At 39.5% G+C, this 137572-nt stretch overlaps 2 protein-coding genes across 2 annotated transcripts; one reads left to right on the forward strand and one right to left on the reverse strand.

Annotated features, from left to right (window-relative positions):
• The first annotated feature begins 23281 nt into the window (after nt 1–23281).
• LOC139450772 (beta-1,3-galactosyltransferase 5-like) lies at nt 23282–24412 on the forward strand. The gene has a single exon (XM_071232602.1). It carries the CDS (start codon nt 23282–23284, stop codon nt 24410–24412), a length of 1131 nt encoding a protein of 376 aa, XP_071088703.1.
• Nucleotides 24413–35065: 10653 nt separating this feature from the next.
• LOC139449940 (solute carrier family 22 member 15-like) lies at nt 35066–87255 on the reverse strand. Its single transcript, XM_071231552.1, has 10 exons — nt 87086–87255; nt 70410–70707; nt 44335–44540; nt 41776–41991; nt 41052–41291; nt 40030–40164; nt 39569–39651; nt 38375–38492; nt 37379–37451; nt 35066–36879 (listed from the first exon to the last, which is right to left on the reverse strand). The coding sequence occupies exons 2-10, from the start codon at nt 70686–70688 to the stop codon at nt 36661–36663; spliced, it is 1569 nt and encodes a 522-aa protein (XP_071087653.1). The 5' UTR covers nt 70689–70707; nt 87086–87255; the 3' UTR covers nt 35066–36660.
• Nucleotides 87256–137572: the final 50317 nt, after the last annotated feature.

Here is a 137572-nt window from a genome sequence, read left to right on the forward strand (position 1 = left end):
CCCACACTGCAAACAACCAGAAACCCCAGAACACGCACTCATCCACTGCACACACTACCTAACACATCGAACCGCATTACAAACCACCCTCAATCTAAACAAGGCTCTAACTCTAGAAGAAATACTAAACCCACAAAATAAACTAGAAAACTTCAAGGCCTTAGGCGTATTCTTAATAAAAACGGAACTAATAAAACGCATCTAAAAACACAATAACCTACCAAATCAAAATCACATAAACAAACAAACATCCACCATACCCAGCTCCCTTAGTTCTCCTCCCCAATCCCATCGGCATCTATTCCAAATCTCAAAATTCCCAAATTCTATATAAGCAACCCCTAAACCCCACCTCTTGGGTTGCACAGACCACCTTCGCCCCTTTCGGAAACACATTAAATGGCCTGGCCGGGCCCGTGTGCGAAATACGCATCAGTCGGAAAGCGCACGTTAAATCTCCAAAGTAAGTAAGTAAGTAAGTAAGCTACCGAGGGAGCTAGTTGCCATCCTGGAGCCCTTGCTGGCTTTCAGGGTTGGGGACTACTCCCTCAGGACTTCCTACAAGTCCAACTCCTCCACCCTCTCCATCTCCTTTGACTTAGGTCAAAGAAAAAGGCCTCTGGTCAAAGCTCCGGCCAAGACCAAGCCTAAGGAGAAAACCACCCCGGCCCCTATCCCTGCTGCACCACGCCCGGTACAGAAGGCCAGGCCGCCCAAAGTGAAGAAGGCTCCACCAGTCGCCGCCATGGAGATCCAGGAGAGCCTACCCACCACCCCTCCGCCCCCAACAGCAGCATTGGAACTCGCTCCCCTCGATTCCAGAGGGGAGGAGCCCTTTCGCACGCCTGTAGGGACAGGGCACGGAAGGAAGAAGAGAAAGAGGAAAAGTATCTCCCCCCCCCCCCCTCCCATCACCACCTACAAGCAAGACCACGGAAACACAGACCGCCGTAACACCAGGCCCCTCCCTCAACACCAGCCAAGTCCAAACCGACCCGGTTCCGGAACCAGTTGTTGAGGAAGACGTCCGTGTCGACCTTGCCCAGAAGGCCAGCCTCATCCTGGAGCAGCACTAGGTCCACCCTAAACCCTGCTACCAGCATGAGAGCGGCAAGGTATACCCCAGCAACCGCCCACGCCCACCCATGGTGCTGGTGCAGTACTGGGGAGAAGAGAGATTTGAACATGAAATCCACAGCTACCAGGATCTCTCGGATTTCCTGGTCGACTGCGATCTTCAAGTCAGCCCCCTCTTCATCACCAACGCCGCCGCCCGCCTCACCACCGCACTGTTCCAAGCTCTTTTCCATATTATTATTATTCTCTTATCACCCCCTCCTTCCCAGCCAAATCACACACCCCTAGATTATCATTTTAGGTTTACCTAATTTACATTTTTTGGGGTCGCACTTCTTTATTTATTCATTATGCTTTTTTCCCCCAATAGTATAAGTGTTTCCCCGTGTGCGAGATACGCTAAAGTGTAATTTATTACACACGGAAAGCGCACGTTAAATCTCCGAATGAACGAACGAGCACAGTCAAGACACTGACTTTTCTACGAGACTCATGGTATGTAGTCATAATCATCAGTTTATTACATTGTTGAAGGTGCCTTTTTATTCAAACTCAATTAAATGAGCAAAACTATACGTTTGTGGACATTAGAGATCTGCCTAGATATGCGCGTTTCGTTTTATTATTCTGCAATCCATTTTTAGGATTACCCGCTGGCCCGGCCCGACTTTTCTTGGCCCGACTTTTAGGCAATCCCCCCACTGACGAGTGCACGCCTGACCTGTGACCTCGTTGCAACCCTCGTGATGTGTTTGCCGAAGGGAGAGGTGTAGGAAATGTGTGCTCCAGCCGAGCGCAGAGCTCGCGACACACTGTATACTGATGTATACAGTATATTGAAGTTGATATACTGTATACTGCATGTGATACATATTTGCGGAAATGTTACAACTTTCAAGATTCAAGATTCAATTTGCATATATTTCATATACAACAGACCGCCGTCATATATCACTGGAATACTGCTGAGAGCGGCGTTAAAACAAATTGTTTTCATAATGGAGCGCTGCAGTCATTTAAAATAGAACCGTATACATATGTACATGTAGTACCAACTCACTCTATTTGTTTCGAATATTCAGCAGAAAATATATTATTAAGCAGGTCTTTGGGAAAAGATATCAGATTTTTATAAGCAGCCACATAGGGATGATAAAGGACCCCTCGCTGATTAGGTTCTTGTTTACTTAAGAGCAGAGTTGGCCATGTTAGATGATATAACCAAAATCCAGGCGCTCCGGCGGGGGGCAAGCTGGTCTTGTTAGTGTATGGTATGAGCTGTGACGTTGACCCAAGAGAATAATGTAAAACATGAGACCAACTCAAGTCTATAATGATTGGGAAAGTCTAGATTTCCACAGCTCTAGCCTGAAATTAAGAATTGTTCTATGCTCCATTTTAATTTGTATTATTTTCATTTTGTAGACATGGATGGACCAACCAGGAAAGTAATTGATGGAATATTAATATCACATGTTACCACTGATCCAGTTAAATTCATCACACAATAATAAATTAGTATTTGACATTACGGCATTTGATTATTAGGGCATGATCATGTACATGTTCACTGTAGTAATGTACACACCAGTCAACTTGATTATAATTTTTATCAAAGTGTAGCGCGGCATCAACGATTACTTTATGATATCCTCACTTGTCATCGATGTATTGACATCGAACAATGGACGGCAATTCGAAATTCTTATGGATAGCTTCAATAGGGACAGCGCCGGTGTCAGTACAATTTGCCTAGTTAAAATAAGTATCTACAAAATATAATCTGAAGCAGACAAGAACAATATTTTTTTATTAATGCTTACTTTCATCACGGACCTATATAACAAGTCCGTGCTTTCATGGATAGAATTAAGGCAATCTAGGCTTGCCAATTGCAAATCGTTCTAGACTTGAGCTGGATTCCTTTTAAATTTATTCTCTATGGTCTGGGAGACGAACGGGCGTCAGTATCGCATGGAGAACTGGGACAGCCTTAATCAGTGTAATCGGATATGTTGTGGAGTTTCGGTTTTGGGCTGTTTGCTGAATATATAGAATTGCGAGTTATGTATACTCTGTATTCTTTCGTCATGGTAGCATATATATATTCTATGTTGCTTTTTGAATTATCCACAAATAATGAGAACTACAATGTAAACCTCTCTCTGGAGATATGCAATAATACTACTGAAGGGTATATCTGAAAAATGGGACTTCTCGACAAATATTTCTTTCTTAAATACTACCCGTTACAGGCATTCTGATCATTATATCATACTTTGTACAGTTTAAAAGTCAAATAATGGCAAATTGTGTATCTTTCTACATTTTGAATTAATTATATTTTCTGAAATAAAACCTTAGCATCAGATAGTGATATACACGAATATGATATATACTATTATAAATGAATTATCAATTTCGTATTATGAATTAGATAAACAGAAATATGATAGTAAAACAAATTATTTTAATCTATTCTTGTGAGTAGGTAACGAGAGATCTAGGCAACGCACTAACGTAGCCATTTATGAAAAATGAAATATTAAAAGTTTAGGGGTTTGAACATGCACATTGAATGACAGGGAAGAAAGCAACGCATTAAATTATGAATCAAATTATGTTATAAATATAAAAGAATATTTAGAAAATATAAGTTTAATTTCTCATTGTTGGAAGGTGTTTAATAATTATATAGATTTTGTTTGATTGTTTGTTGTTTAACGCCGCACTCAGCAATATACCAGCTATATGACGGTGGTTCGTAAATAATCCAGTCTGGACCAAACAATTTAGTCATTATCATCAAGAGCACCGATCTACGCATTTGGGATACGATGACATGCATCAACCAGGTCAGCGAGCCAAGTCGCCTTCGTAGAAGCATGGTTTGTTGAATGCCTATTCTAACCCGGATCTTCACGGGTATTTTTTTAAATAATAAGGTACAATGAAATTCTGTATATGTCCATAATAAGTGTGTATAAGTAGATGGATAATATGTCCATACACGCCAAGTAAATGGTATATGCATTAATTTAAATGCAAATGATTCAATGATGAGTTCTTTCACAAGTCCATATTTCAAGGCATGTGTTTGATATTCATAATAACTCCACAAAAGGTACACAATGGCAACAAAACGGTACCAGCATCACAGATACCAATAATACATGAGATACATATAATTACTTTAAAGTTAAAACATGTATCTAAATAGAAAATTAGAAGGATACACTTCCGACATTTTTCTTATTTTGTTTTCGTTTGGAGAGAGAAGTTGTGATTGGTATCTGATGGGTGCAAATAGGTGTTCCCTTCCGCCCAGGCCTTGCGGCAATGCTATAGCCCAAAATGAAACAAGCCTTGTTCAACAGGTTCAGACTCAAATTTCTATCCCACTTGGGCTCCTTTTAAATTTAAATATAATTTCTCGTGTCGATATGTGTCAGAAGAAATGAAATATTACAGCACTGGTGAATAGGTTATATGCGCATGTCAGCGTCGATCCTATAATATCCCTTTATGCAAAATACATATATACTGATGAATTAAGGTAGTAATACTACGCAAATATATGTCAAGATGCATACATCAGTATCATCTCGTGATCTTAATTCGTGCTTTGAGCCCTTTTTCTACCGGAGATTCTGGGGTGTTACATCACACCAGAAAGCCAGGTCCAAATTCAAGTCATAATTTCATGGTCCGTCTTGTATGTTGGAAACCAATATCGCAATATGGCTAAATATTGCTGAACGTGGTATTAACCCGATTACTCACATAATTATTCCATTTTCTACAGTCATCTACGAACACTATCTTTAAGGAGGTATATCTGTATCATCCAAATGTCCATACATATATGTCCACATTTATATGTATAAAGCAAGTCGTCCTGCACTCTTCCTTAAAAGATAAATGTTAAGCATTTCCTCTGTATGGATTTATATAATGTAATATTGTTTTAATGTAATGCTGATGCAGTAAACGTACCACAGACCTAATGCTAGAATAGCATCTAATTTCTGAAATGAACATATTTTACAGAAAAAAACAGTTGTTTAAACAATACTTATAAAATATAAGAACAAGGAGCCAAGAGCCAAATATTGGGCTGTGTTGAACATATTTGTTTCGGGGTCTTATGACAGACAAACCTGATGCCTTTAAGTATAAAGGTAAGTAAGTATAGATGTTGTACATATTCAAATATGTTCGTGATTAACCCAACCTTGAAAAATATTGAAAGATGAGTGGTAACTATTTACGCCATTATTTCAAATTAGAATGAGAGCACATCATGAAAGCATGGTACTTTAATATACGTATCTTGTTAACCCAATATTCTTTTTTAAGTAAGAGCAGCATGTATATCGAGAGTATAGGTTTGGTGCGTGACTTATCACACAGTACTTTCAGAAAGTGTGCATATTCTGTTTATCGGTAATAAATAACCTAAGACGATTCATACGGGTAAATACGATTTACTTCAGAACTAGTATAGATTATTTAAGGTTAGGGGGAAATGTATGTAATTAACAGAACTTTGGCCGGGTTTGAAGGATTTGGGTCCTGGCTTGGGCTTTGTGTTGGACGTGTAGACGGCATTTCCAGGTTTGACGTATCAATGACAAAAATGATGTCAGATGCAATTTTCTGCCTTTTCGGGTGAACAATTTGCTTGCCTTTGGATGTGTTTGTTGCGGGTGCCACTAGTGGATCGGAATGAGCTCGCGTTTTTGCGAGCATCCAATGTCATCATTTATTATGATGAATCATGAAACATGCTCCTGATGTTGTCGCAATGGTGCAGTTGGCGCTACTTTTGGCAAGGGTTTCTCATGATTATGGAAATGCTTATGTCGCTTTTGTTGACCGATAAACATGAAAAGATATAATGTTAGTGTATATGGTCATGTAATTAAGAAACAAACGACGAGTGGGAGTTGTTTATTGTACGATAAACAACGACCGAGACTCGTTTATTTCTATATGAGATATCAACATTACGTACAGCCTCTTTGAGGGTGTTAAATTAGGAAAAATACACGCTTTACAATATTTACCCGTACTTAAATAATGATGATTCCTTGAATAGAATCCGCCAGCGGCCATGCTAGATAAATCCATTTTAGGATTTGAGTTTGGTCCCACATATCGTCACAATTTTCTCGTCAATCATCTGTACCTTTTCTCCCAATACCGATTGTCATATCACTCTCATTTTCGGATTCTCCAGCAACATTTATTGGGAACAACTCACTAGACACATACCTCTCAAAAATAAGGTCAAATTTACAAATTTTACTTTTCAAGTTGCGAGTGCATGTTCGAATCTCAATAAATGACGTCATGATAGAACAATGTTTTATCGTGAAATAAATATCGCTTCCTTCTTTGTTCTTTGTGATTTATCGCATAGCTATCTTATATCATCAAATGCCAATTTCTAATTGCTTTATCATGACGTATCCGTGTCATGTAGCAATAACATACACAAATATCGTTGACCGACGTTGAATAGTGTCATGAAATCTGATTATCCTCTTGTGTGCAATATTTCTGGTCGATAAATCTAACATATTCTTACTTTAAGAATAGCGACTATACATTATTATATATCCCTTATCAGGTCTCTGTAACATTTGCAAAATGATACAAATATAAAAATACAACTGAACCTAAATGTAATGTTTTAATATCCTTACATTGCTGAGTGCAGCATTTAACAACAAACAAACAAAACATAATATATTTAAGAATTATGTTAACAATTCCGATGCTAAAAATAATCTCACAATCTCCATACCTCTTCTCTCTCTCTTTTTCTCTTTTTTTTAATAATCTGAAGGAATAATAATGGCAATACTATCATAATTATCATCATTATTTATGTTACTTATCCTCAAGTGAAGTAGTCCTTCACACTATACATTCAGTGAAGAAGCCCATGAACATATGAACTATGTAACATACATTCATGGAAATTAGATGAACAGTTGAAGTAAGCAAATGATATTATTCGGTCGAACGTCTATCAGCCATCTATTCTATTCATGAAGAACATTTCACGTGGGACCAACAGAGGGAATATGACTATCGACTTGCTAATTATTTTTTATATTCATTCCAGCTCAAACGATCTATTGGCTTGATTTATTGTTATGGTATCCACAAAATAAGTAGGATCCGATTTTTTCAGTTTTTGTTGAAATAAAACTGATTAATATTTGCTGTTTACATATCAAAGTGTGCGAAATTGTTACAAAATGTTTGCCCAACATATCCAACATATTGTGCTAGGCACAGTATCACTGGACTGAGGGAGGGCGGTATTCCTCCTTGTGGGTCACCTGCTTGGCAATATGGGACGGGAAAACTGCAGGGGGTGAGGGCAGTTAAGTTGATGGTACAGACAGATAAGAGAGATCATTTTACAAATGTGAAACCTCAGTCCACAAAGGAAGAGGCGAAAGCTGAAACTTGGTGAGGTTTACCGAACAAAGGCAGTTATTTCTAGTTTCTTACTGACTCTCGAAGATACATTTAATAAAATGTGTGTGTGTGTGTGTGTGTGTGTGTGTGTGTGTGTGTGTGTGTGTGTGTGTGTGTGTGTGTGTGTGTGTGTGTGTGTGTGTGTGTGTGTGTGTGTGTGAGGTAGAAGAAGAATTGTACACCATAAAAATGGCTACGTATGTAGTTGGGGTAGATATGTTGAATGCCCGGCCAGTATGACCTTTGAGTCACTACAGTTTCAGTCATTAAAATGCGTAAAACAGTATTTGAGTGAAAGAAAACACTATAAGTGAGTGAAACAAAAGACCTCAGTACAGGCACACCCAGTCCCCCAACCCCAAGTCTGCATGTATCAATACTCATACCTGCCACATCCTCAACCACTTAACTTACTCACACAATCATCTGACAACATGTTCGCAAACCCTCGTATCACAACGCATGCACGCACGCATGCACGCACGCACGCACGCACGCACGCACGCACGCACACGCACACACACATCACATTCTTCTTTCCCCACCATTATGTCTACGTCAGCCATCATGGATCCATGCGCATGCTTTCATACATAATCCATCCTCCCACCATTCCCCAACATCCATCGAACTATAACTATATCCGCCCTCATGTATCGGTATTCGTGCTTTCATACATACATACACACCCCTACCATTCCCCTACATCCATCGCAGTGTAACTATGACTATAACCGCCTTCGTGCATCCGCACTTATGTTCACCTTGCATTGCATATGCATCGAATTACACGTTTAACATATCGTAAATATTTTACAACATGTACATATTATATATCAGCAAACAGAGATTATTATAACGCAATAGATTTCATCCGTCAAAACATCACAGAAAGAGGGGCAGCCTGGAATTTTACAATGGCATCTGAATGCACTAAGACGTTCAACTGGTCAGGAGGTGAGAGTTGCGGAAGATTACGGTAAACTTCAGTTACAGATCTCCATTACGAATATCTAAAGTATGAATAAAGATCACAGCTTGCTATGACGTGTACTTCATGCCGGCAGAATTAGCAATGTCCTTAGCTCTAAATTGTATGTCTAAATGCTTATGTAGACAAAGACCCAAATGTATATAGGCATGACCATATTATATTCTACGCAAATATCACCACATTTAAAAACAAAGCTAGATTGAGTCTTTGAAGGGCATTAAGAACTGATACACACAAGGAAAACTATTTATGGATGTCAACGGAGGAACACTGCGTTTCGGAATATATACTTTCTCCTTCATCAGGTGCATATTATTAAATGCTATGAGGCAGAGAACATATATTTGTACCTGTAAGAACAACAAAAGTAAAAAGATAGCAAAGAAGGGAACGCAACAAGGGAAGCCAACAGATAACTGGCATGGCGCTGATTACCCCGCCTCCCGTTTGCCCATTGTCCATTTCCCATTACCAATCATTCATAAGTTAAGTTTTGGCTTTAATTTGTCCATTGATAATCAACCATCAACGTCTATTATTTCCACCCTAAAAATATGTAGTTTACTAAGAAAGTGGTATCCAAATATAATGTGTGTTACTGTTGACCACTTTCTTAAAGGCATTGTTGGTTCAAAGCTTTCGGTCATAGAAGCCGTGTCATTTTTCTCTTGTCAGAGGAGTACACAAAGTATACGTCATCTGGACTAACATTTTTGGTTCGATGGCTGGGTTAGATCGCCAACTTTGTGTTCTGGCGATTGGGTGCCTCACTCACAGTGTGGGTTCAAATCCCGGACGGGACTCAACCCAAGAAAGTACGAGAATCTGTACTTTACTCAGAAAGTGTTATCCCAATTATAACATTTGTTGTCAAGAAAACACAATAAATGTATATTCGGCTTTGGATGGGTAATGATATCACAGACATATACGGATATTGATGATGACTTGGAGGAGCTTCGTAACGCACGTCTTCTCAATTCAGGGATTGGTGAGATTGGGGGGATAGATGATAGATTTAGCAACATGTAAGGTCCTCTTGAGTGGGAGGGTATTCGCAGATGGATTAGCATATGAACTATGATTCTCTTTAGGCAGAAAATGAGGATCCACGATGTTCGACCTGGTAGAAGTGTGTTATCAAACCTCACATCATTGGTTTTTTGACTGACTGTAGCGTCAAAACAAACTCATTCATTTACTTGAACTGAATGTTCATCTTAACTGTTATGGATAAGGGAATCTATGCCTCCGTGAAAGCGTGTGTGAGATGTAATGATAACATTTATACAGAATATTTTGATTGTCCTAACGGAGTTAAACAAGGCTGTATATTAAGCCCTCTATTATTTTCCTTTTTCATCAATGAACTGTCAAATGATGTTTCATCACATGGGAAACACGGCGTACAATTATTTCCTGACTTGTTTGAAATATTATTATTATTGTTTGCCGACGATGTTATTCTTGTCTCTGACACAGTAACTGGTTTACAGAACCAACTTAATATTCTTGATAACTTTGCAGATTCACATGGATTAACGGTTAATTTAGATAAAACGAGTGTTGTTGTATTTAGACGAGGAGGGCGGTTATCTGTTCATGAGAAATGGTTCTATAAAGGCAAACGTATTTCAACCGCCAACTCCTATAGATATCTTGGGTTTGTATTCTCATATACATCAAAGATGAACCAATGTGTTTCAGATCTAGCATCAAGGGGTAAACGAGCTTTAATGGAAATATTTCGCAATTTACGGAAGATTGGTTTTGTTGACACTTCAGTTTTCTTTAAAATATTTGATACTCAGATTCAACCTATTCTTTCATATGGTGCGGAAATATGGGGTGTAGACAGATTTGAAAAAATAGAACAAGTGCATATTATGGCTTGTAAGAAGTTTCTTAACGTTGGTTTGCAAACCCCAAATGCTATTGTGTATGGGGAATGCGGTACCAACAGCTCCAGGCCAGGTCAGATTAGTCAGAGAGATGTCATTAAGATATCGTTTGCAAACTGCCATTCGGAAAAGGGACCGGTTGCAACAGGCAACTGGTGTACGAGTACATGCCCAGATCGTGTAAAATCGTCAGTACAGGCGACATTTGCGTGCCCGACGTCGGCGTGTCATCCCACAACATGATTTGAATCAGGCACAAGTGGTGTAGAAAATGTGAGCACTGGGGTAATTGACGTTCGGCTAATGTCATGTTTTCGAGGTTCACCCTCGACTTCCATGACCGAAGGAATCGAGTTTAGAGTCGTCCTAATGAGTGTTTTATGGTCGTTTACGTCGTACAGCATGATCGTTTTGGGGATGGGTACAAAATGGTATTGGGTGGTATCACAATGACTGGCCGAACTGCGCTCCATACTGTCCATGGTAGAGTCACAGGTCAATACTATCGTGACAAGATCATTGCACCACTCGTGGTGTCATTTGTACAAAGTGTTCGGGAACGTTTCATCGTTCAAGATGATAATGTACGTGCTCACTATGCCAGGAATGTGACCAAATTCCTCAAACATCAAAAGAATCAAGTCATGCCATGACCAGCAATCAGCCCTGATTGAATACGCCTGGGACGTCATTGGCAGACGTTTACGTCAACATCAAAATCCACCAACCGCTCTCAATGAACTCGGCGCTGCTCTCATTGATGTGTGGAACAACATGAGTCAAGCTGACATTGGTCGCCTCATCAGAAGCATGCCTCGAGGCATTCGTGCATGTCTGGCAAACAGAGGTTCTTTTACCCGACGTTGGCTGCAAAGTGGAAATTTCGAGTTTGACCCCCGACCTCATTAACGATCTAACGCGCCACCATCCAATCACACCAACCATTAAAACCCTTTAGATTTCATCGCCTACTCCCTAACAGATATGAGCATATCATTTTCATTTGTCAATACAATATGGATCGGGTGGCCTAACTTCGGTTTTTTGCGGCCCATAGTCCGTGTTTTAACCTGGGGAAATAATATTGTTATGCCCAAATATGTTTGATAAATTTGTTTTTAAACATAACTTTGTATTTATGACAGAATTTTGTATACATCAACATGCTCTTGTCACTATATGGCTGAAATGCCAACGCGACGTTAATCTCACTCCATAGATCAAAGGATATGTCTTGATGATTCCCAATATCCCCTACTGTTTTGGCATGGTATACTCTTCAAACAATGAAACGGAATACGGATATTTTTGGCCATATAAGCAAAATTAGCGGCCCAAGAGATGCAAAAGCAAGAGGTTTAATGTGTTATGGTGTCAGTGACAATTTCCCGGATGTAAATGATCACAACAGGGACATGCAAATCATTAGTCGGGAAACACGTACGATTCGGAAAAACGCACCCAGCGCAGTAACAAAAGGGCCATGGAGCTGCACGTACTGCACGTGCAGCAGCACTATGAACGCTATTAAAGTGCAGAGTTTTTGATTGCCTGGCATCTACGACAGTTCAACAACATGCCAAGAGTAACAGAAGTGTAAAGAAACAACGTCAAAGGCCGCTTGCAGGCACGGGTCTACAGACGTCGAGGAGAACGTTACGCCGGAAACTGCGAAGTGGACAGGTTTGTTTGGGGTAGCGTTATGACGTGGGAGGATATCTCTCATCATGGCACGACAGGTTTGGTCCATATCCAGAGCAATCTACATCAACGAAATTCTCCTACCACATGTCCTCCCAATTGCAGCCAACGGCAACGGTATATTCCAGTAGTTTATCGCTCGGCCGCATACAGCACGGATCACAAGAGGCTGTCTACACAACAACAACGTTGGTGTTCTCCCCTGTCCCTCCAGATCCCCGGATTTGAGTGAGTTGGCACTATTTCAGCCATATCGTGAATTATATATTATTAATTGGACTAAAATAAATATTTAGACTAAATAAAACCTGTCATCTATGGACAGTAAAATAACTAGAACATCACAGATTAATAGTTAAAACTACCATACAACCATAAAAAAGATATCACTATATGTTACAAAACAATATAAAACAGGGCTATACATCGCCAGCAACTGAATGTAGATCACCACCGACATGGACCCCAGCAGAATTTACATCTTCCCTTCAGGTATTGGCGACGATTAGGAAATTTAGCCGAAATTTATAAGAACAGATTCTACCATTAAAACTATGATAGGAATAACGTACTTATTTGGAATTATTTGGACTTACAACACCCTCTCAGGGGGACAATAATTTTACATTACTTTAACCCCCGTCAAGGGCACAGCCAATAAAAATCTCAGTTCACAATCAAACACTACCAATTTAAGAAACAACTATGCACTTCAAAATTTATTAATAAGTTCAATTTCTTTTAAAAAACCTATAATTAATTGAGAACTATTACTATTAAAAAGATCCCCAAGAGATGATGATTTGAAATAGTTATCCCTTGTGATGGCAAAATCAATATCGTCAAGCAGGACATGCTTGACCGTGATTTTCTCAACACAAGGGATACAAAACGGAGGATCCTCACTTTTCAACAAAATTTTAATATTCATGGGTGTAACGAGAATGGACAATACAAAATCGTCGTAAAATTACCTCTTCAAATCTGGACTGACAACCCAAGAAGCTGTAACCTATATTTGTTTTAATTTCATGTAATTTATTAACACCTACTTGGGTGTCCCACTTCTTCTGCATCAGATCTTGGATATATGATACAATCACTGGCTTATAATCAGTGTATGAAATAAAAAGTGGTGTCACAGATTTGTTGAGTGCTACTTTAGCAGCAGCAGCAGCCATTGTGATCCCAGTTATTCCAACATGGCTGGGTAACCAGCAGAAAACGATGTCGTATTGGCCAGTATCAAGTTCAATATATAATTCAAGAATTTCGATTAATAGTGGATGTTTGGTTGACTGATTTGTAATTGCCTGAAGACAGGGAAGTGACTTGGAAAAAATAATAAATTGTTTATGTTTTCTCTCATGATTGTTTGCTAATGTATTCTAGTGCTGTTAATAAGGCCTTTGATTCGGCTGAAAAATTGGAACATTTATGTGGGATTCTGGATGATACAGTCCTGGATCCAATGATGGCGGCACTAGCAACTGCGTCACCATACTTGGATCCATCTATAAATGTAGATTTGTAAGTATCATATTTGTTTCGTATTTGATTATATTCCTGTTGATAAATAAGTTGATTTGTTTCAGATTTAAAAAAAGTAGTTAAGGTTAACTCAACCTCTGTACTAGCTGCCAAGATCGGGGAGTCAAACGTTGGGCAGGGGCTATATTTTCAAGATTTATTTTAGCTGCAGAAACAGAAAGTTGTAGTCTTATGCCATTTGGTGGAATAAGTGATGATTTTTTTTATTGTAGAGGTCTTCATACAGAGGACACAAAACCATACGCTACATTGGATTTGAAAGAACGTAATATGAAAATATGTTGCAAGGATAATTTGTTGCGACGTTGTTTAAGGGACGGCTCATCAGCCTCCACACACAGACTTTGTATCGGGGAAGTTCGGAAGGTTCCAGGGCAAAGCCTCAGTCCTTGATGATGAATACCATCTAATACTTTTAAATTACTTTTACAGGTTCCACCATAGATGATGGAGCCATAATCCAATTTAGAGCAAATGAGTGTCCTGTACAGCTGGAGGAGGGTTTTCTGACCCCCTCCCCACTTTGAACTAGAAAACGACTTTCAGTAGGTCAAGGGTCTTCAGACATTTTTTTTCCAAATGTTTTATGTGTTGTAAAAAGATTAAATGGTGATCAAATATAATTCCCAAGAACTTGGCCTCTTTTACAACTTTAATCGGAGTGATATATAAAACTAAATCAGGGTCTTTATGAGGTTTGTATTTCCTACAAAAATGTATGTAATTTGTTTTGGATTTTGAAAATTTAAAACCATTTTCCAACGACCATTTATTGATCTTATTTAGACACAGGTGTAATTCTCTTTCAATAGTATGCATGTTTTTACCACGACATGATATGTTAAAATCATCAATCGCTTATAACCTTGGAAAGACTATTCATTTTTATGCTGAACAATGTAATGATAAACTACTGCCTTGTGGGACGCCCTTATCCCGATTATAATGATCCACGCGAACTTGAGATTATCTGTCTGATAAAAAATGGGATATAAATTGAGGCAAACGACCTCACTACTCAAAGTCATGTAAGTCATTTAAAATACCGTCCTTCCGTGTAGTGTCATATGCTTTTTCTAGATCGACAAAGACAGACACTGCATGTTGTTTGTTTACAATGGCATACTTAACAAATAACTAAATGGTCAATGGTACTGCGATTTTTACGGAACCCACATTGAATATTTGTGATTAAATTATTAGATTCTAGGTATCATGTTAATCTATTATTGACCATGCGTTCCATGGTTTTGCAAACGCAGCTTGGACATCGGCGTACGTGACACATAATTTTGCCAAGATTGGCGTTTGTTTTGTATAAAAGTACGCCTGGATTTAGCTTTTACAATTTTGAATTCATTTTGGCCACTTCTACAAAGGTCATCGTGTACTGACCATTCAAATTCACTCAAAGTCCAGACAAGAGTATGTTCCAGTTGCAGGATGAAGATATGTTTCACGATCAGAACCATCTATGACAATACACAAGTCGTTATTTAAGAAAAACTCTAATAATATACCCTTTGAATTGCTGTCATTACTACCCCAAAGTGTGTTTTGGCCATTTAAATCTCCCATCATAACACAGGACTTCGGGAGTTGGTCATACAGTGCCTGAAGATCAGATTTTCGGAGAGAGTACGATGGTTGTTCATACAAAGAACACAAAGTAAAAACAATATTCAATGTTACACGCACTGCTACAGCCTGAAGAGTGGTATTGAGAGGAACAAGACTCTGAATGACGCCCTGCCTTACCATAAAAGAAGATCCTCCAGTTGCTTTATCCCCTGGAAGGGAAAAGCAATGGTATGAATCATACTGTCTTAAATCAAATTTATCAGTAGTTTTAAGAAAGGTTTCTTGTAAACAAAATGCAGATGGCTTTAAATCTTGAACATTCAACAAGCAATGAACCGTTCCGGAGGCGAGTCACGTTCTGGATCTCCACACATTCCTTCGAGAACTTTTGATACAATGAAAGGGTTGATCCTAAGAGGAGCTCCATCAACACCATCCACCACCAGACACCGGGGCCAGGAGTCAACATCGGTTTGTGACGTACTCTCACTATCAGAGGATGAAATTGTATCTGTGTCTAAATGTCGTCTCTTATTTTTCGTACGACAACCTGTGTATTGTTGAGTAGCCATGATAGAGAACAGTGATTCAACATCCCGGCTCCCCCACCACCACCACCCCCACCCCCACAAGGAGTCCCAACAAGGACGATGTTGTGGTGGGAACACCAGGGGTGCGGGGATGCCATAACCCAGCAGGGGCACAGGTAGCTTTGTATGTCAAACAGAATAATCAGGCTAGTTCGGCCTTTGACAATTTTCTCAAAATAAATAGAACACGGAGGTCAACTATGCCAGATTGGCCCATGAACCACCGCCTACAAGCATTTGACTCTAGGCAATGTTACAGCCATGCATTTATAATGAGTAATATTCAAAAGTACATAGTAAAAGTTATAGAATATAACGTAGAAACCATGCGAGGACATAACATGACCAGCCGATTGATAGAACCGGGCTTATTCTACCACCCATCTGGGTGAACTAAGGGTCAAAGTAGCGTGTTGGGCAAAAGGAAGACCTGTTCCTGGCTCCAGTAGCCTAAACCCCGGATTTGAACCCGACAGATCACATGTAGGATGAATTGAATAGACGGCTACGCAGACGTCAACTACAACCCCAGACGTTGCAGAAGTTGGCTTTTGCGTTGCAAGCCGAGTGGGCTACCATTCCCCAGGATGTGATTCGCATACTCGTCTCTTCCATAGGCAGGATATCTAGATGTCCCTAAGATTGAAAAAGAAAATATACTGTTGACACATACACTGACACATACTGGTATTATAAATACAAAACAGGTCGACCCACAACTAACGAAACGCGTATATCCTGTACCCAATCAGCTCTCTCAACTTTGTCTAATTTTTTATTTGTCAACTCTTTGCAAACTTAGTTTTACATTAGAAAAATCTCGATTCGGACTGATCTAACTGATAGTGATTCATAGACACATGTTCATGATACAGTTGGCATTGATCAATGGCATTTGCATTCAGCAGAGATTTCTTATGATTATGAAAATGGTTTTGTCGCTTCTATTTAAGAAACTGTAAACAACTTCTTAAACAAGTTGGGGGCACATGTGGCCCAGTCGTCTAAGGCGCCGCGATTTGCTGTGCAGAGTTGGGAACGCCAGAAACTTATGAGTGTGGATTCTAATCCCGATACGCCTCTATTATGTTTCTAGGTTTGTCAGCACCAAACCCGTGCTCGTGGGTTTCACCAAAATGGTAACCGTGTGAAACCTGCATCACTTCAGGCTTTCCTCCCATATTTAGCTGACACGCCGTGATATAACTGGAATCATGTTTTTAATGTGTATTGATTATTTCATTTCAACATGAAAATTATTTTATTTTATATGATATCTTTTCCCGCGCATGTCTGTATGTCAAGATCATAAAAGTCGGTGAAGAGCATGTTCCCTTCAAATAAACATGCATATTTTGATAAATGAAACAACTTCGTGTGCATAAATGGAATCGCAAATGTCTACTTCGTTTGCAGAAACCGTTTCAGCTTGCAATCCTCTCTGTCAATGCGTTCAACATGTATATACATTTCATTCATGGTATATCACTGTTTTACAATGATCCATTAAAATATTTTTACCATTATTGTTAATCATCACGCCAAATGGAAATTTGTGTCTTTGAAAAATCGAAATTAATTATTCTCTCGCATTGATGTTTCATATTTCGTGAGTATTGGTTGATCTGGTGTGAACACAACATCTGGTGTGAATTGTCACCGAATAATATGTGTATGCCTGAAGTGTCTGGATTTCCCCTGACATGAACATTTGACATTGACCGTGTGTGAAGGGCCACACATTTCAGCAAGAGGTAAGCTTATGTGTTTTAAATACTATTTTATTCAGGAAACAATCATTAGTATTAGTTACACGAACTGACTAAATGTTTATTTTTCCCTTTAAAATAACACGTGTTTGTGTTTACCGTTATACTTGCCCATGTACCCATCGTGTACATGTAAATATATGAATGTTGTGTACAGTCATTGAATAAAATATTGAAAAAAGGAACATGTTCATAAGGCGAGACATTTCAAAACAATATGTAATATAAGGTATTGAAGATGTTAACTACAAAACACAGTTTTTGCACGTGCACATCATAGCTACATAATAAAGTATATATATTTCACACTATTTTAAATACCCACTTCAAAAATAAATCAACATGCGCTACAAGACATACTAATCACTTCATAAGGAAAAGTTTGTATTTAGATTGTTTTATTTGAAACATGAATTCTGTGTTGAAAATATGTGAAACGGGATTCAACAGAAGATTGAAACTACAGGTGGTACCAGATAATAGGAAAATACGACCTAAGTGTGTTGATTTTATGTGTGTGTTACGTATAGAGCACACAGTGTCCAATTATAATATGCGCCGATTTCTAGTGTTGTGAAATCCAAATCAAATAATATACATGTATTCTCGAACAGAACATCCCGGAGAAATCTAACATATGTTATCATATGTAGGTAGGTATGCACATACGCATCTTATTATTCTCATGCGTCGTTTCACTCCTTCAGTTCAAACTGTTTTTGGAAACATAATCAATGCTATTGTGCTTCTGAAATAAAGTTTAAGGGGCTCTGATCTCTCTTTGATCTGTGACAATTGACTGGGACGGGATGTTGACTTTGTAATCCCCCCGCCCCAGTGGATATCCTGATGATATCCCAGATATCTCTATTTGTCTGACATCTATGATGTGCCAACCGTAAGCAAATTTGTCGCTTTTGTTGATAGTATAAGGGTATATTGTGATTCCCGGACGGGACTCAACCTCAAAAGTACGTGAATCTGTACTTTACTCAGAATGTGTTATCCCAAATATGACATTTGTTACTGAATCTTTGAGCCCTGTAGTAATGCCCTGTCTTTACTTCTTATACTGTATGATGAGAAAGATTCTGTTCTACTATTGTATTTCTCATCTCTGCCTGGAAAAGCCCTCAGTAGAGTTGAAGGACTTTGACACTGAATCGGAATATTATCTATTGTACTAAACTGATCAATGTGGATGCACAGCACATGGTAGGGAACTATAATGGGTAATTTAAGTTCATGCACTGTTGTAATGGGCCTCACTTCTTTTCCTGTAAATCCAAGTGATTTTTCCCTATGAAGTTAATGGAATATTTTCCGCTGTTTCTAGCGAGTGTCCATTGTCTCATTTAGTGTGATTCTAGCTCCATAGGGCTTAAAAAGTTCATCATGTGCATTCACTATAATATCTATCAGATATAGCACGACCTTCTTTGTCTATAAACAACTTATCATTACCTCGCACAGGGCATAATTGTCACAGGTACAGCATTCGATGCGCAAGAGCAGTTTGCTGCAAACGTCGAGGATGCTATTTCATCACATGTTGATCGACCTATCCAGCAATATCCAGACAATGTTTGGGGAATAGGTCTGTATACGTCAACCAAGTAACAATGAACTTACGATTGCCCGAGTGGTAGGTTATAACGATAAAATTGTAATTGCTACTGATAAACAAACACAAGCCATCAATTCAGATCTTACCACCTGAATAACTCAACCAAGCACAGGCGAAACAGGAATAGTCAAATCACAGTAATCTACTGTAATTCAGCCAAACATTGCATCTGAACATGTTGTTGCTCAAAATCTACAACATTATGATGATTAACAGCACTTATTGTAGATGAAGTTGTAGCAGGTTCACTCATGATCTCTAGCAGCCACACACAACATCCCTGCAATTGCTACAATCACTGCCCATAGGTTTTGACTAAACCAAGTAGCAGTCTTCAAGAGCCAGGATACAATACGTCCTGATATACCAGGAAGTGATGTTGCAGCTTTCCCTGAAAGCTTTCATAGAGCTTCCCTTAAGGACGTTAAATGTTTTTTATCCACTCTTCTGCAACATCCTTATCAGTTGGTTCAGGTGTTGGAGAACTACCATCACCCGTAGCACCACCAGCTGAAGCGAGAACCAAAGTTGAAAAATACTGGGCGGCAAAAGAAAGTATAGATCGATTTCCATGATCGATAAAAATATAACAATAAGAGGTTTTGTTGTGAATTATAATACAATCTAGGGAGAGGTAACAAATGATTGATCAACCAAAGTTCGAATGAAATTGTGCAATCACAGGTAATGTAAGCTCAAGGTAAACAATGGTGGGGTAAGAAATTTCATTTTCAAAAGTTGTCTGAAATATCACCAAAACATTGTCAGACACACTGCAAGTTCAGTGTCGACACTGTTGCCTTCACAAGCGTGTATGACCTCCAGCTGCCTCTTCTGATGACGTTGACTGGAATCCGTGGCCACTCGTCTCTCAGGGCCTGCTGCAATTCTTGTCTGTTGACGGGTGGCTGATGGCGTGCTCTAATCTGCCTGTCACAAGATGGTCCCACAGATGTTCAATAGGATTCATATCGGATGAGTGGGCAGGCCAGGACCAAACGTCAACGTTCTGCTGGTTTAGAAACTTCCGAGTCAGTCTTGCAGTATGGGACCTGGTATCGTCGTGTTGAAACAATGTCCCCTGCTGTTGGTTTTGTAAGAACGGAAGCACAACTGGCTGCAACAGCGTTCAGGTTTCCCTGTATAATCACCAAATCAGTCTTGTCTTCTGATCTCCACAAATACCGCCCCGCACCATGACACCTCCCCCGCCGAATGGATGGACCTCTCGAATACACACCGGAGCCAAACGTTCCCCTCTGCGTCGAGAAACTCGTTCTCTGCCGTCATTTCGAAACAAGTTAAACCGACTTGCATCAGTAAACAGCACTTGACGGCAGTATCTCACTTGCCAGCGGCGAACCTGCCTCGCCCATCGCAGTCTCAGGCGTCGATGTTGAACAGTCAGTACCATCCCTCGGAAAGGACGATATGCTCTGATTCCAGCAGCACGAAGTCGTCGTAGTACTGTACGTTGGCTAATGGGATGTCCCAACGCTGTTGCTGCCGTCGCCGTCGCCGTTACGAATCTGTTTCGCAGGTGAATGAGCCGTATCTGACCGTCTTCCAGTGGTGTTGTCACTCGGGGTCGTCCGGTTCGAGGCCTGTCCTGTGTCCTCCTTGTCTGCCTGTACCGTTGGATCAGCCTGGCTACTGTCAGTGGTGTACAAACAAACATTCTGGGAATTTGGACCTGTGTTGCCCCCATTTCGGCCAAACCGATGGCTGTCTCTCTCTCTGCCCCTTTGACAGTCGTGGCATTTCTTTTGTGTGCTTTCATCACGTGTAGTTATATCCTGCGGACGAACGTATTTATACATGCACGTGCAGTTTATGCCATAGGCGGGAAACCTGTTTCACCATGTTTTTGTCACCGCACGAGTGCCGTCAAAGGTGGTGCGTTCGGGTGAGGTGTTTTTTGGTACCTGTTCCTGGGCAGTCATATTTCCAATACCCACTTTCCCCTAGTTATCGCTGTTTTTAGGAAAATTACAAATTGCCAACCTATACTTTCTTTTGCCGCTTAGTTTTATAAAACCCTATGCGTTTAAAATACTTGGTATGGTTAATCCTTATTCTCATAACAATGTTTGAATTTTTTCAGCCAGTGTAATGACATTATTGGGGACTTGATCAGTAGTTTCTTGACTTCGACTTATTTGTGACTGAAGTGGTTCTTTATAAGTGGAAGCTGCTTCCACGTAGGCTGATTTTCGTCTTTCTGCAATATGACGCCTACTGAATTCATCTTCTGCCTGTGTAACTTTTTTTTCTCATGAGCTATATGCTTGGCGAGTTCAGCTTGCTTAGCTGTAGTTTTGATGCGTAATCCAGGTATTGTTTGCATTGCCTTGTCTAAGCCTCGTAGTTCTCTAATACTACAAAGATGGTGCCTCTAATTAAAATGTCTTCAAGTCCGTCTGATCATGAAGACACTTTTGCATGTTATGGTATGTCTTCCAAAGTATCTTTTCTAGTAGCAGCTGCTGTTGCATCAAGCTCAATGCCCCCTGTTTTGAAGAACCTCAGTGGACTCTTCAGAAAGTGTTGCTTGTGAATCACTATCAAATGATTATGATACCAGGTGTTCGGGAAAATATCTCCCACTATAGAAATTATAGTTGTTACACCTAAAAGACCATACTTGAGAATCAGAGTAAGACATCGGTTCTGTTGTTGACGCTACCGTGATGAAAGCGTATGTCATGCGTCTGGTTTTTGGTTCAGATGAGCCATGATTGGCTTCGCTGCTGTACCTAATTTGAAAATGTTTGTGCCTTCTGCTAACATTATGTATATTTGGGTCATATTTGAACATCAAAAGTAAATAACATATGTTCAAAGACTTAAGAATGACCATCAGACATTTCAAGAATTGCATATTCTGTAGCAACACCATATTATGTTAGAACAAGTCTTCTTGGCACAGATTCTTCTGTTGTATCTGTAATACAACATTCATTTCAATTATTCAAACAACTGAAAAGTCATCTGGAAGCCGTTGGAATTTTTACTTGCTCTTATCGACATTTCAAGCTCGCTGACTGATGAAATATTACTATTGAATACGTGTTGTATGACATGTGGATAAATATGAAACAATTGTTGAGACTAGTCAATAGCAATCAGCTGTTTTGTTCATTCAGGTGATTAGGAGCATGTGGACAGGCACAAGTGATAAGGAAAAGAGATTTGTTTGATCCATTCAACGACTTTCCTGAGTCGTTTTGCCCTGATTATTGTTCTGGGATTGGCGGGGACACGAGTGGTCCAGTCGTTTAAGGCGCCGCAATTTGCTGTGAAGGGTTGCGTCCCTTGAGGACGCCACAAACCTGTCATCGTGGGTTCGAATCCCTGTTCGCCCCGGTTATGTGTCCAGGTTTGTCAGGACCATACCAAACAATTTGGATTTCCTTATTTTAAGGCATATTTTCAAATGAATTGACACAAAGTGAAATTTGAATTTAAATTTTGTTTTTGTGAAGCCTGTGTTTTGCCTATCAGTGTTAGTACTGAACCATTAAAAAAGAAAATAATCATCTGTAAGTTAGTAATTGACATCTGTGAATGTGTGTAACTATAAAATTTGTATAACTGTCACTCCCCCTTCTTCAAAACAAGTGACATTAACGAGAGACCAATTACAAACATGAAGGAGGTACAGACATATGCATTAGTGACAGTTGTACAAATTATCGTTATCTCCAAGAGTTGTACTTTTGCTGCATTAGCTATAAGTGAATATTTACACCAATTCAAAGAGGGTAAAAGTAAGGATACGGGTGTATGTGGAAACTTATTGAAATTGCATTTGATATCAAAACCTTAAACTGCTTAACAATATCTAATAACACCAGTCAATGCTTTAATGTCGACAACAGAAAACCTATGTGACTGAAGTTATGTACATATTTGTGTCATGAAAAACTAAACAGAATGTTTTTGTATTACAGGTACACCAGATGAATATGTGACAAGAAAAGATGATAATGATGCGGCTGAAAAACATGAAGTACTTGATGTGTCTCATGATTATAATTATTAGTTTTTTAAACATATGTTATGTATTTTTGAAGATGAAAAGTGATATCACGAGAAAATATTCGCCAAATACACGCCTTGTGAGCAGCAAGCACAGGCAATTTCAAAATACCTTCAGCTCCTTTAGCACCGATCACGCCTTATCTGAACCAGACACTGAAAGCCAACCTGATGCAGCTGTTGGCATTTCATACCCTGTGATCATCACGGAGGAGTCAAACAAAGAACCTACGTCTGTATCTGGATCTCAAGTTCGGCCGTTTAGGTGTAACAGCTGTTTCAGACACGACTTCATGTATCTCATACAAAATAAAGACATCTGCGGCGAGACGAATAATGACTCCGTTGACCTTCTAATACTCATCCTGACAAGCCACAACAATGTGTACAGAAGGAATGGCATACGCGCAACATGGGCTTCAATCTCCAGGAACAATACTGGACATGTGCGCTATGTCTTCCTACTGGGTGAAGTTCTTCGTGATCAGTTAATGGAACACGTTAAGCTTGAGGCAATGCGCCATAAAGACATGTTGATGGAGGACTTCAGAGACTCGTACACCAATCTGACATACAAAACCATCATGGGTTTAAAATGGGCTTCCTTATTTTGTGACAGTGCCAAATATGTCCTGAAAACAGATGACGACATGTGGATTAATGTGCCTGAAATGATACGACTAGTCAAACGACATGAGATATTTTTGCAATCAGGTGTAATAGGATCATGTGGACATGGACAAGTGATTAGAGACAAGAGATCGAAGGGATTTATTTCCTTCAACGACTTTCCTGAGCCATACTTTCCTGATTATTGTTCAGGTAGTGGCTATGTCACTAGTATGGCCGTTGCAAAACAGGTATATGACATATCGCGTCATGTACCGTTCTTGAAGTTTGAAGACGCATATTTTGGTTTATGTATTGACGCCCTTGGAACGGTAAACCTCAGATACCAAAGAGGGTTTTTTTACACAAGAGACTATAGGAAAGACCTGTGTATTTTGAAATCGAAATATGTTTTTACATGTCATGATGTGCCTTTACCATTAATCAAAAAGGTAATGCAAGCTGAATGTTGACGTTGATGTTGCTACAATTGTGTCAAGACAACAATTTACATAATCCTTGCTGTTATAAACCAAAACGATCACCAATGACTGCACCAGGTTTGCACAGATTATGGTGCACAACCTTTGAATAAGTTGTAACAAAACTTTACAGGCTACCGCTTTCTGCAGACACACGCACATTAGAGACCATAAGAATTAAAGGCTAACGTCTGTTTTGGTATATACCATTTCTGATGTATGAAAACAAACTAACCTGTTTTATCTCTTGAGCACTGTTTTGCAATCTGCCTACACTTATGTTGGTACTGCTGTGACATTCTTAAGGCTGAATGATATACATGAACCATCTCCGTATGTGCCACTCTTAAAGGGATAGTCCATTCAAAACGTTGTGGGGTCATTGGCACTTAGCAAAACGCTATACATCACTAGTCAGTGCGTGCACATTTGACAGAGTTACTCTGGATTTTGTTAGGATAAACGGGTAATGATTGAGTGCTGTTGGTCGCAGCAGTAAAAATAGAGCTATTGTCTGGTATAAGGTTTGATCCAACGACAGTGGCACTTGCTACTTTGCCACCGTCCTTCTGGATTCACCAGTCAAGATTAAACGATGAGTGTCGGATTTATTTCTTAATTGTGCATATCATTGTTGATATACCAGTTGATTTGTGATAGATTTCATAAAGCGTATTAGAGAAATGTCCACTCCTGGCCTTACTAACTGCCAGGGAGGGGTAGATAAAAGCGGATTTGCAGCAATAATATTGGATTTGATCCGAATTCCATGTGGAGGAACCAGCTTTGGTTTATTCCGACACAGTTTCTTCACAAACATTGCGTTGTTTAAAGGAAGGTTAATCAGCCACCACATAAAGTCTGTCAACAGGAAATGCTCGAAAGGCACCACGATATAGTCCTAGTCCTTGATGGTGGAGTCAATCTAGTTTTTTTTCAATTACTCTTGCTTGCTCCATCATACATAATGGCGCCTTAGTCCAGGTTAGAGAATATTTCAGATTTACATATGTGAAAGAGAGTTGTCTGATTCCCCTACCTACTGAATTTAAGACGACCTTTAACAAATCAAGGTCCTTTAGGCATTTTGTCTTCAAATATTTAATATTTTGCAAAAACAAAATGATGGTCGGAAATTAATCCCAAATTTGGACTTCTTTTACAGTCATTTGAGTGCCATCTAAAAAGTTTCGGGGCCTTTGTGGGGTTAATATTTTCGACCGAAATGTGTACAATTGGTCTTGGTCTGTGAAATTTAAAGCCCATCTCAAGTGACCATTTATGAATTGTATTTAGACACCAACGTAATTGTCGTTCAATAGTATGCATATTTTTACCACGACATGAAGTATTAAAACCATCCCCAAACAATGAGATCAAGGCTGTTTCATCCCATCCGCCTACTATGTACTCATTCAGCAATTATCACCCCATCCCATATGTTTACTTGGTCTCCTCCTATTAGTAAGACAGCCCAGTTGTGAGACACCTTAAAATAACAATGTCATATCTGGTTGTACATGTTAATCAGGTAATTAACCCCTGTCATGAAAATGGACTTGTCTTATTATAGACAAAAGAAATAACTCAAGATGCTTGATACCCTCTTTTACTTTATTTCATTCAACATTTTAATTTACCCAGCACTCACCACATGGAGGTTGCTCTTCGTGAATGCATTTTGTGATTCTTAGCCGTTATACATATACTTTTCGTTTGGGGAACGATTTCGGCTGTGGTTTTTATCGGCCTTTTTACGCTGTTTCCGTTTTTCAAATTACGTTTTGGTCAAGCATTTGTGATTGAGCATGCAATAAAGCATCACAATCTGAAAAGGTGCTATGTTGACTTTACTTGCCCTCCAACTCTGAATCAAAGTCATGAAAATATATAGTGAGTGAGTATGGTTTTACGCCGCTTTTAGCAGATTCCAGCAATATCCCGTGGTGGGGTGGGGATCACCTGAAATGGGCTTCACACATTGTACCCATGTCGGGAATCGGCGTGACGAGCAAACGCTTTAACCACTAGGCTACCCGACCGCCCCTGAAAAATACAGAATCTTCGTGGGGTCCGCATATGTTAACAACCGAAAAGCGAATATTTTCTATCGTTATATCTGATGAAATCAAACGACCGTTTGGATCAGAAATATTTTCGTATAATTCATTTATTATTAAATTAAAATCATTGTACTGGCACTATTACTGGTTCCGTGGGAACCTTGCTCATTTCCTACTGTACTGTGGTTTCCTAGAGAAATATCATACATGATTTTCTTTTTGTTATAACATTCACAATGTCTCTATGTTTTATGTGATCTGATTGGAGACCCTAGAATTCATTGATAAAGCACCAACATTCGTCAATTCGATGCATGCTTTGCATATAATGCATGTGTATGGGCATCGTGGGGAGAAAAGTAAAGAATTGGGGGGTAAAAATAGAGTTGGTAAGGAAAAAATAGAATATTGATTAAAAGTAAAAGGCGTTAACCATTGGGTAGGAGCTCAAACTTGAGTGTCATAGATAGGCTTATCTGCGATTAACCTTTTAACTGTATCAGAAGTAGCTGAAGCTTCGTAAAATATTCTCAACAACTTGGGGTACAGTTCATCCGACTGACACTTTTCGTCTGTGTGCATGTTGAAAGAGATCAATAAATTAGGAAGAAAAAGGAATAGCAATAAAACAAGAGAAGTACTGACAGGAAGGAAACAAAGATCGGTTAATGAAGTTTAAAACGAGATCTTTAGAGGAACAAGATGAAATGAAATACACCTGTCACAATCCAGTGTATCATCATAATGGACAGAGATAAGGCTGCGCGCAGTTCCCTGTTTAAACAAAATAGTGGATACTGTATTGTCATTGAACTATTTATATGTGATTGATCACTGAGTCAGTGTTAGCATGAGGGTTGAATTTGTACCGTTAAACTTGTTCTTTGACACCATAGACACATCCGTTGAATACCTTATGAAAGAGGGCCAAAAGCTAAGAATTTGACACTGCTTCAGCAGCTCTCACACTTTGCGGAGGTGGTTGCCGAGGCTACATATATACTAATATCATACGAGTACGCTAAGAGTACGCTACGAGTGTGTTACGATTCCCATAGGAATCCAATAGGAGTCTAATAGGAGTCTATTAAGAGTTGCATACGAGCACAGCGATCTCGATACGAGCTGTGCGAGTTTGGTACGACTTTGGTACGACTTGGCTACGAGCTGCTAAATAATTCGGCGGGAATTACACCCGTACAGCTCGTATTAGACTCGGTCAACTCGGCCATAACTTTTTCAGACGATGCTCATACGAGTTCTGTACGAGCACCACGAGGTCGCCACGAGGGTACTATGAGTAGGACGAGTGTGTTACGAGTTTGTTACGAGTTTACTAGGAGTTGGATTGCGGCCCGACTTGAGCAGTTCCAAAACTCTCGTAGATCAGTACGAGGTATCCCGAGTTACCCAGAGTTTAGTACGACCTCGCTACGAGCTCCATACGAGGACCCCCGAGTCGGCTCGGGACGCAACTCGGCAAAGTGTGAGAGCCCCTTCTTTATGAACGATATGACTGAAAAACTGCAAGATGCTTTTACAGCTTCAGAAGCTTATAACGCCTATGTTATGAGAAATGTATTTTGATTCGTTCATTCTAATACCATTTATTCGTGTGTCTATAATGGAAATATGAAAAGTTGTACTTGATAAACTCAGTGCTATTTTTAGTATGCACGTTATAGACGTGAATCGCGGGTCACTGAGTGCAACCATATGGCCTAAGACGCCAGCGATGAGAGGGAAGATTTCACACAGTGTGTGGTGTGTATTAGTGATTCTCTTCTGTTTTTTTACGTGTTCATGGATTACCAAGTTATATGGAGTACAAAAAGTAAGTATACATAATGGCTTACTTGGATCTGTATAATATAACCTTGATTGAAACGTATGTATTCTCCTCAAATCCAAGAAAATGTAATGTGCATGGCACATACTATTGATCTAGGCTTAACCATGTTAAAACATTCGTTTTGATGTAAAATATTTTCACGCATGTAATTAGCGGTTGTGCTTACTTATAAGTTCATTTAGAAGCTTTATGTTATTCATCCTTTTTTAAGCCGTGGGAAGGCATAGCCTTACTGAAAATGTTTCTGTATAATTTCACTTTTATGCATCTTTTACTATGTTGCATAAAACCTATACTCCATACAAATCGTAGATGGAATGAAATCTAAGTATTTCTCTTCAAATCATGTGTTCCAGATATGAAATCGGTAGCGAATCTAATCTTACAAAGATTGAGATCGTTGTTTTCAACTGCACATTTTATTCACAAGCACTGTCTACATACCCCAACGTAATGTAGAGAATATTAAAGTATACTGATTATATAATGAAGTATAACAATTAAAATTGTAGGGGCATACATGATAGAAATAAGCGTTGAGAAATGTTCACTTCTCTTGAGAAAAAGAAGGCACAGATTACCGTTTACAGGATGTACATGGTACCATAAAAAAACATGGAACAAACAATAAGGAAAAAATGAGGCAATAATCTATGTTATTTCCGCTCGTTCAAAAGCAATGCCAGATGTATAGCAATTTTAATTTTGTGCAAGTAACTTTGACTTCAAATATGAAAAAATACAATGTGATGAAAAAGGTAACATGCTTATAATGGAAGTTGAGATTATTGACTATAAACTTGGTGTTAATATCATATGGACCCAACCATGATGATCCTGATCTCTAGGATGAAATTGACAACACTATAGATCTTCGACAAGTGATCACATTATCCTGTCTGGGGATTGGAATATCATTCAAAACTACTCGCTAGATATGTATAACTATCAAAATGTAAATCACCCGAAAGCACGAGAAGGGGGACTGAAAGGTAAATCTGAAATAGCCTTAGTAGACGCTGGTAGGGTACTGAACCCGTTTGCTAATCGATACACATGGAGACAACCCACCCTTCCTTAAATTTAAGCTCGATTCGATTCTTTTCTTGTATCTCATCATTATCCAATATCTTTGAAATTTAGACTCCGAATTGCAGCGAAGGAACGGTTTTTGGAAATTTGACGATTCACTTCTCAAAGACAAAAAGTACGTTGAGTTAGTAAAATAAATTATCAAGGAAACTATTAAACAGTAGAGAAAAGTAAAGAAGGGAACTTCTCAATGAACGACCTTCTCCTATGGGACATGACCATACCACTGATCCGGGGTTAAACTAAACAATATTCATCGTATCAGAAAAGAACACGTGAAACTTTAGAAATGAACATAAAACATAAATTACACAACAAAGTGAGGAAATGGTGTCATCGATACCAGACTGACAATGTTTAGAATCTCTCATTAAGGAATTAGAAAAAAATAATTAAAATTGGAACTCAGGGAATAACGGTTAGATGTAATGCAAAATGAATGGAACATGGCCAAGAAACATACAAATATTATCTAAGTTTAGAATCTAGAAACTACCTCAATAAATCGATAAATCGAATGGAAGAAAACCAAGGTTATATTTGTAGAACAAAGGAGTAAGAAGGTTTAATGGTAAACTCTACCCTGAACATGACGTGTCAAGTATTCAGTCGGAATCCCCGCTTGGTAAATTTAAAGTTCCAAAACTATCTGATGAGTTGTCTCACAAAATTGAAGGAGAACTGGTCACGAATTGTGATGAAGTCCTCGAAGTAGTTAAATTTGTGAAAAATGAGAAAAGTCCAGGACTGGATTGATTTACTGCGGAATTCTTCTGGAATGGTATTGTTAAACATTTAATAAGATATTTCAGTTTTGTATAACAACCTGGGTGAATAATTCATCTCACAAAAACGAGCAACCCATGCTTGCCGCAAAATGCGACTGTGATTGTCGTTAGAGGCGACTATCGGGATCGGGTGGTCAGGTTCGCTGACTTGGTTGATGCATGTCATCGTATCCCATATACTGAGTGCGACGTTAAATAACAAACAAACAAACACAAAAAGAGGACTAATTACGCGTGTACCTAAATGTAATAAACCAAAACAATATCCAAAAACTTGGCGTCACATATCATTATTATCGGTTTTCTACAAGGTTGCTTCTATAGCCATATCACGTGGAATACAATCTGTGATAGATATACGTATTAAGAAAGAACAGAACAGAATATATTTCGTTTAGTCTGGCCATGAGGCCAATAGTACAGATGGTGGGATAATATTTGACATATTGTGGCAGAGCGCTTCAGTTAATATTGGCTTTGGAATTTCTAAGTTTAAACATTTTATCTAAATAAAGAGCTAGCTGAAATAAAATGTTGTCGTCATTTGTTGTGAGTAACAATACAAACTTGTGCAGGGTAGGATATTGATAATAATGCGAGGGCAAATACCTTATCCTTAAGTTATTATAAGCTGAACATATAAATAGTGCATGGTATTCATCATCTAAGTCTTCTTTACAGAAAGTGCATAGGCTGTCAGCAAAGTCATGGTCACTAGACTACACTAGACTAGACGATCTTAGTCAATATACTGTTGATCGATTATGATAAAGCTTTCTATACTGTCGATTGGACTTAAATAAACAAAACACTGAGTTACTTTGGCTTTTGATAATCAATGAAACAATGGATACCTATACTCTTCAAAAAAAAGAAACGCAATACGGATATGTTTGGCCATAAAAGCAAAGTTAGCGGACCAAGAGGTGCAAAGTGAAGAGGCTTTTAAATGTGTCAATGACAATTTTCCCGGATCTAAATGATCACAACAAGGAAATGCAAACCATTAGTCGGGAAACACGCTCGAATCGAAAAAAACTCGCACCCAGTGCATTAGCAAAAGGGCCATTTACTCACACAAGTCTGGCTTTGCACTTCTTTTTTTGAAGAGTATACATTGTTAAATGGAATACAATCAGGAGTTCTTGTGAATGGTTTTGGTTCCGCATTCTTTGACATATATAGAGGATGCCGTCAATGAGATCCCTTATCACTTGATCTATTCATGCTATGCGTTGAAATACTGACAAGAAATAACCAGCGAAAAAGGGAATTAGAATTGGTGACATTGAGTATCTTCTGGCACAATGCAGACGACACAGTCTGCTCGCTTGATGATTCTGAACCATGCCTCTACGCCGTTTTGCATGAATTGACATTCTTCGCGCGCTTCTCAGGTTTAAATGTAAACACAGATAAGACAAAATTGATATTGATAGGTTCGAAGAAGAGATCGAAAATGATAAGAGTAACCTTTTGAGTTATTGTGCATACAAATCTGTCATGATCTGGATGATGTGGTGCATATTAACTAAGAAAACAGGTTCAAGCAATGTGAAACGCTAACGTCAATATGGTCAATAAGACATCTAACAACTTTTGGTTGAAATACTATTATTAATCACTAGTTCTGTCAAACCTTAACCACCTATTCCAAATAACCCCCAAACAATAATTGATAAATTTCAAACAACATGTTTCAAATTCTTGTGGGGGAAATTAGCTGGACAAAATGAAACGATCACGAATAGTATTTGAAACTAAAGATGGAAGAATTAAATGCCCTAAAATAAGAGAAGTCGTACAATCTCAAAATATTTCGATGATAAGATGAGCCTTTACAACCCATTCTAAATAGTGTTTTTTATTCCTTTTAAATACCCCTATAATAAACGATCACAATATGTATCAGATCAATGGCCGGAAACAATATTTATATCCTTATAAAGTGGTACTGATTGACTCAGTTGAGCGAAACAGACATATCAATCGGCATAGACATTGAAATTTAACTGTATTAAGAAGAACCAGATATAGACCAATATATTTTGTATTTATTATGAACACGACTTTAACAACATGTATTATATGGTATGAAACAAATAGATGTTAGATGAATGTATGCGGACAGAGAAAGCATTATAGCATACATATGTGGAGACGTCCTGTACCATTTCAATGCAGGACCCTGGTCTAAAACTCATTGCATTTCCCTTCGTCCACCCGTGAAGGCGTATGACCGACAGCTAATGCTATTAGCCAGAAGAATACTCATGGTAAGAACAATCCTATTTCGCGCATGGCCTGTGTGCGAACCATACCATTGACTGACATGAAAGAAATATGTAGAGCCGACAGCTCACGTAACACATGTTGGCAAGTGAGAGACATTGCCGTTTGTGCGATGTCAGCTGAGCGCGGTTTGGTCTGGGCGCTTGTTGACTTCTCTCAGTGGATACAGTCATAACTTGATTTATTTGTAAGAATAACGACTACACAGCATAACGACCGTATGTGTTGACGTAATGTGTACGAACCTGGAAGGTTTTGACGATGACTTGCAACTTGAATTTTAATCAATAATGAGCAGTTTGAGTTTCCCATTGGTCATGTTGGATCCCCGAAAACCTGGGTTCGATTCTGCACATGTACATTTGGCATATGATCGAAGTTGTTATCGTCCCTCGCAGTGCTACAGCTGGAATATTCTATAGTAAAAAGTGGGAGCATTATTCTTTACCTATCCGCACAAGATCTTGAAATTGTAATTGAATTGAAGTCAGTGAATGAAATTGCTGTTAAAACTAATTCAATGCAAAACACATCGTCCAAACACAACAATGCTCTCTCCAGAGAGTGATTGTAGAACATGCGAAAGTGAAAAACACGTGCCGCTTAAGCAGCCGAAACTACACATGCAAAAAGGTATATAAATGATAATGACGGCATTTCAGTCACCCACCCATTCTGATAAAAACACCACAGAAATACCACTGACACCCCAACTACGCGGGTTGGATACAGATGGTAGCCAAACATCGGACAGTCGAAAATCAGGCAGACCCAGGGTAACTACGCCAAATGAAGACCGATGGTGGCGTACTTTGCATCTCCGGAATCGATCCATGACAGTTACGACATCAGCATACGCCTCAGGATATGTGGTTAATCGACGGACAGTGTCCAGGCGACTCTTGGCTCAAGAAATATGGGCTCACAGACCTTACAGTGGACAGTTATTGACAACACTACATCGTCGTCAGAGATCAGATGGGCCCGGACGTCGTTGGCAGCGACATGACTGGCAGAGGTTCGTCTTCACTGATGAAAGCCGCTTCTGTCTGTTTAGAGCTGATGGAAGACATTATGTTTACCGCCGAAGGGGAGAACTAACGGCATGTTGCGTTCAGTATGTCGTGCGGTATGGGGGTGTTATTGTGTGGGGAGGAATTTGTGGGCAGCAGAGAACACCACCAGTCATCGTTAACGGAAAATTGACAGGTGGGCGTTACATGGATGACATTCGTCGTCCGTTATCCTACCATTTCTACAACAGCTGTCACGTGGTGTCCTTTTTATCAGCATTGACAACGCCAGGCCCTCTACAGCCCGAATCGCACAGAACGTCCTTCCACCCACCACTGTCAACGTGTTTCCGTGACCTGCACGCTCCCCAGACTTGTCCCTTATACAACACCTCTCGGATGTCATGCATCTTCGTGTTCGACAGCGACCTCATCCTTCAGCAAACCGACAAGAACTGATCCAGGCCCTTCAAGAAGAATTGCGACGTATCCCACGTGACGTCATCAGACAAAATTACTTTTCTGTGCGCGGGAGAGTGTTTTCGTGTCTTGTAACAGGGTGTGGTCATACACGCTATTAATGTGACGTGTCTTTGAACTTTGAACGCGCGTATATGTGTCCTTTGTCCGTTGAACGCTTGCTATGGCTACCCCACCTCAATTCGGGCAACTTTCATGCCAATATCGGATGCTGTATGTCTGTCATTTTAAATGTTGATTTCGTTGAGATTTTGATCTTTTCAGGACATTTTACTTTATGCATATACCTTTTGTGATTTTTAAACTACCGTGATTTAAAACTATTGTAAAGTTTTTATTGGCAGTGAATTTATGTAGCAATCCCTGTTTTCTTTCAGAAGTTATTATTGAAACCTTTCATGTAACTAATAGTAAGTAAATATTTAACAAACAGAAAGGCATGAATGTAATAGAGTCACAAAAAAACTGTCTTGTATTTTCAAAAGTATTCAAGGAAACCATATTTGCAAAATTGGTGTTGCCTTCATTATTGACCGAGTAAGTGGGCAAGTTTGATTTAACGCCACTTTTGGCCGTATTCCCGCCAGCTCAGAGAGCGTCCGCTGAATAGTATTAAGTGACGCGTTACAAATCTTTACGATACGCGACAGTCCAAGGGTCCTATTGTGGGAAAATCACAACTTACGACCAGCGTGTCGCCTCATGTCTAGAGAATGCAACTCTGTCAAGCGAATGGCGCCTCGTGGCGAAAGGACGCAACTTTGTACAACGAATTGCACATCCGTTGATCATTTGGCGATCAGTGATCTCTGGGTAATGCAAAAACAGTTTCTGTGATATTTAGAAGTAAACAAGCGTTACATTTGACTTCGTGTGACACATATTAAAAACAGTCAAGGTTGAAGAACCTTCATATAGTTAAGATATTTGATTTCTGTGTATTGACGAGCAAAACATGTTTTAAAACATCACTCAATCTCATTGTGTGGCAACAAATTAAATATTGGAAACGAATTTAATACTGAACAGTTCTCATGTGTCTGCAGTGATGTCAATACAGATGGTTTCGCTATCATAGATGACAAAACAAACAAAACAATGACATAACCAAAACCACCTCAGTGGTTGGCCAAGTAAGTTCAAATGACAAAATACGTCATCAGAAATGTAGAAAAATAGTGAAGACTGTTTGGTACTGTAATGGCAAAATGAGTTGGAATGCCTGGAATATAACATACATTTTCAGGACTATGGGTGACGGATGATCTAGACTTAAATATAGTATTCAGACTATTCTTAATGGAAGATATACTGTTACAAACGAACATTTCTTTCAGTAAGTTGGTGGCTGTTTGTCTTCAGGCAATATAAAGATAATATCGATCACAAACATGCTCTAAAACAATGTGTTTGGGTAAAAATCATTATTTGGCTGAAAATAGTATCTTTTTCTCCTGTCTTAATTTAATTGTAGCTTCCCCCCCTAAACACTCACTCAATCACTCACTCACTCACTCACTCACTCACTCACACAGAGTCTCAGCGGATCAATCCTTTTTGGAAGCTGTCCCTGTTTGAAATTTGAATTTTCAGGTAGATACAAAACTATAATATCGAGCTAACCCTTTTGGTAGAGAACCGTACAATGGACTGGGGGAATCATGCCTTATCGATATTGTTTTGTTGTCCTCTCATAGAATCAGAATAGTAATTATATACAAAAGCATAGGCCTGAAGAAGGAACCTGATTATACGATTGCATAGCACTAAACGTATAGATATTTCGCAGTTGCTAATATAGATCTTTTCCTGAGTTTTGTTTCTATGCAAAATCATCAGGGGAACACTAGGATTTATATACGTGAGCAGTAATTAACAACACTTTATTCATCACCCTGATCACATCTTTTTGAATAACAGTGAGAGCTAGAGCCCCATCCTGTTAAAAAACCTGAATGAACTGACCCAGACACTGCGCCATGAATGGCGGAGGATCCCAAATTTTGAAAATCAGACGTCCATCAGCGGCATGAGGCTACGCCTCGGAAATGTCATCAATAAGAGGGGCGGCTACTCCAGATACTGATCGCAGAATCAGTGGTGAAATAAATCAGCGGTTTTCACTGCATAGCGTGACAGTACCGTGATACCTATTCGTGTTGTAGGCTAGGTGCTGATCTGATACATTTCAGCGTTGTCGAAATGAACGTTTTCAAACTTCTTTACATGACGCCAAAATATCGGTAACAGATTGCTAGTGATGGTTCAATTACTTGTGTGATTGTAGTGCCAGGCGTTCTGTTGGTCAGTTTAGCACTATTTTGTGTTTCAAACAATGAATCATACCAATATGTTTTAATGCAGCACATATCCGAAGGAGTGGGAGGTGCCTTTTTAATGCTCATGTGTATAAACCTCATCTCACAGAAAGCCTGAGATCATAAATGCCAATGAACCAGCTATCTTTACAGTTGTGTAAACATTACGTTCCTCAAAGCAGCCCTTTGAGCAGTCTTCGCGGGTGATTGAGAAACGTAGGGTACATAAGACCGTGATGTGTTGACGACGAATAGAGTCTGAGTATTTATACGAACACGTTAAGGCACTATGATAATGTTTGGTAAGATCAAAATTTCCTTTCTCTTGATTGCATTGTCCCTTAAACCTTTTCATCCAAAAGTTCATCATCTTGATCTTTCTTGAACGGAACACTTTCATGACTAAACATGACGTCGCTGAGACATGTTTTCCTTGACGTTTTCGCCGTCGTGTCTTCCAGAGGAACCCCCATTGTCTCCCGCATGACCAGCGACAACAACGTGCACAGGAACATGCTGACTCCTACGATGACGAAAGGTGGCATCAAGTCATCGCCTCCCTGAAATAATTGTCTATAATTCAACCAGTTTGTTAAGCGAGTGAGTTGGGGGTTACAAGGTGCTTGAACAGTATTTGAGAAACAGGTAGTAGACTTTTAGCATCTTTTGGTATCTACTGACATCAGTTTTGTGCTTTCAAACCAATGGTCATTATTCATGTGAATCGAGGAATCTAACCCACGATCTGCGAATCCTGGCACAACCAAAGATAATCAAGCTTAGCAGAAACAACTGACATTAAAAATGAGGATTATCGTATCCTTCATCATTATTAAATAATTCATTTAAACAACTGACATTAAATATGAAGATTATCTTTCCTTCATCAGTATTAATTCATTTATACATGTACACTGTATGTTGGAAATCGAACCGGGTTTGAAGCGTTACAAGCTAACACTTCTAAGACGTGATGACTTACAGACCGACTCTAGTTGCTAGGAATAGCCCAAATGATATAAAGAAAAACATCACAATTCCTTCTGTTTTCTTACTTACCATAATAAAAATATAGGGTGACACGATGCTCCCTACACGGGCAGCCGTATTAGCAGCACCATAACCCAGGTTCCTGGAATCAGGTTTGAGAGCAAATACAAATACAATCAATTTTTATCTGACAAAAAGTAAATTGTGTTGCATGACTTTCTACGTAGCATTCGTAGGTTGACAATCTACCTCATAACAGTTTAACGATTTGCCACCTCAGCAACACGTGGATGACGTTCAACCTGTAAACAATAGGGTGACCTCCAGCCTGATAACGCCAGGATCACCATCCTTCGTATTTATTACTGAAGGTAGGTTTTCTACCTTATAACAGTAGAGTGTTTCCCCCTCATGTCATCAATATCACTCGTAACCTAATAACGAACAGTGGGTGTACTTTTAACCTCATGACAATAACGTTACTCCCCACCTGGAGACAAACAGTCGGAGTACTTTCTACCTGATGCCAGTAATGTCACTCGTAACCTAATAACAAACAAGGTGTACTTTCTACCTCATGACAATAATGTTACTCCCCACCTGGTGACAAACAGTAGGAGTACTTTCTACCTGATGGCAGTAATGTCACTCGTAACCTAATAACGAACAGTAGGTGTACTTTCAACATCATGACAATAATGTTACTCCCCACCTGGTGACAAACAGTAGGAGTACTTCTACCTGATGGCAGTAATGTCACTCGTAACCTAATAACGTACAGTAGGTGTACTTTCTACCTCATGACAATAATGTTACTCCCCACCTGGTGACAAACAGTAGGAGTACTTCTACCTGATGGCAGTAGTGTCACTCTGACGACAAACAGAGGGGGCTTTCTATCTGATAACTCTCAGATCCCTTCCTACCTGATAATCATTGGATCATTTCCTACTTGATAACATTCTAAGTGATAACATAAGGTGTACTTTCTACTTGTTAACACTAGGGTGAAATGACAAATGGTAGGGTGGCTTTCTACCAGATGACATTTTGCTGACTTCTTACCTAATGACAGTAGGGTACGTTTCACTGGCAAAGACAAGATGGCAGGCCCATGCCGCTGCTATCCCGAGTCGACAGACCAGGGCAAGGACTGTTGTTATAGCTTCCCAATCAGCAGTCCCTGTAGTCACGACAGATGTATAAGTGCGAGACAGATAGACATTTCAGGATTGTTGCCGTATAACAGTACATAAGTAAAGTAATCACTTGCCTCACAGGCGTCATGTAATCGAGGCGAAGGTTTGTTTGTTTGTATTTTGATTAAAAGGCGCATTCCAAAAGTAAACGTGATCATGTACATATACTTATTTATCATAGAGATATTTTTAAAGTTAAACAAAAAAAAGATCCTATTTATTTTTGTAAGCCTTGGCCTTACATTTTATAGATTCAAAATATTAGAAATTCAGTGTCTTCCAAGCAAGGTTTGCTGTGGTTCCCCATTAGCGAAGGGGAGAAAAGATGAGCTATTGATTTTACTTTTATCCAAATGTGCTTCAAATCGGCATCACATAATCCTGGTTTGTTTTGACAAGTCTGCGGTGTTGAAGTTTAAAAATAGATAAATCCATATCATCAAAATTATTATGAGTTATTTTATCGATAAATGTATATGGTCACAGTTTCTAAGGCACAGTCAAAAAGATGCAAAACTAATTTGACGAATCTTTACTTCACCTAGTGTAAACATACACGCATGTTTTACACATCATGTAACTACAGTCTATGAGGTGAAATGGGGTTTAACGTCGCGTCCAATATTATTGCACTTATATATCGACGTGCATGCACGTGTATGTGTGTGTGTGTGTGGATGTTGTACCAGTCCGGACTGATGCCGATTTATAGTGATAACACACTGAGATACCATGCCGCAGTTTAACATGAATACCCCACTCAAACACAGTATACTGACTCCGAGCCGACCAGTTCTTGTTTTAGCCCCTTAATGCCGAGCGGGACAGGGTAACAACAAGTACCATCTTTTAACGTCTTTTGGTATGCCGCGGCTAGGGATCAAACCCCGGACCTTCCGCTCTCCGGGCGGACGCTCTACCATTAGACCACGGAGGCGGTCCTACAGCCTATAAAACAGCACTGTTTTGATGGTAATTATTTTCGCAGTGAGTATAATGTGTTGTCATTGTATTGTGTTTGCTATCGTAACACCAAGCCGGACATTCGTGACGCACATACCAACGCTGGACACGACGACCACAGAAAAAGCGGCACATGCAGCCAAAGCAAAAAACATGAACGCTGTCCACCGTCTCCCAATTCTGAAAAGAATGAATTAAAAAAATAAAATAACAATAAATGGAACAAATATTTCAATTGCAGCAATGTTTTCATCTTAATGTACTGGAGCCGTTTTTCTCAATTAAACACTTCTTCGCCCAACAACCAATGTTATATTTAAACGTAACTATTAATTCCTTCTCATCACTAACAGTCTGCTCAATAACACTCGAACTCCGACATCAATACATTTACATAATAATTGTTTACTATGACGAAACACCCAGCTTTTGAAGCTTTTGAAAAATGTTGACTCAAAGTCGATTTCATTGTTGTGATATGGTTGCCAACCAAGACTTTTCAATATGATTGTCATCTTTGATGTGACTACGGGTAACATTTTACATCATCATACTAACATGTTGCTGAGGAAGAAAACGACGAGCTTCCCAGGTATATCAATGACAGCCACAAGGAACATGTTGAGATACAGGTTGCCCGTCAGATGCCCAACGCCGAATGAGATGCCGTAATAAACACAGGCTACATTCAACCTGAATCATAAATATGTGTACAATGAGTCCCGTGAATCCGTACGATGTAGTACCTCTTGATGTCGTCAAGATCACCCTCTAAACCTCCAGCGCTCGCATTTCGGTAAACCTACACTAATCCCAGGATCCATTCGTAAGGTTTTCGCGATTAAATTACCTGTCCTTGATTTTCATTAACATTAACCGACCAATCAAACGTCGACATAAGGAAAAAGAAAGCAGGTGAGGGAGGTAACTTATATTGCCTATAAATAAAGCCACCGCTACTTTTGTAATGGACATGAAGACATCATTTCATTAAAACGGTATTGAGGGCTTTCGTGTCAGTCAGTTTTTCAATGTTTTATTTTTTCGCAAACTCGAAGTTAATGGAACTCGCCGCCTTGTTAATATCGCTGACCCACCACTGTGTCTGGTTTGTAACTCTGATTGGACATAGCAGCGTAGCGTAGCCAATCAAACTAAATGAAATCAAGGGCGGGTAATTTGAGATTGCAAGAACAAGAGGAATGGATCCAGGTTTTAGTATAGGTATACCTGAATGCGAGACCTGGAAATATAAAGGGTGCGTCCAGATTAACTAACTTCAGAATTAACGAATCACGCGCAAGTAGCTATATCTGTAACTTTTTTGGTTGAAACAGTTGTCGACCAGAATTCACTATCATATCGAGGATTCACTGTAGTTCATTCAGGGGACAGCAATAGCCATTACGCTCACTAGTTTTGTGTCAGGGGCATGGGTCGCCAGTTGGAACAAATTATCTGTAGTGATGAAACTCGGAACAAACATGAAATACGACTTGATCGAATCGCTGTTGATAAAGCCTATGCTTGCTCAACGATACGCACTTGCTGCTTGTAAGGATATAATATACCCAGCTCACCAAATGATTTGTATTATAAAGGATTTCCAGCACAAACTCCATGGTCTGTAGAGGTCGAGGTAGGTATATTTTCGGTTGGACTCTCTCCCCCGCAGTTCCTCCTCAGCAACCTGTTTAAGGATGGCTGAGGTATTTGCTGGCTTCTTTGTGCCATTGTACCTCGCCATCTGGTCCACAACCTCCTCGGCCTCCTTCAGACGACCATGGGCTGCCAGCCACCGCATGCTCTCCGGGACAATACTGTGAACAGAGTGAGTGGTGAGTGAGTTTGGTTTACGGACCCTTTGAACGGTATATCAATATAACACACTGTGATCACGAGCTTTAGAAGCACTCAAATATTCTCCCTTTTTCTTGGAAGTGTACAAGTACGTCTTATATACTTTTCAAATATCCGTTTGAGTTTGTTTTAAAATTTAAATTCAAGCCAATTGAAATTCGTCTCAGCACATTTGGAGTTATTTTGTAAGACATGGTTTTACTTTTGGACCATCACGACATGTCAGCTTGATGCTGGAAGAAAGCCCTAAGTCATGCACGTCTTAGACGTTTACCACTTTGGTGAGCACAGGTATGGTGCCGACAAAATATATTCTGGCATGCCTAATTCGACATTGAGGTGACTTAGACGATTTGGCAACCCTTGCACAGTATATTGTTACAGATCATCATGCGCATGAAGAACGCACGTACATGTATATGATGCAATGCACCGTTTACTCACAACCACCCTAGCAGGAAGGGCACATGGATCATAGCTGTAATGATATGGAGATGGGACCAGTTGGGTCGCAGCCAACACGTCATAGCGAACAAAGCTGACCCCACGGGCCAGAAAGGCATAGTCCCTGTCATAGGCCGCCAGTATTTCCCTATGAACTCCATGTAATAGCTGAAGCTGACGACAAGCAGGGAACCGACCATGGCGCCGATGAAGAATCTGAAATGATTAAAATGTAGATAAGCAATGTATTGTCACTCATTCAATAAGGAAATGGTAAATTATTGTCATTCATTCAGTAATGTAATGTTAATTAAAAATGCAATTTATTTCAATAAGGTATTGTCAATTATAATGTCAATCATTCAGTAAGGTAATGGTAATCATAATGTTAATTAGAATTTCATTCATTCAGTAAGTTAATGTTTATAAAATGCAGTTCGTTCAAAATGCAATTCGTTCAATAAAGTAGTTATATTATAATATCATTCATAACGTAAGATTATGCTGTCAATAAGTAAAATGCCATTCGGTCAATCAGGTATTGCCAAATATAATGTCATTCATTCAGCAAGGTAATGGTAATTATAGTCTCATCCATTCAGTAACGTTATGTTACTCGTGTCATTAAGTCTGTAAGGTAGTGATAAATAAAATGTCACTCAGTCTGCAGGTTAGTGATAATTATAATGCCTGGTACTCATAATACCAATTAGTCAGTGAGGTAACGTAAATTATAATGCTATATATTCAGTGAGGTAACGTAAATTATAATGCTATATATTCAGTGAGGTAACGTAAATTATAATGCTATATATTCAGTGAGGTAACGTAAATTATAATGCTATATATTCAGTGAGGTAACGTAAATTACAATGCTATATATTCAGTGAGGTAACGTAAATTATAATGCTATATAGTCAGTGAGGTAACGTAAATTATAATGCTATGTATTCAGTGAGGTAACGTAAATTATAATGCTATATAGTCAGTGAGGTAACGTAAATTATAATGCTATATAGTCAGTGAGGTAACGTAAATTATAATGCTATATATTCAGTGAGGTAACGTAAATTATAAAGCTATATAGTCAGTGAGGTAACGTAAATTATAATGCTATATATTCAGTGAGGTAACGTAAATTATAATGCTATATAGTCAGTGAGGTAACGTAAATTATAATGCTATATAGTCAGTGAGGTAACGTAAATTATAATGCTATATATTCAGTGAGGTAACGTAAATTATAATGCTATATATTCAGTGAAGTAACGTAAATTATAATGCTATATATTCAGTGAGGTAACGTAAATTATAATGCTATATATTCAGTGAGGTAACGTAAATTATAATGCTATATATTCAGTGAGGTAACATAAATTGTAATGCTATATACTCAGTGAGGTGACGTTAATTGTAATGCTTTTTATTCAGTAAGGTCACATTTCTCATAATGTCATTCATTCTGTAAGTTATGTTGATTACCAAGTGATTCATTCCGTAAGATAAATGATAATTATACTGTGTATCGGCAGTGAAGTAAAGTAGTGCTAATTATGTCATTCATTCAATAAGGTATTATAATCCAATATGTCATAACTAAAGGCAAAGTACGTGTATTGTACAGCATTTATAACTAATAGGAGCCTTGATTAACAAAGTAAGGTTTGTTTTCCTACACGAGGTCGTTGATATAGGAGATAAACATACTGTGTTTTCAATGTAGAGCTGGGTAACCTGTAGATTTAACCGCGCTAAATTGAATTTGGAACCGAACGCCCATCTCTACATTGAAAACACAGTATGTTTATCTCCATTCTACCATGACTAAATAAAACGCGAACTCTTTGGTGTTAGCAAATATACTGAGTGAAGCGGCATGGGTTGAGTCCGGTGTTTTGAGTGGGTTGTCGATCTGAAATTACGGAATCACCGAACAAAAAATGGCGCTGTATAAACTGAAGCAGTTTGTTTACTCGAACATATGACAGGCATTTAAAGCATATAAGCACGGCAACGAGGTAAGCTAACATGAGGTGGGCATCGCGCGTCACAATTATGACGTAATATCGCTCATTGTAACGCAAAATATGTGACGTCACAGTCGTATATCGAAAAGCACCAAACTTCCAAGCTCTCTGTTGTCTCCAAAACGTAAATACATTCCCTTTGTAGATTTCTATCGTGTTTTCTGCACGAAATGTATTGCCACACATCCTTTGAATATTTTAGTAACCGCATCTGTGCATTTTGTAACCTGTAATTGTAGATGTAATTATATAAATATGACTACCGACAATGACTGAAAATAGTACTATTCTACGAAAATTAGCTTCCGTGGTGATGCGGCCGTCAAACCAGCTGATTCATTCAGAGGGGGTTTATTGTGATTTAATAGCCTCTGATTGACCAATCAGAATCGAGTAAATTCCAAATTCATGGTAGTATGATTCACTATTCCATTAACAATGTTATTCTTAATTATCTTCCATGCATACTTTTTTACTGCGTGCGTGAATTTACATTGAACTTTGAACAAATAATTTAAGGACAGAAACCTACCTTAAAACAGTGAACATCTGCCACGACACGGAGAAGGCTGCCACCAAGTTAAACAGAATGTTGAGGAGGATACAGAGGTAGTATGTCTTCTTCCTCCCGATGGCGTCCCCTGAATGTCCTCCAAGAGCAGCCCCCAACACCACCCCTCCCATTTGTACAGCAGTGATAAACGGCTTCACGCCACTGTCCTCGCAAACTAGGTTCCACTGGAACAGATAATTATAGGTTAATAACTTAGTGTTAAGTGATTGCTAGGGTTTGGTTTATCTCAGCTGTGAACAGTATTTCAGTAATGTCGCATGGCGTCAACTTGATAGCAGGAAAGCCCGAAGTGAAGCAGGTGGTAGACGTGTAGCACTTTGGTGAAACCCACGAGTACGGGTATGGTGCTGGCAATCTAAGAAACAGAATCAGGACAGTGTTGGATTCCAACCAACGATCATTGATTTCTGACACGCCTTGGGGTGGCACGCCTCTGCACAAAAAAACTGTGGCGCCTTAGACGATTGGCGAGTGAGTAAGTTAAAGTTATACATCGCATCGGCAATATTGCAGCCATATCGCGATGTGAACAAATTAGTTACTTCTTTGTATCAAATACCTGTCGATAAAAGGTATATATGTGTAGGTATAACAAACCGGATCAATATAAAACTAGTCATGTTTCAGTAGATTATAAAGTATTACATAAAACCAGGCTATAGACCACTAGCAACTTAGACAATTGGGTAACCCATGACCCTAAGATAGTGTTCAGGGTATCTTGGGAAAGTTTAAGTTGATTTGTTAAAAGTGAGTGAGTGAATGATGGTTAACATCTCACTTAGCAAATTTACAGCTATTTCACAGAGGCCTGTAAAATAATCGAGTCTCAACCAGGTAACCCAGTGACGGAAACATTAATAGACTGCTTGATACAAGCTTAAACATCTTTACCCGGGCTGTCAAAATCAACTTTAATCTGACAGATGTATCATCAAATGTCATTACGTCTGTAGAATGGTATTATATCTACCTATATATCACTTTAAGGTGTTTCAGATCGGGGTATTTAAAGCATACACGGTGCTCAAAGTGAACATAATCTCTCATCAGAAGTGTTTGGCTTATGTTAAGTCCGACTTTGCCCGGGCTATCAAAATCAACTTTAACCTCACAGATGTATCATCGAATTTGTTTACATTTATAGTCTGGTATTATATCAAGGGCCAACTTTTGTAAAATAATGTAAAATACACATGACACGAAAATAAACTATTCTCTCTCTCTTTAACTACACGTCAAGTGTGAGCTTCCTCCTGCTGACCGTCTGCCAATCGGAAGCCTCTACCCACCCCCTGTAGTTAGCCTCTCCCCACCCCCTGTAGTTACCCTCTCCCCATTGTCTGTAGCTAGCCTTGCTCCAAGGCTGTACTGAATGATAAGTCTGAAAACTCTGCACTGCGATATTTTGTTCCTTACTAAGAGTCAGCGAATGTGTCATAGTCGAATAGACGTGAAGTACATGGTGAATGTGTTTTAAACTGACATATAGTTTCTTAATCAATTCTTAGCAAAAGCGATTATTTAACTTACAGATTTATTTCTTGTTAAATCAAACCATAATATCACAATTAAATATATGCAACAATTCTGTGTTCTCTACCAGATAAAACGATTTTCTGTTTAGTCCTGATTCAGTTTAATTATTTTGTATCAGTTCTGTAATTTGTCGTCGAGACCTGTCCTCTCCGATTTGTCTGGACGACCCTAAGCGTCTTTTAGTAAATCCCATATGATGTATATACGTTTATTCTTTCTACGGTTATGGGTACATTATCGCTGTACATGTATGTGGACGCCCTCATACATTTGTGTGAAAAACAGCAAATACTCTACAAGGGATATTTGAACCTCCATACATGTTCGAAATTACACACATTTAAAGTGTGAAGAAAAATACAGCTTAAAACAATGTATACCTTCAGTGAAAAAAGTGGAAATTTGTAATGAATAATTGTGATCGCATACATTGTCAGTTTGTCAATATGCATTGTGGTATATCGGACGAATCCAGGTTGGAATTGGTTCCTAGCAACCAAAACTCATGATTGAATGTATCGGATTTTTGGCGTGAATCGTTGCTCCCAGTATCAACAATTCTATTGGATGATCTGGACTCGATTATTTACTGATCGTCGTCTTATAACTGGAATATTGCTGTGTGCGAAGTTAAACAGCACACACACACATACACTGTTTCAAACTAGAGCGCTGAAGCCATGTCAAATAGAGGTCACATACAGATGTATGAGATGCAGGGTTTTGATATATTGCTGCCCCACTAATGCCAGATGAAGGAAAGTATAAAAAAATATTCCTCATAAATCCTCCACGCAGATTGGACAGCGGGACAGCTGTATGTTGTCAACAAGTCAACAAGGCATTAGTAGCGACAGTGACGGGTCCCGATTCTACACACAATTCATTTAATAAGAAAATCAATATTAACTCTTGACCCAAGGGTGACATCAGGCAAACACTCGATACATCCCCGTCAATAGTTCGAGACGAACAAAAGGTGGCATTGGTAAAACTCTCAACAGCTGGAAATCAGAACGTGTTCAATAAATTGAGGAACACGTTGTTGTGAGCAATTTGTAGACCGTGACCACTCAGCAGAAGTCACCAGGCAATAGGCCTGGGGGTGTTTAGTTAAGACTTCACTTGTCCTGAACACGTCAGTGCCATAGTCTAAATGAACAGTTGTGGAAACTCAGACGAACTTGTTTTGTTATAGCCCCTCAACGCTTTTGTCACCAAACTCGAAGTGTGAATAACATGTATGTCGTTCAAACCAGCCCACTCATTTTTTCGAATATTCAGCAGTAAATATATATTAACCAGCCGTGAGTTGAGATATCAGATTTTTACAAGCAGTCGAATAAGCAGGGTTAGGTTTTTGTTTACTTAATATTTTGTGCGTACATGTATACATTCGGCCTACATGTTTCAGTGAATTAAATACAAATTTGCTTTTGAAATTAAAACATGGAAAGACCAACCAGGATTGGTATATAGGTAGATGTAATACCAGTCGATAGATCATAACACATTTGATGATACATATGTGAGTTTGAAGTTGAATTTGACAGGCCGGGCCAAGTCGGACCGAATACAAGCCAAACTGACATGGTAGTGTGTCAGAATAACCAGGTGTCATTCGCCGCCTCCATGGTGTGGATAGAACGGCTGCCCCGAGAGAGGAAGGTCCAGGGTACTAAAGGTGGCACTTGTTGTTACCCTGCCTTGTGCATTTTGACAGGGTATAAAAAACAAGGTCTGGTCGGATCTGAAAGGGGTATTCATGTTAAGGTATCACAATGTTCCCCGACTAAAAAACCGACATAAGTTGACCTCACACACGTGCATGCACGTCGCTATGTAAGTGTAGTACTGTTGTGTATGACGTTAAACCCCATTTCACGTCAGCGCAGGGCCTTGACTTCCATTTTAAACGTGGATTAGTTGCATCACTGTGTGTCAGCTCAAATAGAAGAAAAACAAACCCGAACTGAAGCATGTCGTTGACGTTCAACACGTTCGTGAAACCTATAATAGCTTTAAGCACGGGTCTGGTGCTGACAAAACATAATCTGGAAGAAAATGGGATTCAAAACCATAGCCTACAGACGCAGCATTTAAATTCTCACTCATGTACCTCTACAAAACAAAACACATAGAGGGATACTGTCAGCCCATTCTCAAGGCGAAATTGATATAACATGGGTGTAAATTCCTTTTGTTACATTATTGTACTGCATAAGCGTTTATTTTTTTATTTTGCTCTATCTCTCCACACCGCGCAGGGGCATGCTCAAAGCGCTACACCACTATTACACCGGTCAATGGATCAGTGTGCACTCGATTTTATTCTCAGCTCCCTAGGGAGTACCCAGCAAACAATTCTACGTTGTTACAACGTTGTGACAACGTTTACTTTTCGTTGCTACAACGTTGTGATGTTACGTTGTCACAACGTAATTCTGTAGACTCCCAGATTGGTTGCTACAACGTTGTGCGTAAACCAAAATACAACCAAATCAAGACGTTGTCACAACGTCCATTTTTTACGTCGCGACAACGTAGGTATCGCATACTGTTTACATATGGCGACACTACAGCCATTGCAGCACGTTGTAGCAATGTCCATGTAGATTAACGCCTGTTTTATTCCTCAATACCTCCAAGGCAGCCTGAAAAGTTTGTACCAATCTAGTTAAGACGTCAGGTACCAAGAAATACATTCTGCAAACTGAATTCACTTTAACCCTATCCATGAAACAGCAAGTCAATGAAATGCACTCTCTTTTGGCAGAGTTTGAAATACGGCCAAGATAAAAATCTAAATCTTTTAAGTTACATGTACAATTTGGTAATATAATATTTATTTTCCAAAACAATTTTCAAGGCTATGTGCAAATTGTTCACAAATGTTTCAACACAATTAAAAGATATTTGATTTTCCCACGAATTTGCAAATTAAAAACCATCAAACAATAAGCCCTGCACAAATTGAAACATTTAAATTTTCTTGGCCTTACCTCATACATTCAGCATTGAGAGCAACACTGTGACAAACAGAACAGTCTATGCATCTGATGTCCTAAGATCCATTTCCCAGTAAACGAAATGACAATAAAATTCTGGTTGAGGTGACCTTTATTTACTTGTTAAATGACAAGTCAGAACATGGGCTGAGTTGCTGGGGAGCCTTTTCAGTCCTCAAATGAAAAGTCACAGGGATGATCTTCAACTGTATCCTCAGTCTCTCCTTATGCCTTGGTAACTGAATAAAAAATGACACAAATGTTATAAAATGGCAAGGCAAGGGACATATTTCTGACATAACAAAATAACGGTTGCATTCCCCAAAATAATGTTTTGATGTCTGATGTCAGTCTTTAAACTGTTAAAAACTGCTGAAAGTGCGAAGGCGCTGACACTAATACCATGATGCTCTTGGATCATACATAAGCAGAAAAGCTTTTAGCACTGAATCATTGGTGTAACTTTATACCCCCGCCCTTTTAGATTGTGGGTATAATTAAATAAGAATCATCTAAATTTTAATTCTTGAAGATGTTTGTATATATTATTGCATCAGACATACCTTTCTGTCAGTGATGTACTTTAAACAAATACGCTCCCACAATACTGTTTTCTCCACCTGAAAGAAAAACAAAAACCACAAAGTATCACATTCTTAAATAAACCAGTACTGTATAGATAAATCCCATTTACTTAGACTAATAGAGTATGATGTAACTGATGGTAATATTGGCAAATAGTTTTATCAGTCAACAGATCAACTGTAGTTTTTCAAAAGCAGTAACTTTACCTTTCTGCTGTACATCACTAACTAGTGATTCAAGTGAATATCATGGCCAAGTTTCTAAAACCTTTTTTGAAAAATATGTACATAAATGAAAAATATATATTGCCAAATAAAATAAATAGTTCCCATATTTGAAGCAAGAATGTTGAATATGAATTATGAATTGGCCCACCAATAAGTGATAAAAGTGTTAACACTTTGGGGTATTTATCCTAATTAAAACTGTGATTTTTTTTTAATACTTAGATATACCTTAATATTTTCCATATTAATATGCCAGGATAGTTATATATGTTCTAACATTTACAAAGATTAGAAACATGGGGAAATAAACAAAATGCAATAGCTTATACAATACCAGACGAAGTTGAAACAGCTCTAAATATTTATTGAAATTTATTTGTCACTACGTTTATTAAGATAGATCTAATACAGTTAAATATTGTTGAATATAATTCTGTAGTATGGTAGACTACGTGGCAACATATGGAGATCGAAAACCGAACGAATATGGTTGCTATCAATTCCATTGTATTTTTCATTGGTGCACATTGGCTACACCTATCTCACTTTAATAATCGACAAACGATGATCAACTCACTGACAATATACGGTGATATTTAACTTTTGACTATCGACTAGCTTATCATCACCAATATGACAATACCGCAAACACCCCGTTACAGCGCGAAGAGAGACTCGTTTTACTTTTGCTCGTTTTCATTAGAAAGGAGTCGGACATAGATCTAGTTATCGGAAAATGATGAATTGATTCTTTTGTCGGAAATAATAAAAATACACATGATAAGCACCTTGCTATGATAAACTTTATAGACAGCAGCAACAACCTGATGATCCTATTACAAAATCTACACGCTTACGATCGAAACCCGAACATTATATGACGGCCACAAAACGCCACCAGATTGAATTCTGGTCAAAAATATACCGCTTGCCCTTGGCAATTACCCTTGGTATCCATAAAATAATAATATGGAAAAAAGTCTTGGGCCCCCTTCACCTCTATCATCAAGTTCTCTGTATCATATTAATATCAACACTGACGCTCAGTGAAAATGACCGGCAAACTGCATTCTAAACCCTGCCACTTCTGAATAATACGATACATTTAAATCATTTGACGCACTTCATGCACAGAAACATATCAACAAGCGGAGACTATTTTTGAAAAATTAACTTACCTCATTCGAATTCACAGATCATCTGTCCAGTTCCAGTTGCTGCACAATCACTTGCTTGTAATATATTATGTCCAGAGTGAGTTTGAGCTAAGATGGCTGGTGACAACAAATCTTCCGCGACAATGTGACGTCATTCTGACGTCACTTCACGAGGCAACAGGCTAAACTTTTCTGCAGTCGCTCTCACGCCGCGAAAAATACGCGCCAATTGTTTTTAACTGTAATATTGCTTGTGACAACATTTAGTGGACAGATAACTTCGTTAATAGATATATATGTTTGAAAAAAATAACACTAAGAGATGGTAGATCTACAAGTGGTTTCCTAAACATCTTTTACAAAAAGTGCTGTAATGTCCAAAGCATAACGTTATCACAACGTTAATTTGCAACGTTGTTGTAACGTTGTCACAGATATACGCAATTACGTTCTCGAAATATTAGTATTAAGAGATGAAAATTCAAATGCCGAATATATAGAAAGGTAATGCATTACTACCTTGGTTTTCTGACAAATTCATGTTGATTTTGATAAAGCAGTTCTATTCCTTTATGACTATCGAGAAGCAAACTCAATAACGTTTCACCGACGTTTCAGAAACGAAGTTACAAAACGTTGTGTGATGTCCAATGCACAACGTTTTCACAACGTGAATGTGCAACGTTGTTATTACGTTGTGAAATAACGTTGCAGGTCGTCGTTAAAATAACGTTGTGACAACGTTATATCACGACGTTACCAATCCACAACCTTTCAACAACGATGGAAGTGCGAATCATGCATGTATGGCGAAACTGTTATTGTCATTGTTTGTTGTCTTACGACAAGCACGGGTTGCTGAAAAGTGAAAACCAAATCTAACATTATTGTAATTTTCTGCCAAAATGTAGTTTATTTCGAGTAAACACCTTTGTTTTTACGCTTTTCGCGATGAAGACTATGTGACGTCGCACCAACGTATCAGAAACGTTGTCATCATAACGTTGCATGGCGCCCGATGCACAACGTTTCCACAACGTAATTTTGCTACGTTGTGATTACGTTGTCACATAACGTTGGAGTGACGTGATAATAAGGTGTTTACACAGACTTTAGTTTATTTACGAGATGGAAATCCTGATTCCGAAGATATAGGTAAATAATGAATTACTGCCTTGTTTTCGGCAGAAATTGTGTCGATTTGTATGTAAAACTTTTGTTCATACAATTTTTGTTAAGGCGACAGTTGACGTCGCACCAACGTTTCAGGAACGGTGTAACAAGACGTTGGGAAATATTCGATGAACAACGTTTTCACAACGTAAAAATGCAACGTTGTTATTACGTTGTGAAACGACGTTGCACAGTGACGTAATAATAACGTTGTGACAACGTTGTATCACTACGTTACCAATTCACAACTTTACCACAACGTTGTGAAAACGTAGTGTGTTAGCTGGGTATACAGTCATAAGCAGTTACTTATGAAAATATTACCCTTGTCGGGACGTCCGATGAAATGTGTATGTTAGTTGACAAGTAAACACAAGAATCTTCTGAAATATAAATCCCAACTTGCATATTTAAAAAATCGTATTCGTTTTTGAGGGATGAAAATTGTGCCTCAAACTGACAAGTGTATACACGATAACTATTTCATATTGTCAATATGATACATTCACAACGGTCACAATCAGGTAAACTGATATGTTCTGGATTCACACCTCAGGAAAAATACAATCCTGGTCATGGCCACGTTCATCTGTAACCATGACAACACAATGCCACCGTAATCTAATCCTTCCTGTGATCATAAAGTTCGATTAATTTTAACAAAGTTAGAGAAAATTGCCCGACGATACAAACTGATACCTATCGCTCGTCATTACGAGGAGAGCTTGTTTTATACCGCTGCAGTAGACTATACAATATTACAGGTTCTTCACGACTACCTCATTCACATCCCTTTTATGTTTCCGTAGAAAGGTTAAAAGGAGACTCTTATTTCAGGGGTTTCCTGACTCGGTGGTTTGTTTAATGTAGAAGTAATGATAATACGTTGTTGAGGGAAGTGAGCGAGTTCAACACCGTTTGGATTGAGTGAGTGTGTTTTAACGCCGGTTTTAGTAATATTCCAATATCACGGCGGGGGACACCAGAAATGGGTTTCACAAAACACCGTTTTGGACATATTTTGGTTATACTACGGCAGTGACAGGATCACAGATAAGAGCGGAGGGTGGTGGGGGTCGGGTGCAGGCGTATGTGTGTTTGTTGTGTGGGGTGGATATATATAGGGTGGATGGGTGAGTTCCACAATTCAACCCCCAACCCTACATCCCACCCTCTGTTTTCTAACTGAGCCCTTATTCTAACCTATGCTGGTCATAAGAGGCATCTTATCAGATCTTCTAGTGGGCAGGCTTGTTGATTTGGCGTTTCATCGTACCCCGACGACGTAGATCGTTTCTCACAATATCAGTTACTGGATTGTCTAGTCCAGAGTTGATCCTTTAAAGGCCGCTGTTATATAGATGGTTGGTTGGTTGGTTTGTTGTTTAACGCCACAGCAATATTCCAGCTATATGACGGTAAGTAAGTAATCGAGTCTGAACCAGACACGCAATTGGGATCGATGTCATGCATCTACCAAGTCAGCGAGCCTGAACACCAGATCACATTAGTCACAGTGTAGGTTCACGATTCCACTATGATTCAAGTATTACGTTGACGAAAACCTAGTTCTGTATTGAGCATAAAATCTCTCACAACATAAATTGATTCAATTATTAACAGAAACTTCGTGAGGGCACCGAGACAACAGCCACTTGCATGAAACCTGACTACAACATGTGCATGTGCTTATGAATTACTATCGAATAGTGATGACACCAGGTGTTCGCGAAAAGGTGAGCATCTGTCATATCTTCCCATTCGAAACCTTGATCAAGGTGATCAAATGCTTAATTTGGGAGGCGTTGGTTGTAAAGGTCTTGACAGGCATGTATTTACACTTTAGACTGGGCATTATGCGGAGGTGGGGTGAATGACGCGTCTTTAAATGTAATTTGGCAAAAGTTATATTTCCTTAAAATGATCTTGATTGTGGAAAGGCAATGGGACAAGAGAACGGCATACACAAGAAAGAATTATTTTAATATTCTCTCGTTTAAAGTTCTAAAGTTAATTATATGTACAAAGTAACATACTTTTTTTGTGAGTTTACAATCAGATATTAATCTTGGCATGAATGGAATGGAAAAAGCCTTAATCTTGGCATGAATGGAATGGAAAAAGCCTTTTATTTTGGAAAATATCTTACTTAATGTACAAAATACATGATGAAAAAGAAAGCACAACAGAACGTTATATTATCGATCTAATAGTATTTCTTCATCTCGGGTGGCCCAGTCGTCTAAGGCGCCACAATTCGCTGTGCAGAGTTGCGTCCCTTGAGCGGGTCAGAAAGATAAGATCGTGGGTTCGAATCCCGGCTCGCCCCGATTATGTTTCTAGGTTTGCCAGCACCATACCCCTGTTCGTGGGTTTCACCAAAGTGATCATGATAAACGTCTAACATCACGGCAAGTAGTATAGGTAATGGGGGTTCTGCCGCAACTCCACTGGAGCCAGATTCATATACCTATACTGCTACTACAGATGGAATTTTTTATGTGTAAATGACTATGCGATTCAACGATAGTCATAAGTCGTATTAAAAGAAATATCAATATTAATTAATAATGAATAAAATTTACTATAGCCCACGAGGATATTGGAAAGGTTTTAGGAGCAATAAAAAAATTAGCCACCACGGCTAAAGTATTTAAAGATGTGGCCAAGGATTGGTTAAAGAAACAAGCGATGTGGCAAATATATTTACCGGCACCACGTTATATACCGAGGAAGAAGTTTGATATTTTTACAACGAATGAAGTTCATCAGGCTGACCTCTTGTTTCTTCCCCACGATAAGGTAAAACGCAAAACGTGTAAATACGCTTTAACAGTAGTGGATGTGGCTAGTCGATACAAAGACGCAGAGCCATTAACCTCGAAAGATTCAACAGAAGTAGCTAATGCACTAATCGCATATATAAACGTGGATCGCTAAAATGGCCTAAGCTATTTCAAGTAGATCCTGGTCGCGAGTTTATGGGATCGATAACAAAACTGTTAACAAACCACGATGTCAAAATCGTCCGTGGTGAAAGAGAGGCCCACCGCAGTCAAGCTATCGTCGAAAGATTTAACAGGACCTTAGCAGAACGTTTGTTTGGCTATCAGTATGGGATCGAAATGAAATCGATCAATCGATTGAGATCAACCGAATGGGTGACACGATTATCAGCCGTTGTATCAGCGCTCAATAATGAAGTAACAAGATTAATAGGGAAGAAGCCATCTGATGCGATTAAAATGAAATCCGTGACTTCTGAATCTTCAGCACCGAGGAGAGGCAAAGAACGAAAACTTCCGGATAGAGTAAGGGTAAGATATTTATACCAGCCCGGTGCACTCGAGGGAGGCCTATGTCGCGCAACTGATCCCATATGGTCCTTTAAGATTAGTCGATTGGTTACGAAAGAAGGAGAGCATATTCTTTATTATCTTCAAGATAGACCGGGTAGGGCATTTGTATGAGAAGAGTTGTTTATAGTTCCCGACGGTACAGTATTACCACCATAACCATAAGCATAGGTAGTTACACCATCATTATCAATCCATCTCTTTGTATCTAAGGGGGATAATGATGTCTTGTTCATTCTTAATCCATATATCCTATGATTGTAACTTCTTAAAGAGTTCATCTCGTGTTTGAACATTCTACCTTTGAATGATACTTCTTTATACTGTTCATGTTTGATATGCTTTTTTACAACATACTTCTTAACACCCTTGTCTTTTCTTATATCTCCATTATCGGACTTCTTTATAGAATACATCTTAGGTCTTAATCCTACATACTCCGCTATAGGAGTCCCAGCACATTCATCCTTCATCTTACCTAACACCTTTTTATTTAGTACGCTGTGCAGTGGATTATATTTTGGGTAATCGCTCGTGTCGTACATATCTATTTTTTCTGCCATATCCTTATACACATCCTCGGTTTGTATTTCCATCAACAAAGAATCTGTATTGGTATATAATACCTCGCATCTATCGCTGTATTGCTTCTTAAATTCGTTGTAATAAAAGTCATACATTAAGTGTTTTGACAAGTCGAGTATACTCATACCGACGTACACTGGTCTTTTGAATTTTATATTACTCTTCTGCAAATGCAACGCGGCTAAGTCATTATCGAATATCTTGCTTCTGTTAAAAGCCGGACTGGCTATAAGTTTCCTGAGTCTTTCTTCCTCATTAGATCTGACTAATTTAACATCAAAACGCTTCCTTAGATTCTCCATAGTTTTACCAAATACCGAGTTATTCATGAGCTTATATAGATTCTTTTCGAAATCGCTGGTAGCTATCTTTCTTAAATCTGTGTTCAGCCGTTTATAGGGCTCCATCCAAGGGCTTTGATCAAACTTTAGAACTCTGTGTATTTTCTTAAGTTTCATACCTAACGATAGATACAACTGGAGATTTCTGTAGTGAACTATATATTTTGTCTTATCCATCAAATTTGGTACGAGTTTTTCTATGTTAGCTAACATACTATTACCCATCAAGGAGCGTTGATATTCCGACATCTAATCTTTATTAACCATTAATCTTTTGGGAGCTAGCGGATAACTGTTATGGTCTTTATGTAAGGAACTTGGATATTCCAAGTCAACTTCAAGTATGTACCCTTTATTCGCATCATTCACATTGATATTATGGATATCATTCACTTTGATATCATTCTCATCGACCCACTCAAAACCACCCGTGGGTAAAGGTTGACTCATAGCCCATCCGTACAAATTGTTAGCGTCGAGATATAATATATGCATGTCGGGTTTACTCGGATCGTGTCGTTCCACTAATTTATTATTAGCCTTAGAATACCTATTCGCTGCCATCGAAATACCCCCTCTTAATCCTTTCTCAATAAACAAGTGCATATCATTATCTGTGAGTAGTTTTAGTTCTACGCCGGTTTTCTTCAACAATGCATCCCATGATAGTCATGACTGGACTAGTACCATGCCGGGTCCAAGCCGTATTGTTTTAAACATGTCTTTCTAAATATCTTGAATATATCGGTGAGTAATAGTACACCGGTTTTTAAGTACAGATCGTGATAATCGCCTAAATTCTTACAACTTAATTTATCCCAGACCGTCAGAGCGTGTTCATAATCGGCATCTGTTATTTTAGATTCTGTTAAGTTACTATAGAATGATTCGAGGGGTGGTAATTCAGTTTCTTCGAATCTAGACGAATCATCCATATATTCGTAAGGATATACACCTTTTCTCAGCAACAAATGAGTTATCTTATCCGAATATTGATTTGTCATTGCGAAGTCATCGGGATTGTTCGCATTAGCTAAATTGTGCAGGGAAGATAACAGAAACTGTACGGAGTCAATGAATCTAAGCCTATTACTTTGCTTTATTCTAGATTTCCCATCCTTGTCCCTATAATGTATAGGTTTAGTCAACGAGAACGATATTTATTTTTCCATATTATTAGGAATGCACGTTAAACCGCCGTCGGTCTTTGAGATAGCTTGCATAATGAGATGTGAATCGTGTCCCCTAAGTTATGAAACACAACAGGGATGGGTATTGTTTGAGAATTCATTTTTAGTTTCAAGTTACACTCGTTATGCGCGGTCCACCGATAATTACCCGTGACGTGGCAATGATCTCTTACAGAATCCCCATCCAGGGGTTTATTACAAACATGACAACTAGTTGATTTCTTCTGGGCCCTCCAATCATCCCTCGTCATACACATGGGTTTCTTACACAATAAAAATAAAAATTCTAGGAACTTTCCTGCTGCATCGGGACCTCTGTAAATCACGGGAGTGTTTGTTTTCCCATCATACCTTACAACTATATATCCAAACCCACAAGGAATATGTTCTTGAGTTTTGTACGTAAAACTATTATCTTGATTATTACCTTGATTATTTTCTATGGGTTTGATAAGCGCTTCGAAGTCGGCGTAAATTACGTACGGTACTGGCATTTGATTACAATAATGTTCAAATTTTAATATATTTTTTCCCTCCTTAGGCATATCAATCCTGATAGCGGTCTGTCCAACACCTCTGCAGTCTTCTTTATGCGCTTCTAATAGATCTTGTCTGCTGTACCCAGGCATCTTTCGCAGAAATATTTCTTTTCCTTATGTTTTGTTTGATCGTATAATAGCCTGTTTAAACTCTTTATCCACGTATAATGATACTTTCCATCTTTTTCGATCAGAAATGAATTGATTCTGGGAATATGTTCCGGAGCGGCGCTTATCCTGTGTACAACAATTCTTTTAGAATGTCCGAAAACATTTATAGCTAAATTATTTTGCTTTTCCACCTTATCAATTTGTGTAATGGGTGTAGGTTCGTCTATACCATCGAAGTTGAGTCCATCGTTTTGAGGATAGCTAGAAGGTCTATTTGCAATTTTAGAATCTACGGGGAACAATGCAGATCTTATCATCATTCTTAAACAGTCATCAGATTTATTTTTTACGTTAATTATGGCTTTTTTCTTCTTATAATATGGGGTAAATCTATATAAGATCCACCTTTGAAAGGCATATAATTTGCTATATCCAAATATAAACTATCGATTTTATCCACACCCCAACCCGAACCTCTATTAGTTTCTAAAGTTTCCTGTATTCTCTGAATTGATGTATCTAATGATGCGTTTATAGTATCGGATTCGGTTATAACTTCTTGATTGCTACGGAAATATGGTTCAGTATATTCGGTGCCATCATCTGCGTTACTTTTACTCAATAACATTTAATCGTCAGCTGGTATTTTATACTATGTAAATCATCTAATTCCTCATTAATTTTGGCTTAATTTTGATGGGCTTAATATCGTTAACATCCATGTTGGAATTAAGATCCATCTTCCAACCTCTTAGATATTTACCAACGCCGGCGGATGTGGGTACAAATATTAATTCTTGTTGTTGTTGAATATTATCATCATCATTATTATCTAGTAAAGCGATCAATTCAGCTCTTCTTATTCGAGAATAACCTCTCAGCCCACTGTTTCTCTCTCAACCTTTGAGTTCTCTAACAGTCTGGGGTTTGTTGTATTCCAAACCGAGTAAGGTAATCAATTCAGCTTTTCTCATTCGAGAATATCCATGTAGACCACGTTGCTTTGCCATAGCCTTCAACTCTCTGACAAAAACCATTGTGGCTGAATGGTATATTCAAAATGAGACAAATGCCTAATTGGTTGTTTTTCATATATTTAAATACGTATTCTCCCCAACCTATTCCTCTCATTGATGTAATCTCTCTTCCTAGCATAAATAATCGTGTTCCTGACCCTATCAGCACCGTGTTTCTTACATAAACAATAACGACCTTTGACCCCTATCCCGCATTCAGAACACGTATAGTTTATGTTTCCGCGCCTGATGTAATAATTGTGTATGCCGCAGTAAATATCAACACAGCGTCGGTTACATAGAGTCGTCTTACCCATGAGTGTAAATTTGCAATTATTCATTGTTTATACATCTATCATATCATTTGTCTAAATGCAAATCACATCTGCACTAGTGAGTCAGTCAGCCAACGCTATTTATAGATCATGGTTTATGCATAGCCACAGCTGTGTTTATTTATGAGTAGTCATGGTATAGCTGAAAATCAATACAGCAGATAACCCCATAATCACAAATGCGACCTCCCGGTTCTTTTGTTCCTCTGACGGTGTATAAAACTGACTCATTTTTGGTCTCGGTATTGGGTCGAGTTTTTCCCATAAACGAGGAAGTATTCGTGCATGGCAGATTCAACATCCTTAAATGTTTGAATTGAATGTCCTTCCTTATGCAGTTCTTAATGATTAAAATCTAATCTCTTCATTCTCTGCTGTGTATATTGTGACTGGGCTGCTTGGAGGTGTTCTAAAGCTTTATTATGTCGTTTACGCTCCTCTTCAACTTCTTTAGTGTTTGATTCCCTCATACTAGAAAATAAATAATTACTCCCCGAAAAAGCTAGAGCATTAACAATAGCTCCACCGACCAACATCGCAATTGTTGCCATATAAAATATTTAAATGTTTAATAATATAAAATATTCAAATGTTTAATTAATTACTTCATTATGTCTTCCGGGATAAGCCCTTGTTTGATGAGCATGTCCTTTGTTGCCATTGCTAATCCTATATGAAGAACGGACATACTAATATCATAACTATTAAAATCAAGCTTGGGAGGAGTGGCTTTAGTAATCATTTTAGCTATACGGGCATAGCCAATGGCCAAGCCGGTGACCACCGCTGAATGATAAGTTGCGTTTACCAACATTTTACCATCTGTAACTGGAGTAGTCATGCTTCTTATAGCATTATATGGGGGCTAACCTCTAATTGAACTTGTTATTGCATTAGGGGTGACGTTTTCTCTTCTCCGGTCTTATAAAAGAACCATACAGCCACTATACCAACAACTCCTACTAGTGCCCATGTTTTAATCGGATAAATTTTTGAATTATTTATTAATTTCACTTTCCTTGCGAGTCCTCCCTTCCTCCCACCTGCTATTTTCAAAGGATTCTTTGTCACTCTGGCTTGTTTTTGTGTTTGTGGTGCAATCGCTGGTTTCTCATTCACATGTGGTGCAATATCTGTTTGTGGTGCATTCACATCCCCATTCACTCGTTGTTCCGCAATCTGTTGTGGTTGTGCATCCTCGTTCACTTGTTGTTGCATTTTCACAATCTGTTGAGTCTCCATTATTTATTTGAACTTCGTTATTATTAAGTGGGCATGTATGTTTAAATTGACAATACCTAGCCGTTATTAAAGCTGTGGTGAGTGGAGCTAAGAACATTTCGTATCTATGATAAAACTCACAGCTCACTGAGCTTATAGCGTGTTCGATGAATGGGTCTTTCTCGAGAGATTCGCATAAATACATGCGATGTTCTGCCTGGATAGGGAGAAACGTACTAGCTACGACTGTGTATAGTTGTAACATAGCCGACCCTATCGTTTTAGTCATGGTAGCTCCCAGTCTAGACTCATAACGCGCGTACAGTTTTTTAATCTCTTCGTTTGTCATGTTATCAATTTTTTCGATGGTATAATTTTCTCCCAAATATTGGGAACATTTTCCACCAACTACCAAACCTGGGAGTCTTTCTCTATATTTATCTAAAGATTTATCAACATGTTGATCTGCATCAGATTCTTTGAGCATTTGTTCGATGAGTTCGTCGCATTCCATAATGTAATACCTATGGAGATATTTAAGTCTAACATAATAAAATATGGCATATCCAATAAATAATGAACTGTTGCAAAAGAATGATGATTTCGAGTCACATTATGTCATAGTAACCGCTAATGTTCAATTTGCTACATTTTGCTATAATTTTGCTATAATGTTGCTATAATTTTGCTACATTTTGCTAAGCAATTGCATAAGCAGCTGGTTGATCGGTTTTTAATACGAGTTAACAGTGCTTCGTTGCCGATAACAGTTTTCTGACTTTATCTCATTCGAGCTTGGTATAAATGACATCATTTTCGCGAAAACATTCCCCGAATGAATCTCGATCTTTGCAATGATACAGGGCTACCCATTTGGTCTGCTCTCTGAGATCTTTCAGGACAGAGTTGTATTTTTGAGTAAGTACCCAAACGCTATGTTGAATATGTCGTCTGGAGAATGCTAAATACGAAAGCATATCTTTCTTTTTTGTGAGTTCTTTATTTGCACTACAGTCTTCTATTACAAAAAGGGTTGATTCTCCTTTGTATTTTTCGTGACATACTCATAAACAGTCTTGTAAACTATCGCCCGGATCGACTCTGTGTACCCCGTCGTCAATCATTACCCAATCTCTCGATAAGTATGTTTTATTAACGCTTATAGTCGGGCACATAATAATAATATGATCGAAAACGTCCCGATAATGACTTTGTAAAATATTTAGAATAAAAGCTCTTTTTCCGCAGCCCGTTTGCCCGCATATGATAGCGCAGTGCGGATCTTTAGGTAAAAGATTATTAATAGATTGCTTGCACGAATCGCCCATTCTGTATATTAAGTTGCGCATCTATAATCACGTACAAATATATGTTTAATTTACCAGCTGATTCCTGGAGCTTCGTTATCTGTATGGTGACACCCTCGCTAGCATTTTCTATTCTCCTCCCACTGCCGTGTAATTAGTCATCGTCCCTTGTTCGCATGTTGAGCCATAGCGCGTACTTCTAGTGAGGTATTCACCCATCGATACACTCCCAAGAGACAGATCTTTCATGACCGCGTTAACTTCCGGGGAACGTTTTATAGAAGGAAGTTTTTTAATCTCATCCCACTTGTGATACGCTAGCATTCCTTGGCTATATAGTTGATTAGGAACGCCCTTGATAGTCAATTCTACTTTCGTAATCTTGGGATTGTAGAACTTTTCGGTATTTCTTTTAAATGCATCGGAGGGGTCCTCGAACAACATTAAAATACCTTTCAACGACCTCGTGGGAACGTTTAGATTGATATTCCACATCGTATCTTTTTTGTCCCTCGTGATCTTTCGGTGTCACAGCACGCGATCGTACAAAATTGCTAAACTTCCGGTATAATGGTTACGAATTTGTCTGGCTAATTCGGGATCCATTATCATATCGTACTCCAGCGAGATATTGTCAATGGAATAGCTAGCATCTTCACCAGCGGATCTGATTACTCTACCGTAGTCATTAAAAGTGAGTTCGTATTCTAACCTATCGCCTAGGGATGCTTGATAAAAGGGCATGTGGGAATCTAGTAATTCAAAGTCTAGGGGAATATAGAATCTGTTACCTAATGCGTCGGCAACGGCGAGATCTTTGACGACGATATCATCACCATTTTCAGCGCCCACTCGCAGTCTCAATGTGTTCTTATTACAAATACCTTGGTACTGTAAGTTTTCCCGCTCTTTATCCATTCTCCAGAGATCCATGTAACAATAGTATACATCGCAATCGTCGATACTCAAAACCTCATTACCGCTAATTTTAATGGCGATTTTCTTAACGATAGCATGACCTATGTTCTGAACGGGTTCCCTGTTAACATCGGTAGAAGTCAAACTAATCGTAAATGCTAGTCGGACAGTTCCCGGAACAAACAGATCGTGTGCGCGGAGATTAGGAAAGCGAACCAGAAGCGTTTGATTCTGATCGATGGTACTAGGGTTATTAGTTATAGTTACAGACTGACGAATTGCTTTGACCCCTAATGGATCTCGAAGTCTACGTTGTGGGTGTAACTTGCGTCCGTATTGCGAAGACATTGTTATATTGAAATTATATAACCATATGTTTAACATAAAAACGACTGATTTTCGTCTAGATTATTTAGATAACCCGAATCCAATCGAAGAGGGTACTGATGAAACCAGCTTTACGAATCTTAATGATGAAACTTTGAACCCAACCGTAAATGCTGAACTTTTGAAACTATCTGTTAATGATTATTACAATACCTTTAAAGATGATAGTCCTATTGTTTGTAACGATTCAAAGTTTATGATAGATAGTAAAGGAATATTGTGACTGCGTGGCGCTCCGGCTATTGATCTTATGAATTCTCATACTCGTAAGCCCCTAGCTTTGTCTACGATATAACTAAACACAGCAGTCGCATTGTTCGTGATGAATTAGGTTTTGTGGACTACTCACGACGAGAAAAACTTCCCGCGAAGACTACTAAGGTTCTTAGGACTGTGCGTACTGAACTCGATAATACAGATAATTTGGAAGCAACCTCGATGGTGGCCTCGAACGGACTCGGAGAAATCTTAGATACCTATTACGATAATTCCATGTTACCGGTACCATCCTCGGAGTTTAGTATTAGAGAATTACGAGGTCTTGACAAGGCATTGCAAACAATGCGGGGAGAACTGATAAATAATATAGCTGAGCTATCTGTACTCGACAAACATATAGCTTACGAGAAAACAAAACATGAACAGGCGGGCAAGTTCAGTAGACCCCGTGTAGCAGAAAGATTACGTAACTGAGAAGAGGAAAGATCGGCCCACCTCGAGGCTGCTTCCAGTAATAGAAAGGCACTTCGTTCGCAAATCAGTCCAATTCGAGAAACTATCGTTCAAGTCCTCAACGATGACACCACTCTGGCCGATAAAATTAAAACATTGTTCAGAGAACAGGGAATAACAATTGCCAGTATTTTAACCGCGTTGGGATTTATTATATCGACTTTGACTCTCGCCTTAACCCTTGGCACAGGTGGTGGCGGATCACCGCCTAGTCGGATGGTATAAAAGAGTGGATAAAAAAGCATTTAAAAGCATTAGGTTCAGCACTGGGAAAACTCGCTGAGAAAGCCGCGGCCGCACTCCCCGGTATAATAGGGAGTGTTGTTTCCTGGCTATTGAATTTATTAGCTAAGACCACCACTTGGCTTAGTCAAAACTTGTGGGGGCTGATCGTAGCAATTGCAGGGCTGTTGTACGTATCCGCTAAGAACTATTTAACCAAATCAGTTCGCTAACCAAATCATGAGTAAACCAACCGCGACTCCATCCAATACAAGCGCTGTTTTTTCATTGATATGTTGTTGATTTCTAGCCTCAATATGCGGTGGTACTTGTGCGTTAGTAGATGGTTGTGAAACATGTGGTGTTTGCGGCTTGACTATTCCCTTTTCGCCTGTGATCGTTTGCGTTATTAATTCGACGTTAATATATGAATTTATACCTGTTTTTTGTTGATCGGTAGCAATAACAATTTTATTATTATAGCCTATCACTTGACCGATCATAAGTTCCATATTACTCGGAGACATGTATAGTCCCGGCGCATAAACGTAGTCCACTTTGGATTGAGCGTACTGTAATACATTTTGAAAACGCTTTATAGGCGGTATGTCAACTGGTGAATTAATGGAGTCCTCCACGTTTGCGACAAACTGATTTTGTGCATCGAGCGCCGTCCCAGAACCGATAATGGACGTTCGTGTTTGCGATTGTGCACCGAGAATTGCTCATACATAAGTTCTTATCGATTCATTAAATCTTACAAATCCTGGGTTAGTAAGATTATTTTCCGTTTTATCATTAAGAAATTCATTCCAAGCGTTTGCGGTATCGTTCATTTGTATAAATTGTTTAACAATATAAATAGACCCACTCTTAAAACTCATAATATCCCCTCTCCAATCGTTACTATAAAGTTCCCAGCCTTTATACCATCCACCGTTTTTTTTACGATATTCAAACATTCTTGCGTAAAGTTTGCTGGTACACAACAACTTAGGAAAATCAACTGGAAATTTATTAAGTGCTTTATATACATAATCGCTTTCTTCTTTGACGGATATTTCCCCTGTGTAAGGAACACCTATGCCATGGTTTGTTCCTTTAATACGCCAATTTTTACTTGTAGAAACATTGAATTCCTGAACAAATACGCTCATACGCGGACCTATCATAATTATTATTTGTGGAATTCCACGCTCGATCATGCGGTAACGGAGCACTAATTTCTTTAAGTATACGTCTAATCTGATAGTACACGTGAAATAATATAACAGACTTATATAGTTTAAATACTGGGGAATAAAGAGATATGCCACATCCCGTTGTGGCACACCATATGGCAAAGTTTAACTGATTCTGCCAAAATTGCATATGATTGTGAAACCAATTGTGCACCATTTTATCGCTAGTTGACGTGACCCTGTAATTTTTAAAGATATCAGGGAATTTAACGAAAAATTCAGCACCAGAGGCAGTTACTATAATCGATTGATTAGTAATGTATCTCGATTTTATATTTAAGTTATGATATAGTATCATTGTATATTTAATATGTATGTTACACTCCCGAGAATAACAAATGGTCAGTCTATGGAACTGCTTCATACTATCGATAACTCTGATGGACAACTCGAAGTAGCTATCTGTGATGTAACGTATTACCCGCTGTGGACCAATATAAATGCTGCGAGAAGAAATAATAAGATGTTTATATCAAATGAAAAAAAATCCATTACTATACCTGATGGGTATTACAGCGTATGCTCACTCAATGATGAAATTTTTAAGCCTAATGGAATGAGTCTCACACAAAATGAGTCGAATGGGACAGTGAAATTCGACTCTGGAGAAAAAGGTACAATTTTTTTTTTATGGTGACTTACCAGTTACACTTGGATTTACACTCCCCAGATTTATAGAAACCGACATAATAACACATGGTGATATATTACCTGACTTAGTTCCCTATAAAGAGTTGTCCATCCATCTTGATCCAATAAGTACGACGGATAATATTCAACTAGAAAGTCCTTCAACTCTACTCAGATCTATTACAGTCAAAGATGAAAAATATAATAGCGGTAGAACGGAATCTTTCTCACCATTACAATATAAAAAATTAAAGCGGGGAATTATTTCAGACCTCAAAATTTCTATATTAGATGTAAAACACCAACCTGTACATATAGGATACTTAAGTGTAACACTCCATATTATAAATAATGGTTGATGCATCAGGCCCTGGAATACTCAGACAATGTAATACAATTGCGCTTTCCGATCTCAGAGACTCAGAAGGATTCGATAAACCCGGTACCAACGGTAAGTTATACGCTTTACACTTACATGATAATGTATACAAGCGGAAAGAAGTTACATTCAAGGGTAATCTAGAAGATTTAAGCGATGTCGACGTTAGTAGACTCATTAAAAACACTTCGTACAATATTATTCTCAACGGTGAGAATAAATGGACTATGGTCGAAGCTAACATCAAGTGGCTATTGAATATCGTCATTACCCCACCTTATGTGATGATGGGTAAGGGACATCATTTAACTAAGATAATAAATAGTTGTATCATACTCATAGCCTATATCCCGTCAAAACGAAAAAGTGTGTTTGTCTCTCCCCTGCCAGAAGACCCAGGTCATATGTTATATAGTCGTCCAGCAGTCCAAAATGTTAGATTAAATTTGATTGTTGAATTCGATGATCTTAAAGTTAACTTGAGTGCAATAACTAATCTTTCTACTCTTATTATTGAAGTCTTGTTTGGAGATGCACCAGAAGATGCCTTCAAAATATTACCAGGTCTATCGATTAAATGGCTCAAGAAACACGAGCGTCAACGTTGCAGTATTATTCATATCGGAGCATCACCCGTTGCCACCCTCGAGGGGGTCCAAATTATTAAAAGTGACATCATTTCTCTTACTAAGATATTCTTGCCGTATAATATACATTTGATAAGGTTGATGTATACTCTCAAAACATTTAAGCAAGACCAATTAAAGACTATTATATATTGGTAATATACACTATGAGTTTATATCCAGCGCTCGATGAAGCAATTGAAAAGATGGAAACTGTTGATGGATTTCGATTACATCAAATATGCAACATAAAACATCGAATAGAGAAGGATAGGGAGTTGAGACTTGGATTGTATAAAAAGTATCGCAGAGCCATGAATGGTCTGGACGGAGTTGACACTGCTCTTGTAGCGGCTAGCATGGGACTCGGTGTAGCTGGTGTCGGTTTACTATCAACTATAATCGCCGCGCCTATCGTGCTCGGCATGGAAATAGGCGCCGGAGTCTCGGGACTGGCAGGAATAGCGATAAAATTCATTTCTCGTAGGTTGCAAAAGAAAGCATTAAAACACGATAGTATTCGGGTACTCGCCGAAGCAAAGTTGAACAGCATTGAGGATCATATTGCAACAGCAATGGTCAATTGTAAGATATCCAAGGATGAGTTTCGTTTAGTGTTGTCAGAACTCACCAAATACAATGAAATGAAGCAGGAGATTCGATCAAAATCTCATGACCAGTGGTATTAGCGAAGACGAGAAAAAAAAGTTCATAGAACAGGGGAGGCAACAAGCGCGTCAATTATTCCGTGCCAAAAAGAACTGGTTGGAGATTAAAAATACATTGTTTACTATCATTAGATCACATTTAGACAAATGCTTACATAAATATATATAATAATGGTGATCGAAAAAGCTATTAAATGGAGAGAATTACCACAAGGTTTTTATTATATCAGTGATGTCAAACCAACCAAATACGGTTATCAATTGTTTCTTATCAATTTACAAGAAGAGTGTAGTTATATAGTCTGGTCTCCTAGTAAAATGAACGAAGAACTTAATAAAAATGTTGAATATCGTTTTATTGATAAAAATAATAAAGAATATTTTTATTACCATTTAGGCTCATCTAAAGGAATGATTGGCCCAGGTATTGGTGAGCTAGAGCCATTTTAACTTAATCCCATGACTATCGTTGAATCGTATAGTCATTTACACATAAAAAAATCCATCTGTAGTAGCAGTATAGGTATATGGATCTGGCTCCAGTGGAGTTGCGGCAGAACCCCCATTACCTATACTACTCGGCATTTTCCACCCACATCAAGCTGACACGCCGTGATAACACTTAATCCTTGTTCAACACGCATTCTGCATCAGCTACCACAAGCTGCTCACACCATAACCTACATGGCTATTGCAATCTAATAACTTAACAATTCTTGTTAATCTAAATTTGTAACAGACGATGTTATCATTTACACAGTATGTATTCATTATTCATATTCTAAATGTTTTTCAGCGTATTTATAAATGGAAAAGTAATATCACATGAGTAGACATTTATTCGTAAAAAATGGTTCACGTGGAAACAAATTATAGAACATGTGGTGTCTCCTTTGGCTTAGAAACTTTGCCTCTGTTCATCCAGCCACGAATGGGTACCCGGTAGTAGTATGCCAACTAAACAATATTGTTACTCATGACTTGTTTTCTATATTTATTTCGTTGGTAGGCCACAAATCTATTAGAAGCGAACTTCAGTCTCATATGTATCCCGTGGCTACATATTGGATTTTCGTTTGAGACAAAATATGTTTTCGGTCATCGCTTCACGTTTTTTTTCTCTGAAAGAAGGTGCCTTTTTTAGAGCATCCATAATATCCTGTAAACGCTAGATGTTTCTTCTTTCAGCCTTTTGGGAACACAATATATTTTTCAAATGTTATCAAATTTAAACCATCAACGCCAGAGAATAACCAGTCTCGATTATCCACCGAAAGAGATTCCACTAAACGTGGAAGGCAAAACAGTATTGAAAATTATATGAATTTATCACTGAAAATCTTTGATGACACCAGGTGTTCACGAAAAGATTAAGCATGTCCTGGCCTACCGATGTAGAATATCCAGCCCCCAAGAACATCCAGACCCCAAGAAACAAAATGGAACCCCCAACATCCAGCCCCCGCCGCCATCCCCATATTGAAATCAAACAACACCTTACTGAGTGTGTGGTTGTGGTTTAATACCTGTTTAATTGATACGCCACTAATGTTAAGGCTTACTATAGTTGGACATTTGATAATGCGTAGATGTTTTGCAAAACCACATTTGTAACACAACGAACACTGTTTATTCATGCCTGGTGTGGCAGATTGTAATTGACCGAGAGCAGGTATTGTAGAATCACCTGTAAATAAGGCCGACACTGTAATTAGATACAACGTACTAATGAGAATATGAGAATTATCACAAGAAGGCTGTTGCTTTTTCTTTATTGTTACCATTTTCATACCAAAACTGGCAAAGCATTTAAAAGTTGCTTTCGTGTCACAATATTCACTCAAGTTTTCCTCAATCGCATTGAAGCATAATTCCTATTGGTCAGTTCGACACCGCATGCAATTAAGTAATCATTTCCGAGATTTCGTTAAAATCCCATGGGCCCATGGGCCACAGTTCGCCCATGGGCAGGCCCATTATATTCATAGCATAATCTACAATTCATATTTCCATTTTGATGCAAAATCACACATTGACGAGTGAGAAGTGTCTCGTTCTGACCAGCGAACAGAAAGCTTTCTGTTTCACTTTTCAGGCCAGGGCTCGACTCATTTCTGTACCGCCAAACAGTACAGAATCTTCAACAAACTCAACAGTGACATTGACATTATGTTCCACATCCTTGGCTCGTTTAAGGAAAACTATGGAATGTCTTGTTTTCATCATGAGTTGTTATTATTATTATTATTATTATTATTATTATTATTATTTACAGATTAAAATAAAAAATGCAGCAAAGAGGGTTTGGGTGACCCTGGCACAGTCAGGCTGGCGAGGCTCATCACCAGCTCAAGGCCCTTGCACCCTCTTCATGGAGCCCAGACAGCGAATGGTTGTCACAAACCAGCAGAAGCTAGTTTATGCTTCCATTGTCGACAACTAGCAGCTGGTACCAGCTTAGTGGCTGAAACCTGAATGTGTACTTAACAACGAACACTTTATCAACACTACTGTTTCCGTCATCATAAGAATGTACTCACCTGATTAATCACCGTATTTTTCTCTTGACTGTACACGAGGGTGCACGTGTTGTTACTGTCCACGGAGGGGCACTGCTGCTCATATGTGAAGTTTATGGCGCCATTGGGGACTACACTAGCGTTCTTGTCACACCACCAAAAGTCCGGGGGGACGCCGGTAAACGACATCATCAACATACCCCATGGGTGAATTGTCTTGCTGCCGATGATGAGGAAGAGGAGGAGGAGTTGGAACCTGGACATGCCTCCCACTTCTTCTATGATGTCATCTGTATGCATGATTGGACCCTGGCAGCACCTGATCATAGTCATGGATAAAAACACATTTCAGTAACCACATGCTTTAGATTTATTTCAGGAGCATATATCACAATTTCGTCTTTAAAGTGTACGGGGCAAAGAGGGTGGGGGGTGGGGGTGTCGTCTGTGCAAAGTTGTGACCCTTAGCTGTGTACCGGAAACATGTGATCGTGGGTTCGAGTCCAGGTTTGATAATAAAGTGATATGTTTAACGCAAGTATCAGCTACATATTGACTTTCCTCCTACATCCTGGTGACACGTTGTAAAAAAACTGAAATATTGTTTAAAGGGACGTTGAAGCAAACTCACTCACTCGTTAAAATGTAATAGTGGACACGCAACCAGGGATAGGAAAGCCCCCCCCCCCCCCCCTCCCCCCTCTCTCTCTCTCTCTCCCTTTCTGTCTCTATCTCTGGTAAAAGTACGTTACCTGTCGATACACCAACTGGTGGTCGACCGCGGTTGTTGTTCCTAATGTAGTCAGCTCGTACCCCAACCTTTGTAGAGGGTTTGAGGGTATAACATTTGATACAATGAAAATTATAAAGTACCCGATAAAATGTGTTTTCACAGATTTTCTAAACAAGGCACAGCATGTTAATGCTATCTAATCTGGCCTATGGTGACGATTATCGTCATTAAACAGAGATTAATAGTCGTCGATAAAGCATCTGTAAATAAACGTTTGAGGGCAGTGACCAATGTCCATGTATTACATCACACATTTAAGACAAGTCACAAATTGTAATCAGACGGTTGGTCTTAGTCAGATAAACCATGGGAGACAAGCAGGGGAATGATGAAGACTTAGTCTGTCCCGAAATACCAACGGGCAAGAGTGAAGGGGCTGATGGGTATGGTGACACACAATGGGTGCTTGGGATATGCAAATCAGACTCCCGGTTGGATTCAAGGATTTTTCACATAATTTGTAGTTTTATAATTATTATTTTCAGCGTTCGGGAAAATATTCAGAACGGTATAATTTCCTGTTCATAACTCTATTACCTGTCTACCGACATATGAAACACTTACATAATGTACCATAACCCATATTCGTGTCTGAGTATGTAAGCATTTATACACTGAAATTGTATTGACTCCTTGCGAAAATGATCAACCGTTAAAATGTGTTAACCGTTAGGACAGAACTATTGTAAGTTATGGAGCGTCATTGCTGGGCATATTCACCAAGCTTGTGGAGTGGTGTCTGTGTTGTTTAGTCTGTACGCTACTCCTTCTTTTGTGCCCATTCATAACACCGGTTATGTTCGTGTCTATCAAACTTATCAAAATTCATAAGTACAGTTTAGAGCCAAATTCGCATGATTGCATTTTCATTACATTCCAGTGTCGACTTTCGAAGTTGGTTATGCATCTGCTGGCAAAGCCGTAACTTATACAATAACATAGTTATTATAGACTAATATAGTTATTTTCAATAGATTTGTGATACTAAATGTCCGACTGAAAGGGCGGTCGCGAGCGGGGTTTGTCGCTGGCTGAAAAAGTCCCAAGTGTGTGTGTAAAAGCCGGAACCTCTGCCCACCTGTGATTTGTGTGTGCGAGCGAGCTAGAACCTCTGCCCATCTGTGGTTTGTATGTGCGAGGGAGCTGGAGCCTCTGCCCATCTGTGGTTTGTGTGTGCGAGCGAGCTGGAGCCTCTGCCCATCTGTGGTTTGTGTGTGCGAGCGTGCTAGAACCTCTGCCCATCTGTGGTTTGTATGTGCGAGCGAGCTGGAGCCTCTGCCCATCTGTGGTTTGTGTGTGCGAGCGAGCTGGAGCCTCTGCCCATCTGTGGTGTGTGTGTGCGAGCGAGCTGGAGCCTCTGCCCACCTGTGGTTTGTGTGTGCGAGCGAGCTGAGCCTCTGCCCATCTGTGGTTTGTGTGTGCGAGGGAGCTGGAGCCTCTGCCCATCTGTGGTTCGCGTGTGCGAGCGAGCTGGAGCCTCTGTCCATCTGTGGTTTATATGTGCGAGCGAGCTAGAACCTCTGCCCGTCCGTGGTTTGTGTATGCGAGCGAGCTGGAGCCTCCGCTGACCCAAAGAGTCTGTGTGTCTGTTCATGATCCTGCACGTTCGCTCAAAGAGTTATGCATTGTTTAACCCATGTTGACCATTCTGCTGTTCATTTATTTACTTGTACGTGGCTATATCTCTTTCCTGACGTCATTTCAATTATATGAATCATGATCATTGCCTGTAGCAAATCCTTGACAACCTGTAGGTGCAATATGCAGTTATATTGCCTGAGCTTACAGTAATTATAGTTTTGAAACACTTTTGAGGACAAAAGCTCCCAAACAGTCAAGGATATCAAGATTAGGGTTATTGTCATATTGGAAATCACTTCATTAGGTTTCTTGTCAACTTCATTTATTCAAAATACCTAATTGTTTCAATAGGTTTCATAAATGCACCGATATTAATATCTATTGTTTATTAAATATACCCAGCAAAGATTCGGCGTATTCCCCCTTAATATAAGATCCCTGAAGGCAGGAGCCATAATCCCCTGCGCTATCCATAAATGTCAATGAACACTACCTTACGTTGTCGGATATTACCTATGACCTTGGTTCCCTCCCATTACTTGCACACGTAATTACACCCACACACACACACACTCACCGATTTTCGAGTGGTCACACGGAGGGGATTTCCTTAACGTTTGGCCGGGCGTTGTTATTGGCTAAGTACATGTACTCCATTATCGACGACCGTACGAATTGTGGCGGATTTGGGGGGTTCAGGTACCTGGACATGCGTAAACAGTTTGCATTTTCAAATAAACACAGAACAGGATATCTTTGTCAACAATAACGCTATCAATTTATTTACACGAATAAACCACTAAAATTAGCAAGTATATATATCAATAAAGATTTATATTAAATTACTCAATAAATATACAATATAGTAGCTAACACAGCGGCAAAGATAAGTTTCTGGCAGCGTGGTAAGCTATTGAAATACTCACAAGTTCAAGCGACTGAAGACATTCACTGCTGATCTCACTCTAACGGGATCTTAACAGTAAAAACAACCATGTCGTCACAACCAGCAGATCGTCTCTAAGGTCACAGCTGTCGTCGAATGAATATGTACTGTGATATTATTTCATAGCACAAAGCTAATATACTGAACCGCAAAAGAAACGTCACTCTGGATAGATATATGAGAACCCTTATTTGTCTTAACACTGTAAACATACTTTGGGACACAAGGTTGAAATTAAAGTGTCAAATTTCTTAAAGTGAAACACAACACTAGCCTCTGAGAAAATGGCATCACAAGTCAGCATAGGCATAGGCACTTGAGCCACACGCTGGGGAAAGCCTGACGCAGTTCAGCTGCAGTTGTCAGCCTTGGTCGGACGTCATTTAGTCGTCTTTGAATCTCGTCCCACAGGTGCTCAATGGGATATAAATCGGGACTGAGGGCAGGCCACTGCATGGTTCTGATGCCATTCTGCTGGAGGAAGTCTCTTTTTGCTCTCGCAGTGTGGGCACGGGCGATATCATGCTGAAACTCGTGGTTGCGGCGACGTGCCAAATGAGGTATGCGTTTGGGCAAACAGTTTTATTGTCATCTGCTTTGGTTTTTTTATCATAAAATTTCATTTTTCCAGACAAGGTAATGAGTTTAGAAACTTTGACAAAACTTACCCAGTTATTTAAATGACAACTCTTCATGTAATACTACTTGAGGTGATGTTTCTTTTGCGGTTGATACAATGTCATAGCGCTTTTTTCCGTATGTCGCAAGCATGTTTCATTTAACAGCGAGCCCTTGAGAAAGTTTGCTTAAACTGATCTTGCAATTCTTGCACGTGTTCCTTTGTTTCCATAGCAACAGAGTTTGGATTTCCTGTCATTAAATGAACTGGGAGTCGAACCTCTCTGCCCAAGACCAGCTCATTTAGTGTAAATCCCGTAGTCTCACGCCTAGCGTATCTGTAAGCGGCCATGACGTAGGGCAAGTGTTTTGTCCCAGGTCTTTGGTTTGCCATCCACATATATTCAGACCACAGCACTGAGCGTACGGTTGAACCGCTCTACTTGGCCATTTGCTTGTGGACGGAGAGCTGTTGTTCGGGTTTTCACCACCCCTTGTAGTTTGCACATATGCTGAAACGGATGGGCTTCATACTGTCTCCCCTGGTCACTGTGCAAGATTGATTGAGCACCAAAGCGGCACACCCATTCCTCTACAATTTTCTTTGCAATGGTCTTAGCCTCTGTTGTTGGCACTGAATATCCTTCAGTCCACTTTATGAAGGCATCGGTAACGATTAGGATAAACCTTTTGCCTGACTGGGTACGATCTATCAGATCAATTTTGTCTGTCGTGAGTCGCTCCATGGAAGAATCAGTGACATACTCCTTCACGGGCGCTCGACGCTTCCCAGGTCGTTTCCGTGCAACACATTTGTCGCAGTAGTAATTTCAGACATTTTGTTTCAAACCCACCGAATAGTAGGATTGCTGAATGTTAGAGTGTCCTGTTGACTCCAGGATGGCCACCCATTGGGCCATCATAGTGAAGAGACATTATGAGGCGACGTTTGACATCTGGGACAATAATTTACCAATGTTATCGTCTGCCATTATTATTCTCAATTGTTCGATGTAGTACTCCATGTCGAATTGACAATCTGCCAAACTAACCCCACGTTGCTTTCACAGCATCGGAAGTAGCAGAGATCTCCTCCCATTCAGGACGAGTATTTCGCTCCATAGCTTTGTATGGAATGGAGATATCAGAGTCTGAAAGTTTCACAAAAGATACAGAGTGCTGTGGTAGTTTGGTGTTTTCACTCAAAATTGCAGTGTTTGGAAATGTCTGTAACCTAACATCATGTAAGTTGATCTTACATCTCTCAAGATCAACCGCTGTCCCTAACGCATTCATTATGTCCATACCCAAAATACCATCCACATCAAAAGAGCCATCAATGTTTGCTACAATGAACTCTTCCTTAGATTGTTTCACTGTAGAAGTAACAATGTAGCTTCGAACACCCCTTTGACAGGGAACATTGTACCATTCACTGCTTCGAGGTTTAAATCTACTGGATTGAGAGTTATTCCCTTGGGAAGTCTTCTAAATGCAGGAGGAGAAAGTAATGAAACCTGACTGCCTGTATCTACAAGAAGGGTAAAGTAAGTGTCACTGATCTTAATGTGTACAACATGGCCATCACCAAGCCGAAAACACGGTCTCATCTTCACGTTTGTCATTGGGGTTGTAGTAACCATGACTACCGCTCGATCGGTCCCGTGAGCGACCCCGAGAATCATCACGTTATATTTGCAACTCGGCAACAATTTTCTGAAGATCTGCGAACTGTGTAGTCAAAATGTCTATTTTAGATTCTAACCCATCATTTAGTCCTGTCATTTCAGAGCGAAAGACAACATGTCTCTCAGCACCAATAGCGGAGGGGTGGGAACTCAACGCTCTTACAGGTCTGCCTGACGAGGTTTTTTCCAGTACCGACGCATACAACTCAGCAGTTTCTACAGCCTGTTGCAGACCTATAACACCTCGGTCGACCATTCTGAGTCTCAATTCCTTATCGACTGCCCTCGTAAGAGCATCAAGAGCCATACGCTCTTGCAAATTGTAATCGAGATCTGGTAATGCTTCGTGAGCAAGTTTCCAAAGTTCATCGCGAAGATCAGCAGTCTTCTCACCTGGGTTACGAACACGGTTTGGTAGCATTTCCCCACACACATCAGGAGGTGCGGCACCATACCGTCGTTTCAAAGTTCGTTTGAGCCTAGCATAATTAATGCGCTCGTGTTTAGGTAGGCGTGCACAGAATTGTTGTGCAACACCCTTCATGGCACAGCCCTACATTTGAGCTAATTGATAATCAACCCAGTCTGACTGAGAAGCCATCATCTTAAATTGTCCTTCGAAAGCAACATAGTGTCCGTTGCCATTATATTTAGACAACTGCAGAGAAATACACGTTTCAGAGGTGTGACTGTCTGACCTGACGGGCATAGAGTTAACTCTTTCGGACAGATTTAATACAGTGCTGGACAGCTGTGTCAAAATATTTTCTACATATGGATCAGGAGAGTTGTCAGGTACATGATGGTTAGACTCATATCATTCAGCACATGCCATTTCATTTTTCGTGTTATAAAATAGACACGCACTGTATATCAATGGCATAGTCTTAATGTTTATTGACATGTGTTATATTTGTATGAAATTATATTATATATAAATAATATATAAATTTTCTTCCTTAAATTTTAAGGTTACAGCACATGGACGTCCATGACGTGCCAAGTGACCACACATGTTAGTAACTTATTTTTTTCTTCAGAAATACACGACGTTGTTCGTTGTGAATAACACACTGCAGGGAGAATGAACCATGCGGGGCGCATTGTTTTAATATAATCATGAATATGAGAGAAAGTTGGAAGATATTCAAGTTTTCAAGTTTGGATTATTATAGGATAATTCAGTATTGATAAGAATTAGTTGAAACATATTTTATTAAACTTTACTTGAAAGGGATTGGTAAACAGGCCTAACTGGCTTATTTAAAATAATTTAAGTACCGATCCGGGTTACACAGTTACATTTGTGTAGACATCAAACTTTAAGGTAAAAAAACAACACAAATTAACACGTCCCATTTTAATTCTGGAAACCCAAAAGTCCAGAAACTCTACGGTCTTTTCGCAGTCTCTGTCAAAGGTATTTACAAAAATAAGCATGCTGTTTTCATGGGAACATACTAAGGAAGAAAAAATGAAAGAAAAGAAGTTCAAAAACTCAATATTTACACCATCTCGCCTATGGGCCTGCCCATGGACGAGAAAAAGGTTTGGCCCATGGGCGAGAATATTTTCCTTTACACAAAACTCATGTTTTTGTTTCGCAAATACTTAACTTGTATTCCATCAAGTATCATACACAAAATTTAACTCATTTTAACTTAATTCAACGATTTTATAGCGATATTGAAATAGTGCGCCCATGGGCGAGAAAAGGGTTTGGCCCATGGGCGAGAATATTTTCCATTACACAAAACTTATGTGTTTGTTTCGCAAATATATTTTAATGCATTCCTTCACATATCATGACACAAAATTTAACTCATTTTAACTTAATTCAACGATTTTATAGCGATATTGAAATATTTCGCTCATGGGCGAGAAAAAGCTTTGGCCCAAGGGCGAGCATATTTTCCTTTGCCTAACAGTTTTAGTTTCGCAAATACATTAAGGGATTATAAGCAGGACACATGATTCAACTCATTTTAATTTAATTCAACTAATTTTGGCGTTATTAAAATATTTCGCCCATGTTTTCGTCAGTCCCTTTAAAGAATTAACTAATTGTTTACAAAGTATATTGTATCATGCGAAACACATTTTGTATTATATCATTACATTACTATTTTAAAAGGGCATTTGGTTGGATGTTTCCTTTGCAGAAGTTTTACACATTTCACCTTTTTTACATATTGCAACGATCTTTAATGAACCCGGCCTTATCTCTCAAAACGTTTTGACAGTTTACCATACAAATTCATGCGCGTGTACACCAATTCATTGGCGTTATTTTTCAACGAATTAAAGTTTACTTTGTTTCTATTTCACTTCCCATTTTATGTCTCGTTAATACATCACACTGGGGAAATTAAGTGATATGGTATACAGGTATACGTGCGCGTATTTTAATGGGAAAAAAACCGATTCGTCTTTCATTGCATAACGTCTAGCTGAATATCTCACATTCTAACGAAATCTCGAAATAATTATTTCATTATATGCGGTGCGATGTTTACAGGCGATTGAGTGAATATTATTACACTAAAGCAACTTTTAAATGCATTGTCACTTTTGGTATGAAAATGGTAACAGTTCAGAAAAAAAACAACAGCCTTCTTATGATAATTCTCATATTCTCATTGGTACGTTGTATCTAATTACAGTGTCGGCATTATTTACAGGTGATTCTACAATACCTGCTCTTGGTCAATTACGATCTACCACACCACGCGCGAATAAACAGTTATGTAGGTGTTGCTGTGGGCAAGTACCTAGCCTGTATATGTATATATTTTTTTGATACATATATTACATATTTTCGTTGATATGTGTATATATTAAGCACAAAGACAAAAAAAGTTTATGAAAGATGAATTAGTGCCTTGATATATTCAACGAGATGTGTATCATCGTTTGATGGGCCATTCAATAAGAGTATGTTTGGGGGAGATATCAAAGGAGCCGCCCAATATACACAGTGTCGTCCGGTGAACTACCACCCCACCCTGTCCGTAAGATTAATATTATATTGTAAGAAGATCTCTCATGTTACCAGGACTGCAGTCATATTCATATAAGCTTAAAATATGGTCATACTCAATGTGCAAATCTACCAGTTTCTTTACGAGAAAATAGTATTTAAGCTGTATATACGACCGATTCCAAGGTTTGGATAAGTAGTTGATGAGGGTAGGGCGCTGCTCAGCGTCAATATAATAATGCTTTTTCCTAAGTGGTGTTTTCATTCGGCAAAGGGGGCGTTTTATGACACAAGGGAAAGTGTTATGATCCTGTAACAGTGCTAAAATTGCTATATTTTATTCAACTTTTATTGTGAAATTCGCCTTCAATTCATAAGTTTTCGGTTAACCATTTAAGACCTGTCGGTACAAACTAGCGATAAGAAATAACAACTCCCGGCATTTAGATTTACGCCGCCACAAACAGGTCGGTGGGCGAAACTTTAATTACATGTTGAATAACAACTGGTAGTGTTCAGCGCGTTCGGCACTTACCAGTTTACCTTTATCAGCTATTTAGCTGCAACTGACCAAACTAGAAAAAATGAAAACACGAAACCAAACACGAGCTGTGTGATTCTAACGGCATTTATAATCTTCTATTCCTCAACTTTCCAAACTGTCCACCTGCTTTGGCTATTAGCAGACCAAACCCATCATACATAATTGTATAACATGTCCAGTCTTTATTAGTCCAAAGTCTCACATTTTAAACTTGACATACACGTGCAGACTTGCCTTCAGATTAACAAAGGAGGTCTCAAGTATAAATATAGGGGAAATTCCTGCTTTGCCTGAGAACCTCTCTCTGTTTGTCTATGAAGGTAAGTCACTTTTACTTGTTACTTTGCCATTTACGTTGAACTTTGCTTAAAATTGTCTTTAACTTTGTATGAATATCTTGCTTGAACAATGAACTTATATTCTATGTTTTCGAAATGCCGTTCGAATATAAGCTGCATATTATTCAAGTTTTACTGACATAAATTAACTACAGTAATTTATATGCGTGCGTCTCATGTAGATATATTACTATTCCACAATCAGCGTTCGTATCCCACATGTTTATTTATCGGGTTAAAACTACTAAGCAAATAACTATTATTCATAGGTGTCGTGGATGTTTCAATGTGAATAGCGTGCATTATAATAATGTATGAACTATTTGTCAGTGTATCTGTATTATTGTGTCCTGTATCGTTAAAAGAGGGGGTGTATAATGCAACAACATTAAATGCGTCAATATGCATTAACATGATCCAGTTACTCGATATTATTTACGTTATGTATATTTGATTGGGTTTTTATGCCTGATAAATACGGTTCTAGAACATTACCTATATCCGATGTTCATGCATCAAATATATTCTTTATATACAAAACCAGATCAGTGCAAGTACAGCAAAGTATATTATTCTTATCTGTAGCCCAAATATATTTATTATTAGGTAACTACTTTGTGAGGGAATATTACTAAACTACAAATACTCGAACGTAACTTTGTTCTAGCTAAATGCATTCAATTTAAACAATGCCTAATAAATTTATGTTTTCCAATTTATGCATATTATTTCCATTCGGTAAGATGAATGGAGGCTGTGTAGATTATCTCAGATGCTATACTTTAAACATGATTTGGACCTACAGATAACGTAGTAGTTTTATGAAACAGGCTTTCCTAAGCAGTGTTTATATCCATTTCTAAATTTCAGTTCAAAAGCAATTTCTCTGTTTGGGCGAGATCTCCAATAGGGTTCATAAACATTTTATACTGGAATATATGTTCACTAATAATCAGTTTTAATTCATCTATATTTCAAGTTTCAGATACGGTATTCAGTCATGTGTGTTTTGTGTAAGCTCGGCGTGCACAGGCGGCACCTCTCATTGTAACATAACGGCGCACTCACCAGCGCTCGGCAGTGACGGCACGTACCGTATTTAACCATTTTGCACATTGCTGTTATCTGAATTTAATATAGTGTATTCAGTCATTGCAATTGAATGCGGGTTCCATTAATATTTACCGTATTAAATCTTGCATTCACTATTAACTCTGAAGTGTACATCTGAATCAGCTATAGTTCATGACGTCACATGTACCGCATTTAACGTAAAATAAGTTATTAGACAAGTCATTGTTCAAGAAAGGTGTTATTATAATCTTTCATATAAATGCTTTTTGTAAACATTGTTCAGATGTTATTTATGAGGACCTTAAATGTATACCAAACATGATGAGTAATTTAATGTGAATTAATTATAACGCCTGCATTATATCAAAGGTTTACTATTATATAACAATGAATATCGTAACAGTTTTTTGTATTACTGCTTAATTATTTGTCTGATTATGTCTTTGTGTTTGATGAATGGTGAAGATTGTCCGACTATGTCTATATGCTTCATGATGATGATGATGATGATGAGTGAATGAGTGAGTTGGGTTTAACGCCGCTTTTAACAGTATTCCAGTCATATCACGGCGTGTCAGCTTAAAATGTGGGAGGAAACCCTGATGCAGGTCTCAGACGTTTACCACTTCGGTGAAACCCACGAGCACGGGTTTGGTGCTGACAAACCTAGAAACATAATCGGGGCGAAGCGGGATTCGAATCATAGATTTCTGTCGTGCTCAAGGGACGCAACTCTGCAGAGCGAATCGCGGCGCCTTAGACGACTGGGCCACCCGTGGGCTGATCAGAAGTATTACATCTATAGACTAGTATTATATAATGCTATTAATGCACAATGTGACATATCGTGGTATTCAAATCAAACATGTTGCTTAAAGTGAAGCCCTTTTCCTCTACATTCTCAACGTAGTCTCCTTCAGAGTCTCCTTCCTTCGGACATTTCGGTCCAACTTGGCCCGGGCTGTTATATCACACAATTAAGGGCCATAAACCAATAAATTAGTTTTTGTTGAAAAGTGTTGTTAACACTTAAATTAGACAATGTCGTGTAACAAGAGAGGGATTTGCGTTGTTAATAATTTGTTATCTGTGTTGATAAAATGTCCCCGTATGATTCCGTTTTATGTTTTTTAATCAGGCTTTAACATGATAACTATGCTTCAGAAAGTTGGTGCACACCTATATAAGGTTAAAGCGTTACCAACAGCTGAAATAATACTGTTGTTCTTGGCATCGTGCTTGTACCGAGTGAGTGATTTGGTTTATTGTGTGTTTGTTATTTTACGAAGCACTCAGCAATACTATATCCCAGTGAATGAGCGAGTCTGGACTATATAAACAGTTGAGTGATTGACAACACCAGCATCATCGTTCGACTCAATTGAGATCGACGATCAACCAAGTCACACATACATTTAGTCGCCTGAAGACAAACAATATTGCTGGTGACCAGTGTTCTTACCCGGACTTAAATTTTGGTTCACATATGAATTGCCCGCTTACCTTTAATTCGAGATAAAGATACCTAGCGCACAGTTTAAGACATTATCCGGCCACTTAGAAACTAAGAGGCGATACATGTACTTAAAACATTAATCAAACTAAGTTATGAGTAAATGGCGATCTTCGATGAGATTAAAATATGTAGCATAGCCAAGCACCAACATTGACAAACATTTACATTCGAAAACGTACTGTCACTTGTACAGACTAGAAAAGGCCAATATCGTCCCTCAAACACATTCTCTCGCTAAAGGTCTGACAAACATACACTGCCGGGCAAAAGATAGTATACACCCATGTCTGGTGGTGGCTAAATAGGAAAATGTGGTTAATGCACGTTGATGTATTTCATACGGGTGTCATAGTGACGCTTTTGACCTTAAGTTTGCAGTGTTTCGCTGACTGTTTTCAGACTTGTGTGTTTTAATAACGTCTGTAATATTTTGGATAAACCCAATTTTCAAATGTATGCTTTCTTTTGTCCAGCAGTTTATGTTAACGTTCAGAGATGCACACTGGATTACATGCTGTCACTCGAACTATACACACACTAACTGTCTGACAAACGATGACGTCCGCACAGATAAGAACATGCACACATAAACGCATAGAAACCAACGCATTTATCCACATAATGTGACATGCAGAGCAATTGATCACATGCCTCCATCACCAAACATGCACACACAAGCACACACCTGCCCACACGAACCCGCACGTACACAAACACGCTGATTTACCGACAGACCAACCGACCGACACACTTAAGCGTGCATATGGATACTTAAGGAGAGTTCGTCTTCTATGCGTTATGTAACAGTTATATTGGAGACGAAATCCACTTTCTTCTACAATGTCCATCGCTTCATGAATTAAAAAATAAATATATCCCGAGTAATTATTGTAAGTATCCCACTATTGAAAAAAATAAACAGCTTATGGTTTGCTCCTACAAACCTCTTGTTATAAAGCTGGCGAAATACTTAAAGGATGGTTTACAACTTTTTAAGTAAGAATTCAATTGCTGTATATGCTATGTAATTACTTTATGTTTATGCACACTGATACATGTCTGTAAAATATGTATATTGTATGCTCTATATCACAATACGTGACTCATGAGCAATAAACTTCTGTTCTGTTCTGTTCTGTTCTATGATCTTACTGTTAAATATGGTTTATCCTCCAGTGGCACTCTGGGGTGGTAAACTCAATTTCAGTTGGTAAAGTACAACATCGTATGTTACGATGAACACTGTGGTGTGATGTCTGTACATTGGGGCATTAAGAAACCAGATCGCGAGACGCTACCATGCAAGAAATACTACCCCCTCCGATACCCATGAGAACAGGTGCTAACAACAACTCATCCCCGTCGACGCTGGCAGCCCGACCAACGTCAGTTAGTTGGCGTATTAAATGCTTTGTCACAAAGTTCAAAGCGGTTTAACCTTGGCGAACAGACTACCAGTCAGTTACAAAGTCGTGACTGAAGGCGCACATTTCTTTGAATATTAACACATTGTTCAGCATAATCTGATAGAACAGGTTATATATTTTTCGTTTAACTGAGGTTGTCCTCGTCTCCCGAGACTTCAGCTTCAGCTACAAGTGGCTCATTGTCCAACTAACAGGCAGCTATTATTGTCATATAAACCATTAAACGATGGTGCCCATGTTGGCGATGTATTCAGCCAAAACCAAGACGACGGTTCAACATGGCACTCGAAAATTAACTATTAGTGAATCAGTCAACCGCCTTGTTATCGCAACTGCAGTTTCTGTACGCCCTGAAGTGTCTCAGTAAGGTCTATGTCCTCGTGGACGGGGTATTATCAACTGTATTCACCCGCTGAAAAGCTTCGGGTGTTTACATCTGTCGCATATGCTATTAATCTTCATTCATCATAAAATCTCCATTATAAAATTGGTTGTCAAAATCATAGTCGCCTTCTACCTGAGAATATATCACAAAATGCACTCTTTAATTTTCGTAACATGCTCATAAAAATTCTTCCAACTAATATCATCTGTTTTCTGATTTGTGTGATTATTTAATATTTTCAACATTGTTTAGGAGACAATATCATGTCACTTTTTTCTGATATCATCGCTTTCCTTTCGTGTTTAGGTAAATCTTGAAATTAACGCGAGCGTGAATTAAATGCGAAAAATGCGAGTGGTCTTTGCTCGCATTATTTAACTTCACATTTATGACTCCAAATGACTATCAACAATAAATATTTATACAATTTGCCTTTGTTTGTTTTGCTATTTACCCGAAGAAGATTTTCATACAGATGAGGTTTATTTCTTAGGTCGCTAAACCTTACATTCTTGTCAAAACTTGGGTGTACGAGACATGTTAATATTGTTACGACACTGAGCATTATTTGGATACGCAGCCCGTGTAGAATCAACTAGCACCATAACGAAATCAGGGTAACACTTTTTTTGTAGGCAGACTGAATATAAATTAGTTATTAGTGTAGGCAGACATTTCGCGCGATGACAGAATAGTAATTTATGCCATGCTGGGCAATATTTTGTCTAAAGACTATCAGTTCCTACTGTCAACGTGTTTGGCCGGTCGCCAGCACACTGGGTTTCATTGCAAGTACAATCCTTATTTTGGATAACATAATGATTTACCAAATGTTATATCTGGAATAACATGTTCTTAGCAAAGTACAGATTAAAGTACGTTTTTTGGGTGAATCGAGATTCGAACCCACAGTGCCGCAGTGAGGCACCTAATCGCCAGCACACGAAGTCACGACCTAACCTACACCGCCACCGCTTGTGGTTCTTTCTTCTATCGTATTCTCACCCAATCTAAAAAGACAGATAAACATGTTGTGGCTTCAGAAACAGTTATATCTCTGGATGTAATTTTTCAAGCTGATGGGTTTTTTTTTCTGACGAATGATTATCTTTCATTGTCCCCCACTTTTTGTGAAGCCCAAATACTGACACAGTCATACATTAACATATACAAACAACTTCACAGAACATACGCCTCTTTGATCTTTCATTTCAAGCGAGCTTAATCTGATAATTATACAATAAAAGCAAGGAAAAGGTTATACCTGTATGATAACGAACACGCCGCTAAGTAAACAACGCAGATCCGCTTGGCGTATATTGTTTAAGCGCTGTTAGTGCATCTGCTGATTTGAGGGAAACCGTTTGAAATGTGGTGCAACAAGATGCAACACGTCCCTTTTGTGAATAAGTTCGTCCCATCAAATATCAGCATCGCTTTAAAACATACGGAAATCGCCATCTCATCCAAATAGAAAGTCGAAAATGCGTCCAGCTGAAAGAGACACTGTCGTCAGACAGCGAAACTATGAACGACTGGGGCAAGACATTTTCTCATTTGGTTATTGGTACGTTATCTTAGCGATAATAAATTTTATTTAGCAATATTTCTCGGAGGATATCACATGATTGCAATTTGTGTACTCATTAATTTTGACATCCGACACATCTAACTAGGATGACTTTTATGAATCACGTATGTAAATGTAAACTGTATACTAGTAGCTGATTTACTTTAAATACAAATTTTATATATTTACAGACTACAATACTTGATAAGATTTGTCAAGCAACACGCAAATGTCCAACCCGTAGTAACGCCTATAACACAGCGGTCATCTTTACTTTGAAATCCTCACAGCTTACGTGCTTGAAATTGTCCGGTAGTTGCAAACATTATGGAACATGTATTCACACGTACACAATAGGGACCGGCATAACTCTGAGCCATTCATTTGAAACTTGCCGATGCGTTACACCAACCACGACAGCCGACAGCATAGAGCGAACATTTTGTTTGTCTGCCAACGCAGTGTACATTGATAACTCTGTGACTGTGATTACCCACGAATTAAACATGTGCCCTAATTATACACATTAGCGTTATCGTTAACAATGCCAACACACGCATGAAAGGTCACATGCACCAGAACTATCACACATGCCCTTCAGAAACAGATCGTATGTGTTGATATTCATGTGCACACAAGAGGACATCAAGGGGCTGCGATTACGTTTACAGTGAATGGATATTCCACTCTATACTTTGCATCTGTATGTCAAGTTAAAGCACACACACACAGAGTCACACACAGAGTCACACACACACACACACACACACACATCCTTGTAGTCACATAGTCAAAGATTCCTATCAATTGAACAAATGGAACTATGTTAACATTACAGATCATGCACACGCCTTACACTCCAACTTGAGTAAAAAATACATACTGCGGACTCACAATTCTAAATTCTAAAATTGCACGGTAATCTAGAACGGCTTAAACGGCCGATCATATTACTCGCCAGGAAAGTTGGCCGTGGTCTTTCAATCACTAACTGCAGCAATATACGTTATCGTCAACAGACTGAACATTCTCATTGTACGCAGGATTACCATCAGCACAGAATGGGACAGCACTTCCCCTATCTGCTGTTCGCGAGCAGATAGATTGTTGACATTTGAAAAGTAACGCAGAGGCACACATACACCCAGAAGACCAGAACCGTTGTATGCGTAGTACTAGGGGGATGGCAGACATAACATTCAAGACAGCATGGACACAAATGCAGCAAAGTACCTACCTTAGTGTGTCACCTGAATTTTACACCGCGAAACAATACCGTCTACGGTGCAGGAAAAAGCGTTACTACAGTGCATGTTTACGACCCAGATGGTGCTCCTATTTCTAAACTATGTCAACGTTACACTGAATGGCTGTCGGGGAGGGAACCTCCCGGAATGACCGCTTCTACTGTTCAAGGAAGGCCAAGCATTGAAGCGTGTTGATCGGTACAACAATAGAGGATTATAGGGGCCGTCTCACAGGCAAGTGAGTAAAGTTAACGAATGACTTGTTTGATAGGCATTACTTAGAAGTTGACGGATGACAGGATAGACACAATTTTTTTATGGATAACAACTTCTCTAATACTTCTCTAGATATGTACTGAAACACGCTATGGATAAGTTAAGTGTAAGTTGTATACATTAAAAGCACGCTGGTATACGTTGTGGTACGCCGAGGCTTAAAAACATGTTTGTGCATGCACACAGTTGTGGGCGTATGGGAACGTGTGAATTATACGTTAGGCATACGTTAGAGGTACGCTCTACAAACGTCTACATACGCCAGATATACGTTACCCATACGCTGATATACATCGACTAAGCTTGCTGAAAGTGTACTGTACACCTAACGTATTGCTAACGTATTGCTGACTATCCTGACGTCGGGTTGTGACCCTTGGTCTTCCACTACGTGGTCGCTCATCTGTAGTGTTGGTGGTCTGGTACCGTTGTTGGAGCGTGTATATGGTCCAGATTTCATTTTTCCGGACAAGGTAATGTTAACTTTTAGACACTTTGACAAAAATTACCCAGATATTTAAAAGGCAACTTTACATGCAATGCTACTTGGGGTGACGTTTCTCTTGCGGTTCAGTATATTTCGTAAAATCTAAGACTTACACATTGTTAGAAAGTAAGACATTATGGCTGATACAAATGCTATTTATTTGAATGATAGCACTTCTATGTATTAAACTTCAATCGTTATTTTTTCAATGAAGACTTGTCACTACTGCACGACTATTTGTAAGAGTCATCAAGCATACATTTCTTTTCAAAGTTACCACTACCCGGCGACACGAACTGACCTTTCGGTCAAAGAGACCAGTAAACATAACGATAAAGACAAAACCCATGTAAGTCTGTAATAGTTTATCAAGTCTGGATGCCTTCAGTTAACCTTGTCGTGTGGACATAATACTCCTCATATCATATTTAAAGAGATGTCGTCATTTATTTTCATTTCGACTGAAATATTGCCGATGTGACGTAAAATGTTAACTAACACACTCATTTAAATCTACAGATCAGACTACATAAGTCATCCTGTGTGACAAAGCAGATTATTCGTTTTCGGAGTTCAGACCCAAAAGTGAAGCTGAAGAATCAGGCATTATCAGAAAGAACCAAGCGAAGTCTTGTACCCTGGATTCGACTCCGAAGTGGGTACTTAAGAACTGTTTCTCTCCAAATTATCATCAATGCCGTAAACCAGTCTTTCCTGGAGTGTCAAATACCACAGTCTATTCGTTCGCTACTATGCCAGTCAGTAATTTTTAAGTTGATTAAGTGGCATGAAATAGAATCAGAAAATATATTGTTATTAAAAAGACCCGTTAAAATCAGTATCTCATGCAAGATAACAAGGACACTCTGTTCGTCTGTATTTTGATCGAATGACACAATCAACATCATTGGTAGTAATGATCACATATATCAGTACAACTAATACCAGTACACGAATGTGTAGCCTACTCATGTGTTTTTTCGCAAGGCGAGTAATTCTTATGTCAGCAGCGAAAACGACACATATACATACAATTTGTTGGATCGGGCAGCCAGAACGGAGGCAGGTCAAGTTCCCGTGTTCTAAAGATACACGTTTACATCTTGAATAGTACTCAAACATTAATCCGACTGCTAGGTTTTGGATAATACTAGCTGGTATATAGTCTGAGATAAATATGAGATGTGTCAGACGGGACGTCAGAATGCTTCGTGTGCACCACTCTGTAATCTAAATAAGTTTTGGCAATATGTAAACTTCAACACATCTGCAAACTGTTTGTAACTTTTTTAACTTTGACATTTGAATTCCGCATACACGTATACACATATGCCATAGACTTTCCAGGGATTATTGTCTATGTTTATGTGCGGAAGATCTCGATCCATCTCCGTGACTTTGTTGTTTGTTGTTCAACGTCGCACTCATCAATATTCCAGATACATGATCCCGTGAATGTGACCATTATATGGACACTGTATGACAGGTATCTAATATGCTTCCACTGTTAATCTGACTTTATTATGTCTGGGATATGGACAGGTGGTTTCTTACAGACATTATGTTAACTGTATACATACAATTTCAAAGCCGGTGAACAATGATGTTTTCCAAAGCTTTTCTGGGGCAAACTATCTACTACAAAATGATAAAATGTTTGGTCATCACGTTACAAGGTTTTCTGCGCGAACGCTTGGTATCATGACTATTTGCTAGTGATTCGTAAACTCATGACCACGATGTAGTCGGGATCTTACAATCGACTCTGCTTTTAGCAGAGTATTCTTATGAATATGGAAAGGATGTTGTCGCTTTGACTTATCAAATCTTTGAATGGCATTTAGAAGTGATACACATAAGAGAGAGAACTTATGGATGTCAACATTTTTTATAATGAGGAACACAACGTTTCGCAGTACATGCTTACGCTTTCATCACCTGATATAGGCGTAGCATGTTCTCCGAAACGTTGTGTTCCTCATAATAAAGAAATTGACATGCATAAGTGCATATATTTATATAATGAGATGCTATCAAGGCCACATCTTAGATTACTATCTCTGTAATCGTGTTTCCTGGTGTTCAGTAACATTAGGGATATCATTAGCTAGATCCCCATCCACTCGTATGTATACTTGACAATAATGCACAGGGATGAAAGACTCACCGTTAAAATAGCACTACGCCAAAAGAGCTCTAAGATCCAATGTGCCTGATCTCCTTTCGTCGCAGCTCTGTGCGTGCTCAAAGTCGACTATGAAACAAGCGCACTTATACGTCTTTAATCCAGACAAAAAAGTTATTCTCTGTCGCCGAGTCCATACACACTACCTCGGTGATAGCCACACATACGTTGTCTAGTCACAAGAACTAGTCCTCACAATGTGGTGAACCACATGTGTCTCCTGAAACACTGGGCGAAGAGCATACCTCTATTAACCTTAAGACCTGGATAAATTAAACCTTAAAAGAATAAACAATTGTTGCAAATACGTCACTGACAAGCCCGGCCCATTGCAACAAATAATAATTATAAAAGCCTTAACGCGCATACATTTATTCACAAATGTTCAAATATTAACATATATATATATATATATATTAATACAATATATAAATATACATAATGTTATTAGAATATCTACGGCTTTCAAAATAATTGAAAGGTGCAGTTTTCATCCAGTACAAGGCAAAATGCCAAGTATAAAGTGTTTGTGATTCTATCGATGTCCTTGTGACCTTATAATGTTGGAAATGGTAAACATCTCAGTTTTTAAGCGCGAACTTGCGAATAAATGGCAAATTGAACCATCATCACTGGCGGCAAATTTAGGATGTTTTCATAGAAATTTGCACATAGAAATGTTTTGAGGCATAGAATAAAACTAATGTACCGTGCATAACTAGCCATAAATGTGGGTTACCCATTCATATAAATATGCAAATCAATAAACATTGTGCAGTTTATATAGTTATACATGGATGTATGCGGGGAAAGCATGTAAGCGTGTAGTGTGTATTCAACTTGAATCGGTATTGTAGTGCAAGCTGACACCAAAGAATAGTGTATTGTGTGTGCTATGGTGTCAGATATAGAATGTACATAGAAGCACGTGTATCACACGTTGTCTCTTATTGGATAAGTGATATGTAGGATAGGATGAGATGGCAATGTGGCTGTTCAGTTCAATCAATCAATTTCTTTATTAACTCCAACCACCAGCCGACGGTATATGAGTAACATAATAACATACATATATACAAACTAAGATACAATGTGATCTATTGGCAACATTGGTTCACTTTAGTACAGAGAGTATTATTATTTACAAATGTAGATTGTATTTTAAGATTGTAAGTTCTCATATTTGACATAAAGTGCTGAAAGGAAATAATGTTTGACCAGTTTAGATATCTAGTATCAATTAATGTTTTTCTTTGCTGATCAAAATATTCACATCTAAAGAGGTACTGGAACTCGTCGGCAATGGCTGGGGAGGTGCAAAACTTGATATCCGCGTGGGATACGTCCTCAATCGGCAAATTGTTATTTAAGGTTCTGAATTTAAGAAATGGAGTAAAGGTTTCTGGTGATGAGAGAAGATATTGTTCAAATTTGAAATTAGTTTTGTAAATTATATAGTTGCAAGCATTGGAGCTTGTAGTTTTTTAATAAGTTGCTCTTTTAAAATGTTTTCAGTTTTTGAGACTAACCAGCCGTGACTTACAGAATCCGGTTGATTAACAACTGCAGAAAGACCACACCTGTTTAATAAGCTCTTAATGAATTCCATCCAGTTGTTTCCATTGTTTTTAGTATTTTTTTATATAATTTATATATTTCAATATAAGGTTGAAAATTTTATAACAGGCCGATTATTACTTATATGTTTCTGCCAAAACGAAATCATTATCTTATATATGATTATACTTATTGGAAATCTCCCAAATTCACCACACAACATATAATCTAGTGTTGATTTCTAAGACTGAAGGCAAGTTTAATGAATTTCATATGTTCTCTTTCCAATACTGAATGATTTCGTATCTCAGGCTTCAGAACCATAGCAGGTTAAAATAGGCAAGATAAGTACATCAAAGGCTTTGAAAAGACAATCAACAGGTAAATTTAAATTCCGTGGCCCTTTTAATAAACAAAACATTGCTTTTGTAGCTCTATCAGTGAGATTTTTAGTTGCACATACAAAACGACGGTTTCGATGGAATATAATACCAAGATAGACATAACTATTTACAATTTCTAAATCAGTGAGTGAGTGAGTTAAAAAAATTTATCGCATCGGCAATATTGCAGCCATATTGCGATGAAAACAAGTTAATTATAGTAAATACCCGTCGACAAAGGACAGTAAAACAGTAAGTCATGTATCACAGCTAATGTATAAAACAAACCAGTTCACAATAAAAAACAAAGAATTCTTCAGTAGACTTTGTACAAGATAAAACTGGGCTATATACCTCTGGTAACCAAAGCTAGACCACCTAACTGGGGATCATGGGGACTTACAGTGCCTTTGCTACCTGCATGATTCCCAGCAGGATTTATGTCATCACTTTGGTCACAAGTGGTCATCTTCAGTGCTAACCAATATTAAAAGAGCAAACCATAGTCAAGTAGTTAAAACACTAGTTGATATTACACACTTTTATTTAGATGGACTTGCGTACCAGAGTCAAGAGAACAATAATTTTATGCTACTTTAACCCCCTGAGTAGCACCGCCTTCAAAAATATTAGTTGTTAATAATATCACACTAATTTAAAACAATTCAAAATTCAAAATTTATCAAATAACTCTATTTCTTTTAAAAAACCGAGAATTAAATGAACGTTGATATTATTAAAAAGATCCTTTAAAGACGTTGAATGATAATAAGAATCCCTTGTGAGAGAAAAGTCTATACAATCAAGCAAAATATGCTTGATTGTAATTCTCTCATCACAAGGGATGCAAAACGGAGGATCTTCACCTTTAAGCAAATATTCATGCGTATAACGGCTATGGCCAATGCGACATCGTCGTAAAACAACTTCATCGTGTCGTGACTGGCAACCCAAGTAGGTATATCCAAGAGTAGGTTTTATTGCATGCAGTTTGTTCATACCTAACTGGGTATTCCACTTTGTTTGCCTTAAATGTCTGATATAATCTTTTATACAAGATTTAAAATCAGAGTGTGGAATCAGAATATTAGAGACAGGCTTTACAAGGGCAGCCTTAGCTGCAGCGTCAGCTTTTGTATTGCCCACGATGCCAACATGGCTTGGTAACCAACAAAATATGATGTCGCAATCGCTAGTAGACAGATCATTGTATAATTCTAAAATGTCAAGAATATATGGATGATTTAGAGAGACATTTTTTAGCGCTTGAAGGCATGAAAGAGAATCAGAAAAAATGATAAATTGTTTACTGTTAGATTGATGTTGAATAAAGTCCAAGGCTGTTTTTATAGCGTTTGCCTCAGCAGTGAAAATGGAGCTATTGTCTGGGATTCTAGTAGATATGGTTTTTGATCCAATAACAGTGGCACTGGAAACTTTACCACTATCCTTGGATCCATCCGTGAAGATTGAACGATGGGAATCATATTTGCGGCGTAATTGTAAATATTCCTGTTGATATTCTAAATCATTTGTGTCAGATTTTTTGAATTGAGTGAGTGAAAGGTCCACTTCTGGTCTGACCAACTGCCAAGGAGGAGTAGAGAGTAGTCGATAAGAAGTGATTAAATCTAAATCTATATTAGCAGCAATGACATGCGGTTGAATACGAATCCCGAGTGGTGGAACGAGATGCGGCTTACGATTGAACAGGTCCTCAAAAGGGGGATTGAATACACAGTCATATGCTGGGTTTGAAGGATTTGAAGCCAATTTTGTGATATATTGTAGTGATAATTTTATACGGCGTTGTTGAAGAGAAGGTTCATCAGCCTCTGTGTATAAGCTGTCAACAGGAGATGTTCTAAATGCTCCAAGGCAGAGCCGTAGTCCTTGATGGTGTATTGAATTTAACTTTTCTAAATTACTTTTACAGGCTCCACCATATACAATGGAGCCATAATCAAGTTTTGACCGGATAAGTGAATGATACAAATGAAGGAGAGTTGTTTGATCCCCACCCCAATTTGTATTTGAGACAACTTTTAGCAGATCAAGGGCCTTCAGGCATTTAGCTTTAAGATATTTAATGTGTGGTAGAAAGGTTAAATATATGTCAAAGATTAACCCCAAAAATTTGGCTTCCTCTACCATTTTAATTGCAGTACCATCTAAAGACAGCTCCGGATCCTTATGAGGTTTATATTGACGACAGAAATGTATACAGTTTGTCTTGGATTTGGAAAACCTAAAACCATTTTCAAGACACCATTTCTGAATTTTATTTAGACACAGTTGCAGTTGTCTCTCAATGGTATGCATATTTTTACCACGACATGATAAATTGAAATCATCCACAAAAAGTGATCCATCAACTGAATTATTTAAAACCTTCGAAAGACTATTTATTTTAATACTAAATAAGGTGACTGACAAAATACTGCCTTGTGGGACACCCTGATCCTGATTGTAATGATCAGACAGGGTAGATCCCACACGAACTTGAAATTGTCTGTCTGTTAAAAACTGGGATATAAAACAAGGCAAGCGGCCTCTCAAACCAAAGTCATGTAGATCTTTCAGAATGCCATGCTTCCATGTGGTATCGTACGCTTTTTCTAAATCAAAAAAGATAGATACAGCATGTTGTTTAAAAACAAACGCATTTTTTATGAAAGATTCTAAACGTACTAGATGATCGATAGTACTGCGGTTTTTACGGAAACCGCATTGAATATTTGTAATCAGATTATTAGATTCCAAAAACCACACTAACCGATTATTAACCATTCGTTCCATAGTTTTGCAAACACAGCTTGTTAATGATATAGGTCGGTAATTAGTAGGATCTGAATGATCCTTGCCCGGCTTAGGTATAGGGATAACTATTGCATTATGCCAAGAAGGAGGGAAATTTCCTGACGTCCAAATTTCATCAAATATTTCTAAAAGTATGGCAAGACTGGATTCGGGCAAATGCTTCAAAAGCTGATAGTGAATATTATCAGCCCCTGTTGCCGTGTCATGAGCTTGCCCAAGGGCTGTTTGTAGCTCATGTAGTGAAAAGACTTCATTATAGTCTTCGCCATTTTCAGAGTTGAAATTAATCCTCTTCTTTTCCTGAAGTATCTGATATTTTTGAAATTCTGGGTGATAGTTTGATGAAGAAGAGTGTTTAGCTAACGTTTCGCCAAGTTTATTTGCAATATCTGAATGATCTTCCAAGAAGTGATCACCTTCCTTAAGATGATGAACACTTGATTTTGAGCCTTTGCCCTTAATTCTTTGGACCATATTCCACACCTTTGATATAGGTGTACGTGAATTAATCTTGGAAACGTAGTTTCTCCACGAATGACGTTTATTTTGTTTGAAAGTTCGTCGTGCCTTGGCACTAGTAATCTTAACAGTATTCAAATTATGTACAGTAGGATGTTTTCGGAAATACTTCTCCGCTTTCTTCCTACATTTTCTTGCCTGTTTGCAATCATTATCGAACCATGGCTTGCGAATGTGTGGATTTGCAGAGGACTTAGGAATGGTATCATTGGCAATTGCATTCAGTTCATCTGAAAAAAACTGAATGGGGTCAGCAATATTCCTGAACATTTCAGGTTTTAGGTTATTGGTACATAGAGTTGTGAATTGAGCCCAATTGGCCTTTGAAAAATTCCATCTTGTTGACGGTGGAACGTCAGATGGATATTTGACTGTCAGAATTGTAGGAAAGTGGTCACTACCACATAGATCATCATGAACTGACCACGAAAATTCATCCAAAAGTGTTGCATCTGTGAGTGAAAGATCCAAGGCGGAATAACTACCTGTTGCAGGGTGTAAATATGTGTTGGAACCATCATTAAAAACACATAGACTATTGTCAGATATGAAATCCTCTAGCGTGTGTCCCTTGGTGTTAGTGCTGCTACTTCCCCATAAAGGGTTATGTCCGTTCAAATCACCCATGATTATGCAGGGCTGAGGCAGCTGGTCATATAAGGACTGCAGCTCAGATCTCTGAAGCGTAGAAGATGGAGGTATGTACAAAGAGCACAGAGTAAATGCAAGATGCAAAGTTAGACGGACGGCAACAGCCTGAAGAGGAGTGTTAAGATGAACAGGGCTATGTATAATACCCTGCCTCACCAAGAGAGAGGAACCGCCAGTGGCTTTGTCGCCTGGTGGAGAAAAGGAATGGTAAGCATTATACTGACGCAAATCAAACTTATCTGTCTGCTTTAAATATGTTTCTTGAAGACAGAAAACAGAAGGTTTAACATCTTGTACCAATAACTGTACCTCATTAAAATTGGTCCTAAGACCTCTGCAGTTCCACTGAATTAGTGGGTATTTAGTGTTCATGTTACAGGAGGTGGCATTACAGGAGATCTGTTTCTAGCCCGAGGCGAATGACTTTTCTTTCGCGTTCGGGGATGAGGTGTGACATCCATGTCCTCTAGAATCTGAAATTTGTTGAAAAGTTGGACAGGATCACGTTGACCTTTTGGTATTCGATCAGATTTCTGTGAATAGTTGAATGTCTTGCTGGCATTTACCACAGAGGGAGATGGTGAACGAGATGTTGAACGAGACAGTGATTTAGATGGAGACTGAGTATCGAGAAGTGAATACTCCTTGGTCCTAACCCAGGTGACGACCGTCTGGCATTCAACAGAGTGAACAGATCTGGAGTTTTGTTTAGGTGGACGTGCAACGGCTGCTGAATAGGAAACAACTGCAGTTGGAGTGGTAGATGACATTACCAAATGTTTGGCATCTGAAAAAGAAATATTCCTCTCATGTTTCAATTTTACTATCTGGTGTTGTTGTTGCCAGACAGGACAAGATTTTGAAGATGCAACATGATCTCCAGAGCAATTAGCACATTTCGGATCGTTTGAGCAATCTAATGTATCATGGTCAGTTTGTCCACATCGGTGACACTTTTTTCTGTTGGTACATGATTGGGCACCATGCCCAAACTTTTGACATGAGTAACACCGGAGTGGATTCGGTATGTACTTGTCCACACCAATATTACAATAACCTGCTCTGATGGATTTTGGTGGAACCGGAAGAGAAAAGGTAAAGAGATACGTGTTTAGCTTTTCAATTTGACCGTTCTGTCTCTTGGTAAATCGTTTGACTCCTGAAACACCCTGGTCTTTCAGTTCAAAGGCTATATCATCTTCAGACATGTCTGAGAGACAACGTTCCCGATCCCTGACAATGCCTTTAGAACTGTTGAGTGATTTGTGTGCTGATACAGTAACGGGCACAGAAACGAGATGTTTAACAGCCAACAGCGTAGCTGATTGTGAAGCAGATTTACATTCAACCAGGATACAGCCAGATCGTATCTTTTTCATGGTCACGACGTCTCCAGCAATACCATAAATTGCTTTGGAAAGAGCAAAGGGATTTATCTTCAGAGGACCATCATCAGATGCTGAGATTACCAAAAATCGAGACCAAAAGTCAGACTTTTTCCTTGAAACAGTATCATCATCAGATGTACTATCATCCAACGTACGTTTAAGTTGTTTTGGGGGTATCATGGTAAGTGTATAGAGATTCATCGGCCCAGCTCCCCACCCACCACGGAGTATCAATAAGACAATGCTATATGCCAGTGGGCCTCCAACTGACAGCACCAAGGATACTGGGGCGATATACTCAAGCAGAAGTATTAATGCAAGATTAATAGATCCACCGGATTGGCCCATGAGCCACCGCCTTCTGGGCATATTTGACTCTAGGCAATGATTAGTATTCATTTTTTAACACGTATTGAAATTAAATGAACTGAGTGACCAAGACCAAAAAATATACAATTAAATATGACATTAATGTGCAAAACAAAGAAACTTCACAATTCAATGAACTTGTCCAAGTTGAAAACAGATTAACTGCAACTGTTGACATATTGTAGTTTGTTCAATTTTGTGCAAGACAATGTTAATGCACAGGGCTTGGCGTGACCAGCCGATTGATAGAACCGGGCCCATTCTACCACCCGTCTAGGTGAAGTCAGGGTCAAAGTGGTGTATTGGGCAAAGGAACGCTAATCCTGGAACCAGTGCCCTCAACCACCAGACTACCTTCCTCCACCGACACAGGGGCGCAACCCACGGCAAACAGGTTGCCCATTTTAGTCGCCTCATACGACCAGCAATGGGAGGCTGTGGAAATATTCTGCCCCGGTTCCACACGGGGGAAGAGCTATTAGCGCTACCCAGCACTCACCACGAGGAGGTTGCTCTTCACGAGTGCCAATTTCTAAATCAACAGAGTCACCATGAAAGTTCAAATTCTGAGGTATTTTGGTACCTGATTAAAATATTGATATTTCAGTTTCGCAGGTGTTTACATCTAATTTCCATTTTTTGCAATATTTGTGAAATGAATAAAAGGACTTTTAAAGTTCAGGCGCGTTGTCAACAAATAGGACTTTGTGATCAGCGTTCAGAATAATAAGGAATTGTAAAAACATAGCTGCAAAGCAGCAATGGCGGGCTCCAAATAACACTGAGCACAAACGTCCCTGTTCGAATCCTCTGAGGGTTTCCTTGTACCAAATCCGCCAAATGTAGGCACCACTTGCAGCGCTAAGAAATTGTCGTGTGCAGCGGTGTCCAAGTCTGTTCTAAATCCATTTCCGAACTTGAAAATGTTCGAATCCTCAAAGGGTTTGCTCGTACTAACTCCGTCAAAAAATAGTCACCGGATATCGCAGCTACGAAATTGGCGTGTTCGAGGGGTGTCCCAAATATAAATCAAATATTACCTCCAAGCGGTGGCACTTTTAGCATGCAACCAAGAACAAAAGATGAGGTACATATGTCCGACTAACTTCATGTCAACTTTCAATAGTTTCCGTATATAGAACAAAATCATCAAAATCAAAATCCAATAGGGCCATCACTAAGAAAGATATAAAAAAACGGCTAACAGAATTTGAGGTGTTATGTATGGAGACAAGTCTCAGAGAGTTTGAAATCATTTCATGCAGTGGGTTCAGAGAAGATCGGATTTGAGGACATATTCCTCAAAAAACCTGTGAAAACCTTGAATCCAATATGGCTGCCAAACCACGTGACCAATGGCCAAAGTCAAAGAACAAAACATGTCGTGGAACTGAAGCAGCAGATACATGCAAGGTTTGAAAAAATCGGACAAGCGGCTGCGGAGCAATAGGGCGAAATATATCTTCAAAAAATACTTGTTTTTCAGTTATCTGCTCTTGGCCATTGGGGCTACGGCCTTGGGATTTGGGCGGAATCTAGTATTCAACGGTCTTTATTCGAATACAAAATTTGAACATAATCGAGCCAGTGGTTATTCTGCTAGCTCTGAACAAAAATCGGCGGAATAATAATAATATTGTGAGCGAGAGATATTAACAAACACTTTATTAAACCAAACAAGATAGTCACACGCATCAAATTCGGTTTGCATCCTATATAAGTTATGCATTGAGCTTCCACAGACATTATATAATAGAGCTATATCCATTTACAATGTACGACCGATCGAGGGTCCCAATGAGCGTGACGCACCCGAGTACTATCGCAACTTCCAATTTGATTTAACGTAAAAGGATAAGCATGGTGAAATGAAGTCAGTTTAAACTATCTGGACAGATATCTAGACTTACTTGGGATGATCCGGTTGTGCAATCAGTGTCCTCTTTGAAGCGTATTTTAGGGCACATTTTGGGGAGTTGTTTGTTCACGACTGCACAACCAGATCACTCAAAGTGAACATGTCCGATACCAATCATTTGAAAACTCCGTAGAAGTGTGCCTGATTTCTGATTATGTAGCCCAAAATATCCCAAAGATGAACAATAACATTCCCTATCTCTAGCGTAAAACGCTGAGTAGATCACAGTTGTCTTTTCTTATTCCGGTGGTGACCTTGCCCTTCGTGCGAAGCTGTCACTGACATGCAAGCAGACTTTAGCGTGTTGATTTTCACGTCTGCAGTAAAGGGTAGTACAGTAAACATGAATGTCTTTGGCGAACACTCTGATTTCCCTCTTCCAAAATGGTACGGGCATGATATAAATTCAGCTGATAGATCAAGGAAACTGAACCATTTTGAATGCACAGACGGGACCCCGGCAGTGCGAGTGACCGACTGTTGTTACGATATTCAAAGCGCGGCGCTAATGTGACTTTTCAAATTTTCTGATAGGTGTCCTGCGTACTAACAACATGGCGCTTGAATTCTCATAAGTTGAAGAAATTCTCCCAAAGGGATCTTGAGCGTCGGTGCTGTTATGTTTGCAAACACAACTGCAGGCGCTTGTTGTTAATGGGTATGCATAGGAATGTCAACAATGCCCATATTTGGGCATATATCAATATTCATGCGCAACCCGATTTTGCAACCGGTTTCAGTTTGGTCTGTCAACGAACAAAAGTTGTTATGTATTTACACTTACATACCTATTTAACGTGGGTAATAAATAAAATACCACACTCATTCTCGTTAGATACCATTTTTACGAAACTCGTGAACTTTCTATCCTATCTTTCGCTCGGTCAGATACCATAGAAAGTCCACTCGTTTCGTTAAAATGGTATCTAACGAGAATGAGTGTAGTATTCTCTATGTATTACACACTGTGTAATAACCAAACGCGTGCTTATGTACTCTCGGAACACGTTTCACGAACAAATATTGAAAGCTCTCAACATTCCTTGGCTTATTCAACGACATTGCGTGTGGAGTTGATAGATCACTGAGAGGAGCTTATGCACACTCGACTCCAGCAACCTTGTTTCTAAGCTGACGTCACATGGCATTGTTTCGCCGATGGATCCTTCAACACAATTCAACAAATTACGGGTATTGTGACGTTATTGTAAACATTGAGGTGCAAGGCCCGTTCCACAAGGCGATCGTATTGTAGCGCAACGACAGTCGTTAGCCTGTTAAAGTATGTGAGTTGCGATAGTCTTAGCCCTACGATAATTTTGTGAATTCTAAAGGTGGACCGTTGCATGGTATTAAATTCATACGTTTCCACTTTTGACGTGTTTGAAGTATTAATCTGTTAAACTCAATTGGACTATGCCGTGGATCGTGTAGGTGTCAGCCTATTTATACTCAACAGTATAATTCTAAAAACGTTATAAATGGCAAGTAATAAATAAAATACAAAACTCGCTACGGTGTAAAACCCATTTTACGAAACTCGTGAATAGTTGTGGTATCGGCTTTTGCTCGTCAGATACCACAACTATTCACTCGTTTCTTCCTCTAATAATACTGGCGGCCAGTAAGTTATTTGCGTTATGATTTGTATGTTTTGATCATTATGGTATTGTTTACATTTTATAATCCAATAAATATCATCAGTTGTTGGAGTGTAGTCAGCCTACTGCAACGGCTGTTCGCACCTGTCAGCAAGTAAACAATATGTGCAATGTCAATGATACGAGTCATATCCAATGTGCAATTGATTATTGAGGGAAAGACATCGGTGGCGATCATGCCACGGAGCTTGGTCATGAACTCAATATCGATCATGATACTGGAACAGATTCAGATACAGACGACCAGGCTTTGAGGCCTTTAACTTCATGCGATGGTGTACTGCCGCCTCACGTGGCCATAGTTTGTACCTCATGCATTGGACAACACGCTTTAGGATCATAAGCAGCATTTACAAATGTTGCCAAATATGGGTTATATAACTAGGCGACTTTACACAGTATTCACATAGGATTTACATCCATAAATCCTTACGCCTAGAGTCATATTGAAATCAATTTTATGAATACATATGTCAACAATAAAAGATCCATAGCCTGCTTATGTTGTTATTTATATACAAATTGTTGACAACAATACGAAATCATTGGCATCGGTCAGCGGAAGAATGCAGCCCACGCCCCTCCCGTTCTGTTATCATCCAATCAGGAAACATTAGTCAGCTACTAGATTTGACCCATTCATATTCTCGCTTTATGCCAAAATATAAGATAGCTAAGCGATAAATCGCAAAAAAACAATGAATAACTAAGTGCGGTTTAGTTCACGATAAAACATTGTTCTATCATGACGCCATGTCTGGAGATTCGAATATACAGGGTCTTGGGAGCTGATTAAAGTGTGAAGGTTCTTTGTAAAGAAAGACGGACAGCAACAGCTTGAAGATTGCATTTAAAAGTGAGTGAGTGAGTGAGTTGGGTTTAACGCCGCTTTTAACAGTACATGTAGTTCAGCTTAATGATGGAGGAAAGCCCGAAGTGATGCAGGTTTCAGACATTTACCACTTCGGTGAAACCCACGAGAACGGATATGGTGCTGACAAATCTAGAAACATAATCGGGGAGAACTTGGATTCGAACCCACTATCAGATGTTTCTGGCGTGCCCAAGGGACGCAACTTTGCACAGCGAATAGCGGCGTCTTAGACGACTGGGCCACCCGTGCCCCCCATGTAAGTATAGAAACATGACAAATAAAATATCCTATGTTCATCAACCCCCGTTTCTTTTCTCATTGTGTGTCGGAATCTGCACCCGAAAGAAGCCAAGAAACCTTTCACCTGTGGCTTTGTTACCTGTATGTGAAAACGAATGATACGAATTGTACTGAAGAAAATCATATTATTCCGTATTTTCAGGCATGTCTCTTGTTAACTAAAGCTGATGGTTTAATATGGTAGAACGTTAAAATTGTTCCTAAGGCCTCTGCAATTCCATTTTAATAAATTAATAGCTATCTTCATGGAGGTTCAACTGGGGACATGAGCGTGTGGAGGGGAGATCCCCATGTACTGGGAAGGAAGGAGAGACCTCCATGTTCAATTGTTCAACTGGATTATGAACCGCTACAGGGTTCGCAGCAGGAGAAGACTCCTATAAGTGCTGGAGTACCCTGGCCTTTCTCCTCATTTGCTTTTTAGTTTTCTTTCCAGATAGATGGCCTTCGCCCTGAACTGTGTCAATTTCCTGTATCACTTCTGGTTCAGTTGGTTGAACATGTAAAGGTTGCAGGTTCCCTGTCTGAGGTGAAGATGTTATTGTTGATGGTTTACCTGGTGACATTTGCGGTGCTTCGTCAATGATGATCTGGTAATTGTTTATCCACGAGATCTCAGTCTCAGTGAGTAGATGTCATGGTGATTTTCTTATCTGGATTCAGAGACAAAACTGCTGCTGAAGAGACTGCAACTGAATATTATTTATTGAAAGGTGATCAGATGGTACAAGTAGCTTTTTTTGCATCTGAGCAGATATTGTTTGTATGTTTCATTTGTAATAATTTTGATTCATGATCGAAAGTTGGGCAAGATTTGGACAAAGACAAGTGCTCCCCGCTCCAGTTGACACATTTGATTACCTTTGTGCATTCGGTACCCTCATGAGGACCAGTGCAACGGAACCACCTTGTCTTGGCAGTGAAATATTTATCCCCGTGACCACACTTCTGACACTTGAAACGCCGGAGTGGATTTTGAACATAAACCGCCATAAACCTTTAAAGTGCCCAGCTTTAATTGATGTTTTAACAGTACACATTGAAAAAGTTAAAAGATAATATATGTTTGAGTTTAAGAATATTTCCATCTTGCGATTTTCGTGTGAATCGCTTGACAGCGGTGACACCATGATGTTTTAGTACAGCTGCAATCTCTTCATCTGTCATTTCTGAAAGACATTATGCTCGATCTCTCACGATATCTCGACCCGAATTCAGTCTCTTGTGTACTGAGACAGCAAACTGCGTGTTAAAAAACTGCTGGATACCCAGCAAAATGATAGATTGCAAGTATGGGACAAGAAAGAAGACCAGTAACGTTCTTCACTTCGCCTCAAGTACTTTGGATGCCATTTGATCCAGCTTCAGAGGAGTGTCATCGACCGATGCGATAACAATGAATCTGGGGCAAAAATCTGGAACAATAGGCGATACCTCATCGTCAGACGAAACAGAATCGACTTGACGACGTTTATTAGTTTTGAATGAACCAGAAAATTTGTTGTGAGACACAGTTTGAATATTTGATTCGACACCTCTGCTCCCAAACCGCCACCGAGTGTCAACAAGGACGATGCAGGAGAGGAAACCACACTTACGAGGGTGATATACTCAAGCAATATAAACATAGGTAGCTATTATTGACAAACAGAATTTAAAGTCAGGCTCGTTCGGCCCTTGACTGTAATCTGAAGTCACATTAAACCTAGAGGTCGGTACATATCCAGATTGGCCCATGAGCCACCGCCTTCTGGCATTGGACTCATTGGCAGATTTAGAACATATTCAATAATGTTATGTTTTCCACAAGTACATTTGTGAATGTCAGGACATGGCGTGACCAGCCAATTGATAGAACCGGGCCCATTCTTCAACCCGTCTTGGTGAAGCTAGGGTCAAAGGAACACAGTTCCAAGAACAAGTGCCCTCAACTACCCTTTCTCCAACGACACAGGGGCGCAATCAACGGCAAATCTTTCTTTTTTTCTCCTTTTGGCCCATATATAACTTAAACTCGTTAAATAAACACCAGAAGGCATAGATCTTGCTCCTAGTTAAGGTTAGTTTTACAAATGTTATAAGTTTTCAAAATAAACAAGAAAACAGCAATATCACTATTCGCCACCATGGGGCACATAAGAAGTTTGGTTGTTCGTATGGTAGTTACCAATAAGGAAGTTAAATGATGAAATGTGAAATTAATACACACGAAAGCTTCTTCTCTGGGCAAAATAATTCATGACACCACTATTTGAACTCAGTCTTGACAAGTATTCTTAGAAAGGCATGCACACTTCCATTCATGGGACTTCAGTAGTTTCTAAGAAAACTTGTCCCCATTTCACGCAGTAGGCCCTCAGTTGAAAAGTATGGAACAAGGCCCCTTCTCTAAGAAAAATATTGTATTACACCAATTTTCGAACTCAGTCTTGCCAAGTATTTCATGGATAGGCATGCAAGCTTTCATTCAAGTAACTTCAGTCGTTTCTACGAAAATGTGTCCCCATTTCACGCAGTATGCACTCAGTTAAAAATCATGGAGCAAGGCCCGGAAGTCTGACAACAAATAATTTACGACAAATAACAGCTGCTTTTGTCCTATGAAATGCCTAGTAGTCACGTGTGATTGATCAAACTATCTGGACGTGTGAATGAATTACCGATTCACATTTTGTCGATAGAGGGGGTTTCAAAAGAATGGCCACGACATCTAAACATGAGTTGACATATTATTGTGAATAAATTGTGTCAAGGTCCATATCAAATGGGGTGCCGATCGGCCCCAGTTTCTGTCAATGGCACACACGATACAAACATAATACAATTTATGAAAACATTTATGACTTCTAGATGATGACAGCAATACCTTTTAGCATTTGAGGTAACTGCATATAGATACGATATGCTGCATAGTTCGATTTCATTGAAACTGTGATAATTGCTGTATGCTTGGTTTGCTGAAACACTTTCTAAATACTAAATTCTCTTTGACAGAACTCATCTGAACTTGACCGTAGATCTAGTACATCTAGATTGGGGAAGACTTCGACAGCGACCGTCGACCGTCGAGTAAATGACACCGTTTATCGCTTGACTAACACCGTTAGAATTTAGCACAGTTTTCTAATTTAGGTATGTTGACATTTGCTTTTCATATCTATTTCAAGGCGTGATATTCCAAAACAATCATGAGCTTATACATGTACTTGACCAGGGGAATGGAGTGTTTTCGAGTGAGAAAGCTGTAACAATGGAATGGTTGAATTGATAACAAATAGTAATATTACTTACACAAAATTTATAGGTAATCGTTCAAATGGTTAAAATGGATTCAAGATAAGCATACTTTAAAAATAATAATATTATGACATAAACAGTAACAGTAATTACACAAAATAATAGATAATCGATTTCTGAAAGACAAAATGTTTTTATTGTAAAAGTTTTAAATAGTTTTCATTATATATACTTGTACCCTGCATTATCTAAATTACCAAATACTTCGATCAATTCCACGTGATATATATACGTTTTCAGTAATATTAAATTATCCCACATTTAGGATTTAGGTACGGGGTTGGTTGTTTCGTCAGTCCGTTTCCTTCTCATTGGGGACATATTTTCTCTAAAAAGTATTTGAGTTAGAGAAATGAAACTCTACACATTAGTGCTACTGGTCACAGTTTCAAATGAGTTCGAAAAATGGGGTCATAAATTATTTTTCTTAGAGAAGGGGCCTTGCTCCGTGCACTTCAACTGAGGGCCTACTGCGTGAAATGGGGACAAGTTTTCTTAGATACTACTTTTAATCATATATGTTCCCTCCATACTGTAGCTTGGTTAAAAGGCACATAGGAAAGATATAATATTACTGAAAAACATTTATATTATCGATTTTGCGAGTTAATAATTTCGTAATTCAATTTCATATTCTGCTTTCTCATTTATGACAAATAATTCCATTAGTTTCATTTATCTATGATCATTATCTTTTTCAAACTTTTCCTTTTGTAAAGTTGAAAGACATGGGAAAGGTTACTTGAAATAAACTATCACGTATGTCTTTAAATGTACACGTATACCAAGGTGTTACTGCAATCATAATGCTAAAGTCCCATTTACAAAGGCATAAAGAGCAACCTCCCCGTGGTGAGCGCTGGGTAAAGCTAACAGCTCTTCCCCCGTGTGGATCCGGGGTAGAATGTGTGCTCAGCACCCCATTGCTTGTCGTATGAGGCGACAACATTGGGCAACCTGTTTGCCGAAGGTTGCGCCCCTATGTCGGCGGAGGACGGGGTTCTGGTGGTTGAGGGCACTGGAGCCAGAAACAGGTGTTCCTTTTGCCCATCACATCACTTTGACTCTGACTTCACCTAGGGGGCAGGGTGGCCCAGTCGTCTAAGGCGCCGCGATTCGCTGTGCAGAGTTGCGTCCCTTAGGCACACCAGAAACCTATGATTGGGGGTTCGAATCCCGGTTCGCCCCGATTATGTTTCTAGGTTAGTCAGCACAATACCCGTGCTCGTGGGTTTCACCGAAGTGGTAAACGTCTGAGACCTGCATCACTTCGGGCTTTCCTCCCACATTAAGCTGACACGCCGTGATATGACTGGAATACTGTTAAAAACGGCGTTAAAACCAACTCACTCACTCACTCACTCACTGACTTCATCTAAACGGGTGGTAGAATGGGCCCGATTCTATCAATCGGCTTGTCACGCCAAAATATTCATGTTGAATTATTATTATCCCATCATGTCTCTCCACAATCAACCTTTTTTTCTTAAGCTAACAAACGTAGACATATCGATTCTGATGAAGAAGTGTCTTCTAAAAGTTCTGATTCTTGGCCCAGGTTTATCGTCATTGCTTCTGCTGACGGTCTTATACTAAAGCTGAACCCTTTTGCTGTCACCAAGGGCATCCAAGGTGCATGTCGAGAAGTTAGAAATGTCACCTGCCTCCGTAATGGTTCACTGTTAGTGGAATGTGCACAGAGGCAACAATCTGTCAATCTGCCAGGTCTCAAGCAGTTTGTTAATACTCAGGTTGTTGTCTCGGTGCATAGGACACTGAACTCAAGCAGAGGGATTACTAGAGATCGAGCTCGATGTCTTTCATAAACTCATCGACAAAAGTTCCTGTGACAGCAATATTTTAGTGTATTTTTCAAACAAGTAAAGTTTGGTTTTCAATATTGTAGTACATGTATGGAAAGCGCAAAAAAACGCAACTGCTACTGAAAAGCATACATTCAATGCAAATGTTGACTTTTATGCAAGCCCCATGCATTTCACTACCTAAGAAAGGGTATAGAAACATGTGCGTAAACGTGATTCCATAGGCATTGTTTAGCATCAGGCTGACAACAACCACTCAGAAAAACAAAAAAATACACGAAATTACGAAATGCCACGCAGGATCGAGTCAACGTGATGTTGCAAGACAATTTAACGTCATTTGGTGTTGATGGCAACGTTGGCAACAGACGAATGCAGCCAGAGACCATCCTCGAAGTGGCAGGCCACGCGTAACCAATAATCGACAAGACAATTGGATTCGTACAACACACCTACGAAATCGATGCAAGAAGCATCCCTGACCTTCGACGAATATCTTCACAAACCGTACGTCGCCGCCTCATATGTGCAGGGAGTGTCGCTAGAAGAACCGCCAGACGTCTTATTTTGACAGAAACCACCGTCAAGCACGTCTACAGAGGTGCAGACAGTGTCTACGCTCGACGGCCATGCAGTGGGGACAAGTTCTATTCACTGACGAGTCTTGTTTTCACCTCAGCCACAGCGATGGACGGATTCGAGTGTACCGACGTCGAGGTGAACGTTACACCAATCATTGTGTCATGGAAGATGATCGGTTCGGGGGCGTCAGCGTTATGGTTTGGGGTGGGATTACAGCAAGACAGAGGACCCGTTTGATAGTGGTAGAGGGAACTCTCAATGGACAGCGCTACCGCGACGAGATCATCGACCCTGTTGTTCTACCGTTTTTGCGTCGTCATGGCGCAGGCATTAAATTCCAACATGACAACGCCCGGCCACATATTGCTCGACTTGTTCAGGATTCTCTTCATCAAAACAACGTGAATGTCATCCCCTGGCCCACTCGCTCCCCTGATCTCTCACCAATCGAGCACATGTGGGATGAGATGGATCGGCGCCTTTGACGTCAACCACATGTTCCACAGACACTCCAGGAACTTCGAAACATGCTCCAGCAGATATGGACAGATATCCCATAGGACTTTGTACGACGCCTGGTCCATTCCATGAGACGAAGATGTGTTGCTTGCATCGCAACCAGAGTTGGACACACTCGCTATTGATTTGTAAATTGACATTTTGGCATGTTCATGGGATTTTTTTTAATGAAATCATGCATTTTCTGAAGTCAGTATGGCAAACTAAACCATTTGAACACTTACAGGAGTCTTTCATCTGTTGCAAACCGAAATTGTTTCAGATTTGGTAAAAAAAATAACTTTGCATTAAATCTTATTCAATGTCACAGGAACTTTTGTTGTACAGTATACATGAGTGAAGTAGAAATTGTAGCTGAACATAACAGTCAAGGTGTCATGGCTGTAAAGCGTTTCACCAGAAAGCAAGAAAAGATTGAATATAATCAACACAAATGCTTACCTGTTTACGTTTGATTGTCCAACTGTTCCCAAATCCATTAAAGCTGGATATTTCAACATTGGAGTAGAGGTATACTCACCAATCCCACTCCCATATTTTAAGTGCCAAAACTTTGGTCATGGGGCAAAGTCCTGTCGTCGGAAAAAGACTGTTTGCCGCCGTTGCAGTGGAGCTCATGAGAGTTCCGAGTGCACATCTGAATCTCTCAGGTGCGCCAACAGCGGCGGGGAGCATCAAACCTCTTCCAAGTCATGTCCTGTCCTTGAACTTGAATCAAGGATGCTGAAAATTAAACACCAATAAAATTCTATATCACGAAGCAAAAAAGCTAGTTCCTGTCCCTTCTCAAGCTACTTAAAAACATACTGCTCCAGTTTCCTCTCCTCACTGTCCCGTTGTTAAACCTACCAGTGTGTCTATGTCTTGCCAAACGTCAATCAGTTGGGTAAATGATGATCAGATCATTCTTGAACCGATTGTCTCTGTACCGACAACATCAGTATCAGAAACACAAACAGATGTCCAACTGACACAACAATCAGACATGACATCAGACCCAGAATCTTAAATTAACATTGGAATTGCAGAGGACTGAAGACTAATTATAATGATTTACAGTTATTGACTCAAGATCATCAGCATTTTGTTTACAAGAAGCATTCTTGAAAAATACGGATCAACTCAATATCAGAAAACAATATGATTCATATCCTTTCTTTTCAGGAGCTAAGGCAACTGGGGTATCTTCCTTCTTTGTGAGGCAGGGCGTTATACATAGTCCTGTTCTTATTAATACTCTTCTTCAAGCTGTTGCAGCTCGTATCACCATGCACATCGCTTTTACTTTGTGCTCACTTTACATTCCTCCGTCTTTTTCACTTCAGCATAGTGATCTTCAAGCTCTTTATGACCAACTTCCTAAGCCCTGTATCATAATGGGCGATTTGAACGGGCATAATCCACTCTTGGGTAGTGTCCATACAAGTAGCAAGGGGAAGAGTCTAGAAGATTCTATTTCCAGTAATGATTTAATGACAGTGCGAACACTTATCTACATCCTGGTACAAGTACTTACTCATCACTTGATTTGTCTATTACAGACCCAGATCTGCTGAATGAATTTGAGTGGTCAGTCCATGATGACCTCTGTGGAAGTGACCACTTTCCAACCATTCTGAAACCGGTTACCTCATCAGATGTTCTGCCATCCTCAAGATGGAATTTTTCGAAAGCAAACTGGCCTTTATTTGAACTACTGTCCTCAAACAAATTAACAACTGATTTGTTTATCCACGTTCCAGGCTATGTTCAATTATTCTCTAATGAACTAAACAAAATTGCTGATGAATGTATTCCGAAGACCTCTGCAAATCTACACATCCGTTAACTATGGTTTAACAATGACTGCAAACAAGCTAGGAAGGCACGGAAGAAGGCTGAGCACTATTTCCGCCTCCAGCCCATGGTCCATAATTTGAATAAATATGTGATCTTAAATGCTAAAGCCGGGCGTACGTTTAAACAAATTAACGCCAAACTTGGCAACATTATGTTTCCAAAATGAACCCACGAACGCCCATGTCCAAGGTATGGAACATGATACAGAAAATTAAAGGTAAGGGTTCTAAATGTAGCACCCACCATCTTAAGAATGGGGATGAACTAGTAACTACAAAATCAGATATTGCAAATATACTTGGTGAAACTTTAGCAAAACATTCTTCTTCCACAAATTATGTACCTCAATTCCAAATATTTAAAAGAACAGCAGGAAGAGAAAACTATAAATTTTAAATCAGATAATGGGGAAGATTATCATGAAATATTTTCGATCCATGAACTTCATGCTGCTTTTGGACAAGATCATGATACTGCTACAGTGCGTGAGTTGGGTTTAACGCCGTTTTTAACAGTATTCCAGTTACATCGCGGCGTGTCAGCTTAATGTGGAAGGAAAGCCCGAAGTGATGCAGGTCTCAGACATTTACCACTTCGGTGAAACCCACGAGCACAGGTATGGTGCTGACAAACCGAGAAACATAATCGGAGCGAACCGGGATTCGAACCCACAGTCATAGGTTTCTGGCGTGCCCAAGGGACGCAACTCTACACAGCGAATCGCGGCGCCTTAGACGACTGGGCCACCCGTGCCCACTAATACTGCTACAGGAGCTGATAATATAGACAATCAGCTCCTGAAGCACTTACCAGAACCATGTTTTGAAACCCTTTGTTAATTTGTGATGATATATGGACATAAGGTAAGTTTCCTTCTTCCTGGCGTGAAGCCATAGTTGTACCCATACCGAAACCTGGATGGGATCACAGTGATCACTCAAATTATAGACCCATTTCATTGACCAGTTGCGATTGCAATAGATTGACACGGTATTTGGAATCCAATAATTTAATCACATAATATTCAATGTGTTTTTTGTAAAAACCGAAGTACTGTTGACCAATTAGTTAGATTAGAGTCATTTGTTAAAAATGCAATCATAAACAATCAACATGCAATGTCTATCTTTTTCGATCTAGAAAAAGCTTACGACACTGCATGGAGGCATGGTATGTTAAAGGATTTACATGAAGTTGGATTGAGAGGCCGTTTGCCTCAATTTATATCCAAATGTTTAACTGACAGACAATTTCAAGTCCGTGTAGGTTTCACCATGTCTGATCATTATAATCGTGATCAGGGTGTCCTACAAGGCAGTATCTTGTCTGTTACATTATTTAGTATTAAGATGAATAGCTTGTATAATTAAGGTTTTTAAAGATTCTATCGATGGGTCACTTTTCGTCTATGATTTTGTCGTGGTAAAAATATGTATTCAATTGAAAGATAATTATAGTTATGTCTTAATAAAATTAAAAAATTGTCACTGGAAAATGGCTTTAAATTTTCTAAAGACAAGACTAATTGTATAATTTTTTGTCGAAAATATAAGCCACATCAAGACCCTGTACTATATTTGGATGGCACACCTATCAAAATTGTAAAGGAAGCCAAATTCCTGGGACTTATTTTTGATAGCCATTTGACATTTAAACCCCATATCAAATACCTTAAAACTAAATGCCTGAAGGCACTTGATTTGTTCAAAGTCGTTTCAAATTGAAAGTGGGTAGGTGATCAGAAGACCCTCCTCCAACTGTATAAGGCTCTCCTTTTAAAACTGGATTATGGCTCCATCATCCATTGGGGAGCATGCAGAAGTAATCTAAAAAATACTGGATTCCATACATCACCAAGGACTACGGCTGTGCCTTGGATCCTTCAGAACTTCTCCCATTAACAGTTTATATGTAGATGCCGACGAACCATCACTTGAACTCCGACGTTGGTTTGGGAAGTTGATCAATAAGATTATCCAGAATCCTGAGTTGAAGAGCACATGATGGACGAATGTATTGTGATATGCAATATTATACGCACAGCAACACTGGCCATGGTTTACTAGTATACTTGTGCCACCAGAGGCCTTACCATTAGTCACCCTTGTAAACGACTATAGTTTTCATACTGACGTAAAGGAAATATTTGATCATCTCAAAATGTTACCTGGAGGTTAAATGCCACGGGGTTATAATCTTAGCTAAAAGTTTGTCTTCATCACATGTCTTCTAGGAGACCAAACCGACTGAAAATTTGGACAGGATCCTGTAGTCTTTTTGGACATCTGTCCGTTTCTGGTTTGTTTTGAAGCCTTTGTTTAATTAAAGGGCTTTATACTTCTGCCCGTGCTACTTCTTGTTTGGGTATACTTTCTATTGGTGATATTTCTGTTTGTTGCTGTGTTTGGACATTTGTAGTGGATGTTTGAACAGAAAATGAAGACACATTTTAAGATTTATCTGTGTTCAAAGAAAGATATGAAGGAATGTCTGTCTTGTCTGTTTGACACATAACAGAACTTTGTGTAGGTTTGAGACCTAATCCATAAGTTTATTTGTTGGTCCTGCAGGAGAATTGCCACTGACTATCTTCCGTGCATCAACGTAGCCAAGATTTTGTTTTGACTTGACCCGCTGCACTGCTGACTCAAATTTGAACACAGAGCATTCAGGGGAAAATTCCATATGAGCTTCCTGGCAGTTGATGAACATTTGATGGTAGCATCACAAGCAGAGACTTCATGGTCTCGATCTCAACATGAATTCTGCATGAAATTTGACCATGATCAAACTTTTGGCATTTGAAGCAGCGGATAGGACGTGGTATGATCAAATCAATCCCCATAGCAAAGCAACCTACCTTTAAACGTTCTGTCAGTTTAGGCGTATCAAACGTCAAGGGGTAAGTGTTGGAAGGCGAAATTATCCCATCTTTCTTGAACGTGAAACGTTTTGCTTCAATAACGCCTTGATCTCTGAGCTCAGAAACAATGTCATCAACTGATATGTCATTTAAACTGCGATCACGGTCACGGATGATCCCTTTGCTGAAGTTGAACGATTTATGAGCGTAACTTTTGATCCTAATATCTGCCAGTTTAGTGGATTCAGTTTAGATTTGCATTCCACTAGAAGAGTGTCAAATTTCAGTTTCTTTACATCAGTGACTTCCCCAACTTTACCTTTTATTGCTTTTGCTAGTAGAAAGGGTGAGTAAGATGTTAATGTAAGATCTTCTTCAGTGGCCTCAAGCGCAATGAACTTGGGCCAAGTGTCTCTCTCTGAATAACACAAACTTTTTCATCATCCGAGGAGTTACGTTCGCTTTCTGAATCAGAATGTTTTCTTTACGCCTTTTTAGAATTTGTTGTGGGTGCCATGGTTAAGAGAAAAAGTTTCATAAATCCTGTTCCCCGCCCACCACTTAGCGCCTATACTGGCGATGTTAAATGTCAGTGGATCTCCAGCGGACTAACACCAATAAGTTACAGGATATAAATACTCCAGTAGTGTAACGTACAAGACTGGCCCATGAGCCACCGCCTTCTGGGCATAGGACTCAAGGCAAAATATTAAAGTGAAGCTATACATTCGAAATTCAAGTACGAAATCATTTGGCCAAGTCAACAGCAGATCTTTTCAACATTTTGACATTTCAAATATTTCTATTATTTAACAAATTTGGGCAATATAATAGTAATGCACAGGGCTTGGCATGACCAGCCGATTGATGGGACCGGGCCCATCCTACCACCCATCCAGACGAAGTAAGGGTCGAAGTGGTCTATTGGGCAAAGGAACGCTATTCCTGGAACCAGTGCCCTCAACCACCAGATTCCCGTCCTCCGCCGACACAGGGACGCAACCCATGGCAAACGGGTTGCCCACTACGGTTGCCTTTTACGACCAGCAATGGGGTGCTGAGGACACATTCTAGTTTACCCTCCTCGGGTCCCCACGGGGACCTATGTGTAAGAATCAGAATAGTATGACGGTCAAAGACTTTGACAAGGACAAACAGTTAACCATGTTGTCTGTGCATCGAACAATGCCCAGTGCGATTTTATATGTAGAATCTATAGTATCGCGCAGAGTAATATATGTACTTGACATGATACAGTATAAACAGTGTAAATTGCATTAACAATAACTGAAGGCACACATCTTCTTGTAAAACATTATTATTATCTATTAGCCGCCCTATGCAGAATGGAGTCTCATGGCGTCAGCACATGCTGCATCTATCCATAGTTGGTAGTTTAAAAGAGGGAGAGTTGAGAGCTTATGAGATGGATAGAACAAAGGCAGATTTTTCGAGTCTCCTACGGACCTTCGAGTTGACTAAAATTTGATACAACGAACAATATACATGTTATATGAGAACGGTAACAGGCGTTAATTTATATCCAAGATAACATTTGTGATTTATCCTGTATCAAATATGTGAGAGAAACATGTTATAATTAAATTGAACAGTTCTCCTTTTAAGTCGTTTTCAGGTGAAAGTCAATGTAACAACACAACCGTGTAGAATACAATAAACACTTCTGGTACACTACGACTACAAAACATATATTTTGCATTGGCCTCCTCTTTTTGGATCATTTCAGATGGCAGCCTAGATATCAATAAAAAAGATACCAGCATTTCGGAATATGATAAGTAATCAATTTACAATTAAAACATAGTTGAACAAAGCATGATAAAGTTGGAGACAGAATAATAACACTTATGGTAATATAAAATTACGGGGCTTTTTGTGTTCTATTCTATGTGAGGTGAAATAGGATTTATTCGCGTTCACGATTATTGTACCTATACATATAAATGCGCGCGGATGTGTGTGTATGTGTGCCCGTGGCTGCTTGCACTAGTCCGTTTCGAGTTAGCTTACTGAGATACTATGCCGCATTATAACTTGGATATCCCACACAGAAACAGTGTACTGACTCCGAACTGACCAATCTATGTAATGTCCGTTTAATGGCAAGCGCCAGGCAGGATAACAACAACTACCATCCTCACAATATGCTCTCCATCCACTAGGCCGCGAAGGTCTTCTGTTCTATGTGACATTCTATAATTTCGATAGCCATACTTCCAAAACACTGATCCCCCGAAACATAGCTACCTTATTTTCTGCAATGTTATCGTTACTTATCCACTTAAGAGCAATAGTCACAAAAAACAAGGGACAATGATCCTCCGCCACGCACATGAGATGACGACATCCACGGCCATCGGCGTGAACCCTAACGCCAAACATGTGGCTAACCACACGTGTTCAATTGGTGTCGTTAATGACTATATTAAACATAAAATTAAACATAAAACATCGGTACGTTTTCGGACTGACAATATTTGCAATTGCAAGTTGCACTGGTAAGGGCCTTGACACTCCATGGAACTTTGCAGGTCATGCTTCACGAATTCCGTACACTTGCATTCCACGGCAGTAATCATTTTGACCGATCTTTCTTGTTTTTGCGTATGTCATAGTACCTTTTGGCTTTAAGTTCATCTGTCTAAAGTCTCGCAGAATACATTCAATTATTTCTAAATCATTAAGTAATGAGGGATGGGTGGGGTGGCCATGGCTTCAAGAATATAGTCAACCAGTCGTCAGTCATCATCTCAATGTTGTCTCATTGAATTTCCACAATACTGTGTTTATCAAAAGTAAACAGCTGTGCAATTTACCAGTTCTTTATTTAAGTCCCCCATCAAACACACATACATGCGCTTGGCATGAAACAGATGATACATGTTGTTCTAACTGGTAGGCCATTTCTTCCGCTGAATACTGTAAGCCTTGGGTGATATTTAAACAACACTAATAATAATGAAGTAAAGTATTACGCACACCTCGGCTGCTGTGATTCATATCAGTGATCACGAGGGTATTTTTGTTATGCTATCTATTTGTATAAACTTAAAGTCGTATGCAAAGGATGCTGTAATATACCAGCAAGGTGGTTATGAGTGCATAAAGCAGCTTATTGTTTCCATAGATTGGGAAACATGTTTCATTCATGATCCCTTGTTTATGCTACACGATGAATCCGATGGAGTGCCTTTATATATTTCGGTTAGAGAAAAAGAGAAAGCTTTGGGGCAATTAAACTTTTGGCAAAACTAAAACACTTATCCTCTGTTCTTATTCTATTCTCTAAAAATATATGTTTGTTGTTATAACTCATTTAAATGGTTATTAGTTATACATGTATGTCACGGCGGGGGACACCAGAAATCGGTTTTACAAGTTGTACCCATGTGGGGAATCGAACCCGGGTCTTCGGCGTGACTCGCCAAGGCGTTGTCCAATGGACTACCCCACCGCCGAAGAAGAAGAAGAAGAAGAAGAAAAAGAAGAAGAAGAAGAAGAATGTCTATTTATGTGTCACACACTACAATTTGGTTTGAACTTAAAACAGTATTAAATACAGGCTTATGAGACACACAGAAACGTTTATCATCCAGTAAAGTATAATAGTTATACATTACAGAGTATCCGTACAGTAATGGATTGAAGCAGTCATAAAATGCTCAGCCTTTAAATGATCACTATCAGGTGAGGTGAGGTGAACCGGGGTTTAACGTTGCGTTCAAGATTTTTGCACATATGTAACGACGTGCGTGCACGTGTGTGTATGTCTACTTGTACTAGTCCGGACTAATGCCAATTTTATAGTTCTAGGTCACTGAGATACCATACCGCACATGTAGTTTAACATGAATATCCCCTTAATTAATGCAGAGCGCCAGGCAGGGTAACAAGTACCATCCTTTTATGTCTGTGTAGACGTGTGATTACAAATGCACTTTGTGGTCCAGCTACCTGCCGTCAGCATGCCCTCATTGTGTAACAACTAGGATCTACCATTCAATATACATGTTATGTAGGTTTTTCGGAGTTATCACGAGAGTCAGATGAAACATATGTTCCTTTAATCCATTATGCATTTATTCTTTCCTCCATTTCCAACTATCACGATTCTACCACTTTATCATGTATCTCCTCGACATATACTATACCTATTTTATTGTGTGCGATCCTAATATGATTTAATTCGTCATATAGTCAAACTATTTACAGGCAACATGTATGAATTTGTGTATTCGTGTTGTGAAAGTTATCCTGACAAAACCATGAATAAGTCCATTGTACGATTCTGACTATGTCAAATGCATGTGTTTATGAATCACTATCACATAGTGATGACATCAGGTGTTTGCGAATAAGCGTGCGTATCCTGCCCAACCGGTGGCACCAGTCAAAAACATGCAAAAGCAAGCCAATTTTGAATTTGAAGAAACACGGGAAAATATGTTTCAAGTCAAAATAGGGAAGTGCATCAGACGTTATTATTGTCACTAATGCCTCAAATTTGGAAATGTCCTCTATATGACTACCAGCAAACGTTTTGAAAGTTTAATTAATGCCTTGTATGTTGTAACCTTGATCAAACAAAGTTTAAGCAGAAGTCGTATGACGCCTTTGAAATCTTCGAAAGAAGCGCATGCTTGATTGTACCTCAAACGTTGTGACATATAGACACCAAATTCAAGCTCGACATAGAGTGAAAGTGGACCTTTGGAAAATTGAAGTCATCCCTTTTGCCATACAGAGTTGTGGAGAGATTTTTTTTGTCACGCTGGATCTTTATGCATAGTTCTAAATATGAAACAGTCGAGGCGGTCCATAGACTACGACAGATATGGTATTAAACCATCGCAACTGTGTATGTTGAGCTGCGATTTTAACTTACGACGCAAGACTTGGTCAGTGCTTAGGCTTTCATTGTGCCATTTGAAAAACAAATCTCTTTGCAATTGGATGACGTTGAAACCATGATGCTGAACTAGAAAGTAGATAGCTATACACGAGTTCTAAAGCCTGCCAGACCTGTTTTGACTGAGCTTCAAAGAGCAAACTATTCCAATGACAACAATCACTTTTGTCTTCTTGACACTGCCAATTCTCATTTAAACCATAACTAACCTTGATTAACTCTTTGATCTGCAAAAAAGCATGATGATCCTGTGTTTGTTTTCTAGTTATTGAACAAATCGTGCGCAGTATATTTTCATTCAGAACGAATTTTCAGGCACAAACATGATGGCAGATAGTGGTCGTTGCTATGATCATGTCAAACCACAAGGCGTTTAACAAACACGACATAGACCGAGTGTGTGAGTGATGAGCATTGATATTATGACCGTATCAAAGGAAATCTCAAAATGACACTTGCTGTTATAACCAGCGCCAGTAAGTTGTGGTATGTGGTTTATGTACGACGAGAGAAAGCGACATGGCTCAAAACACACAGGGCGCCGAAAGAGTGGTGTCTCACAAAACAGAACTCCTTTTATAATTTGAGACAGAACATTATTTAAACACTTTAATTACAGTGATTAAAAACTCGACATCATTGGTGAGCATTTGGCAATCCATAAGGTTACATTTTGGATTTCAATCATCAGGAGGTCATATCACTGATTTTGACAAGATTCAGCTCCGACAAAACGGAGACCTTAAGATTTATACAAGAGATTAAGTCCTTCTCAGACTTGAAGGGGGTATTTCACACCACAGTGAAGCTATGGAAAAAGAAGATGAGGAAGTTTCACCATTCCTGGAAAACATAATCTCTTGACATAGCTTCGTTTACTACACAAGGACGTACCAAACCTTGTGAAACACCGCTATGGCACAGAGCGTCGGTCGCACACACAACCCGCAATCAAAACTGAAATTTCCCAAACACTGAAATCTTTGTTGGAGGAGATTATGTCTGCAGAGGATGCTAGGATTTTGTGTACTAATACTTGCCAGGTACTCAACCACCGGTAAGACATGCCGCATCTGCAAAACAGTGGAACGAACAAACGTCCAACATTTCTCATGTAGTTGCAATGACAAAGTGAGTGAGTGACAAAGAGCCTAACTTCGACTCTCACTCCATCAGCGACACAGGAGCCAACTTAGTTGGAAAAAACGCGTTGGCCCTGAGAGTTCTAGTTACCAAAGCACCATTCTTTGATACATTTTACAAACACCATCCAGTCAGATTGACCTTGGACAGTTGAGGCACTGGTAACATGACTGCATGCTCAGCAGCCACAGCCCTAGGTGTAAACATAACAAAAACCTCCCAGTCAACCTACCAAGCTGAAGGCATGTCAGCGCTGCAGGTCACTGGTGAAACGCGATTCACTTTAAACTGGTCGCAGCTTTTATTTTGAGGGCTTAGTCATAGAATCACTTGATATCCACGTACTGACAGGCATACCATTCCAAGAACTTCATGTCATCACTATTCGCCAAACCAGAGAGATCATATACTTATATACAGCAAAGGTTCCTGTGACATTGAATAAGATTTAATGCAAAGTTATGTTTTTTACCAAATCTGAAACAATTCCGGTTTGCAACAGATAAAAGACTCCTTTAAGTGTTCAAATGGTTTAATTTGCCATACTGTCTTTTTAAAAAATGCATGATTTCATAAAAAAAACATGAACATGCCAAAATGTCAATATACAAATCAATAGCTTGTGTGTCCACCTCTGGTTGCGATGCAAGCAACACATCTTCGTCTCACGGAATGGACCAGGCGTCGCACAAAGTCCTATGGGATATCTGTCCATATCTGCTAGAGCATGTTTTGAAGTTCCTGGCCATGGAGTGTCTGTGGAACATGTGGTTGACGTCAAAGGCGCCGATCCATCTCATCCCACATGCGCTCGATTGGTGAGAGATCAGGGGAGCGAGCCGGCCAGCGGGTGACATTCACGTTGTTTTGTTGAAGAGAATCCTCAAGAAGTCGAACAATATGAGGCCAGGCGTTGTCATGTTGAAAGGTAATGCCTGGGCCATGACGACGCACCAACAGGGCCGATGATCTCGTCGCGGTAGCGCTGTTCATTTAGATTTCCCTCTACCACTATCAAACGAGTGCTCTGTCTTGCTGTAATCCCACCCTATACCATAACCCTGCCGCCCCGAACCGACCTTCTTCCATGACACAATGATTGACGTAACGCCCATCTCGACGTCGGTACACACGATTCCGTCCATCGCTGTGGCAGAGGTGAAAACGAAGACGCTGTCTGCACCACTGAAGACGTGCTTCACGGTGGTTTCCTGTCGAAATGGGACGTCACCATGAAGACAATCCCTGCACATCTGAGACGGCGACGTACGTTTTGTGAAGATATTCGTCCAAGGCCAGTGATCTTGCAGCCACTGTTGCTGGCTGGAATCGATTTCGTAGCTGTGTTGTTCGAATCCAGTTGTCTTGTCGATTATTGTATACGCGTGGCCTGCCACTCCGAGGATGGTCTCTGACTGCATTCTTCTGTTGCCAACGTTGCCATCAACACCAAATGGTGTTTCTGTGGACGTTAAATTGTCTTGCAACATCACGTTCACCTGATCAAACATACCAATGGCTCGCAGACGCTCATTTTCGGACAGGCGTGGCATTTCATAATGTTGAATAATTGCGTAATTTTGTTGTTTTGTTGTTGCGTATATATACATACAACAGTGCTTCATCATTAGCAAAATCATGTCATTCAGTGACACACATTGTCATTGTTTATATTCATTGGTATACAACCAGGGTGTGTAGCTCACATGTACTATAGATATATAACATATTTTTTTCAATATATCATTGGTTGTATTAATCAACATGGCTCAAGGTGTTGAAGATTGGGAGGTCAAGTCTGAAGTTTTATCTGATGAAGATGAATTTAAGATGTTAGCCTACTTGAAGAGCACTGGTAAATATAACATTCATCAAGTTACAACCCAACCAAAACAGCAACAAATGTTCACACCAATCAAACCAGGTTATTCTCCTTTCACTCCCGGTCCAGCAGTAAGTGCGCACCCTTGCTTTTATGGACAACCTTTCTCGACTTCTCCTTGGTCTGTATATTAGCAACCACTTAGGATATCTACCTTTTCAGGTGAAGATCCAGGTAGTAAGGGAGATACATCCTTTGAGATGTGGAAGTTCGAGATCCGTTGCCTCATTAGAGACGACACTTATCCTACAGCCACTCTGACTCAGGCAGTTAGGAAGTCACTTAAAGGTGATGCTGCTCGGGGTAATCATGGCCAATCGTTAAACTGATTCAAGCTACTGCTGCGGGGCAAGTGGAGGCTGAACACAGTACTAGCCCCTCATTGGACTTACATCAGAGAATGGTCGGCAAGGCGAATATAGGCCCTATCAACATTGATGGTTCCGACTGTTCAGCACTAATAGATGCAGGATCCATGATTACCACAGTTTCAGAGGGATATTACCAATCCAGTCTTAGTCATCTTCAACTGAAGGACCTCACAGACTTTGAAGTGAAACTGGCAGGTGATTATGTGCTTCCATATTTAGGGTACATCGAGGCTAGGATTGACATCCCCTTTGTCGATACAGAGTATCTTGTACCTATACTCGTTACCACCGACACTGAGTTCAACAAGGATGTACCACTCGTACTTGGAACCAACGTAATTGATTTAGTTGAGATGAAACCACCAGACACCGACATCCCAGCACCATGGATAACAGCAATGCGCTCTCAACCTGTATGAGGAATACTTGGCCAAGTCAAGTCAACCAACAAAGCTCCTATCCGCATTTTTCCCAACCAGATGATGACCATCTGTGGCCTTGTCAGACACGCACCAGGGAGATCCATGGCTGTCTCAGAACATTATGACTTTGGGTTGCAGAACAACCGTTTCTGGAGTAGAAACAGACTCAAAAACGTAAAATGCTTTGCGGAAAAACGCAGGTGAAATCCGTGATTCGAAGGCCAGCGGTGTCTTCCAAATCCATGCACTAATCAGTCGAGCCCGGGTTGTCAAAGGGGCAACATAACCATTATTCCCGGTAAGGGATTTTGTTGGGCTCGGCTCAAAGCTGCACTTGAGTAGGTCAGACTGTTGTCAAATGGGCAACAGGGGAAACTAGTCCCAGTAAGGGACATTGAACATACAGAACCAACTGTTAGCAAAACCAAAACACATGTTTCCACTGTTTGGGAGACGTTTGTAAATATATGTGTATATACTTGTGGGTTCATTAAATGTGTAAAATTTGATTTGTCTTGTCATTTTGGATGGTTAACTAATCATCACTTCATTTATTGGTAGCAGAGCGTGGTTTTACAACATCAAATAATTAAGGTTTGTTTTGAAATGTGTTTCTGAAGTATTTTGTAACTGTTTGATATTGTTTTCACTAAGTTGAACTGAAGTCAAATCACAAAGACAGAATTTGTGTGAGATTTGAAGTTTTTATATGCACTTTTATCTAAGCTGTTAACATGTCCTATCTGGATTATCTGGAATCTGTTCCCATTGAGCATAGAGCTCAAGGGATAGATGAGCACGGTATCGGCCAGATAATTCGTGGTTTAAAGCATCAAAAGGCAAAAGCTAAAACAGCCTTTACAAAAGCAAAAAATCGTCTGTGTAGTTTAGTTGAGGATCAAGATGAACCATCCCGTCAAGCAGTACGAGATGGTATTGATCAGGTCAATTCATTACAGGTTAAGACAATAGATATCATTGTCAAATTATCAAGTGCTTATGATAGTATTGGCGATAAACAAAATGTCAGAAAGACTGAAGATGAAATTTCCTGTATGGAAGATGAAGCAGCTGAAGCTGTTGGTGATGCACAGGAATATTTATATAGTTCTCGCAGTCGAAAATCTGCATCTAGTCATAAATCTACAGCCAGTCGTAGATCAGATACTGTACAATCACACAAATCACAAGCACATGATGAGGGTTCGTCTCAAAGGAGACCACCACGTGACCATGAACTGGAAACATGTGTTCTGTCTCAAAGGCAACAAACACATGAGTCAATACCTAACTTGAACGCACATGATAATGATTCTTCTCACAGGAGAGATGAACGTGCGTCAAATCAAGAGGTCAAACAATCTAGAGATTCGGAAAGGCCAGGGTATGACACTACTGAATGTTGTTTGGAAATGACTATGTACATTATAGTACAGCCATCGGCAATGACATGTGGAAGCAGTTAAAGCGTGTATCCATTCCAGTTTTTTCAGGAAATATAAAAACTTATGAAAGCTGGAAAGCTGCTTTCATGACGTGCATTGACATGGCTCCTGCTACCCCCGAATACAAACTTCTCCAGTTACGTCAATATCTATCAGGTGAAGCTCTTAAAGTTGTTGAAAGCTTAGGATATAGTGCTGCTGCATATGATGTCGCCCTAGAACGACTTGATAGAAAATATGGCGGTAAGAGGCGTCAGATTGCCATTCAGTTAGATCAGTTAAGCAATTTCAAACCCATTCGTGAAGGTCAAGCACGTGATGTCGAATTATTTGCAGACATCTTAGACATTGCAGTGGTGAATTTGCGAGAGCAGGATAGGGTAGAGGGGTTGGGCAATGGATTACTCTATGCTACACTATTAAGGAAAATGACTGAATCAATGGTCGCCCGTTATGAAAGATGGGTTTATGAGCTTAACAGACAGCATTCTGTTGAGTCATTGCGTGAATGGGTTATGCAAGAGGCAGAATTCCTGACAACTGCTTCTGAAGTTATTCACGGTGTTGTTCCAAAGAACAGGTCAGATCAAAAGGTTAGCAATTCAGAGCAAAAGAAGAAGTTGTCTTCTACTCGGAAATGGAAGCATTACAGATGAGGACCTCATCACCGCAACAGCGGGAGCAGAAGCTCTTATAAATTCTCGTCCACTGACCTACCAGTCAGCTCATCCTCGCGACGATACGCCTATTACACCAAATCATTTTCTCCTTGGGCAGGTTGGAGGTCTATTTGCGTCAGAGTCAGTTGATGAAACAGACTTCAATCCTAGAAAGAGATGGCGCAAGGTGCAAGAGCTAGTCAAACAGCTCTGGAAGAGGTGGATGCGAGAATGGCTGCCAACATTGAACACGAGGAAGAAGTGGCAAAAACCACAAATGGATCTGAAGGAAAAGGACATGGTGTTGGTCATTTCTCCAAATGTACCTTAAGGAGAATGGCAGCTTGGACGTATCATAAAGACGTTTCCAGGGTCTGATGGTCATGTAAGAGTTGCTAATGTTCAAGTGGGACAGTCTATTCTGTCCAGGCCAATCAGCAAATTATGCCCATTGGAATGGAATGAAGAAGATGGACAGGATGAGTCTAGCAGACCATGAAAAGATTGGACATCAGAACTCCAGGACAGAGGGATTCCATCAAACAGATTCCAGGACACAGGGATTCCATGAAACAGAATCCAGGAAAAAGGGATTCCAGGATACAGATTCCAAGATACAGATTCCAGGTGAGAGATTCTAGGAGATGGATTGCGAAGATTCAAGGATAATGTGTTTGTGAACTTATGGACTAACGACAGTGCTTTCGGACAGAAGAATTTTGATTTTGTAAGTACTCACACCAGATGTGACTGAAATGTATTTTGTTTCAAAAATGAAACTATTTGTTTGCAAGAATTGACTTTTCATGGACATTTTCTAAGTTAGAGAGCATCTTCATGAAATGATAGCCTGTGGAGCCATTAGGGAATCCCACAGTCCATATTCATCCAACGTTGTCCTTGTGAGGAAAAAGGATAGGTCTCTGACATTCTGTCTAGGTTTTCTCCGCTTAAATGAATGGACCATAAAAGATGCCTACGCCATCCAAAGGACAGAAGACACTCTGGATTGTCTTTCTGGTTCTTCCTTGTTTTCAAAGCTGGATTTACGCTCGGGATATCGGCAAGTGGAGATGAAGGAAGAGGATAAGCAAAAGACCACAGCCACACTTGGATTCTACGAGAGTAATGGGATGCCATTTGGACTGACCAACGCTCCAAACGCTCTTAATCTGAAGGAATGTCTAATATAGCTGGACGACATCTCTCCAGGACTTTTGAAGAACATTTGCAACGTCTTGAAACTGTATTTCAAAGTTTGAAAGATAATGGATTGAAGGTAAAACCTTCCAAATATGAATTCTTCAAGGACCGAGTAAAGTACTTGGGACATGTGGTATCTGTAAACGGAATTGAAACAGACGCGGAGAAGATTGCTGCACTCAAGGATTGGCCAATTCCCAAGGATGTTAATGATGTCAGAAAATTCCTCGGATTCACTGGGTATTACCGCCGCTTTGTCAAGAATTTTGCCAGAATTTCTCGACCCTTAAATGATCTTCTGAATGGACAGCCAAAAAAGAAAAAAAAAAGAATGCTAAGCCAGATCTAATTAAATTTGATGTGGGAACAAGAACACCAACAAGCCTTTGACAAGCCTTTTTGCACTCAAATAGGCAGTCACCGACAAGTTTCATGAGTACCTTTTATGGGAACAAGTTTGAAGTTAAGACTGACAACAATCCTCTGACATATGTCTTAACCTCTGCGAAACTTGATGCTACAGTACACAGATGGCTTGCTGCTCTCTCAGCATATGATTTTATCATCACCTACCGTGCCGGAAACAATAACAAGGATGCTCATGGATTGTCAAGGCGGCCAGATTATTCAGAGAACAGACAGGAGATAAAACAGTCATCAAGCCCATCTGTCAAATTCACCAGACCTCTTGTGTTGCTGCTGAGAGTCTCCTCTGCGATGTGGATGTTGTGCGCCCAGATGAAGTATTCCCACTGGCTCCATCATTGTCTTGGAAGCAAGAGCAACTGAGTGATAAGTTGATCCAACGGGTATTACACTTCTACTACCTTGGATACAGACCAACAGCTCGTTAGTGTTCTTTGGAGGATCCAACAGTCAGAAGGTATCTTCATGAGTGGGACAAGTTGGTTGTAAAGAAGGACATCTTGTATCGACAGCTGCAGAGTCCAGATGGGACAGGGCTCCAACTACTATTGCCAACAGAGAGAATACCAATGATTCTTAGGTCTCTTCACAATGACTCTGGACACAAAGGACCGGATCGAACTCTCAATCTTATTCGATCAAGATTCTTCTGACCTGGAATATCCGACGACGTGAAGTATGTGAAGAGCTGTGGAAACTGCATTAGTCGCAAATCTAAGACCACTGTGAAAGCTGCTGGACTCGTGAATATCCAATCAGCACTGCCATTGGAACTTGTGTGTCTAGACTACCTAAAGCTCGTGGAATCCAAGGGAGGTTATGAAAACATCCTTGTCATAACATACCACTTTACCCGTTATGCCATTTCCATCCCAATTCGCAACCAATCAGCCAAGACCAAAGCAAGAGTACCATTTGATAATTTCCTAATACACTACGGATTCCCAGCTAATCTCCATAGCGACCAAGGAAGAAACTTTGATGGAAATATCATCAAAGAGTTTGTGCCAAATAACTGGAATCAAGAAGACAAGAACGAGGCCATATAATCCCCAAGGAAATGGTATGACGGAACGTTTCAATCAGACTCTAATGTACATGTTGGACACTCTGGATGACGAAAAGAAATCAGACGGGAAAACCTATGTCTCACCTCTTGTACACTCGTACAATGCAACCCGGCATGAGACCACAGGATTCACCCCATTCTATCTAATGTGTGGACGACATCCACGTCTCCCTATAGATGCTTTCCTGGGAACCATAGTGGGAGAATGACAAGTGAATCACACCCAGTATGCTCAGAATCTAAGGAAACGACTGCAATTCGCCTACAACATTGCCCCCAAGGAAGCTCTGAAAGGAGGCCATCGCCACATGCACCAGTATGACAAGAAGGCCAAGGAGTCCTATCTTCAATCTGGTGACAGAGTGTTAATACGACTGGTTGGACTGACAGGAAGGAACAAACTCTTTGAAGATGGGTCAGGGATTTTTACACGATTGTGAAACAGCCACATTTGGATATCCCTGTCTACTGTGTGAAGCAAGAGAGTGGACAAGGGACAATGAAAACTCTAAATCACAATATGCTTCTGCAACATCACTTTCTTTCCCCTCCAGCAGTCCCAACCAGGAACCACCCACAACAGAACTCTAGACACAGCCAAAAGTCAACTTCCCTTCAAGTGAAGGAATACCTTGCTGCTGAAGGAGCTTGTACTGAAATTGTACTGTTACCAAGACGAAGTGAAGCAGGATCTAGAGCCCAGTCTGAGATACACGTGTCAGGTAACGATCACACTTCCAGTGATCATCCCACTGAGCACAGTTCTTCCTACAGTCTTACCAAGGATACTCTTTCGTCTCCTGTGTCGGGTGGATCCACAGAGGACCATCAAACCCAGCCAAAGAATCAAGACTCGGGTAACTTGTACTCATCACCTGATGTTTTGCAAGATCCATCAGTAGCAGCTATACACCTGATAGCATTTCTCATACAGGTTCTGCTCCAGATGATTCGACCTACCAGTCGTATCCTAGTACAGCTGAAGAACCTGTGGATGTTGCAGCCTCTCCTGTTACCATTGTTGGATCTCCTCCAGCTCCATCCCAAACTGACAGTCCAAAGTCGGGGAGGCCTACCCGATGGAGAACATGGCTTGCCTGGATGAGGAGCGAAGAGTGGGTTACCAACTTTGTGATAACAACGAACAAGCCATTCACAACAGACGAAGTCTTTGTATAGCATCATTTGTAAGATTGTATATAGTTGTATTCAGCAGTTGTAGTTTGTATGCGTTGCTCAAGTTCTGTGTTTTGCCTGTGTTTTCATTCAATGGGAATAGAATCATTCAAACCAATGTTGTTCACTGTGTAAGTTAGTGTGCATCAGTTCCTCCAACGACTTCTCGTCTTCGGATCATTACCCAGCAACCCTTTTCCCAATGACTTCTTCTCATTGGTTCATCCTTTTCAATCTTGGGGACAACATTTTCTAAAAGGGGGGAATATGTCGCCGTCAGCCTTATTTCTACTTTTATCCACCGTAAGGCCGCTCCTCAACTGTCTGCATGTAATGAGTTGTGCGTGCTTGACGTACATGGCTTAACGCCTAATTCACGGGCTTCTACCTGTGACGTTACGGCAATTGGAACGCACATTTAATTGTCACCTGTCAGCCTGGTAGGATTGGCCGACAGTACTCAACACTTTTCTCATGTCGACGTTTCATGTTACAGACAAATAAATACATTTTAAAGGAAACTCTGTCTTCAATATTTGTCTGGGACGACTAGAAGCCTGAACCTGCGACATGTACCTGGGGACAAATCTTGTACCCACCATCCAATTTGCTGCCGCTGCAGTGGCAAACATGACAATATCAATTGCACCAATGAGGTGAGTGAGTGAGTTGGGTTTAACGCCGCTTTTAACAATTATCCAGTTATATCGCTGCGTGTCAGCTTAATGTGGGAGGAAAGCCCAAAGTGATGCAGGTCTTAGACGTTTACCACTTCGGTGAAACCCACGAGTATGGGTATGGTGCTGACAAACCTTGAAACATAATCGGGGCGAAGCGGGATTCGAACCCAAAATCATAGGTTTCTGGCGTGCCTAAGGGATGCAACTCTGCACAGCGAATCGCGGCGCCTTAGACGACTGGGCCACCCATGCCCCCTCAGGTGTGCAAACTGCAATAGTGAGCATATCTCCTACTCCAAGTTATGTCCAGTATTTGAAAGAGAATCCCCAATTAGCAAAAAAACGTGTACCAACAACATTTTTTTTCTGATGCCAAGACATTAGCTCCTTATACTCCTTCCTCAAAGTCGTACTCTGTTGCAGTTTATTCTCCAATACAAAAGGTGAATAGTGCATGTCAAACAGCAATTGGCTGGGTCAAAGATCAACAAACAATGCTCTTCTTTCTTTCTGAGATGACTGAAACCACTGAAACACAGACTGATATACCATCTACCCCCATCTACCCCTCAGTCTCGTCTAGCTGACCTTACTACACCAGACCCTGAGCCAAATACTGAACCTGTGCTTGATGTTAACACTGATCACAACATTGAAACGAAAAGAATGTATGTTTTACCAAAAAAGAAAGAAAACAGCGAAAAACGAAAAGAAGCTAATGCCCATAAGCATATTGAGGAGTCTTTACCAATCCCTGTAGATGTTTATAACAGCTTTGAACCTTTTGATAATAAGGAAATCTCTAAATCGCTGCCATTCCCCTCATTCACGATCTCCAGTTGAGCCTCCATGAGTTGCTCTCACAATCTAATACAATGGAACTGCAGAGGACTTCTTTGGAATTTTAATGAAATACAAGTATTAGTTCAAGATATTAAGCCATCAGCTATATATCTCCAAGAGATATATCTCTTAAACATACAGATACATCTGACCTGAGGCAGTATTATTGTCATCATTCTTTTTCTCCTCCAGGTGACAAGGTTATAGTCATGCAGGACATCATTCATAGTGCAGTTCCTTTAAATACTAATCCTCAAGCTGTTGCTATCCGTCTTACCTTGCATTTACTTTGTGCTCCTAGTATATTCCACCTTTATCTGCACTTCGACAGTCTGATATTCAGTATTTATATGATCAGCTCCCAGCCATGCATCATCATCGGCGAATTAAATGGGCATAACCCTCAATGGGGAAGTACAGCTACAAACAATAAGGGGAAGGTTAGTGAAGATTTTATTTCTGATAATATACTCTTCAAAAAAAGAAACTTGACATAGATGTGAAACCACTTTTTGCCAAATATATATATATAGTTACATTAAATGAGAACCAAATAAGTCAAACAGAAAGATGATGTGTCTATAATTCGCGAAAAAAATGCAAAGCACATAAACGTAGCGTTTGGGGATCAATTTTACAGCTTCATCCAAACTCAACCGCCTGTAAAAAACGTGCAGCAAAGGATCCTGCATTTAGGCATGCAGCCCCCCCCCCCCCCCCCCCCCCCCCCGCCCCTGCTGAATGGGAATAAAAATCCATATCAACGGCTGTTCATACAGTCCTTATAACGGCAGTAGAGGCGGTGACAGAATGCCAAGACTGAATGCAGCTCAAAGGAACAACGCCATTGGGAGATTACAAGCTGGAGCAACTCAGCAAGAAGTGGCCAGGCACTTTGGCGTATCCAGACAGACAATCTCCGCACTGTGGACCCGATACAACAACACCAACAGAGTTGACGACAGATCAAGGTCAGGAAGACCAAGGGTTACAACCTAAGCACAAGATCGATACATCCGGCTGTCACACCTCCGAGACCGCACTACCACAGCCACAACCACACAGATCCCTGGGGTACGCAGAATATCAGATCAAACGGTACGCAACAAACTTAGGGAGGCTGGACTTTTTGCACGAAGACCTGTTCGACGTCATGTATTGACCCCACGTCATCTGGCGGACCGTCTGCTTTGGTGCCAACAGTGGGTTAGATGGGCACGTGCAAGGTGGAGAAATGTACTGTTTACTGACGAGTCCCTTTTCCTACTCACACGTGCTGATGGGCGCGCACGTGTCTACAGACGTCGGGGTGAACGTCACGCCCCCAACTGTGTGCAGCAGGTTGTCCCATTTGGCGGCGGGAGTGTCATGGTATGGGCCGGAATTCATCACGGTGGTAGGACGCCTCTCGTGCATGTGGCAGGTGCATTGACAGGTGTGCGTTACAGATACTTGATCCTACAGCCTTACGTTCTTCCTCACGTCAACGTTCATGGCGGACAGTTCCAGCAGGATAACGCTCGACCGCATATTGCACGTGTTTGTCAGGACTTCTTACAGCACAGCAACATCCAGACATTACCTTGGCCAGCCCGTCACAAGATTTGTTCCCGATTGAGCATCTGTGGGACGAGTTGGGTCGACGCGTTCGCAGAAGGAATCTACCGCCCCAAACACTTCCGGCGCGTCTTGATGCACTTCAGCATGAATGGCAGCACATCCAACAGCGTGTTATTGACAACTTGACTGCATCTATGGGTCGTCGGTGTCAAGTGGTGATTGATGCATGTGGTGGGCACAACCGATACTGACATTTTCTGTACCCCTTGACATTAACTGTATCGTGTACGTGTGTCTGTCTAGGTGACACGATTAATGCTTTGAACATTGTGTACATTGATATTCAAACAGTGTTTCAATGGTTTCTGTGTCCTATTTTGAAACAATCGCATTATATTACATTTTGAAATTCAGTGTCAAGTTTCTTTTTAGAAGAGTATAATCTATGTAAACTAATGTCCAAAAGAAACGATACCAAGTGTTCGAAAGGTTATGGAAGAAAACCAAACCATAGAGAAAATTTATATTGGTATATTTCATTAGACCAATCTTTTAACGTCATGTGTACAATATTCATTTTAATCATATTTTAACATGCAAATGTTTGTGTTGGTGTTGTGTTCCTAACGTGTCGGGTCAACAGTTTTAACAGTAAATCTGCACGCGGATGTCGTGCTACGGCACATGACATCGTTTTTGCAAAGTGTACGTTTTTCACACAAATTGTCAAATTTTCCCGCTTTTTCCCACCGATCACATTTGGCTTGGTACGAGGGGTATGTTTAAATATGTTTTCATATAAAGTAAATCACTTATAACTCAAAATGAATTAAAAATAGTTGGTATCGTTATTTTTGGACATTAGTTTATATTTAATGACGATTCAAGCACCTAATTATATTCTGCCACAGTAACTTACTCTGCACACCAAATATCCCTCACTGATTCTAATATTTACAATGAGTTTAAATGATCTGTACATGAAGAACTTTTTGGAAGTGATCACTTCCCAAATGTCCTAAAATCTATGAAACCGAAAGATGACTCACCTTCATCACGCTGGAATTTTAACAAGGCCAACTGGTCCTTTCATGAAATATATTACTGACCAAACAATTCATAAGTCCACTGCAAATCCTCATATTCGTAAACCATGGTTTTCTAATGACTGCATAGTGAAAGAAGAAAGCAGAAAACTATTTCCGCAAACATCCTACAGTTGACAACTTGAAAATTGTTAAAATTACTCGTGCCATGGCGTGCTTCTAAACATAATAAGCGTCAATCATGGAGGAACTATGTCTCCAAATTTAATTCACGCACACTCATGTCCAAGGTGTGGAACATGATTAGCCAAATAAAGGGAAAGGTTAGAAATAATCTGTACACCATCTTAAAGGCGGTGACAAATCAATATCCTATAAATCTACCATTGCAAATAAACTTACTGAAATTCTTGCCAAAAATTCTTTATCGTCAAATTATGTTTTCGAGTTTCAGAGATATCACAAACAACAGGAAAAACACAACAGCAAATTTTGATTAACAAAATGGTAAATATTACAATGAAGTATTTCATTGCATGAGCTACATACCGCTATTTAGCAAGCTCATGATACTACAGCAGGTGATGATAATATCCATTAGCAGCTACTCAAGCAATTGTCTGAATCATGTCTTGAGATACTTTTAGATATATTTGACCAAATATGGACATCGGGGAATTTTTCTCCTTCATAGCGTAATGCCGTTGTAGTCCCCATACCAAAACCTGGCCAGGACCATACATATCCCTCAAATTATCGCCCTATATAGTTAACCAGTTGTGTTTGCAAAACCATGGAACGAATAGTAAAAAATGGATTAGTATATTTTCTGGAAACCAACAATCTTCTTACGAATATTCAATGTGGTTTCCGGAAAAATAGTAGTACTATTGATTATTTAGTACGATTAGAATCCTCTGTCAAAAATGAGGAAAATAATAGCTGCATAAAGACCCTGAATTATTTTTGAATGTTTTGAATGGCCTCAATGTCTGAAGGCACTCGATTTATTGAAAGTGGTTTCTAATTCTAAGTGGGGAGAGAATCAGACAACCCTCTTACACTTGTACAGATCATTGATCCGTTCCAAACTTGATTACAAGCTCCATCGTATATGGTGGAGCAGGTGAAAGTAATTTACAAATACAAGATACTATCCATCATCAGAGGCTTTGCCTTGGACCCTCCAGGATGTCCCCCATATAAAGTAAGTATGTGGAAGCAGATGAGCCACCCCTTAAACAACGCCTTCTGAAAGTATCCTTACAGTACATCACTAAATAATATACAAATCAGTCAAATCCAGCAAATCCATATTCCACCTTCTTTACAAAGATCTTTACACTAGGAAATCCACTCTTATTCCACCACTTGTAATAAGAATTGCATCTGTCATTTCCGCTGCTAAAATAAATCTACAAGATATAGCTCCCAGTCAACTTGTAGCATCGCCTCCTTGGCAAATGGTAAGGCCAGCTGTCGACCAGACATTAACAAAATCAGACACAAACCCACTAATTTATAAACAAGAATACAATCAATTCAGAAACACATATGGCACTTATCAATCTATATTTACATATGAATCCAAGGATGGTGGCGCAGTTGCTGGTGCCACTGTCATTAGATCCAGAACAATATCTTCGCAATTGCCAGTTCCACATGCACAACAGAAGCAAACGTGATTTTTAAAGCACTACAATATATACTGAACAACAACTGTTCCTGTGACATTGAATAAGATTTAATGCAAAGTTATTTTCTTTACCAAATCTGAAACAATTCCGGTTTGCAACAGATAAAAGACTCCTGTAAGTGTTCAAATGGTTTAAATTGCCATACTGACTTCAGAAAATGCATGATTTCATAAAAAAAAACATGAACATGCCAAAATGTCAATTTACAAATCAATAGCTTGTGTGTCCACCTCTGGTTGCGATGCAAGCAACACATCTTTGTCTCATGGAATGGACCAGGCGTCGCACAAAGTCCTATGGAATATCTGTCCATATCTGCTGGAGCATGTTTCGAAGTTCTTGGAGTGTCTGTGGAACATGTGGTTGACGTCAAAGGCGCCGATCCATCTCATCCCACATGTGCTCGATTGGTGAGAGATCAGGGGAGCGAGCCGGCCAGGGGATGACATTCACGTTGTTTTGTTGAAGAGAATCCTCAAGAAGTCGAGCAATATGAGGCCGGGCGTTGTCATGTTGAAAGGTAATGCCTGCGCCATGAAGACGCACAAACGGTAGAACAACATGATCTCGTCGCGGTAGCGCTGTTCATTGAGATTTCCGTCTACCATTATCAAACGGGTCCTCTGTCTTGCTGTAATCCCACCCAATACCATAACGCTGCCGCCCCGAACCGATCTTCTTCCATGACACAATGATTGACGTAACGTTCACCTCGACATCTGTACACACGAATCCGCCCATGGCTGTGGCCGAGGTGAAAACGAGACTCGTCAGTGAATAGAACTTGTCCCCACTGCATGGCCGTCCAGCGTAGACGCTGTCTGCACCACTGTAGACGTGCTTGACGGTGGTTTCCTGTCAAAATGGGACGTCTGGCGGGTCTTCTGAAGACAATCCCTGCGCATCTGAGGCGGCGACGTACGGTTTGTGAAGATATTAGTCGAAGGCCAGGGATGCTTCCTGCAGTCACTGTTGCTGGCTGGGATCGATTTCGTAGGTGTGTTGTTCGAATCCAGTTGTCTTGTCGATTATTGGTTACGCGTGGCCTGCCACTCCGGGGATGGTATCTGACTGCATTCGTCTGTTGCCAACAAATGGTGTTGCTGTGGACGTAAAATTGTCTTGCAACATCACGTTGACCTGATCTTGCTTCAAGCATACCAATGGCTCGCAGACACTCATTTTCGGACAGGCGTGGCATTTCATAATGTTGAATAATTGCGTAATTTTGTTGTTTTTCTGAGTGGTTATTGTCAGCACGATGCTAAACAATGCATATGGAATCCCGTTAACGCACATGTTTTTATACCCATTCTTGGGTAGTGAAATGCACGGGGCTTGCATAAAAGTCAACTTTTGCATGGAATGCATGGTTTTCTGTAGCAGTTGCGTTTTTGTGACATCATTCCATACATGTACTACAATATTGAAAACCAAACTTAACTTGATTGAAAAATACACAAAAATATTGCTGTCACAGGAACTTTTGTTGTTGAGTATACACGAGAAAGGGAGGGTAACTCAATTCTTTAGTTCATTTCTGACAAAATCACTGGCACTTTTTGTAAATGGCCTAACTGCAAATACTAAAAAAATGATTAAACCCACTGCAATGAAGAAAGGCGATTTGTGTTTTGTTCACAATATTTCACTGTATACCTTATACAAGTTCCTTTGTCGAGTGGTATACATATCAATTAGGCAATTATGGCAACCGTTTCTCTGACATCTCTGCGTAGATTTTTTTTGAAGGATTTCCACAGATCATGACACTGTTAATATGGGTATACAGTGTCATGGAAAATGTATTAAAATCATTGTAGATATGTGATCCAGAAATGAACACAACCATTCTGGTTTTACGCTCTGGTAATGAAATAACTGTATTCCATTTGTTTCTTCTACTAACATGGGGGCCTCCGACGTTAGCACAAACACACTGAATGTCACAAGCGTCTCTCTAGGATCGCGCCGCGAGTCCGCTCACCTTGTTGACAGTGGCAGAGTGTCTGTGCAGGGCTCTCTACGGGGGTGGTAGGGACACTTCCTGCAGACGGTTGTATTAAAACAGCTTTTCCACAACAATGTTTGTGCGCTTACCCTCTTTCCTGGATGTTCTCATCAGCGGCATAAGTACTTCTCTGCACTGGGTCACCTCATCTGGAAATTGCACCACAACACTGAATGGTTTATCTCGCAACTCTTTCCCCACACCTGCATGCTTCTTTGTGGTAAAACGAAATTTGGCAATTATAGACAGCGCCAGACAGGGTAACAACAAGTACCATCTTTTAACGTCTTTTAGTATGACTCGGCTGGGGATCGAAACCCGGATTTTCCGCTCTCAGGGCGAACGCTCTACCATTAGACCACGGAGGCGGTCGGCAATTATGGGGCGTAGCCTGGCAACATCTTGAGCCTTTGAACGAAAACGTTTTCTACCTATCTTGTGGACTCTTTTAAACTTGATTTAACAACAGTCGGTGTTTATTTCTCTGGATAATATGATACCTCGGAGTCCTTGTTCACTATCTCTATTCACATTTCCTAGAAACCTGATTAGTGGTAGCAGACAATATCTCTTAGATATAAGTAAATATCAGATTGTAACGCATTGATCGTCATGTCTGATCAATCACTGACCCTCAAAAGCTCACACTTCAGATCTAAACCATTGCCCATCAGAGATATTCGAATCATTATTCTATGCTATGTGTTGTTAAAATGTTAAAACATGTTGAACGTCAAATAATGGCAAATTAATGTATAACACAATATATATTTCTACGTTTCGAAATAATCATCATTATCATTGTATTGACCTTACTGGAAGCGCGGGTACCTAACTAGAGATCGCGACAACTCACTTAAGTAACCGTTTGTTAAAAGTCAAATGTTCACAGTTTCGGGGTTTGAACATGTGCACTGTCTGACATACAAGCAATCTACGCAAGTAAGGGCCAATTAATTAGATTAATATAACAATATGTATTTTGCGTTGTTGGAAGGTCCTGCCAAGGCCCATGCAGGAAGCAAAGGTACTGTAAGTCCCCATGGTCCCTGGTGTGGTGTTCTCCCTTTAGTTACTGACGATCTCTAGCCCATTTTTATATTGTGTTGTTCCTTAATACGTAATGCTTTTTAAATGTTCCACAACTAGTTTTAAATCTTATCTGTGATATTCTAGTTATCATACTGTCCTTCGATGACTGATTTTTCTAAAGTTTAAATATATGTATATTTCATGTCTAACTTCTCGTCACGATATGGCTGAAATATTGCCGATGTGACGTAAAGCATTAACTCACTCACTCACTCACGTTGTTGGAAGGTGTTGCAAAATAGGTACAATGAATGTTTTTAACTGTTGAGTATAAGTGTGTAGAATATGTTCTATAATATATCGGTAAACGCCAATTTAATGGGTTCGATTGGACATGGTTCAGTGCAGAGCTCATTTACTTGTCCAAGTTTTAAAAATGTTTACTGAACCACAAAAGAAACGTCACCCCAAGTAACAGTGCATGACAAGTTGTCTTTCAAATATCTGGGTAATTGTTGTGAAAGTTTCTAAAATTTAACTTTACCTTGTCCGGAAAAATGAAATTTGATGA

This window comes from Haliotis cracherodii, unplaced genomic scaffold (genome assembly GCF_022045235.1).
Source record: "Haliotis cracherodii isolate W230 unplaced genomic scaffold, xgHalCrac1.p SCAF_8, whole genome shotgun sequence".
Lineage (NCBI taxonomy): Eukaryota > Metazoa > Mollusca > Gastropoda > Lepetellida > Haliotidae > Haliotis > Haliotis cracherodii.

Coding starts and splice junctions, on each gene's coding strand:
- LOC139449940 (XM_071231552.1), bottom strand. CDS start 70,688: ATGCATACAGATGACATCATAGAAGAAGTGGGAGGCATGTCCAGGTTC. Junction 38,493..39,568: donor GGTCGTCGTGTCCAGCGTTG/GTATGTGCGTCA, acceptor TCGTGACTACAG/GGACTGCTGATTGGGAAGCT. Junction 37,452..38,374: donor ACGTACCCTACTGTCATTAG/GTAAGAAGTCAG, acceptor ACCTGATTCCAG/GAACCTGGGTTATGGTGCTG.
- LOC139450772 (XM_071232602.1), top strand. CDS start 23,282: ATGCGGCTGAAAAACATGAAGTACTTGATGTGTCTCATGATTATAATT.